The sequence below is a fragment of the Salvelinus sp. IW2-2015 genome, linkage group LG33, assembly GCF_002910315.2.
Source record: "Salvelinus sp. IW2-2015 linkage group LG33, ASM291031v2, whole genome shotgun sequence".
Taxonomy (NCBI): Eukaryota; Metazoa; Chordata; class Actinopteri; order Salmoniformes; family Salmonidae; genus Salvelinus; species Salvelinus sp. IW2-2015.
This window is the reverse complement of record NC_036872.1, coordinates 14,038,773-14,182,951: the sequence shown is the minus strand read 5'-3', so window position 1 is coordinate 14,182,951 and position 144,179 is coordinate 14,038,773. Positions and strand designations below refer to the sequence as shown.

Genomic DNA, 144,179 nt, shown 5'->3' with positions numbered 1-144,179 from the left:
GAATATGCTTGAAAGCTAAACAGCTACCTAGTTAGCTAGTTCAGGGTTTCCCAAATGTGGTCCTTTGACCACGTTTTAGATCATTTTCTTTGATTAAGGTTTTAGTTAGTTTTCTTTGATTCATCTCTTTGATTAATCTCTCCTAGGTCATCCTGCTTCTTCTTCATCTGTGGATTTTATATGGCAGTTGGCAACCAACTTTAACGTGCATTACCGCCACCAACTGGACAGGAGTGTGGACTTCGTTCATCTTTCAATCACCCATGTGGGTTAGTATGCTCATAAAAACCAATGAGCGCTTGCAGCGCGTCAAGCGTCTAAAATAGAAAACCCAATGCCCCCCTTGTTAAAAATATTTTGTGAATACTCTCTTATCTTAGTATATAAAATGAACGTGATGGCAATGGGAAAAACACAAATAATAACTCATGATCTACAGCAGGGATGTCAACCTCATACCATTGAGGGCTTAGCGTCCGCAAGTTTTGTTTTTTACCTTTAGATTAAGACTTAGACAAACAGGTGAGGGGAGTTCCTTAGTAATTAGTGACTTTAATTCCTCAATCAAGTACAAGGGTGGAGCGAAAACCCACAGACACTTGGCCCTCCGTGGAATGAGTTTGACACTTGATCTACAGCAATCCTTTAAGTGGACCACAAAAAAAGATTAAATACACATGATGCTTAATAAGTGACAAACATGTAAAGATAACTTTCTCCCATTACTCAACAACATGAAAGCAAATCTAACTAAATGAAACAATCTCCCCATAAATCTTCCAGGTAGAATAAATCTCTTTAGAATGGCATGGCTCCCAAATGTTTTATATTTATTTTCATTAATACCAATTACCCCCCAAAGACATTCTTTAATCTGTCCATTTCAAGACATGGCAATGGGTTGGACAATATTAAAGAAGCTATTACTTAAATACTGGAAGTTAAACGTTGGATACTTCAACGTTAAGAGAATGGAAGAATCAAATGCTGGCTACAGACAAACATAACACAACATAACACATCAAAAAGAAAGGAGGACCAAGGCACTCTTCATATAATTAATTAAAATGCCTTTATTAGTATGGCATGTTCAATAGAAACAAAGTTGTTTAAAAACCGACGCGTTTCGGCTGCATGGCCTTCGTCAGGGAGTGACGAAGGCCATGCAGCCATGCAGCCGAAACGCGTCGGTTTTTAAACAACTTTGTTTAAACCTTCTACCAAAGAGCACCTTCTATCTACCAAAATATACTATAGTGTACCTTAGTAGCGCTTCCCTTCCTCCTCTTTCTACAACATAACACAATTTGAAATCATATGGGGCAGTCTTACAAGCATTCAAAATAACATTGGGTGTGAATACGGTGGGAACATGTGGGTGTAAGCAAGTGTGATGTCATTAATGTTGGTGGAAATGTATGTATGTAAATGTCTATCGTTTTTGTCTATGTACATTTTTGTTTATTGCCAAAAAATAAAATATACACAAGACATCCTTCCTTATCGAGCTAGCATTAAACATGCCAAGAATGTTTTGTGGTGGTCACATGTTAATGTCAGCAGACAGCCATGTACATGAAAAGTGATACCTTTGCTAACATGAGTCTGTGGCTTTGCTGATTGTATCTCCATTAGAAGATAACAGAGTTGGAGGCTAATGGGGCTTGCTACTGAAGTACCTCACGCTCTGTTAGTTTTTCATTACCACTTCACTCAGTCTTCCATGGGAGCATCCAGTATCAGTAATTACCGATGCCACGACAATCATTTCAGAAACCATAATCTGCAGTTCTCTCACTTCAGGGGACTAACATCCCTCCCCTTGTCTCTTTACCGTTCCTCCCATCCCATTTCTCTGTTGACTGAGAAATGCAAAACAACAGCTTAATGAAATTATAGGATGTAAGTTGACTTCAGAAGCACTCGTTTCCTAGCAACTTCCAGGTAGAGGGGGCAGGGGTTTGTGTGACCAGAGCTCGTCTAACCATGTCACCGAAACAGGACAATCACAGAACAAATGAAGACAACACCTGGCTGGCGGCTAATAGCCTGCTGGACAGCTTTCTCTAGCGCTATATCTTGTGGGTAAAAGTCATGTTTTATAACATTGGCCAAATCTACGTTGCTAGTTAGAGGCTCTAAGAGAATGAGGTTTCAACTGAATATTACATGAGTCTTGGGCCAAGAATGTGTTCAAAATAATTCAGTTTGATTCGGCAGTGGGATTAAATAGCTGACAGAAGAATGGTGAAAAGACAGACTATTTCTTTGAAGGCTAAGTATCACATAGCTGAGAATTGAAAAATACAATTCAACACCTTCCTGTCTTTGCAAACACACAGAACCACCGACCTCACACCCTTAGACTGTAGCTGTCAGACTGAAAGCCACAACAATATCTCATTTCTCAACACTATTCAAGTTTGTGAATAACCTTGAAAGCTGTTTAGACCTTTTCTCTATTTCCATTCAGCACACGCAATTGGTGGAATCTTACAAACAGAGAAATCAAACTGATAGTACAAACATCCACTGACAAGAAACGGTTGTACACCAATCTAGCTATCGTTCAAGATTTCAAAGTAACAGTACAGCAAGTTATAAAATCACACACACGTGCACACACACACAGCTAATTCCCATCCCCTCTACACAAGCAGTGCCCTGAGAGCTAATCGATGTAGCTCATTCATATTAAACAACATGAAGACATCAGGGGAAGCCTGGGGAATTACAAGCATTCTCCGCTGTGAAGACACAGCTTGGGATCAGCCTGAGGACTGGAGGATACATATCATGCCTGCCCCCCTCCCTCCAACAACCTGTTTAGTCCCAATGCCATTGCCCTGCTGCATACCAGGCCAGTAGCATGGCTAGCGTAGTCAGCTACTGCAGCTTCCACTTGTCAGGGCTGGAAACTGTTGGCTAAATAAGGAGAGTAGTAGACTGTGGCTTCCAAACAGATCTTTAGCCTTCACTTTCTTGAGAATAGTTTTTGCATAGAGGATATTTATTAGGCTTCAGAGGTTGGATCTGGAGCCACAACATCTTAAAGCTTTGTTCATCAGCAGCAGTGACATCACCAATAACTATTCAAACTATCCCCAATTAATCCGTCAGCCTACTACTCCAAACAGACAGTCAACTTATTTAAATCTTTAGCAGAATTAGCAGTCTAGCTGTAGGAACAATTATTTATGGTTCACAGGTTCACAGTCCAGATCAGGGAAACAAAGGGGGAAAATACAGCTTCTGACTGCTATGGGTGACTGCCTTCCTTACCTTGCCAAGAAGACAGCAGCCTCTTGCCACTGAAAATAATATCCACCACTACAGCCTCAGATAGATAGAGATAGAGAGTCAATGACTCACCAGCAGTATATGCTGTAGCTTGTGTTGGTTGAAAGCCCCAGGCTTCAGTTTCAGGGCTCTATTGTTGTCCTCTAGAAGACGTAGTCTATCCCCCCTCTGACACTGGGGCGCTACATCTGGGAAGTGGAGGGGCACAACTTCCTTTCTCAACTGTGGAGTAAACATGAGATAAGTTTAAAATGCTGTCATGGTCATCTGAATTATTTCAGCGAGTCATTATCAATGACCTGAAATGGTTATGAGTAGCTGAGGAACGCTCAACTCCATTCTCTTATTTTGAGGCCAGGTTTAATATTAATAACTGGTCGCGCGATTTACTAGTAACAACATTTAGTCGCCATCAGTCGATACTTGTAAAAATAAAAAATAAAATAATAATAATAATCTGAAACCGCTTACCTGTCCCTTTGTAAATGCGGTCCTTCCACAGGGTGTTCAAATTCATCCTTTTAATAAAAACCTTTTTCAAATACCACTGACTTTTTCCTCATTTGTGTTGCTCAACTCAGCGCAAATGCACTTGTACCAATTGAATCTCAGTTGACATACTGTAGAACACAGCTGTCAAACTCATTCCACAGAGGGCAGAGTGTCTGCAGGTTTTTGCTCCTCCCTTGTACTTTATTGATGAATTAAGGTCACTAATTAGTAAGTAACTCCCCACACCTGGTTGTCTAGGGCTTAATTGACGCACGGATCCCTTTAGCGGGATCATTTTCGTAAACAACCGCTGAATTGCAGAGTGCCAAAAAATACAAAAAATATTTATAATCATGAAATCACACGTGAAATATACCAAAACACAGCTTAGTTTGTTGTTAATCCACCTATCGTGTCAGATTTTGAAAATATGCTTTACAGCGAAAGCAATCCAAGCGTTTGTGAGTTTATCAATCACTAGACAAAACAGTAAGAACAGCTAGCCGCAAATTAGCTTGGTTACGAAAGTCAGAAAAGCAATCAAATTAATCGCTTACCTTCGATAATCTTCGGATGTTTGCACTCACGCGACTCCCAGTTACACAATAAATGTTATTTTTGTTCGAAAAAGATTAGTTTTATAACCAAAAAACGCCATTTGGTTTGCGCGTTATGTTCAGAAAACCACAGGCTCGTTCCGGTCCTGAAGGGCAGACAAAAATTCCAAAAAGTATCCGTAAAGTTCGTAGAACTATGTCAAACGTTTTTTATAATCAATCCTCAGGTTGTTTTTAACATACATAATCGATAATATTTCAACCGGATGGTAAACTATTCAATACTACAGAGAAAGAAAATGTTGAGCTACAACTCTCGAGCGCATGAAAGGACACCTGACGCGTTTTGATAAATCTCGCTAATTTTTCAAAATAAAAGCTTGTAACTATGTCTAAAGCCTGGTCACAGCCTGAGGAAGCCATTGGAAAAGGAATCTGGTTGATACCCCTTTAAATGGAGGAGGGGCAGTCAATAGAACAGGGATTTTTCCAAATAAAAGGCACTTCCGGGTTGGATTTCCTCAGGTTTTCGCCTGCAAAATCAGTTCTGTTATACTCACAGACAATATTTTGACAGTTTGGGAAATTTTAGAGTGTTTTCTAACCTAATCTGTCAATGACATGCATATTCTAGCATCTGGGCCTGAGAAATAGTCCGTTTACCTTGGGAACGTTATTTTTCCAAACATAACAATTTTGCCCCCTAGCTGAAAGAGGTTAATTAAAAGTTAAAATCTAAAACTTGCAGACACTAGGCCCTCCATGGAAGGAGTTTCCACCTGCTGTAGAACATCTCCAGTTGAGCAACAAAATTAGGAAAAAGTCAGTGGTTGTATTCTATACGTTTTTATTAAAAGTACGAATTTCAGAACCCTGTGGAAGGCCCAGAGATGTAGAGGACAAACATATGTACTGGTAAAAGTTTTCAGAATTTACATTTTTATCGACTGATGGTGATTCAATGTTGTTGCTAGCAAATTGTGCGGCCAGTTATCAATACTTACCCCCACCTTAATATAAGAGAACGGAGTTGAGCGTTCCTCAGCTAGGTTATGACCTGCCTATAAGCATCTATTCAACTTACACAAAACGTTGCTAATATTTAAGGTATTCAGTCAAAAACGCATCTGTTGACCAATTGGGTAGATAGATAACACCATAAGAAAACCAATGGTCCAAACCTAATGTCTTTATCATAATCTGTTCAAACTGTATTGTCATTTTTACCCTTGTAGGATGTTAAAAATTTGGGCGACTAAATCAATGGAAGCCAGATACATTTTGGGGTCATAAATCAGGAAAATAGCATGGCGTCAGATAGGCTGGATGCTGGGCAAGAATTAAAGCTACTGGACAGGCTTACCATTGAACTTGTCATCCTTCTTCTCAAATCCGGAGGACATAAAACAATATAGAGGTCAGATACTGTAGATATCAATTTTGATACATGATATTTTCATATTTTAGTATAGCCTACGCTGTTCAAATTCATGCGAAGTTCCTGTTTGTCACGCCCTGACCATAGAGAGCTTTTTATTCTCTATGTTGGTTAGGTCGGGGTGTGACTAGGGTGGGTTATCTAGGTGAATATATATATCTATGTTGGCCTGGTATGGTTCCCAATCAGAGGCAGCTGTTTATCGTTGTCTCTGATTGGGGATCATATTTAGGCAGCCATTACCTCATTGTGCTTTGTGGGATCTTGATTTTGTGTAGTGCCTGTTAGCATTGCATTTGCGTCACGTTTCGTTTCTGTCTGTATTTGTTTTGGTGATATTCATGTATTAAAATTATGTGGAACTCTACGCACGCTGCGCCTTGGTCCATTCAGTATAACGATTGTGACACTGTTCTTTTTCTAAGATGTTACAGTGGATGTTACAATTGAGTGTTGCTGACATATAGCTACACTATTCACCATGTTAGTTTCCCTGTGTCCGCCCAGTGGGTTTTAGAGTAACCCAGAACAGGACTAGCAGGTGGTCTGAGTGGAAAAACAACCTGTCCTGCTGCTGATGCTGGGCTAATTATGAGCACTTTCCCCCCTGATGCTCCAGTAAGGCTCCAGTTACAACATACAAAGGATAGAGTGTAGACTAGACCGCCTGCACATCTGTTGCCTTGAGCAAACATACAGCTCTAAAGAGATCGGACTATACATGCAAACACACACACACACACACACACACACACACACACACACACACACACACACACACACACACACACACACACACACACACACACACACACACACACACACACACACACACACACACACACACACACACACAGACAGACAAGCAAAAGCTCACTAAAGGAGATAAATTGTCCATGAAGGCATAATCTACAGAGATGTAGGCCTACTGCAGGCTAAGAAAAAATCATATTTGTTGACCATGGATAATACTAGGTCATGTCTGTAACATGCTTGTAACATCATGCATATATTGTCCATAAAACATAAACTGAAACATACTGTACAATACTGAGCTCAGGGACAGAGATATGAAGGTAGGAAAGCAAACCACAAACACACAGATGGTCCAAGACTGTTTACATACAATTCCCTCCATTCCAACACCAGGCAAAGGAACCATCTACATATCTAGGTAACAAAGCACCGCAACACTCACTCAACCTAATTCTTACAAACCCACACAAGTATAAGTTGCCAACGACGTGGTAAAATAACATCCTCTCTCCATGTTGGACCACTTAGCAGGCGGTGATGATAGCAGTAGCTAAACTACTTATTATTGCCAAGCCAGTGAAGCTAGCTGAAAATAATAATGCCCTCTTGAATTATTCATGATTTCAGTCAGGTGGAACCAGATGCTGCTTCTGTGTCATAGACTAGAGAAAGAGCTGTAACTCGACTCAGCCAGGGCAGGCCAGCCGGGGAAGGCCATCTCTGCATGTTAGAGGGGGAAATGCCTACATCATGGGAACACAGCCTGGCTTTAGCTAGCTGGGGACAGAAACACAACACTACCGTGTCATGACACCAGCAGCTTTGCTGTTTATACGTGACATTCCCTCCCAGTGTTTAGAGGACGATGGTTCAGTAGGCCAGTCCATATGGAGCAGCTCACCCTAAGGGGTTGCTGGCAATTTACCGGCCCCAGTGTTGGTGTCGCTCCCTCCTCTGCCCTGACATTTGTGGAAATGGCCAGAAGATGTCTGTGCCGGTGCCATCCTCTGGCACTGCATACTAAGGCAATGGTGCTGTATGCCTGCCTGTATGCCTGCCCGCTGCTCATGGAACAGGCAGGGATATTTTTACCACTCGTCCCCAGCTGCACATCTCCAATCAGAGGCCAACGGGCAATTAGTGTTTGTTTCTTTTGACAGGAGGCAGCTCGCCTACCTCCGTAACACAAACGGACATCTGGACCCAGGTTGTTCTTACCCCGCCGCATGCCCCTGTCCAATAGCCTTGAGATGAAATATTTCTGCTCTATAAATGCTCCATAAATTTGAGCAACACTGACTTGTTTTTTTTCATCAGATACTTATGCTTGTCAGTAGCCACATTCATGGAAAACCTGAAATGTGGTTGAGAACATTTATATGTTCAGGAATGATTCATAAGTGCATTTTAGGTAGTGTAGCACTCACTCACTGTAAGTGTAGGCAATAGGCAAGGGATGTATGTGAGAGTGTCGTATTTCTGGGCCATAAGGAAAAATTATTCTGTCAACTGTGATTGCCAGGACTGAAGGGTAGGTCTCCCTATATACCTTAATCAGAATGCAAGTCATAGACACGCTATATCAATATCAATATGTACAGTGCTGCTTGAAACTATGTGATCCCTACAGGGCTGGTCATTCTTTTGCTATAAAATATTAAAATAAACATAAAATCCTTATCTAAACCCCAATTCGTAATAAAGACATTCCAAGTAAATGACAGACACAAATATATATTTTCATTGTTTATTTAATGAAAGTGGTCTATTTAACAGAAACTCAGATTTGATATGTGCAAAAATGTGTCAACCCCTTCAGTCAATAGCTTGTGGCACCTCCATTAGCAGTGATAACTTGGATTAAACATCTCCTATAGCCACTAATCAGTCTCTGACATCTGTTTTGAGGGATTTTTGCCCACTCCTCCTTATAGGAGGGGTGCCTGGTATGAACTGGCTGCTTCAGGTCCTGCCGCAGCATCTCGATTGGATTTAGGTCAGGACTTTAACTTGGCCAATCCAAAACACAATCTTATTTTTCCTGAGCCATTGTTTGGTAGATTTTCTTAAATCCTTTGGGTCGTTGTCTTGTTGGAAGACCCATTTTCATCCCCAGCTTTAGCTCCTTGACTGATGGCCTGACGTTCTGTTCCAGAATCTCCTGGTATACCTCAGAATTCATGGTTCCCTTAATGATGTGGAGTCATCCAGGTCCAGAGGAAAAGCAGCCCCAGATCTTGACATTCCCACCACCATGCTTGACTGTTGGGATAAGGTTATTTTGGTGGTAGGCAGTGTTGCGTTTTTGCCAAAAATAGAGGTGTTGATTGTGACCAAAAAGGTCAATATTGGACTCATCGGTCCAGAGAATGGACTTCCACAAACCTTCAGGTTTGTTCAGGTGGTCTCTGGCAAAGTTAAGACGGGCAGTTTGGTTCTTTTTTGACAGCAGATGCTTCTTCCTAGCAACCCTCCCATGAATGGCATTTCGACTCAGTGTTGTTATTGTTGTTGAAGCATGCAGTTACCTGAGGTGCAGCAAGGGAGGACTGCAAATCTCTAGATGTTATGTTTGGGTTGGCTTTTACCTGATTTATTATTGTTCTTGTGGCTCTTGGGGATATTTTGGAAGGGGGGGGCGTCCAGGGGGCGTCCACTTCCAGGCTAAGTTGCTGTCATGTTAAATGCTCTCCATTTGTAAATTATTTGCCTCACAGTGGACTGATGGAGATCAACTCTTTTTGAGATGATTTTATAGCCAGACTGATGTGCTCTCACTACCCTCGTCCTGATGTCCCCTGAGATCTCCTTTCCTCTCCGCATGGTGTGCTTTGCATTCACATGGATGGGTCACACCAAACTAACCATGTTTCTTATCTCTATTTATCAGAGTCCCGCCCAAACTCTTTCCTAACGATCTCTCCTTTGATTGGTTCATTTGGTACCCAATTATTTACCCACCTGATTCTACTTACCTACTTGATTTAACCAATGCAACTTGGGGTTCACTTATTTTTGCACCTGCACTAATTCCTTTATTTTTTTTCAATTATACTACAAACATGATTTCCTCTATACCACCATGGTAATGGTAAATATAAACCTGTTATGTCAGATCAAAAAGACTGGTTCTGATTAAATGAAGATTTCATGTTAAAAACAAAAAAAAATCTGTAAATGCACAAGTGGTTCACATACTTTAAAGCAGCACTGTATATGCATTTCTGGCTCAGGCAGGCTCAATCAAATTCTCCATTTGATTTCCAGTGGAGGACCATTTGTACAGAGCTCAACCTGGACTGTGGCCCAGGGTTAGTAAATATTTACTTGTTGAAATAGGAACACGTCATATTTAGCTCGAGTTCAGCAGGTATAATGACTCAATTTAGGAGTCTGTATGTCATGTTATCTTTTTAATTCATTTTAGCCAGAACAAGGCTGATTCAATCCATCTTATTAGAGATTCTTTATGAAATTACCCTGTGCCCTGCTCATTGTGACTTGTGCATGGAGACTGGAGACGGGAGAGGCGGCTTATACCCAACTCATAGACTCCACATTACAGACACTGCATCCCCGAAGAGAGCCTACCAAACAAATGGTTAAAGTAACTGTCCAGTGTTTACAGATTTCTATGACCTGTAATTAATGACAATATGAGTGAAATAGTTTTACTTACAAAAAATGGTAATTAAGTATTTTAAAAAGCAGCTTTTCTGTGTTGGAATGGTGTGGGCGTACCCCAACAACAGAATGGCTGTCACGACTTCTACCGAAGTCGGTTCCTTTCCTTGTTCGGGCGGTCGACGTCACCGGTCTTCTAGCCATCGCCGATCCATTTTTCATGTTCCATTTGTTTTGTCTTGTTTTCACACACACCTGGTTTCAATTCCCTAATTACATGTTGTATATTTTCCCTCTGTTTCCCCCCATGTCCTTGTCGGGAATTGTTTATTTTATAAGTACTCGTGCTATGTGTTACTGGTGCGCTACGGGTTTTGTACCCATGTGTTTATTGTTTTGTATGCCGTTAGTTAACTGCTCCGGCTATTCACCAAGTCCTGCTCTCCTGCGTTTGACTTCCCTGCCACCCTTACATTTTTTTTTATATATTTTTTTATTTCACCTTTATTTAACCAGGTAGGCTAGTTGAGAACAAGTTCTCATTTACAACTGCGACCTGGCCAAGATAAAGCATAGCAGTGTGAACAGACAACAACACAGAGTTACACATGGAGTAAACAATAAACAAGTCAATAACACAGTAGGAAAAAAAATACTCTATATACATTGTGTGCAAAAGGCGGAGGAGATAGGCAATAAATAGGCCATAGGAGCGAATAATTACAATTTAGCAGATTAACACTGGAGTGATAAATCATCAGATGATCATGTGCAAGTAGAGATACTGGTGTGCAAAAGAGCAGAAAAATAAATAAATAAAAACAGTATGGGGATGAGGTAGGTAAATTGGGTGGGCTATTTACAGATGGACTATGTACAGCTGCAGCGATCGGTTAGCTGCTCAGATAGCAGATGTTTAAAGTTGGTGAGGGAAATAAAAGTCTCCAACTTCAGCGATTTTTGCAATTCGTTCCAGTCACAGGCAGCAGAGAACTGGAAGGAAAGGCGGCCAAATGAGGTGTTGGCTTTGGGGATGATCAGTGAGATATACCTGCTGGAGCGCGTGCTACGGGTGGGTGTTGTTATTGTGACCAGTGAACTGAGATAAGGCGGAGCTTTAGAGTACACCTCTAATTGGCCAGCTCATCATCATGATAATGACAGCATCCTCTATGAGGAAATAGCAGGCATTTTTGCAATGGTTTTAAACACAAGTTTGAGATGGGGGTTTTTGTGTTTTTTCTACAAGTTATGCTTTTATCCACATATGAGTATAGCAAGAGTCAACAACATTATTTGGGTGAGTTAATATAATATGTAATTTTAAAAGGGAGATTTTGACTGGACAGTTACTTTAAGATGAATCCCTAAGAAATGAGAATGATCATATAGTAGCCCAGTGAGGGAAAAAAAGCTATTCCTCGTAATGTGTGAAACACCACTTGATCAGGGCCTACGAATTAATTCCCCCACACAAACACAAAGCATTTAACACCACAGCACATTAACAATCCATTAATTCTAGTCAGAATTTAAAAATGCTGTGGAACCAGCCAGACAGCCAGCGTGCCACGAGCAGCAGACTGGCAGTGTGTGTCTGCTCTGCTTCCCGCCAATACCATGCTGTAATCAGCGGCCAGTTACTCCCATTAACCTCAGACAGACAGGGGAGGGTGGACAGCGTACACTGAGAGGAGCTGCAGCATGTCACTATGGACAGAAGAACTATAGCATCCTATGTCTCTCACGTCACACATGTCCTTACTTGCTCTAGTCTAGTGTATCATGTTCTTGTGGGTTTCCATTGGAAGCAGGCAGTGGTATATCAATCGATTCCACTGGCCAATCTTACAGTCTCATACCGCAAGTATCAGAAGAAGGATCTGAGAGATTCTTTCTGAATTCAGACCCCCGCAAAACAAATTGGAAGCACCTGTCTGGTTGATGTGTAGATAACTGTAAGCATATGAAACTAAGCATATGGAAGCAACATCCAAGACATTGTTATACATGATGCCTATCAGAAAGGCCTAGGAAAACATGCCAAGCTAACTTGACGCTGTTAGAAATGCAGATCCACTTCCTTCATAGTTGCTCTAACACAGTACACCATAGCAGAGAGTGATCAGATCAGGGAGAATATAAACCAAACCGAGCCGGCCAGGGACAGAGATAGAGATTGAACCTGCAGAGATAAGCTTTTTCATTACAATGCAAATCCTGGCTCTAATCGCCGCTGTCTCCGCTGGATTTTGGCCAGACCCTAGAGACCAACGTAATCATGCACCTCCCCTGATCTGGACTGGAGTGGTGTGATGTGCCATCTCTAGTGAACACTGACAGGCTGCCCAAACTAAGGCTGTGCCATTCATCCTGTCTGTTGTGACTGGAGCCCTGGACAGACATACCGGACCAGCAGACAGACCCGACTTCTCCAACCAGTGACAATCTTCACTAATCTGTTGAAAGTTAAGGGAAAAGCCAACACTGCTGACTGAGAGAAGCTCTATGGAACTGAACCCCAACCTTTGAAAAAATAGATCACCTGCACTTTGACAAGCACCAAAGAAGCTGTTGCTTCAGATGTAGTCACGTTACCCTATCTTCAGTTTAAATGTGATTTTCATATACTGTATATCTTACTGTTGCAGATGAGAATGTGGGTGCTGCCTGTGCTTTCCTTCTGACTGAACCCTTGTTCACCACAGTGGTCCCTTGCAGCCACTCTCAGGAGCCCTCTCATCCCCGGGAAGTCTCTTCTCCACCCCCCGGGCAGCCTCGTCTCCACCCCCCGGGCAGCCTCGTCTCCACCCCCCCCCCCCAGGTAGCCTCTTCATCCCACCCCGCCGGCACCTCGTCTCCAACCCCCCCGGAAAAGTCTCGTCTCCACCCCCCTTGAAGTCTCTTCTCCACCCCCCGGGCAGCCTCGTCTCCACCCCCCGGGAAGCCTCGTCTCCACCCATCTCCTCATTCATTTCAAATGTTTTATTTAACCTTTATTTAACTAGGCAAGTCAGTTAAGAACAAAGTCTTATTTACATTTACATTGACGGCCTAGGAACAGTTCAGTGGCAGAACAACAGATTTTTACCTTTTTTTACCAGCTCGGGGACTCGATCCTGCAACCTTTCAGTTACTGGCCCAATGCTCTAACCACTAGACTACCTGCCGCCCTAAATTAATGATTCAACCCAATACTGACTTTGTAGAAGACATGAGTGATATGCATTTGATTGTCTTTTTCTATCACACTGTTCTGTTAACCTTGTTTTAGTATATGCATCTAAACACATTCTAGCAATACAATAATGATGTTATTTGACTTATTCCAGACCAGGTTTGATTGAATAGGACCCCTGATTACTGGGTAAAGTAACACAGAGCTGCATAATCACCTTTAATCAAAAGAAAACACAAATGACCCTCCACGTGAAGTTTACAGAGCATCCATCAGATTGTCTGTCCCAACAGCACAATCAGTGTAGCCCTCTGACTGAGTGGATACCCCCAGATTAACTCCAAACGAATCAATTATGAATGGGCTCAGGCCAGATCCCTGAGGTAGTTTACTAGCGGCTCTCCCCGCCTCTCCTCGAGCCTGCAGCAAACACACAAACACACACACACACAAACCCAGCCGCCCTGTGGTTACAACGACCTACAGCTGGCACAACATTTCTACTTACATTCCATTTACATGAGGGATCCTGAGTGGCGTCACTACAGACTCGGGTTCGATCCTGGTCTGTATCACAACCGGCCGTGATCGGGAGTCTCATAGGGCGGTGCACAATTGGCCCAGTGTTGTCCGCGTTAGGGAAGGGTTTGGCCGGGGTAGGCCGTCATTGTAAATAATAATTTGTTCTTAACTGACTTGCAGAGTTAAATAAAGGTTCAATAAAAATGAATAATTTCTCACGCTATATGCTCGGGGGAGCTAGAGCATAACGCAAATGTGTGTGTGTGCACTGTGATATGTTGTGTAAACGTACAAACAGACACACACTTGTGTATCTGGTAGCTTAGGATCGAGTGTGTAGAGAGGAATTACAAATCATGGATGAACTGGGTTTGCAAATATACGGTACAACTAAATCTGCTCGCATACTTTGGAAAAGCCCTGAAACACATCGCTTTTCAGCAGCAGGCAGAAGGGAAGAGAAAAATCACATGCTTGCCTTATGCACCGGACAAGCTCACGGCAACAATGACGGGGGTGATGATGACGCACTGTCACTGGGCCGTCTACTACTGGCATCTTTACAGACCTGCCTTCCCAAGCAGAGAAGATGCTGTTGTGTAATCCTGGACACAGACCCTGCTGTTCATATCACTGATACCTCCCACCGTGGTAGCTAGCGCTGGTCACGTGCTGCAGCCATTACAGGCCAGCCCCTCACAGCAGCAGCAGTAATAGAAGGCTCCAGCTGTTACTACAGCCTCAGCTCCGTCACCAGAGAGAGCATTTAGTGCACAGGGCCACGCTCCGCTCCTCTTGCATAACCCATCCTTTCTCCTCTACTGAGGGGCCAGTCCTGACCCATGCCTCCGCATCAGTCTCAGCCTCACTCAGCACTGCTCCAGCTGTTACTACTGCACACCACACCACCACAGCATCCTCAGTGCAGGAGGAGCACTGACCCTCGCACGCTTACATAATGCATCTACTGCTAAGAAGTAAGCAGGACAAAACCTCTACACGTACTGCTGTACCCCTGCTGGCTTCACCGGCTGCATTAGGCTGCATGATATAGGTCTGGCACGGTCAACCATTTTATTTCAGTCAGCTTGGAAGCACCACCGTGCCTCTAACGATGCAGTCGTTTCATCACTGAAAGAGGGGCATATTAAACATTTTAAAAGGATTGAAGCTAGAAAAACCCTTCCTACAAAATTATCATTGAATCAATGTCATGTGGTTGGCATACATTCTCATTTGTTGTGATCGGAACTGGAAAATTCTATTTGAGTCTATTTGGTAATCACAAGTCCTTTCTGTCATCAAACGGCTACCAGTGTGTACTACAGTACATACCGTGCCTTCGGAAAGTAGCAGACCCCTTGACTTTTTCCACACTTTGTTACGTTACAGCCTTATTCTGAAATTGATTAAACCGTTTTTTCCCCACACAAAATCCCATAATGACAAAGCAAAAACTGTTGCATTTTTAAAAAAAGCTCAATTATGAATAATATAAAAATGAAATATCACATTTCCATAAGTATTCAGACCCTTTAGTCCGTACTTTGTTGAAGCACCTTTGGCAGCGACTACAGCCTCGAGTCTTCTTATGTATGACCCTACAAGCTTGGCACACCTGTATTTGGGGAGTTTCTCCCATTCTTCTCTGCAGATCCTCTCAAGCTCTGTCAGGTTGGATAGGGAGCGTTGCTACACAGCTATTTTCAGGTCTCTTCAGAGATGTTCGATCGGGTTCAAGTCCGGGCTCTGGTTGTGCCACACAAAGACATTCAGAGACTTGTCCCGAAGCCACTCCTGCATTGTCTTGGCTGTGTGCTTAGGGTTGTTGTCCTGTTGGAAGGTGAACCTTTGCCCCAGTCTGAGGTCCTGAGCGCTCTGGAGCAGGTTTTCATCAAGGATCTCTCTGTACTTACCTTTCCAAATCATGTCCAATCAATTGAATGTATCACAGGTGGACTCCAATTGAGTTGTAGAAACATCTCAAGGATGATTTATGGAAACAGGATGCACCCGAGCTCAATTTCGAGTCTCATACCAAAGGGTCTGAATACTTATGTAAATAAGGTATTTCTGTTTAAAAAAATATGCATTTGCAAAAATGTCTAAAAATCTGTTTTCACTTTGTCCTTATGGGGTATTGTATGTAAATTGATGAGAAAAAAATATTATTTAATCAATTTCAGAATAAGGCTGTAATGTAACAAAATGTAGAAAAGTCAAGAGGTCTGAATACTTTCCGAATACACTGTAATGGAAACCAGCTTGATAGCATTTCAGGGACAGTAACTGGGATGATAAATGACCATGTTTCCTTGTCAAAGTGGGCAGGTGGAGCTGTGAATGAGGCTGAGGGGTGGAGGGCTACTCTCTCACGCCCCAGGTGATTGGTGGAGAGTGACAGCCCTAATTATGGGACCTCTTCAGAGAAGCGACCTTGGGAGGCAGACAGAACTCATTCACACACACACACACACACACACACACACACACACACACCACACACACACACACCACACAACACAACACACCCACAGCACAACTACATTCTCTCTATCGCACACACACTAAAATACAGTTCTTCTTTTCTTTTTCTCTCTCATCTCTGCTATCGCTCGGGGAAAAAAGTGCTGCTCGACGCTGAATGAATCCCTGAGAAGACACACCCCACGTCTATTCCACGTTGGCTCAACATAAATTAATTTAAATTACGTGTGCCCAGTGGGACCAATGTGTTCCCGGTGGGACCAATGTGTTCCCGGTAGGGACCAATGTGTTCCCGGTGGGACCAATGTGTTCCCGGTGGGACCAATGTGTTCCCGGTAGGGACCAATGTGTTCCCGGTGGGACCAATGTGTTCCCCAGTGGGACCAATGTGTTCCCGGTGGGACCAATGTGTTCCCGGTGGGACCAATGTGTTCCCGGTGGGACCAATGTGTTCCCAGTGGGACCAATGTGTTCCCGGTGGGACCAATGTGTTCCCGGTGGGACCAATGTGTTCCCGGTGGGACCAAGGTGTTCCCGGTGGGACCAAGGTGTTCCCGGTGGGACCAAGGTGTTCCCGGTGGGACCAATGCCAGCCCCAGTGCCACCCCATTAAAGCTATGTCCCCTAACGATCAACTTACCAACCAAACGAGGTTGTGCCCTAATTCAGTAAGTACAAATGAAACACTGACATCCAACCCCTTAATTATTTGCAGGGTGGTGTTTATTGTCATTAATATTGTTCTGGAGGCAGCTCTGCAGTGTTCACTGGCACAGCCACAATTTTAAACCTTATCCTAACCTTAACCACACTGCTAACCTTAATGCCTAACCCTAACCTTAAATTAAGACCAAAAAGTACCTTTTCGTTTTCATTAATATTTGCAACCGGAACATGTAGCGGGAATCGCCCAGTTCTGCAGCCTCCAGGGCAAGATTCATGACAAATGTCAACCCGCTAATTATTCAACCCCTTTAACACAAACTGTAATACCAGGAATCCTCTGATTTCTCACAAGTGATGAACACTAACACATTGACCACTAATAAAACAAGCATTTCCCAAATCATCCACTAAAACTGACCAATAGGCTTTCCCCTAATTGACATATCCCATGTTGATTCCACCTACACACTTAGGTGTTAGGTGGAATAGGTACACACTACACACTTTCCCATTCATATCATCCGCACACTATATGTCCCCTACAAATAAACACAACTAATACACACAGTCTCCTAATCAACTTCCCCAGCACACAAACACAATGTGTCTTCCCTTGCATATTAGCACCAAACACTACTAGCACGAACACTACAGTCCCTAAAGTCTTCACTACCACACTACACAAATACTAGTGACCTCCAATCATTTCAACTCCAGAGCACAGGAATCTTATAGAACATCCCTCCAGATCCTCTCCTGACATGCTAAAGCTATTCTACAGTACATCCTCTGACTGCTAGCATTCTGTTTGGTCCTGCTGGAATACTCTGCATCCTTCTTCTTCTTGGCTCCAGATATAGCAGAGATCCATGTAGAGCACTGCAGAGGAGCTGAGCCGTGACACAGAGGCATGTTATGATCATCATTCCCCCAGCAGCACAGTGCTTCTGCAGCAACATCAGCAGCAGTAGAAAAAACGCAAGTACAGTGCAGCCTGTAGAGAAAAACAGAGGGGGCTTGACAGTACCTCACGAGCAGCAGTCCTGTCGCTTTATTTGCCTGTTGTAGGAGCGGTGCAGAGGCAGCAGTGTCCTACTGTGTCAGACCATCAGTAGGTGGTAGAACCAAGACGATGGCCGCGGCAGGGAAGCGGGTGGTTGGTCAGGCTGTGTGTGTCCGCTGCAGCTTAAAATGGTTAATCAGCGCTGCGCGGCAGCAGAGAGCGGCACAGCCAGGCAGCATGGAGAGAGACAGCCAGAGAGCATCATTCAGCTCACACTACCGTGGCTGTGCAGCAGAGCACACACATCTACACGCCCCCCTCTCTCCCTCTCTCCTCTCGTTCTCTCTCACACACACGCTTACTCACACAGACACAGGCACGCAGAGGTGCAGAGGCAGTGCAGTACACAGCAGCACTCTCTCTAGGATGGCTCTCAGTTGCTGCCTTAAATCACTGAAATTTCTCTCTCTTCCTCTTTACTCTCTCCAATTACAGAGAGTGGATATGTCCATATGTCCTTTTAGCACCCCCCCCAACAGCCAGCCAATCTCCCCACAGCTGATGAGAAGCCATGATTGAAGGTGACAAGGTCAAATGAGGTTCTGTTTGGCTGTGGCCTCCCCCTGCTCATTCCTCCCTGCTCTGTTGAAGTCTTTCTCCATATTTTTTTTGTAAGCTGACACTGGGACTCTGCCCAGGCACCTCATGGGTCATTATTCTAAAGAGGATACCCCAAGGCCCAACCAGACAAACCCTCTCTCACTGCACAGTGGACACGACCAATCGGCTACCCCAAACAACAGCAAGAACATTACCATCCAATCCCAGATGGGGAAATCAAGCGCAGAAGGGTATTAAAGGAGATTATTTGTGCCGTCCTGGGTTCTTACCCTATTGGGAGATAGAGGGAAGAGGAGGAGAAAACACATGCTGAAGCTGCCACCTCTGGCTGGCTATGGTACTGCGCTCTTGAGAGGAAGGGAGGGAATGAACAGAGCCCAAAACAGATAGATATGCTCTCTCTCCTCTGCTCGGCTGCCTAGCAACCACAGCAGCTCTTTTTCTCTGTTTAGTGCCCTCCCACCCTTCCTCTAGCAGGACCCTCTCTGCAATCCCAATTGACAGTCTCCATTGCACAACTGCTGCTTAACGCTCTGGCACTATGACCTCACACATGATCGAATCAAATTTCATTGGTCACATACACGTGATTAGCAGATGTTATTTCGGGTGTAGCGAAATGCTTCTAGCTCCGACAGTGCAGGAATATCTAACAAGTAATATCTAACAAATTACACAACAAAGTAGGAATGAATTAAGACTATATACTGTACATATGGACGAGCGATGTCAGAGCGGAACGGACTAAGATACAGTAGAATAGTATAGAAAAACAGTATATACATATGAGATGAGTAATGCAAGATATGTAAGCATTATTAAGTGAATGAGATACTGTAGAATAGTATAGAAAACAGTATATATAATATACTATAATATAGGTATATATAACAGTATATATATGGGGCAGCAGATAGCCTAGCTGTTAGAGCGTTGGACTAGTAACCGAAAGATTGCAAGATCGAATCCCGAGCCGACGTTCTGCCCCTGAACAAGGCAGTTAACCCACTGTTCGTAGGTTGTCATTGAAAATAATAATTTGTTCTCAACTGACTTGCACAGTTAAATAAAGGTTAAAAAAAATATTAGAATAAAAAAATACACGAGATGAGTAATGCCAGATGTAAACATTAAGTGACTAAGATACCGTAGAATAGTATAGAATACAGTATATACATATGAGATGAGTAATGCCAGATATGTAAACATTATTAAAGTGATTAGTGTCCCATTCCTTAGTGTCGAGTGATTCCTATTCTATGCCTATTGGCAGCAGCCTCTAAAGTGTTAATGATGGCTGTTTAACAGTCTGATGGCCTTGACATAGAAGCTGTTTTTCAGTCTCTCGGTCCCAGCTTTGATGCACCGAAGGGACAGCAGTGGAGAAGGAGTACACATCACAGACAAACTGAAATGGTACACCCACACAGACAGTGTTGTGAAGAAGGTGCAACAGCGCCTCTTCAACCTCAGGAGGCTGAAAAAATGTGGCTTGTCACCCAAAACCCTGACAAACTTTTACAGATGCACAATCAAGAGCATCCTGTTGGGCTGTATCACAGCCTGGTACGGCAACTGCACCGCCCTCAACCGCAAGGCTCTCCAGAGGGTGGTGCAGTCTGCACAACGCATCACCGGGGGCAAACTACCTGCCCTCCATGACACCTACAGCACCCGATGTCACAGGAAGGCCAAATTTTTGGGGCAGAAAACAGTGGAACCCTGGACTCAACTATGCACGAAAACACAGGAACTGGGGTTCCGAAAAATGGCAGCAGGTGCTCTGGACTGATGAGTCAAAATTTGAAATATTTGCTTGTAGCAGAAGTTAGTTTGTTCACCGAAGGCCTGGAGAGCGGTACACGAATATAGTGTCTGCAGGCACAGTGAAGCATGGTGGAAGTTCTTTGCAAGTTTGGGGCTGCATTTCTGCAAATAGAGCAGGGGATTTGGTCAGAATTAATGGTCTCCCCAATGCTGAGAAGTACAGGCAGATACTTATCCATCGTGCAATACCATCAGGGAGGCATCTGATTGGCCCCAAATGTATTCTGCAGCATGACAATGACCCCAAACATACAATGAAAGTCATTAAGAACTATCTTCAGCGTAAAGAAGAACAAGGAGTCCTGGAAGTAATGGTACGGCCCCCACAGAGCCCTGATCTCAACATCATCGAGTCTGTCTGGGATTACATGAAGAGAGAGAAGCATCTGAGGCTGCCTAAATCCACAGAAGAACTGTGGTTAGTTCTCCAAGATGTTTGGGCCAACCTACTTGCCGAGTTCCTTCAAAAAATGTGTGCAAGTGTACCTAGAAGAATTGATGCTGCTTTGAAGGCAAAGGGTGGTCACACCAAATATTGATTTGATGTAGATTTTTCTTCTGTTTACTCACTTTGTATTTTATTAATTGATAAATACAAACTATTAACATGTCTATTTTTGAAAGAATTCTTACTTTACAGCATTTTTTCACACCTGCCTAAAACGTATTCACAATACTGTACGTCTCGTGTCTGAGCCGTTGAATTGCGACTCCACTTTATCTCTCTCTATAGAGACATTTAGCTAGTTTGCGGAGTGAATAACTACACTGTTTATATTCTGCCATATTACCAGTCGCCTTGCCATTCTTAAATGCGGTGGTTCGCGCTTTCAGTTTTGCACGAATGCTACCATCGATCCACAGTTTCTGGTTAGGGTAGGTTTTAATAGTTACAGTGGGTACTACATCTCCTATACACTTCCTTATGAACTCAGTCACCGTATCCATGTATGCGTCTAGATTATTTTTCCACGCTACCCAGAACATATCTCAGTCCATGTGATCAAAACAATCCTGAAGCGTGGATTCCGATTGGTCAGACCAGCGTTGAATAATACGAAGCATGGGCACTTCCTGTTTGAGTTTCTGCCTATAGGACGGGAGGAGCAAGATGAAATTGTGGTCAGATTTGCCGAAAGGAGGGCGGGGGAGGGCCTTGTAAGCATCCCGGCAGTTTGAATAGCAATGGTCGAGAGTCTTAGTAGCGCGAGGAAGACAGTCAATATGTTGATAGAATTTCGGCAGCCTAGTCCTCAGATTTGCTTTGTTAAAATCCCCAGCTACAATAAATGCAGCCTCAGGATGTGTGGTTTCAAGTTTGCATAAAGTCCAGTGAAGTTCTTTGAGGGCCGTCGAGGTTTCGGGTTGAGGTTGGATGTAAATGGCCGTGGCGATGACGGAGGAGAATTGATTGAGCTGCAGGCAGACTCATACCTGATCATTACAATGCACATTATAGGCCACCTCCAATCTGACATTTAAATATTTTCCCTCATGACTTGTCATATTGAAATGCCCAATGCTTTCTGGTCTCATCTTCAGTTGCATATAGTCATAGGTCAGGTGCATTTGGTTTCTTCCAGTTGCTGTTCTGCTCCTCCTGGCACAATGGCCTTCTGCATTATGTAACTTTCCCCTTTGGCTATTGCCATTCAATTCTGAATGTTGTGTTTTTCATATTCACCCTCTTCAATCCTTGGCAAGAAAAACATTAGAAAAATGTAAAGAGTAGGCCTATAGTATATTCCTTTGTATTAACAATGAAGGCACAAAAAGAAACTATTAAGTTTCTCAACAGCACGTACACATTCACATTCTCCTTGTCTAGCAGCCGAAGGCCCTTGTGCAAGTCTCTGCACCTTCCCCAACTTTGTCACAGCTAGTTGAATTGCTCTTGGTGAGTTCAATATTTGTTTCATTATTTCATCGCAAATCCACATGAACAGAGAGCAGGTATGATGGGATGGCAAAATACAATATTCTACCCAATAAGCATCAGTGAGCGTGATGGGGCAACTAAGTGTTTAGTTTTCTGAACACAAGAAAAATATGATTCAGATTGTTCCTGTACCAAATGACATCTACAAAGTGCAGTCTAACGAATCTGATTGACATACTGTGAATGTAAAAACATAGATGGTCAGACGGTCAGACAGAGCTGGGCAATGATCATGTAGCCTATGCCTGTGAATCTTTAGAGTTCATAAGATTACTTCTCATTTCAATAAACTGGCAACCACATCGGGTGTATGGCATTAAGGCATTTGTATACTTTAGCTTGTGTAGAAGTACTGACATTTGGCTTTAGTTCCACCTCTGAAGTTTCCCTTTACCCATTTAAAGGCAGAAGTATAAACCCTCTGGGGACCTGCCTCCACTTCCTTCACTAATCCTGTTTGCCTGATTACACAAAAGTCAAGCACTTTGTGCAGACTGCTCATTAGGCCAGAAGTAAACATCACATCCTTTTCTCTCCATTTTCTCTTCAGCAATTTGCATTTTCAACAGTTTTTGTTTCCTCAGTAAATGGAAAATAAACAAGTTCCATAATAGAAATACAGTTTTTCATAATCGAGGGCAGGTTATAAATCCAATAGGGTAATGGTATTTGGTTTAAAAATCATAGGATAAAATCCCTTGGATTCTACACAATTTGCCATGGGCGGAGAGATAAAATTCTACAGTTTTAAAGCTAATTTCCTGCAATTCCACACATTTTTCCATGGCTTATGCCATGTTCTTATTGTATCTGAGTGACTCAAACGTGGGGGCCCCATGCCATGACATTTGGGGAATTTTAGATAGTCAGGGACAGTCTAGTTTTTATTTTGGTGATTGTTACTTCTCAAAGCTGATCTTATTTAAAAATATATAGCTCCAATATCTTTATATCTGGTTTTAGTTGTTTAGGTTGACCTTTCCAGAGAGAATGATTTATTTCAGCTTTTATTTCTTTCATCACATTCCCAGTGGGTCAGAAGTTTACATACACTCAATTAGTATTTGGTAGCATTGCCTTTAAAGGATAAAGGATAATTATGAACGTGGTTTCATTTGGAAATGTGTAACATTATTTGTACATGCTCAGGTTGACTTTTACATGGAATCGGTCATCTACTTGAATGTAGTTACTAGTAATGTAACTTGGGAAATTTACTCATTACTGTGATTCAACATCAACTAGGCTTGGGCAGTATTGTCACGCTGGTATAAAGGATTTTGGAGACAGGTACAGGAATACACAATAGGGATTTTTAATAAACACAAAACAAACACGTATACAAAAACACTGGGCTGTACCCAAACAAAAGAGTGAGGGTAAACCTCGTTGAACGACACGGGACGATACCCGTAATACACAATATATAAAGCACGCAGCATAACAGCTGCACCAACGCATAGGTACTCACACCACCAACGGACATGGGAACAATAACCGACAAAGACAGAGGGAACAGAGGGCACATATATAACATACTAATCAGGGGAAATGGGAACTAGGTACCATTCTTCCACTGCAAATCTACCATTCCAGTGTTTTACTTGCTATATTGTATTCACTTCGCCACCATGGCCTTTTTTTGCCTTTACCTCCCTTATCTCACCTCATTTGCTCACATTGTATATAGACTTATTTTTTCTACTGTATTATTGACAGTATGTTTGTTTTACTCCATGTGTAACTCTGTGTTGTTGTGTGTCGAACTACTTTGTTTTATCTTGGCCAGGTCGCAATTGTAAATGAGAATTTGTTCTCAACTTGCCTACCTGGTTAAATAAAGGTGAAATAAAAAAAAATATATATTTTTTTTAAAGGTGTGTGTAATCAGACAAGACAGTCCGGGGTTGATGATAATGAATCCCGTTCAGTGAAGCCTAGAACGCCGGTGACGTAGACCTCCGGAACTGGTGAACAGAATGAGCAGCAGTACCGGGGGGATCCGTGACAAGTATACCGTATATACCCGTATACCGGAATATTTGGAAAAAGCCACAGGATGGTTTTTTAATACCGCCAAAACTATTTATTAAAAGTTTTTCAATAAATTTGAATATTTGTTGATAATTTTTAAGTTAACACCTGCAGTCAACTTGTGCAATACGTTAGGATATAAAGAAAATTGCGTTCTTCATATACCTGTCACATTATTTTACATTATGAAATTTCCGTAGTCCCCCAGTACAGTTGAGCCAGTCACGTGTTTGTTTATAAATAGCACAACGGGAGACAGTGGGAGCTGGTGAATCCATAGCCTTCTTTATCTATCGGCGAGTCTCTGTTGTGCAGCGCACATGAGGTGATGAAGTCACACTTGTATGCAATTCACTACTAAATGTTTGCCATCAGATATCTTATAATTACTTTCTGCCAGAAGTCAAAGACCTCTGGAAGAGCTCATTTTTTCCCTGTGCTTCCTACTAGCGTTTTTTGTTCTCCTTCATTATTCTGCTACACATGCTGCTCTTCCTTCAGAAAAAGCATTCATCACAACTTTGTTTATTTGCACAATTTATAACTTTATGAGCTGGATTTGACTGTCTTTGCAATTAGGTTGTTCGTTTTCGCTCGTTAGCACTTAGCTAACAGCGTCATTGTGATTTTGCTATTAGTTTGTGCTAATTGTGTTAGCATTCTGGTAATACAGGCCCAATAGGCTTTTCTTGCGTTTTTAGCAAATCCTTGTGTGCTATGCCTGTAATACCGTAAATGCCAGGATAAGAGAAGGACGGTATGATAATATTAAAATCTGGATACTGCCTAAGCCTAACATCAACTACTATCAAGTACAGTACCTCATTGTGTTAAAAAATGTAAATGAAAGGTGTTGAATGTGATGTTGATGAAATGTACAGAAGTAGTTACCTCAGACAGATAGCAGGACAGGACTCATACAGGGGATTGGTTAGTCCAATAGACAGCCCAACGATTAGTGCAATGACAACGAGCAGGATCAATAGAACAAAGCCAAAGATGAAGAGTTTCTGCCAAGCACAGAAACAAAGTGGTTAGATTAGGTTTATAGTGCCCCAAAACACTACACTGATTTTAGTGAAACCAATATTCTGTCAATGCCTGTGGATTTGGGACATGGAGACATTTTGACATTCAATTTAGACATTAGATATTAGTGATGGGGGAAAAAGTCGATAGTTACATATTAGGATATTATTACGTGTATATAGTGAGCAATAAAATCATAGTATTGAATCACAAATGTCATATCGGCACCTAAGTATCGCAATAATATCGTCATATCGTGAGGTCCTTGGCAATTCCCAGCCCTAGTAAATATGGCATGTAGACATTCTGTCTGGCATTTTAAATCTTATCAGTATATGATACTGAAATAATATTATTTTTCTGACTAAACCATTCAGAGCTATTGCATTGGTTAAAAGAGTCTAACTTGAGCAGTATTATACAGTATTATTAGTAGATACACCATGTGACCTTCCGTTTGGGGAAAAGGAGACTTACCCTCTGGGATTTTTTCTAGTATCTCACAGCTTTTTTGGTCTCCTCTTTGGCACGGCCTATGTATTCATCTGCGTTGGAGACATTCTTCTCTATGTTGTTGACCATATCCCCCTTTTAGACAACACCACATGAGTTCCATATAGTTTTGACAAAAAACAGAACTAATAATATTCCGGACAGCTTTACAGTACTGCGCCACAATACCTGATTCTCCACCAGCATGGCCATGTCCATGAATATGGCATGGAGCTCCCTGATGCTGGACTCCAGGTGGATGATATCCTGGTGCCGTGACTCAATCTCATTCAAGGCCTGCCGCGTGATCTAAGAGTCCAAAATAATCTGAGGAAGGGGTTGGGAGACAGGACGAGAGCCAATGAGACAGTATAATTAATTCAAATACATACATATGGGATGATTGGTGTCGCATTTACACAGAATATTATTTGTTTTGGAATATGTTCAAACCACCACCTGAGTTATCTTGGTATACTAGATAGTGTTGTCATGTTTTGTCTTTGATCATGTCTTGTCCCTGTGCTTCCCTCTGCTGGTCTTATTAGGTTCATTCTCTTTCTCTCTCTCTATCGTTCCGTTCCTGCTCCCAGCTGTTTCTCATTCTCCCTACGACCTCATTTACTCTTTCACACCTGTCCCCTATTTTGCCCTCTGATTAGAGTCCCTATTTCTCCCTCTGTTTTCCGCTCCTGTCCTTGTCGGATTCTTGTTTGATGTTTGCTGTTCCTGTGTCCTTGTTCCGCCCTGTCGTGTTCTCTGCCTTCTTCAGATGCTGCGTGTGAGCAGGTGTCTATGTCAGCTACGGCCTGTGCCTTCCTGAAGCGACCTGCAGTCTGTGGTCGCGTCTCCAGTCGTTCCTCTCTATTGACGAGAGGATTTCAGTTTCCTGTTTTGGATTACCATTGATTATATCCAGGAGAATCATTATTTGTTTTATACTGGAATAAAGACTCTGTTACTATTACGTCGCTTTTGGGTCCTCATTCATCAGCATAACAAGTGTTGGTAGTTGTCTGATTTGTCCTAAGAAAATAATGCATATGAGGAAGTAGCATCCGACAAAAGCTGGAGATTGAGGAGGAACTTACATCAGATGTAAAAATTAATATAACCAGGAAAGAAAATACTTTCACCAGGCAGGTGCTAAAGCATCAGCAGAAAACAAAAAACGTATTCTCTCTTTTCTATGGGGAGAAAAATCTCTGTAGTCATAACCACAGTGTTATGATCTAGGGCGGCTATTCCTCAGAGGGAATCAACCCTCACTGCCTAACATGATCAAACCCACAGTGGCTTACAAACAACCTGGGATCATGTAAGCCCTTCCACCCCAGTGAATATATATAACCTATGATCAACGATTACTCTACAGCACAGCCATGAGCCCGCCACTGGCCATGTGACCAGCTTTTCTATAGACAGGTGTAGAGGCAACACTAACACACTTCTCTTCCATCTGGAGTCTGCAGTAGTAGAGAGTCTCATTAGGAGTATCCTAAGGGACTGGAGAGGTTACATCTATTTTTGTCATCATCAATTATTCTCATTCAAGACAAATACTCCATATGAACAATACATGGGTTTCTGCCATGGTTTCTTTACAGCTAGTCTCCTTAGCATCTCAAGCCAAATCCTTGACTATCATCCTATATTTTATGTGGCCGTAGTCTGATTGGTCTAATGGCCTCATTATCCATACCATGACAATAGACAATAACATAGAGTGGAACCGGAATCGTTGCGCTATCTGACGATAGGCAATAGGCAATCATATGATAGTTTGATTGGAATTGTGAAGACTGTAGCCTATGTGTTATTATTTGTGGGAAAGAAAGCGGCTAGGTGTGGTCGGTTTCCTTTCCGTGTTCCTGTCTGCCCTGCTGCTGGCCCAGTTTGTGACTCACTTATCTCTAGCTGTCTCTGGATCCTTCAATTGCTTCTCTCCCTAAACGACACTTGAGTCTCGTTGTACTGAGTCATGACATCCACAAACATCCTGGAGAGCACTGTGTGCTGTGGGGTTAGAGAAAACATAAGGTAAGGAGAGGATAGAGGAAAGAGAGCTTCAACCACTGGCAACAGTAAAGCGGATAAAGGCTCAAACTTTTGAAAGGGTGAGATGTCAAACAGCCATGTCAAAATATGGTGGCAGATAGGGCTGGCCAAAATCTCATATCCCGATATACAGTTGAAGTCGGAAGTTTACATACACTTAGGTTGGAGTCATTAAAACTCGTTTTCAAACACTTCACAAATTTCTTGTTAACAAACTATAGTTTTGGCAAGTCAGTTAGGACATCTACTTTGTGCATGACACAAGTAAATTTTCCAACAATTGTTTATTTCACTTATAATTCACTGTTTCACAATTCCAGTGGGTCAGAAGTTTACATACACTAAGTTGACTGTGCCTTTAAACAGCTTGGAAAATTCCAGAAAATGATGTCATGGCTTTAGAAGCTTCTGATAGGCTAATTGACATCATTTGAGTGTACCTGTGGATGTATTTCAAGGCCTACCTTCAAACTCAGTGCCTCTTTGCTTGACATCATGGGAAAATCAAAAGAAATCAGCCAAGACCTCAGAAAAAAAAATTAGACCCCCACAAGTCTGGTTCATCCTTGGGAGCAATTTCCAAATGCCTGAATGTACCACGTTCATCTGTACAAAACAATAGTACGCAAGTAAAACACCATGGGACCACGCAGCCGTCATACCGCTCAGGAAGGAAATGCGTTCTGTCTCCTAGAGATGAGCATACTTTGGTGCGAAAAGTGCAAATCAATCCCAGAACCACAGCAAAGGACCTTGTGAAGATGCTGGAAGAAACAGGTACAAAAGTATCTATATCCACAGTAAAACGAGTCCTATATCGACATAACCTGAAAGGCCGCTCAGCAAGGAAGAAGCCACTGCTCAAAAAACGCCATAAAAAAGCCAGGCTACGGTTTGCAACTGAACATGGGGACAAAGATCGTACTTCTTGGAGAAATGTCCTCTGGTCTGATGAAACAAAAATAGAACTGTTTGGCCATAATGACCATCGTTATGTTTGGAGGAAAAAGGGTGAGGCTGGCAAGCCGAAGAACACCATCCCAACCGTGGAGCACGGGGGTGGCACCATCATGTTGTGGGGGTGCTTTTCTGCAGGAGGGACTGGTGCACTTCACAAAATAGATGGCATCATAAGGAAGGAAAATTATGTGGATATATTGAAGCAACATCAGGCAGGAAGTTAAAGCTTGGTCGCAAATGGGTCTTCCAAATGGACATTGACCCCACGCATACTTCCAAAGATGTGGCAAAATGGCTTAAGGACAACAAAGTCAAGGTATTGGAGTGGCCATCACAAAGCCCTGACCTCAATCCCATAGACAATTTGTGGGCAGAACTGAAAAAGTGTGTGCGAGGAAGGAGGCCTTCAAACCTGACTCAGTTACACCTACTCTGTCAGGAGGAATGGGCCAAAATTCACCCAACTTATTGTGGTATGCTTGTGGAAGGCTACCCGAAACATTTGACCCAAGTTAAACAATTTAAAGGCAATGCTACCAAATACTAATTGAGTGTATGTAAACTTCTGACCTACTGGGAATGTGATGAAAGAAATAAAAGCTGAAATAAATCATTCTCTCTACTATTATTCTGACATTTCACATTCTGAAAATAAAATGGTGATCCTAACTGACCTAAGACAGGGAATTTTTACTAGGATAAATGTCAGGAATTGTGAAAAACTGAGTTAAATGTATTTGGCTAAGGTGTATGTAAACTTCCGACTTCAACTGTAGGTCATTTCACTTCCCGATAACGATACATATCACGATATACACATTTTCTGTAAATTCAATGAATAAATAGTTTACATAAAATGACCACATGTAAAGGCCTATTTCTTATTACATGTTGAATTATACTAATCAAATAAAAGGTATTGGCATTTGGTACCTTGGGTCGAGTGTTAGCACCAACTCACGAAACCCCAGTTTCTCGACCGTGTAAATTGGGGCCATGTCTTTGCAGATGTAAGTTGTTACGGCAGCTGTTATGTCCTTCCATCTTCATGATTCTTTGCCATAAGCTGTGTCGCGGGCAAAAGCCTCTTGCAACGTCTGAGTCGGGGTTTGTTTTGAGCACTCGACTGTACTTTTTTGGGTCTCATCCGTAGACTCTCTCCGTAATGTTTCACATGATTCTTGCGTAGGTGGTAAAAGAGGTTAGTGGTGTTTGAGCCTGTTGTCAGGACCGGCCTGCGGCATATTCTGCAGAGGACGGTTTTCTGGTCCGTGTCAGACTTTTCATACCCAAACCACGTCCATGCGACCGAAGTAGTTCCTATTTTAGGTACGGTCTCTGTGCTCTGTGTCACGTTCACTCTTCTCCATGTTTGTTTGTGTTGCAAATTTCCTTCCGAACGCAAAGCAACATCCAATTGACAAAAAATATTGCCGTAAAGAGTGTGATTTGCGACACAACGAAATAAACAATAAAGCATAATATGAAACGATAGACGTTTTTCTATCTTTACACGATATATATCGACATATCGCCCAGCCCTAGTGGCAGACATGGTAAACTTATACAGGTATACAGGTACGTTAGCCTCCAAGAATCTCTCTGTCCTTAATCACAACCTTTAAGAATTCGCAAAAATGTGAAGAATGAGTCTCAGGAAGATTGTTTCCTGACCTGGGTTTTTTGAATGCGGAAATCAACTGAGGCCCTGTTAGAAACATCATCCTTGGGCAGGCTCTGCTCCATAGCTGCAGAGAACAGAAAGAACAGTGATTACAGTAGCTATAATAACACCTCAGATAAATCCCCCACATATACTTTTCTAAATCTAGCGAGCAGCATTTGGGATAGGCATTTGATCCTGTCATAATAATGACAAAATAACAACAAAAAATATTTTTTAAATGTACTGTACGTGGTGGTGGTGATGAAATTAAATTTAAGCTTAACTCTCACAGAGTTGGCATTGCTTGTGATCTCATTGGTCAACCGGTCAAGTTCATCTTTCATCTCTTCAGGAAATATCAGCGACAGAAAATAAATGCATTATTGTGTAACGGATGTGAAATGGCTAGCTAGTTAGCGGGTACGCGCTACTAGCATTTCAATCAGTTACGTCACTTGCTCTGAGACTTAAGTAGGGTTTCCCCTTGCTCTGCAAGGGCCGCGGCCTTTGTGGAGCGATGGGTAACGATGCTTCGTGGGCGACCGTTGTTGATGTGTGCAGAGGGTCCCTGGTTCGCGCCCGTGTCGGGGCGAGGGGACGTACTAAAGTTATACTGTTACAATTGATGCTGTTGACCCGGATCACTGGTTGCTGTGGAAAAGGAGGAGGTTGAAAGGGGGGTGAGTGTAACGGATGTGAAATGGCTAGCTAGTTAGCGGGTACGCGCTACTAGCATTTCAATCAGTTACGTCACTTGCTCTGAGACTTAAGTAGGGTTTCCCCTTGCTCTGCAAGGGCCGRGGCCTTTGTGGYGCGATGGGTAACGATGCTTCGTGGGCGACCGTTGTTGATGTGTGCAGAGGGTCCCTGGTTCGCGCCCGTGTCTGGGCGAGGGGACGCCGTAAAGTTATACTGTTACATTGATGCTGTTGACCCGGATCACTGGTTGCTGCGGAAAAGGAGGAGGTTGAAAGGGGGGTGAGTGTAACGGATGTGAAATGGCTAGCTAGTTAGCGGGTACGCGCTACTAGCATTTCAATCAGTTACGTCACTTGCTCTGAGACTTAAGTAGGGTTTCCCCTTGCTCTGCAAGGGCCGCGGCCTTTGTGGCGCGATGCTTCGTGGGCGACCGTTGTTGATGTGTGCAGAAGGTCCCTGGTTCGCGCCCGTGTTGGGGCGAGGGGACGGTTTAAAGTTATACTGTTACAATTGCACATTTGCAAAATTGTCCTGGAAAAATATTAGCATTAATCATATCACTTGGCAACGCTTCTATAACAATAATAACCTATTCTTCATATTTATATAGATAAGAAACACTACACCTACCACCCACTGGGAAGAAGAAAATTCCAACGACTGTTCCACGTTGGTTCAACATAATTACATTGAAATGACATGGAAACAATGTTGATTCAACCAGTGTGTGCCCATAGTAACCATTAAACAAATATTTACTCCCTCTTGGGCCATTCCCAGTTAGTATTATTGTGTAGCAGATGGTTGATACTTTGTTACGCTGCTGGTAATACTGATGCTGCTGTGTTGCATTATAGAGTCAACTGAGGGCCTTTGTCCATGCAGGCCTTGATTAGCTCCTCATGCCTATTCAGTCTCCACAGTGGATCAACTCTGAACAAGCACAGCGTAACTTGTCCAAGCCCTCAATAAAATGGCCCTGCTGCTGCTAGAGAGGTCAGCCAAAGCCCACCCACAGACTGGTCTACGAAGGCTGGGCCATGGCATTGATTTCTATACAGGCTTCCAGACACCGAGCCATCTATTTGTATTGAGTCATGTGTTTCTTCCTGAAGGAGGACAATGATGTTGGAGGAAGTAAGAACGTTTGTTTATTTTTGTTATTATGACTTTAGAAGTCACCATGCAAATACGAAGGCCTATATTTAGTCATGTAAAAGTTTTGAATTCAACACTTTAAATTGCATACTTTGTGGTATAGAGAAAATAAATGTTGAAAACAAATAGGAGAAGCAACAACATAGCTAGATCTCAAACCGCCTTCGCTTTGGGAACATTGGGAACGTGGCGGAATAGCCTAATAGACTTGATTTATTTACCCTTTTTTCTCCCCAAATTCATGGTATCCAATTGGCCTCATCACCGCAACTTCCGTACGGACTCGGGAGAGGCGAAGGTCGAGAGCCGTGCCTCCTCCGAAACACAGCCCAACCAAGCCGCACTGCTTCTTGACACAATTCCCACTTAACCCGGAAGCCAGCCGCACCAATGTGTCGGAGGAAACACCATACACCTGGCGACCGTGTCAGCATGCACTGCGCCCAGCCTGCCACAGGACTCACTAGGGCGCGATGGGACAAGGACATCCCTGCCGCCAAACCCTCCACTAACCCGGACGACGCTGGGCCAATTGTGCGCCCCCCATGGGTCTCCCGGTCACGGCCGGCTGCGACAGAGCCTGGACTCAAACCCAGAACCTCGCACACCACTGCGCCACTCAGGAGGCCTGTCTGACAGAGGGTTTTAATTGATGATCAACTTACTCTGATCTGGATTGGGTACAGACAGGATCATGCTGTGCCTCTTCCTCACCTCATCCACTTCAGAAGATATCTTATCAATCTGCCCCCTAACCTCTTCCACCTGAGTCATGCACATACAGTATTTTCAGTCTTATTTCAATGCAGACACTTGCAATATTTTACATTAATCATCTAGCTCATCTGAAAACAAACAGTACTGACTTGCCCTTCTGAAAAACCCGTTCATAAATCCATCTCTGTCAACTGTGACATCCTCCTCTGCTTGTGTTCTTCTCTGTCAAGACAAAAGTGTGAAGACACAGTCCATTGTTAGGGAGTAAAGCCTCTTGCACACTGCCCATAAATTTGAGGCTCAGTACTGTGTGAAAAGCAAATAAGTTGACAAGATATTGAAGACAATGATATTATAATGACATGGCATATTCTTAGCCTGGCTGACGCGACTCACGTCATGTCAACCAGGGTTGCATTCCCTAGACCTAGAGAATATAAAATACAATAGAAGGCTACATGAATGCCTGATTAGATCAGTGACATCATATTAGTAGGCTACATGTACTTATTGCAGTTAATTCACCCAACCGGTCCTTCATTGCTATGTTCGATGCGTTTTTGACTGGCTAACGTTAGCTAAGTAATGCACTTCTCAACTCCATCGCATCTAGCTCTGGTACAAGTGGCTAGCTAACTTTGCTTGCTAGGTCTGAGTTCAACAAACATCCATTTCGATTTGGTATGACATGGGGAAAGTTTATTCTCTTTCAATCATTAGCTAAGGAGACGTTGTCCAACTCCTCAAAACCAAACCTCAACCAAAATGCACCGTTAGTTTGCTAGCTATATATCTGGTTGTGGCAGACAACATAATTCGCATGATGCTCCTACAAGCTTGTCGGAATGGGATACGCCTCTCTGCCAGAGGAGGCTCGCACCCAGCACTACTCCTGTGACTGCAGTTGTTGTTCAAGTTATTGGCCACACAGTGGCGATGTTGAATAACATACTGTATAGTGTGCGGTTGTGAGCGGCCTCCTCTCGTGTTATCTCCTTTCCTTTTCCCGCCATGATTCACCTGGACGCAGGTGATTCCAAATCTACCGGCCACCAATTTCCAACATGTAAGAATAGTTTATTTTAGACTAGGTTGTAGTTGTAGTAATTATATTTCTATGTTCAGGCCATTAGTCTACAATAGACCCAAAGGATAAAGAACATGAAACAGGAGTCACAATTAGATGAAGGCATCCTACAGCGATGGATTTGAATTCAGGTATGAGTACAGTAGATAGGCCTGTCAGTAAGTTACTAGACTAATACATGTTGATTTTCCTGAGAATATCGACTTTCAATTCACTCAATCCAATTTAGGTCTATCTAAGGAATTCGATTGGGCTTCATACCTGCTTACATCAGTGCACCTGAATATGTGCCTTTTCTATTCCCTTCATAAAGATGACAGTCCAAATAAATAGCCTAAAATACAGTCAGCATCCATTCCTGTCCATCAGCATCACTGTCCGTTTTGTTTTGACAAGTCAAAAGGACACAGCTCTGTAATTTTTTAGATTAAATCTCTATTGGTTTTTATATGTTTTTTAAATATATTTTGGACAGTAGGCCTATGCGCACGCCATTATCTCTAATTAGGCTACGCACTTGATATTTACTATTTACGCACACTAGGCCCCACCTTGGGTTCCAATGCTCTAAAAAATGACATCACGTTTTGTATTCCCACATCCAATCGAACAGCACGGAGAATTCCTCCACTCAGTGCAAACCTAGTATAGACAGACAGCACAGCGCATCAAGCAACAAGTACCCAAACCCGTCGCTGAAATAGTGCAATATTTCTTATTCTGTATTGAGAGACATGGATTACCAACTTTTGGGGAAATTTTGAAACGACACGCACTTTATAATTATGATGTCCCCGCTTAGTTTTATTGCAGTTTTACAAAATGTTAAGTTTTGGGAGAACGTTTTCTTTATTGGAGACATGGACTAATAAATACCCAGAGAAGAAGATAGCTTTTTTTTTCAGCATCTTGGAATAATGATTTATGCTTTCTGGATCGATCGTTCATTAGGGATTTAAACAACAATAATCATTATATATATGTATATATATATATAATCTATTTGTAGTTGTAATCAAGCCATGGAACTATTATTCGAAATTCTGTTTGTAACTACTTTTGTCACTTTGATTCGGGTAATTTAAACAGTTATTTTTTTAATGTCCTTCACCATTATGTGTAGGAAGACTACTGCAATGTTGCAATGTTGAGTTTATTTGATTTATTTACAGGTTAATGGTGAAGTAAAGCCAAAGCCATCCAAGCATCCAGGTAAATCAAATTATACTTCATGTTAAATGTGGATTCCCTTAGCTTGATGTTTTATATTGTGTCTGAAATTAACCTACAGCATATGATGAGTATTATTGGTAATTTAGCTAAATATATATAATATTGGGATGATGAATTATTGGTTATGGTTTACCATAAGTGTAACTTATGGTAATAGTGGTTTATTAAGCAATACAAAATGTGTTTATTGAATGAGATACCCAAACATCAACTCTTGAGCTGTATCGTTTATCTTTTTAATCCTAAAAGACACACTGAGCAATGCCAGGAACATAACTAATTGAAATAGCATGATTAGGGAGAAGTCCCAGCTTTGTTTACCCATGAACTCTCCGTCCAGGCCTGCAGGTCTTGGCCACGGCTTCACACTATTGGCCGCTGGATTCGGTGGACGGGATCCATGGACTGTGGGACCAGATTGGAAACAGACCAGGTCATGTTAATGGAAGTGATATAAGTATGTGCATAGACCTATACTTAGGAACAGAATACCCCGTCTTTTATATTCTTTATCTGCATGGTCTACAGCTGTTATTCACTCCTACTTTCAATTCACCTTTTTGTCCGTCTTGCAGCCACCAAGTCCTTGCTTTAAAAGGTGCAGCTCTGTGCAGTGCTCAAATTTGATTGCAATCAAATTTGCAAAAACAAATGAACAAAGTAGAGAGTCAAGACAATAAGTCTGAAGGCTACCTTACACCCCTGTTAATGTACATCAAAGCACTGTGGTGTTATAATAAACAGAATGGGATAAAAAGCTTATCCTTCACCCCAGGTATATTTGATGCAGACTTTCCAGATTAATGCTAAAACTATTGAATGAACTGTCTTGTTTGCTAAACTGATTTCCAAAAACCTTACTGTATTATTTTGACTATGGAAGCACCAATAACATTCTTAAATGGGACAATAATTGTGAAGCATCAGGTCTAGAACAGTTTTAGAATATTTCCACACAAAATGTGCTTTGATCCTAAAAAAAGGGGGAATGATTGATCTGTTCCTCCTTGAGCACTGTTTACTGAGCCCAACATCACACTTAATCTCATCCCTGCTCACGCACCACATCCCTCACAATGCCTAGTGTCTGTGTTTGACTCTCACTGGTCTGCTATGTCCTCTGGTTGTTTTGTGTTATTCATGTGTATGTATGTGAATCACCTTTTTCTCCCTTGTCTGTTTGTTTTCTATGTTTCATCCAGCTCTCCAAATCCACAAGCACACTGTGCTCCCTTCCTCCCATAACTCTTCCTCTGTGTATACCAATGACTCTGCCTACACTAACATTTCTGCAACAGTAGGTGAGGAAAATCACTGCTCACTGAAATTAATTTGTGTGTATAGTCAGTCACCCTGTTCTGTTGGCGTTACTGTAGTGCTATCTATCATGTTAAGGTTTTTCAGTCGCCATTGTTTTGTACATTGTGTACCAGCTCACCCAATAGTTGCCATGAGTGTGTCACACACTGTTACCTGAAGGTGTTGAATTTGTCTGTGTGTGTGTGTGTGTAAGACGGTGTGTGTAGTCAGGGAGAGACAGTTGTTTTCTTCACTGGAAAAAGAGCAGAGACTGCTGTGTGTAATTTGTGATTAGACAAGCTTTGAGTATGGAGGTTATCAGATCTGTTTCTCGAGTGCTGTAAAGTTGAGCTTGATTTTTGAACCTCAATACACCAGGACGATTTCATTTTGTCTGCTGACATGATTTAAGGCAGGAGAACATCCAAGATAAATCCTTGGGTCGTAGCTGGCTACCATTCATAAAATGGTAGATCGTTATGCAGTGGAAACACACAATATTTGGTGCAGTTCAGAGAATCCGTTCATAAATCGATGATACTGATTTGCCTAAAAGTCTACTTCAGAGACAAATCTGCCTCTTTTTCGCATCAGGCAAAATAATGTTGTTATTTCATCCTCCTGTAGACATAGTTGAAGGGATGGTCAACAAGGGCATCTATCTGAATGGAGATAATGGCGGCACCTTTCTCCACTTTGGGAACTACCAGAACTCCTGCATTAGTGACCCCACTCTGTGTGGTCCTGAGGGTGAGTTCTGCCTCCCTCGATCTCATCTCCCCAACATTCTACACAGTGGATGTGTAATATTTTCACAAATCATAAGTGACTATCTAATGGGGTAACTCACAAAAATCGAATTTATGGCATTTAATCTAGATCTAAATGTATTATAATTAGCATGATTTGTGGTCTGAAACAATTTCCCCTATTTTTAAATCTTTAATAAATCTATGTTCATGTTTTTCAGGAATAACATTTTCCTTCTTTTGGAAGAACCAGGAGGCAGAGTCACGTTTTGCAATAGCCTCTGGAGGGAAAGTCATCTCCAATGGCTTCTCTGTCTATGCCAATGCCTACGCTGGATACGTAGAGTTCTACACACGAGGCAACTCGAAGAGGTGGAGGGCTAACATCAATATACCAGGTATTTAAAGGGATACTTTGGGATTTTGGCAAAGAGGCCCTTTATCTACATACACAGAGTCAGATTAACTCATGGATTCCATTTTTATGTCTGCGTGCAGTTGTTAGCTTGCTTTAGCACCTCCAGTCATTGCGCTAATGCTAGCAGATACCCATAGACTTCCATTGCGCTAACGCTTGTTAGCATTGGCTCACAAAACTACCTCTAACTACCTTCATACTGGACACAGAAACATAAAAATGGTATCCACAAATTCATCTGACTCTGGGTAAGTAGATAAATGTCTTCACTGCCAAAATCCCAAAGTATCCCTTTAAAAAAAGGAAAACCATTAAGGTGAAAAAGTTGGTCAAATTCATTATGATTCTTAACAATAATAAAACCTTTTTTATATAAACCTGTTCTCCGATGTGGGTGGTCGGAGGAATAATGAAAAAATATATATATTTTGGGGGATTTTTATACATATTCTTATATGAATGCATGAGGAAAGTATTGTGGTTTTCAATAATGTTTTCATTTTTAACCATAAATGTAAATGTTTTGGTTGATTGTATGTAGATGGAGCTACAATCATCAGCAGATACTGTTGGTCCCAGAGAGATTTTATGGATTCAATAATGGATTCAATAATGGACTCAATTAATTCTTTATCTAAAACTATAAATGTGTTACTTTTTACTGGCAAGCCTGTTTCCATATTGTTGTATAACTACAGTAATTACTGAACAGCATTCTAAATTGCTGAACAGCATTCTAAACTGCATATGTACACTATATATACAAAAGTATGTCGACACCCCTTCAACTGAGTGGATTCGGCTGTTTCAGCCACACCCGTTGCTGACAGGTGTATAAAATCGAGCACACAGCCATGCAATCTTTATAGATAAACATTGGCAGTAGAATGGCCTTACTGAGTGACTTTAAACGTGGCACCGTCATAGGATGCCACCTTTCCAACAAGTCAGATCTTCACATTTCTGCCATGCTAGAGCTGCCCCGGTCAACTGTAAATGCTGTTATTGTGAAGTAGAAACGTCTAGGAGCAACAACGGCTCTGCCGCGAAGAGGTAGGCCACACAAGCTCACAGAAGGGAACCACCGAGTGCTGAAGTGTGTAGTGCGTAAAATCGTCTGTCCTCGGTTGCAACACTCACTACCGAGTTCCAAACTGCCTCTGGATGCAACGTCAGCACAAGAACTGTTCTTTGGGAGCTTCATGAAATGGGTTTCCATGGCCGTACAGCCGCACACAAGTCTAAGATCACCATGTGCAATGCCAAGCGTCGGCTGGAGTGGTGTAAGGCTCGCCGCCATTGGACTCTGGAGCAGCGGAAACGCGTTCTCTGGAGGGATGAATCACACTTCACCACACTTCACCATTTGTTACGTTACAGCCTTATTCTAAAATAGATTCATTCGTTTTTTTCCCTCATCAATCTACACACAATACCCCATAATGCCAAAGCAAAAACGGGTTTTTAGACATTTTTGTAAATATCACATTGACATAAGTATTCAGACCCTTTACTCAGTACTTTATTGAAGCACTTTGGCAGCGATTACAGACTCAAGTCTTCTTGGGTATGACCCTACAAGCTTGGCACACCTGTGTTTGGGAAGTTTCTAACAGTCTTCTCTGCAGATCTTCTCAAGCTCTGTCAGGTTGGATGGGGAGCGTTTTCAGGTCTCTCCAGAGATGTTAGATTGGGTTCAAGCCCGGGCTCTGGCTGGGCCACACAAGAACATTCAGAGACTTGTCCCGAAGCCACTTCTGCTTTGTCTTGGCTGTGTTTTGAGAGAATCTTATTTCTCATGGTCTGAGAGTCCTTCAGGTGCCTTTTGGCAAACTCCAAGCAGGCTGTCATGTGCCTTTGACTGAGGAGTAGCTTCTGTCTGGCCACTCTACCATAAAGGCCTGATTAATGGAGTGCTGCAGAGGTGGTTGTCCTTCTGGTAGTTTCTAGGAAGAGTCTTGGTGGTTCCAAACTTCTGACATTTAAGAATGATGCAGGTTACTGTGTTCTTTGGGACCTTCAATGCTGCAGAATTTTTTTGGTACCCTTCCCCAGATCTGTGCCTCGACATAATCCTGTCTCGGAGCTCTACGGACAATTCTTTCGACCTCATGGCTGTTATTGTTTTTGCTCTGACATGCACTGTCAACTGTGGGACCTTATATAGACAGGTGTGTGCCTTTCCAAATCATGTCCAATCGATTGAATTTACCACAGGTGGACTACAGTCAAGCTGTGGAAACATCTCAAGGATGATCAATGGAAACAGGATGCACCTGAGCTCAATTTCAAATCTCATAGCAAAGGGTCTGAATACTTATGGAAATAAAGTATTTCTGGTTTTCATTTTTAATACATTTGCAAACATTTCAAAAAATTCTGCTTTTGCTTTGTCATTATGGGGTATTGTGTGTAGATTGATGAGGAAAATGTGTTATTTAATCCATTTTAGAATAAGGCTGTAACGTAACAAAATGTGGAAAAAGGGAAGGGGTCTGAATACTTTCCGAATGCGCTGTATTTCAAACTTACAGGTCCAAGTGGACTCTAAATTAAGTCATTGAAATAACATAAACATTCTACATGGGCAAAACTATTTCTCCATCCCTTACAATCTCAGATCTGCTATTTCTGGAGGAAAACATATCATGTCGCTCTGTGCACTGCAGGTTCTTTGAATAAGAAAGAAACATTTACCAGTCATTGTTTTTTAGAGGATTTTTTTCTTCACATTCTCAAATGTCTTCCGTCGTCTTGTTTTTGTTACAATTAATTAAGGTTATATATATGAGGCGTCAGGACTTCATGTGTACTTTTGATTTATTTGATTATTACTTACAGAATATCAAACATCTGGTTCTTATAATTTGACATGACGATATGTCACCATTTCACCATGCAGTTGTTTAGCCTTTGGCTCATAACAGATCTATGACTGAACCAGCTCTTATGACACCTGTACCAGTACCAGGAGACATGACTGGTTCAGTAGACCTTGTCACAATGTGTCCCAGCCTAACCTGCAACAGAAACATTTCTAGCTAAAATAGCGGGTCCTAAAAGGAAAGAGAGATTGAAAGTGTGAATGGGGAAGTTGTTGGTTTGTGTTTAAGCCAATCCCTATAGGATAGCTGTGTTTTAACACTCTGAACCAGCCTCTGCTGGTGCAAGTGTTCACAGTGAATGTATTGTCTTTTGGGATTCTCTTTATTGTCCGTTTACCTCAGAAGAACTGGAGATGTTATTTCATCTTTGGAGAAGTCTATTGGAAACGTTTGAAGGAATAGAATGGAGATGCTGACTGAATGGTTGGAGTGGAACATGGGGACATATTGGGTGGATATAGTGGAAAAGCACAATTGTAATATGTGTGACATACTGTAGGCTATAATACCCACATACAAAGAGTAGATAAATACTTTAGGTGAAGGGAAGGTGAAGTCCTAATTATGATTTCTCCTCTCTCTTCCCTTTCAGGGCCCTTCTGGACCCACATTCTGTTCACTTGGACCCTGACGGACGGTCTCAACATCTACATCAACGGGACGTTCAACACCAGCGACCCCACTGGCAACGTGTCCATGAACTATGGGGACCCTTACCCTGACCTGGTCATTGGGACAGGAAATGAGCAGTCCTATGGACACTACGTGACAGGGGCCTTTGATGAGTTTGTCATCTGGGAGAGGGCCCTGTCACCAGAGGAGATCCTCATGTACTACAAAGCTGCCATAGGTAATGTCAGATGTCACCGTCAGTCTGGAATGTTCCACTCTTTTTTCCGTGATGTGAAATGTTCACTATGTTCACACTTTCCCCTTGACTTATGTGAGGAGATTGGGGTTAAAAAGTTATTTCCATCTTGGTCATTGCCATTGACATTCCATGCACAGTACTGACGCATGGAATACACAACAAGATATTAAACCGTACAAATCCTCCTCATCTTAAAATCATCTCACACACCATAAAAGTTTGGTTTCAGATTCGAGGACTCAACTGACGTTAAACTGAGTGACTGAAGTTTTTTTTAAACCATAATGACCTTTTTCATTGCTGCTTTGATTATCTTGTGTGGTCTAGAATTATTCTGAAACTCAAAAGAAATGGACAATGTCCTCTGTATGGTCCGAGAAATGTTATTCAGAGCATGGTGAAATGTGTATAAGATAGTAAAAATGGATGAATCACTTGTCATGCTTATGGAAAATAGGAATAATTTGGGTCTGGACACCCATTCCCTGGGTTTTTGTCTAATGATTAGACCCCATTGTGGAGGACTCAGGTGGTCACGTTGCATGAAGGCATAGCCTTCATTTTCTCAGACATAACAGACATGAACAAGAAGGTTGTTATGGTTATGGAAAGTGTTTTAATATGTTATACCTGCAGATAATGAATGGGACTAAAGAAGAGCAGGCTGTTGGAAGGGATGTTCCTAATGTAAAACCATATATGGTCATTTATTGTTGCTAAGTGCACTAATTGATGTGTTATTTACAGACAGCATGATGTCATGACTTCCTTCTAACATCTCTTTGGCTTGTACAGTACCTCAGTGATGTATCTGGCGGTTGATTATCTAAAGAGCAGGTACAATAGCACAGCACTTCTTTTCATCTATCCCCGGCTGGGGGAAGGTCCACCATCATCAGACACGTACCAAGGAATCAGGAATCTCTGTGGCCTGAACAATTCCAGCACTTCTCTAAGCGTTCTATTTGGCATCTAGCTAGTCTTGCTATTGATGACAGGTGGAAGAGCTAATGCTAATGGGACTCTTGTATTTCTCCAATTAGGTGATACTTTGACTTACCCTACCACAACAAGCGTTCCTAAAGAAGTCTCCTCTACGATGCAAACACTGGTGAGTTCTCAACTTCTCAACACAATGGGGTCTAGTCATTAGCATTTTGCTACATCCGCAATAACATCTGCTAAACATGTGTATGTGACCAGTACGATTTGACTTGATTTGAAATTTGGTGATTTAAACAGATTGACCTCTTACCATGGGAAAGTGGATATTTTAAACCCTTTTCACGGTTTTACTACTAGAACAGACACACAGCAACCTGGCAGGAAATGAGGTAGAAGGCTGGTGGTTGAACTGCAATAAACACAAACAATTCATTTCTTATGGAACCATTTGTTTCCCTTTAAGACTGAGGAATTGGAAAGGGGGATATTGAGAACACAAGTGAATAGACCTCTCCTGTCTATTAAATGGCAGTTGTGGGCGTAGAGTGAAGAAAGTAGAGACAGCTGTTCAACACAGCACAAAATGGGTCCCTGTAGGGCATGACGCTGGAAAAAGACCAGCAGTCTTTTACAGCAGACTTCTATCCAGAAAGAGTTCTTACTAAAGGTAATGGTCACATAATGTGTTCCTGTGTATATTGGTCCCATTCTGGTCTTTGGAGAGTTTCTGTGGAGAGTAATGCCTGGTGTTTTGTCCCTCAGGGAGTCGTAGATGTGTCCTATTCTATCATCACCAAGCTGAGTGAGGAGATCCACAGCTCCCAGGACCCCGTGCCCATGTTAGGCTTCCTGGAGTCTCTGCCATTCAGCCTGCCCAACAAGACCATCCCCCACGACACTGCCAACAACTTCACACAGGTACAGGAACACAAGGATATATACATGCAAGTGCGCACGAAGGCACACACACGAACACACACACACCAAAGTAGGATGTAATAGTTTGTTTCAGATCACAGACATGATGTGTTGTTGTGTCCCGCCCAGGCTTTTCTGAAGAGTGTGGAGGAGGTGTTGTCTTCTGAAGTGGCCAGGGAAGATGAGGTAAGTACATTTCAAGTATTTAATGTCACGTGCATAAGTACAGTGAAATGCCTTTCTTGGAGCTCTAAACCCAACAATGTACTAATCAATATCAATGTAGTAGTAAAAATAACATAAGGTAGAACAAGAACACATTAGAAATAAAAAATATGAAATATATCGAGTTCATGATATCTCTGTGAAGTCACTGTGTGGGTTTACAGCAAACTAGCTATATGATAGTGAACTGTGAATATGATCACATTCATTCAGGCTCAAGTTCAGCGCCCTCACACGTGAGATCACAGGAATTCCTGAACAGAGAGACATTTCGAGCGAGTTTGTCGTTACAATGTTCTATACACACTGAACAGGCGTGCTTGTTTTCATATGAGCAAGCTGAACCAGACGTTCTTAGTGCATGACAACTTTGGACTTGGACGTGGAGAGCACCATCGAAAGGAAGTCAGATGGCATTTACAGTAATACAGTGAATATCGTCCCAGCTGATAAGACTCTTAACCCATGCTACTACTTGGTTTTATGGTCTATCAGTGACAGTTTACCAACTCTCAAAATACAGTAGATACAATAAGTTGCCAGTGTGTCTCTATAAGTGTGACCGTTTGGAGCAGGAGTCCACCCCAGTGGTCAGTGGGCTGATTGAGACAGTGGACAACGTGATGGTCCAGATGGTGTCCAGCCTGGATTCCAGCCCCAGCCCCCGATCTCTCATCTCACTGGGAGGAAAGTCCTTTGTAGCAGGTCAGTACCATGACGACGCAACTCTCTCCTGACTGTACTGTATGACCCACAGACTGTGGTATCTTACTGTAAAAAGAACAAGTTAGGGTTGAGAGTTACTGTACTAAGAAGGAAGTTCAAGTAGAGTTTTGAACTAACTGTCTCCATACGGTATGTTTCCCTCAGAAGATAGAGATCTGATCAAGCTTAGATAACCATGGTCCTTTCCATGCAACTCATTTCCCCCTGGTAGGGGTTAGTTTGGCATGATATTTTGTTTTCCTGTGGACAAGCCTGCGTCGTCTCTCTCCCAGGGGCTCAGTCAAATCTTTGATCCGCCCATGAATCATCACCACCAGCAGATAACACTGTGCTTTTGGCTCCCTGTCAGAACCCCTCCAGGCCTGGTGTTGGAGTTAGTTAACCACTCACAGTGCTCCCTCTCTCTCTGTTTCCAACCCCCGACCCCAATAGATTACTCTCTGATGAAGATTCCACAGAACTACAATCTTCCTCATTACCGCTTCCCCATGCAAGGAAAGAACTACATCTCAGTGCCCGGCGAGGCGTTCACCATGCAGTGTGAGTGTCCTACATCCCATTTCACTCTTGTTCTAAAAACATACAATACATTGAAATACTCACTCTCTCACAGCAATTCATATTTTGTGTGTGTATTACACTGCTCGAATGTAACATATGTTCATCTTTCTTTTGTGTCTGGCTCTTACTCCTCCTCAGCACATAGTTTCATTGGCTTGAATGTGAATAAATACTGTCCATTTTTTCTGTAAGGTCTTGCTATTGGGCAGAAGTTTATTATGATGATAGGTTTAAAGACCTTTAACATAGCAATGGTATTGTGTGAGAGAGCCACCGTGAAACTGCTTGTGAGACTTTAAAGTACAGGATTACAGCCACAGTACTGTATGTCTTCTATGCAGAGAGGCAATGTATCACTGACTATTTTAGACACACCGGAGACAGACAGAGAGGGATACTTTTCATCCACTTTACTCTCCATTCAAAAGAAACCCCTCCACTCACAGTGAACTAATTGATTTACTTAGCCCATTCTTAGCGGCGCTGTGAATGCTGGTTTGGCAGTAATTACGGCAGTATTAAAACTGTGTTTGTTGGACTTGTGTTAGGGTCAGATCCATTTGGCTCCACCTGGCCCCCAAACACCCTGCGTTGCTACACTAACTTTTAAATAAACCATTTTAATAATCTATTAAAACCTCATTATCAGAAATTGAATATAAATGTTACTGCTGGCAACTTACACTCCTAGATTGAGTTAATGTAGCGTTGTGTGTCCTGACACATGGCATACTGTATTAAAGGCACCAAGTGTCGCTTTTATAAGTCAATTAAGTGCAGAGAAAGTGTTACCGATTTTTAAAAATTCTCTTGGACTGAGATACTTCTAAGTATTCATAAAAAGATGCAGATTATGCCTTTTTCTATTATTTTCTTTCTTCCTTAGGAAAGCTTTATAGGCAAACTGGCCACCAACTGATCCCTACAAAGGTCTGGTAGGGGGCATTACAGTCATTACATTCAAAGTTCATTAGATTCAAAACCTTGACTTGTGATATGAATTCAGATTATTTCATACACAATGTAGTGTTTGTTTTCTTACTCATTGAGGTAGATTTTATTTCATGAAAACGGTACTTTGACCGTCAAGCGTTTCCGATCCCTCTCTAGTAGTTACCATGTTGTAGATTGCCTACGTGGTGGTGAGAGTGTATAAGAGTTGGGCACAGGCCTCCTGCTGTACTGTTTCAGTCATGGCACTGTGACTTGCATCATTTCCCAACACACACGTGGTCCGTGGTCCCCCTCCGTCTCACCCGTGTGTGAGCATACAGCTCTCCAATTAGTCAGGGAGTGCCAACTTGAGGCAGCGAGGCTGCTTAATTAAGTTCCCCTCACTGTGAGCATTTTAGCAATGCCTCATCACATTCTCAACCCTGCTATGAGTCTGTGTTTCACCTTTGACCACTCTTTCCCTCCCTCCCTCCCCCTTACCTCCTCCCTCCCTCCCTCTCCCTACCTTTTTCCACCTCAGCCCAAACCACAATCGTGGGTCTTTTCTACCACAACATGCACAACTACTACACAGGGATCAGCCCCCTCAGGACCAGGTAAGGGGGATGGGAAGACACATAAAGAGCCATGATCATACCAAACAGGAATGCTCTCTGTGTAGGAATTATGAATCACTTAAATGTGTGATATAAAGTTATCCTGACCAAACACAGTACAGTAGACAGCACTGTTTAAAGTAAGTTTAGAGCCTGCAAAAAGGAATATAATATTCTCATTTACAAGCATTCAGAAGAGGCTTGAGGTTGTCAAAGCATCTGTTTGGGGACCAATCAGAAAAGGATGCAATAAAGTAAATAGTTTACTTTGCACGCCTTGCAATTAAGAATTACAGTCATTGAGAAGAAGTGATCTCAGAGGATCTAAGGGATGTTATAGCGATAAGTGCTCTGAGCATCAGCCAGGATCACTTCCTGTGTGTCCGCTGTGGTCCCCTGGCGGAGTGGCGCCCTGTTTCCTGTTGTCCGTAACAGATCATGCCTGGGGCCATTCCTTATCAGCCTCCAACCAGGCTATCTCTCATCTCACCACTTAACCGCCACTGGCTGATACACCCTGCCGTTAACTTCATACAGGAACTTGGCCACACACTTCTTTTCCCAATAATAGGGGAAGCATATTACGATAATTCTGTGAAATAAATATTTTACATGAATTTGATTAAAGTAATGGTGGTCTAAGCGTAAACAATCTTGTTTGATTTAAAACATGTAGTTACTGGCAGACATCATCAATAGCATAATTGCGTCTAGAAATAGAGCTTATTATGCTCAAGGAGTTGGACTTACTGTTGTGGCCCTCAGTACAGCAAATAGCTTTGACTGCCTCTGCAGAAATCCAGAATCTAAGGTTGCGTTTACACCGTTTACACAGGCAGCCCAATTCTGATATTTTGACCAATTATTGGCAAAAGATCTGATCTAATTGGTCAGACCAATGAATGGCAACATATTACAATTATGCCGACTGTGTAAACGCAGCCTAAAAGTACTATGTGTAAGTGATACGGCACTTGGGATCAATCAGCTTCTGCTACAATATACTTTCTTCTAAACAAGTTTCTCAGTAAAACTGGATGACAATAATAAACACCCATGTTTACAAAGTAGAAAAGCAGTTTATTCAGGAAATTCCAATTGGTGTCAGTATGCCACCATTTTAGAAGGCATAACTTATTTACTTCACATTTGATGATTAGGTTAGTTCCTAATGGTTGTGTTTCACTCCCCAGTGGGTGAGAATGTCCGTCTGTATAATGATACGGGGTTGTTGCCTCTACAACCTACCGTCACTTACCTGTTGACCTCGAAAAGCTCCTGACGTAATGCTGTGTTTTCACTGTGATTGATGACATGACAGATGTTTCAGAGTCCCACTCTCCTGCTACTGTTCTGAGCCCTCTGTGACACTACTGTGTACATAAAACACCTCTCGTTGGTGTTAGTGACAAATCATCTCTCTCAGGATCAACGAGGCGGCTGATTTCAAAGACCATAAGATCCAGGTGGCCAGTTTCCTCATCTCACTGAAGGTGGAGCCATCACCTGCCCTGTCCGTCAACCTGTCTGGGGCTCCGCTCATCAAGATCGTCCTCACACACATCCTGGTAAGGGTACATACCAACACACACCGCCCAGAAGTGTATTGAATTACCAAGCTATGACGATGGATTACCATTTTACTGGCCATAAGTAACCATCTCTGTTATGAGTGAAGGACTTGAAAAATTGTGCTGGAAAACTGTTTGGCAATGGTTCTTCAGAAATGTGCATCACAGTTGCTGGTTGCGGGATTGTTACCTTCGGAAGAAGGGTGTGACTTTGGCTAAGGAGTATCCCCTTTTGTATATTGTTTCTTTTTTGGGGGGGAGGGGACTCAGTAGGGGACAGTCACTCAATTAGTTCATGTCAGCTAACTTTTTTTTGATTGGCAAGTTAGTCTAGCCTGCTATCTAACCTAGTAATCATGGTCGAATGACCAACTGGGGTCCCCCATTGATTTTGTTAGTCACTCTTTTTGTGGCCCCCACCCCCATCAAAGTTCCCATCCCGGATCTATATCATTCCAAAGGCACTCAAAAATACCCCCCCCCCCATGTTTTCCCTCACAGTATGTGAAAAGCTCAGTACTCACCAACACAAAGACAAAGGACATTTCTTTTTGTTTCCATTAGTCCCAACCTCTTCATTTTCCTTAACAAAGCATGATGCTTCCCGAAAGAAAAGTGATTATCAACATTTGAACTGTAGGCTTTGTGCACTTTGTGCACTTTGCCTTTCTGCTTTGTGGCAGGGATTTAGTGGAGAAAGTTTTGCCAGCTTCTTTAGACCTCTCCCATGGCATTTGAAACCCATAATGAAAGTTAACTTAGAAAACGTGTATGGCAATTGTTAGCCCTACTGTAAATGCAGAAATGCAATAGAGAGCTCTATAGTCCATCCATAGAGTGATCTTAAGTCATCCACTTCAAGTCAAACAATTTTCCATAAACACTCAATAGTTGGAGAAGGGCAAAATTACCTCCAAAAGATAGCATCCAATAGTAATTTTATCCAATAATTTTTAACCAAAAATAAGATGTCATATTTTTCCATCAGCTAACATAAGTAGCCCCAGTCCATTTCACTTGTAGAGAATGTGCTTCCCCTGCCATGTGAGCTGCTCAGTTGAAAATATTCACTTGCTATTAAAGTGAATCACCATCAAAGGTATTTTTTTCCTTCCGTCTCTCTTAAGAGCACAAATTAAAACCATGCGGCTTTGTGAAACCATGGCAACGGGCTTTGTTTGCCTCCATTTTCCCATGGAAATAAATGTTTATGCTGCAAGGATCTGACTGGGGTCCTGTGACATGATTTTAGCAGACACCACAAGAGAGGGGAGAGTCTCCTGTATTTTGAAGTGCTGGAGATGCATTTCAGTGCTCTTTCATCTTGATTCAAGGTGTTTCTATTTACACTCACTTACACTGCCTTACCCCTTGTTGTTATGGTGACAAAATAAAGTTGTGATAAAGCAATGGTTTTCACAGAAATTAACATTGGTCATGTGACGGGAATAGTTTGGACCTCAACTCCAGTGACACCAAATATTTTATGACAAATTACCGTACAGTATTTGATTTTGGTTTTTTGACTTGGGTGCCAAAACCTAACGTAAGACAATAGCTGAGACTCATGTTCAGAAGTTGCATACCTCACACATCACTTTTTGGCTGTAACCTTAATCAGGAAAAAAAGTAAATATGCTATTACTGGTCTGTTGTGAGCCGGAGGATAGATTCAGGCCAAAAGTGACTGACTATTTTGGGAATTTTGATGTCTTTGGGAGCTGGTGGATACTTATCACCCTCCAAACTAGGAGAGAGGGAGAACTGCTCACCCACTATGTGGAAGACCTTTCCCGTCATTGTTCACTCCGCTTTTTACTGCCTGTCCAAGTCCACTCCCTAATGACTTCCCGTGGCGTGCCTCCATTGCTCAGGGGTAGCTTAATGATTTGTGATGGACACTTCTGTTTTCCCAACGCTTTTAGCCAGCAAGAGGAGAGAGAGACATCTAGTCACTTTATTAAAGTCTGAGCAGGGTAATTGTGTCAGCAGCAGCATAGTCCTGTCAGCTCCCCCATATTTCACCATCCTGGTCATGGTGCCATGGTAACAACAGATCCGGTGTATTAGTAACACGGTAGTACAGGGATCATCAACTAGATTCAGCCGCGGGACGATTTTTGGTCGGGGGCTGGAACATAATTACAAATAATTTGTAAACTGAAAATTGACTGCAAGAAGCCCAAACAGGTATAATATTTGACTAAAACATAATAATTTCAAACCTTGCTTACATTTGTATACGATCACGTCTCTTTGTAGTGCTTTGTGTGGGCAAGTAGTTTGCTGATATCAATGTTGTGAACAGAGTGCCTCATGGTGGCAGTGGGGTTATGGTATGGGAAGGCATAAGCTACAGACGACAAACACAATTTTATCGATGTAAATTTGAATGCACAGAGATACCGTGACGAGATCCTGAGGCCCATTGTCGTGCCATTCATGCAAATAAACCAAAAAATAATAAAAAGTAGCACAATAAAACAACAATAACAAGGCTATATACAGGGGGTACCAGTACTGAGTCAATGTGCGGGGGTACAGGTTAGTTGAGGTAATTTGTACATGTAGGTAGGGGTGAAGTGACTGCATAGATAATAAACAGCGAGTAGCAGCAGTGTGCAAAACAAATGGAGGGGAAGGAGGGGTGTCAATGTAAATAGTCCGGTGGTCACTTGATTAATTGTCAGCAGTCTTATGGCTTGGGGGTAGAAGCTGTTAAGGAGCCTTTTGGTCCTAGACTTGGCGCTCCGGTACAGCTTGCCGTGCGGTAGCAGAGAGAACAGTCTATGACTTGGGTGACTGGAGTCTCTGACAATTTTATGGGCTTTCCTCTGACACCGCCTATTATATAGGTCCTGGATGGCAGGAAGCTTGGCCCCAGTGATGTACTGGGCCATACGCACTACCCTCTGTAGCGCCTTACGGTCAGATGCCGAGCAGTTGCCATACCAGTCGGTGATGCAACCGGTCAGGATGCTCTCGATGGTGCAGCTGTAAAAGTCTTTGACTTTTACCAAATCTTTTCAGTTTCCTGAGGGGGAATAGGTTTTGTTGTGCCCTCTTCACAACTGTCTTGGTGTGTTTGGACCATGATAGTTCATTGGTGATGAGGACACCAAGGAACTTGAAACTCTCGACCCGCACCCCTACAGCCCTGTCGATAATAATGGGGGCATGTTCGGCCCGTCTTTTCCTGTAGTCCACGATCAGCTCCTTTGTTTTTCTCACGTTGTGGGTGTGGTTGTTGTCCTGGCACCACACTGCCAGTTCTCTGACCTCCTCCCTATAGGCTGTCTCATCGTTGTCGGTGATCAGGCCTACCACTGTTGTGTCGTCAGCAAACTTAATGATGATCTTCGAGTCGTGTTTGGCCACGCAGTCATGGGTGAAAGGGAGTACAGGAGGGGACTAAGTACACACTCCTGAGGGTCCCCAGTGTTGAGTATCAGCGTGGCAGACTTGTTGTTGCCTACACTTACCACCTGGGTGTGGCCCATCAGGAAGTCCAGGATCCAGTTGCAGAGGGAGGTGTTTAGTCCCAGGTTCCTTAGCTTAGTGATGAGCTTTATGGGCACTATGGTGTTGAACGCTGAGCTGTAGTCAATGAACAGCATTCTCACATGTACCTTTTGTCCAGTTAGGAAAGAGCAGTGTGGAGTGCGATAGAGATTGCGTCATCTGTGGATCTGTTGGGGCGGTATGCGAATTGGAGTGGGTCTAGGGTGTCCGGGAGGATGCTGTTGATGTGAGCCATGACCAGCCTTTCAAAGCACTTCATGGCTATCGACATGGGTGCTACGGGGCGGTAAAACATTTAGGCAGGTTACCTTCTCTTCCTTGGTCACAGGGACAATGGTGGTCTGCTTGAAACATGTAGGTATTACAGACTTGGTCAGGGAGAGGTTGAAAATGTCAGTGAAGACACTTGCCAGTTGGTCCGTGCTTTGAGTACACGTTCTGGTAATCCGTCTGGCCCCGGGCTTTGTGAATGTTGACCTGTTTAAAGATCTTGCTCACATCAGCTACGAGAGCGTTATCACACCGTTATCCAGAACAGCTGGTTTTCTTATGCATGCTTCAGTGTTGCTTGCCTCGAAGTGAGCACAAAAGGCATTTAGCTCGTCTGGTAGGCTCGCATCAATGGGCAGCTCCCATCTGGGTTTCCCATTGTAGTCCATAATAGTTTTCAATCCCTGCCACATCCGACAAGCGTCAGAGCCAGTGTAGTAGGATTTATTTATTGACACTTTGCTTGTTTGATGGTTCGTCTGAGGGCATAGCAGGATTTCTTACAAGCGTCCGGATTAGTGTCCCGCTCCTTGAAAGCGGCAGCTCTAGCCTTTAGCTCGATGCGATTGTTGCCTATAATCCATGGCTTCTGGTTGGGATATGTACGTACGGTCACTGTGGGGACAACGTCGTCGATGCACTTATTGATGAAGCCGATGACTGAGGTGGTGTACTCCTCAATGCCATTGGATGAATCCTCGAACATATTCCAGTCTGTGCTAGCAAAACAGTCCTGGAGCGTAGTATCCGCGTCATCTGACCACTTCCGTATTGAGTGAGTCACTGATACTTCCTGCTTTAGTTTTTGCTTGTAAGCAGGAATCAGGAGGATAGAATTATGGTCAGATTTTCCAAATGGAGGGTGGGGGAAAGCTTTGTATGCATCTCTGTGTGTGGAGTAAAGGTGGTCTATCATTTTTTTCCCTCCGGTTGCATATGTGACATGCTGGTAAAAATGTGGTAAAACTGATTTAAGTTTGCCTGCATTAAAGTCCCCGACCACTAGAAGCGTCACTTCTGGATGACCATTTTCTTGTTTGCTTATGGCCTTCTAGAGTTGGTTGAGTGCGGTCTTAGTGCCAGCATCGGTCTGTGGTGGTAAATAGACGGCTACGAATAATATAGATGAGAACTCTCTTGGTAGATAGTGTGGTCTACAGCTTATCATAAATTACTCTACCTCAGGCGAGCAATACCTCAAGACTTCTTTAATATTAGACATCGCGCACCAGCTGTTATTGACAAATAGACACACACCCCCACCCCTCGTCTTACCAGACGTAACTTCTCTGTTCTGCCAGTGCATGGAAAATCCCGCCAGCTCTATATTATCAATGTCGACTCAGCGAGACATAAGATATTACAGTTTTTAATGTCCCGTTGGTAGGATAATCTTAATTGTAGGTCATCAATTTTATTTTCCAATGATTGCACGTTAGACAGTAGGACGGATGGCAGTGGGAGCTTACTCGCTCGCCTACGGATTCTCAGAAGGCAGCCCGATCTGCGCTCCCTTTTCCTCCGCTTTTTCTTCACGCAAATGACAGAGATTTGGGCCTGTTCCCGGGAAAGCAGTGTATCCTTCTCGTCGGACTCGTTAAAGGAAAAAGCTTATTTCAGTTCGCGGTGAGTAGTCGCTGTCCAGAAGTTATTTTCGGTCAGAAGAGAAGGTAGCAGCAACATTATGTAGAAAATAAGTACCAAAAAAAGTACAAACAACGCAAAAAAACTAACAAGATAGCAAAGTTGGTTAGGAGCATGTAAAACGTCAGCCATCCTCTTCGGCACCATGTTAATGCAGTGGTTCCCAACCTTTTTCGGTTAATGTACCACCAACTGAATTTTTCTATGCCCGGTGTACCCCTGAAGTATCCCCTCATGTGCCTTTTACAAGTAAATCTATGGTCTCATTAGTCTTCTCAAGTACCCCTGTGGATAGGCCAAGTACCCGCAGGGGTCCTAGTACCCCTGGTTGGGAACCACTGTGATAATGCACGGCCCAAGTTGCAAGGATCTGTAAACAATTCCTGGAAGCTGAAAATGTCCCAGTTCATCCATGGCCTGTATACTTACCAGACATGTCACCCATTGAGCATGTTTGGGATGCTCTGGATTGACGTGTAAGACAGCGTGTTCCAGTTCCCGCCAACCCATTGAGCATGTTTGGGATGCTCTGGATTGACGTGTAAGACAGTGTGTTCCAGTTCCCGCCAATATCCAGCAACTTCTCACAACCATTGAAGAGGATGTGGGGCAACAATCAACAGCCTTATCAACTCTTTGTGAAGGAGATGTGTCGCGCTGCATGAGGCAAATGGTGGTCACACCAGATACTGACTGGTTTTCTGATCCACACCCCTAAAAGGTATCTGTTACCAACAGATGCATACAGTATCTGTATTCCCAGTCATGTGAAATCCATAGTTTTGGGCCTAATTCATTTAATTTGACTGATTTACTTATATGAACTGTAACTCAGTAAAATCTTTGAAATTGTTGCATCGTGGGGGGCCAAATAAAACTACCCGCGGGCCAAATTCAGCCCTGGCCTCAAGTTGGGGAACCCTGTTGTAGTAGAACAACAGCCACTTACCTTCTGGTCTCGAACACAAACAGTAGACAACCTTTGACCATCCACCTCCTTTATTTCACATGGAGGACACCTGTCTTATGGGCTGAAAAAGTGACTTCATGAAACCTATTGCTGTGAATGACTAAAACTATATGCAATTAATTGACAGTGTCACTGACCAGTCGTAATGATCTATAATGACCTTGTGTTATGGCTATTAGCATCGTTCACAAGGGAGTCCAAACAGGTCTGAGCGGATGGCCAGTGAATCTGACCTTGCATCCATGATTGATAACCTGTGAGCTCAGAGCCTCATTAAACATCTAGTGAGGTCATGTCATTCCAGAGCTAACTGGCTATATCGTATCTGTCTGGTCCAAGGTGACGCCACGCCAGCCAACAGGGTTCTGGGGAGCAGCTCCGATACGGAGCGAAGGTGTTATCAGGTCTGCCAGAAGCCCATGAGCTTTCTCACGCTATTCTGCGCTGTTGCTGATTGGGCCTTGGCTCCAACCGTGATTTATTAGCTCTGTCCGATGTGGGTCTAGCGTGGGAGGGTCAGCGGAGAGGAGAGAGGGGCACTGGGGTCTGTAGTTAAACATTAATACATACATAAAACCCCCACTCCTCCTCCTCCTCTTCGCTCAAAGCATCACACTGATGGTATGAGGTGAAGAAATGGAAAGTGTGATTTCACGGAATGCCGGTGTTGCTCAGTGTCAAAATTGAAAGGATTAAAAAAAGGTTTTGACAAGCAGGACTGAGTTTACAGGCCAATAAAACTGTGTTTTGGAGTGGCGGCGGCAGCTCCATGAGAGAGACTGTGGGGAGCGGAGGAATGGAGAGGAAGTAGTGTAGGAGCGCTGGTGGCCTCTGTCTGTCTCTCCCAGAACTGACCCACACATTCATACTGTACTGCAGCAGCCACTTTTATCAGGTGCTGGAATGAAAGAGCTAGTATGAATGCGCAGTGTCATATTGACTGCATTTTATAGATCTTGCTTTTGCCCTGTAATTGATCACATTTTTATCCACCTGCTGTATGTCTGCTTAATTATAAAAAGGGGTGTGAGGATGAGAGAGTGTTTGGAGGGGAGAGCAGGCTAGTGATTGCAAGTCTAGTAGACTTTCAGGAGCTTCCAAATAAGGGTGGAATTAATTATTAATCAAGAACTGGGAAAATAAACCCACCGAAACCTTTTTTAAGAACCCTGATACCCAATATTTTTTAAACAAGTAAGCCAAAGATGGTATCAGTCGTCTCTGCCACAAGCAGTCTTTATTGCCCGTTTTTATAACTCCCAGTACACATCCAACCCAAACCCTGTGGGTGAGTCTCTCTCTTTCTTTCTCTCGCTCTCTCCTTTTCTTCTTTCTTTCTTTCTTTCTTTCTTTCTTTCTCTCTCTCTTTTTTATTTCTTTCTTTCTCTCTCTCTTTCTTTTTCCCTTTCTCTCACTCTCTCTCTCTTTCTCTCCCTCGCACACAGACTTGCTTACACATTTGGGCCAGCTCGCTGATCAATCGCAGATGGAGGTCTGGCGATTGCTATCCTCCTCTTGCCAGGAGCTTTGCATTGAGGGTCTCTCTTTCCCCCGCCCTATTTTCTCTCTCTCTCCCCCTTGCGCTGTTCCCCTTTCCCAAAGTTACTCAAATGGAACTTCCTTTTAATTTCCTGGTGCAAAAGAGAAAGTGACGGTGTGGCGCATATTTCAAGGAAAAATTCACCCATTTTGAATGTTATATAGTTTTTGTGCATCTCTGTGCGATGTTCTATCGATTCCCGGGGTAATTTCATGTTTTCATGTGTATCTAAGCTATTGCCGTTCAAGCAGGCAGAAATACAACCAGTATGACGAGTTTTGCATGATGCAACACATGAAATGGCCCAGGGAATCGATAGAACATCGCTCAGAGATGCACAAAAACTATATAACATTGAAAATGTCTGAATCTTTCCTTTAAGTAACATTCTCCCATATTAACACAACTCAATGAAATGACCAATATCTCAGAATAAGCTTGGTGTAGTGTGATTGTTTTATCCCAGCAAGGCCAGCATATAATTTTTAAAAAATGCCATATTATTTTGTAATCAAGGATATTGCAATATAACTAGAGTGAGCTTGTTAGACTTCCAGATCTTGGCCTCCTGCCCTATCAAAACAAAATGGCAACTTCCAGCGTTTAATTGGCTTCACTTTTCTTCACACTTATCAACACTTACATAGTTGTTTTGTGTGTATACCTTGGAGGCTCAACTCAGACCACAGCTGCAAGCCTTACATTTCCCCTGATATCATGACCTCACTCTGCTCTGGGCCAGTTGTGTTGTGAAGCTATGCTCAGATGTTTCCTTCACTGTCCTTGCTATCCGGGCTCCTTGGGACATCCCTACCACATTGAAGTTGACATTTAAAATGGTTAAGGTTATGGTTAGAATAAGGGTAGGGGTTAGGATTTAGGGTAGGGGTTAGGGTAGGGACATCCCAAGGATTCCGGATGGCACTAACCGTTCCTCCACATCCTCTAAATTAGTTGGTGTGTCTGACACCATGGAGCTTCATATCATAGCAATATTACCGGTTTATTAAGCCCAAACTGTCCTGGGGTTAGCTCAGACCCACCAATTAAAAGTGGATCCCAGTCTGAAATAATATCATAACAGATCCCAAGTCAGTGATGTGTGACTAAAGATCTGCTGTGATCCTAACCTGCTGTGCTGAGTGCTTTGGTCCATTGTGCCTGCTGGACTGGATAGTGTTTCACTGTACCTCTGTGTGCCTGTCCCAGACATAGAGCAATAAAGTGTTTCCTTTTGTGGCTAATTTTAACTACAGTAAGTGTTGCCATGGGGAGATGCATATGTTTGCACTTTCTACATGTTATATAGTGGAACCAGACACCGGGTTTAGCTCTACCTGAACTCTCCTGTTTATTAAAATACTAAGGCAACAAAGGAAGTTCATTCATGTTTTTTTGGTGTAATGGTGTAGCTGATGTAGTTTGAGTTTCAATGCTCTCATTGTCTCTGCAGACGGTTGTGCTGTTAGACTAGTTTTCAGTGGCTGAAGATTGTATCTGTCCCACACCACACACCTCAGAGTAATTCTAAATTACACCCTGTCTCTCTCCATCTCTGTCAGAACTGTCAAAAACGTGATTTTTCTGTGTTTTATATATATTTCCCCACTATGATTTTGGAATAATACTGTGAACATTTTGAAAATGATGTTGTCCTTATAGTGTAAGAACTGTTTGATTAGACCGCCTGAAATTTCAGCCTGTTTTTGTGGGATGGAGTTTTGGCCTGTCTGGTGACATCACCAGGTGGTAAATTAGTTAATAGACCAATAAGAAAGAGAGTTTCAAACCTCTCTGCTAACAACGGCTAGTTTTAGATTTCCCCGCCCCACTTAGACCACTCCCAGACAGTCCTAGCAAAATTATTTATTGAGAAATTGTTCTTTGCTTGTGACCATTTTCATTTAAAACAATCACAGTAAGGTACTTAATTGTTAACCAGAATTTATTTGATATTGAGATAAAAATGGCTGTAAATGTATTGTCCACAATATTTATTTAGACTGCATTGCATTTGAAATAAGTCTTACTACAGACTAGCAATGCCAGGCCAGAGAATGTGGGTTAGTGTGGTAGAGCTGGACAGTGTGTAGAGGGAGTTTGTGTGTTAGTCCGCTATTTGGCTGTACGTTAGAGAACATATGGTGGTGTTGGGCTTAGTTTTGATGGATAGGTAGTGTCATGGTTGCTGTACAGTATATACAGTATTCCTGTATCAATGTGTCAGAATCACTGCATTGAAGCCTACAAGAGGTCCACATGAGAGTGAGCCACCATCCATACGCCCTTCCCTCTTTTTCTGCGCTTTATTTTTTCCGTCTTAGAACCAGCTGTCCAAAGCTAGTATTCAATTTGGCCTGTAATAGTCTGATGTCTTTGGATTTGAGAAGGCGTGTCCTGTCAGTGGTTGGGGAGGTTAGTTCAACCACAGAGAGAGCTTGACATCCAGCTCTGGCAATCATGGGAGGTCTGAAAGATGCCGCAGTACAGAGAGGAGCTCGAAGAGTTTGGTGGGTATGTCATGTAGGGGGCTTATATGCAGATGTTATGTGTGATAGTTTGTATTTTTACCTCGTCATTCTGTCCATGGACATTGTGAGATTGTCTTCAAAGACGTCAAGCTTTGCATTGACATTAACTAGCTAAAGCACAACATTTGTTCATATGACCAGAATAGACATATCAGAATGTAGCCGGTATTTATCCTGTTGGCAGGGCAGACGTGGAGGGCCATTCTTTCACCATGACGACAGATGGGGGGGGGGGGGGGCTATTCGTTAATCACCAGCATATGCCACTCATCCCTGAAGCATAATACTCCCTACGAATCTCCCCAAATGTTGTTATGCAACATGCTGCCACATGATAGGCGTGTTGTCATGAATGTCATGGCAGCTGAAAAATACCCCGTTCACCCTTAAAGAGTTGCATAATCATTAACTATACTCCTTACTGAGCTGCAGGATTCTCGATCCATACTATATTGTATGCCCTGATTCAATGATTAGATGGATGTCACTGGTCTCTCATTGTTTGTGATGTAGGCCTAGTGGGTTGACAGAACAGTTGAGACAAACTGCTTTCTTCACTAGTCATTTAATGATCTCTGAGGAAAGAGAGAGGGGAACTACAGTAGTTTACTTACTATCTGTGTCTCTTACTCCCTTTCTCTCACTCTCACTCTCACTCTGTCACTTATTCTCTGCCTCCCTCTGGCAGTCTCATTCTCTTCTTTTTTCACTCAATCTGCCTTTCAGTCTCTGTCTCTGTCTTTCGATCTCTCCTCCGTTCTCTGTCTCTTTCTCTCTGACTGTTTCTCTGTCTCTGTCTTTCTCTCTCCTCCGCTCTCTTTCTCTCCTCAGATGAGGTTTGAAGTGATTTCAAGGCTAATTCTGCTAGCCCTCTGTTGTTAATAAATTGATGGAGCGGAGCTCTCTTTCCTGGCAGACGGTGAGGCTGCAGGGCACCAGGGAGACGAGGGAGCAGTGGCAGGGCGCGCACACGACAGACACACACCACACACACACACACACACACACACACACACACACACACACACACACACACACACACACACACACACACACACACACACACACACACACACACACACACACACACACACACACCCACGACGCAGATGACATTCTCTCTCTCTCTCTCACTCCTTTCTGCAGTCTAAACTGAGGAGAGACTCAACTCCACATCACTCTCTCTACTCTCCCCAGATATGGGCTCAGAAACACCCAACGGACATGTCAGAACAACAACCACTGTGTCGCCACAGAGACATTGTGACTGAATAATACCACATCTCCCATCTGTGACTGTCCGTTTCGTCAGTGTGCTTTTCAACGTGGGTCTGGTCCATGTCAGAGCTTGTAACATTTTCCCTCTCCGTAATCACTCAATGTGGAAAATTAGTCCCCTAGTTTTCTCTCTAACATAATAGCATCAAAGTTTCAGCGGTAGAAGAGAACAAATGTTCCAGAGTAAAGGAATGCCTGATGGCAGTGTATAATTGTTCTTTCTCTTCCTGGACTGTGAATGGATCCTAGTTGTACCTCACCCTCCCATCTGCTTCTATTTACACCCACCAAGAACCAGTGAGTTATTAAACCCCACAGGGCCCTGTAAACTCTCCCAGAGGGTCTCTCGCACCTCGTCAAAGACAGACGTTTCCCATGCTGATGGGCTGCATGTGTGCTGCTCTCAAGGCCTGTCTATGGAGCACACAGTCCTACACACGAGTCCTTTCTGTAGATAAAGCACAATGTTCAGGTGAGCAGCACACTGCTCTACACAGGGTGATCAAAGTACAGACAGCACAAGAGCACTTAGCTATTGTGTGAGTTAGGGGAAAATCACACACAAATATATATACTATGAAGGCACGAGTTTGGCCCATAGCTAACATTATAAGGTAATATGAAGCAGAGAGTGTATGGTAGGTCCAGGAAACAGACACATGCACAAGGCATCATGCCTCACAGTCAGATTCACTCTCCCACTCACTCACTTTTTCCAGAAGGGAATAGAGACAGTTCATCTCAACACTCTGATCTAATTTCTCCATTAAGGCCCAGGGAATAAGGTGGGTCTGCTGTAGATGTTACACCATGCCAGCCTATGAATACTTCGTTTTGTGTTGAAGAAAGATTGGATGGAGCGTTAGGGTGAACCTGAAACCATAGCCAGACCCTAATTACCACATTCCTTTAACCATTAGCTCACTGTCTCTGGGGTCTCCATTTAAATCTGATTAAAGGAATTATATGTAAAAAGTGAGTTATAATCAAATAAAATGACAGTAAGGAGTCTCACACAATGTAATAATCACCTTTGCTGCGCGGCTGAGCCTTTGTTATGATCTAGCTCGGGGGTGTCAAACCCGTCAGGGTGTCCAATACGGCCTGGGTGGTTTGGGTAAAAAAAAAAAGGTATATATATATACTGTATAGTGCCTTCAGAAAGTATTCACACCCCTTTACTTTTTCCACATTTTGTTGTTTTACAGCTTGATTATTTTATGTGACCGGCCTACAGTACAAGCAATACCCCATAATGTCAAAGTGGAATTCTGTTTTTTTTTTTTTATGTTTTATGTTTTACAAATGTATTAAAAATTAAAATCTGAAATGTCTTGAATCAATAGGTACTCAACCCCTTTGTTATGGCAAGCCTAAATCATTTCAGGAGTAAAAATGTGCTTAACAAGTCACATAATAAGTTGCATAACTTAACATGATTTTTGAATGACTACCTCATCTCTGTACCCCACACATACAATTATCTGTAAGGTCCCTCAGTAAAGCAGTGAATTTCAAACACAGATTCAACCACAAAGATCAGGGAAGTTTTCCAATGCCTCGCAAAAAGGGCACCTATTGGTAGATGGGTAAAAATAAAAAAGCAGACATTGAATATCCCTTTGAGCATGGTAAACTTATTAATTACACTTTGGATGGTGTATAATTACACCCAGTCACTACAAAGATACAGGTGTCCTTCCGAACTCAGTTGCCGGAGAGGAAGAAAGCTGCTCAGGGATTTCACCATGAAGCCAATGGTGACTTTAAAACAGTTACAGTTTCATGGCTGTGATAGGAGAAACCTGAGGATGGATCAACAAAATTGTAGTTTCTCCACAATACTAACCTAATTGACAGAGTGAAAAGAAGGAAGTCTGTACAGAATAAAAAATATTCCAAAACATGCATCCTGTTTGCAACAGGGCACTAAAGTAATACTGCAAAAAATGTGGCAAAGCAATTCACTTCTTGTCTTGAATACAAAGTGTTATGTTTGGGGCAAATCCAATACAACACATTAATGTGTACGTACCACTCTCGATATTTTCAAACATAGTGGTGGCTGGATCAAGTTATAGATATGCTTGTAATCATTAAGTTAGTTTTTCAGGATAAAAAAGAAACGTAATGGAGCCAAGCACAGGCAAAATCCTAGAGGAATACCTGGTTCAGTCTTCTTTCCACTAGACACTGGGAGATTAATTCACCTTTCAGCAGGACAATAACCTAAAACACAAGGCCAAATCTACACTGGAGTTGCTTACCAGGAAGACAGTGAATGTTCCTGAGTGGCCAGTGACAGTTTTGACTTGAATCTACTTGAAAATCTATGGCAAGAACTTAAAATGGTTGTCTAGCAATGATCAACAACCAATGTGACAGAGCTTGAAGAATTTAGAAAATAATAATGGGCAAATGTTGCACAGTCCAGGTGTGGAAATCTCAGAGACTTACTCAGAAAGACTCATAGCTGTAATCGCTGACAAAGGTGCTTCTACAAAGTATTGACTCAGTGTGTGAATATTTTATAGATATTTCTGTATTTCATTTTCAATAAATTTGCAAAAATGTCTAAAAACATGTTTTCACTTCGTCATAATGGGGTATCGTATGTAGAAGGATGAGAAACATGTGTTTTAAACCATTTTGAATTCAGGCTGTAACACAACAAAATGTGGAATAAGTCAAGGGATATGAATACTTTCTGAAGTATATGTATGTATGTATGTATGTATGTATGTATGTATGTATGTATGTATGTATGTATGTATGTATTAGAGGTCGACCGATTATGATTTTTCAACGCCGATACCGATTCCGATTATTAGAGGACAAAAAAAGCCGATACCGATTAATCAGCCAATTAAAAAAGAAATATATATGTATTTATATTTATATATATCATACACACATTTTTGTAATAATGACAATTGCAACAATACTGAATGAACAATGAACACTTTTATTTTAACTTAATATAATACATAAATAAAAATCAATTTAGTCTCAAATAACATGAGAACATATGTTAAAACGAACCACCAGCTTTCATGGGTCTTCAATATTCCCAGTTAAGAAGTTTTGGGTTGTAGTGCAGAAAGCAGAGCTTGTCTGCATGGTCCCCTGTCAGTCTGCTCCTCCGCGAAACACAGACCTTATTTGAAGTAGATCAAGACATTCTCTATGGAAGACATGAACGGTAAAATAACGAAGGAACTCCTTTCAAGTTCAGCCGCAAGTTATTACAGGAATTATAACGCGTCGACTATTTCTCTCTAAACCATATACCTTTGACTAATCACCTCACCTCGAAAACAAAACGTTTATTCCTTTCCGTATTTTATCTAACGGGTGGCATCCATGAGTCTAAATATTCCTGTTACATTGCACAACCTTCAATGTTATGTCATAATTACGTAAAATTCTGGCAAATTAGTTCGCAAAGAGTTGCATATACCCTGACTCTGCGTGCAATGAACGCAAGAGAAATGACACAATTTCACCTGGTTAATATTGCCTGCTAACCTGGATTTATTTTAGCTAAATATGCAGGTTTAAAATTATATACTTGTGTATTGATTTTAAGAAAGGCATTGATGTTTATGGTTAAGTATACATTGGAGCAATGACAGTCATTGATTGATTGTTTTTTATAAGATAAGTTTAATGCTAGCTAGCAATTTACCTTCGCTTACTGCATTCGCGTAACAGGCAGGCTCCTCGTGGAGTGCAATGTAAATCAGGTGTTAGAGCATTGGACTAGTTAACTGTAAGGTTGCAAGATTGGATCCCCCGAGCTGACAATGTTAAAAATCTGTGGCAGAACGTTCCTAGGCCGTCATTGAAAATAAGAATGTGTTCTTAACTGACTTGCCTAGTTAAATAAAGATTAAATAAAGGTGTAAAAGAATATATAAATGTCACGACCGTCGTAAGAAGCGGACCAAAGCGCAGCGTGGTTTGAATACATTCTTCAATATTTTAATGAAGAACACTTAAACAAAAACCAACAAAACGAATAAGACGAACGTGACCGCTATATAGACACTGTGCTAACATGCAACATAACATAGACAATCACCCACAACCCACAATACAAAACAGGCTACCTAAATATGGTTCCCAATCAGAGACAACGCAAAACACCTGTCTCTGATTGAGAACCATATCAGGCCAAACACATAGAAATAGACAAACCAGACATACAACATAGAATGCCCACACAGATCACACCCTGACCAAACAAAACATAAAACATACAAAGCAAACTATGGTCAGGGCGTGACAATAAAAAAGAAAAAGAAAATAGGCAAATCGGCGCCCAAAAATACCGATTTCCGATTGTTATGAAAACTTGAAATCGGCCCTGATTAATCGGTCGACCTCTAGTATGTATGTATGTATGTATGTATGTATGTATGTATGTATGTATGTATGTATGTATGTATGTATGTATGTGTCACGTTCCTGACCTATTTTTATGTTATTTTGATTATGTTTAGTTGGTCAGGGCGTGAGTTGGGGTGGGCATTGTATGTTGTGTGTGTTTTGGTTAGTCTATGGGTGTTGTATGTGTATGGGATAGAGTATTGTTAGGTTGTCTAGTRATGTCTATGGCTGCCTAGATTGGGTCTCAATCAGAGACAGCTGTCATTCATTTGTCTCTGATTGGGAGCCATATTTAAGGTAGCCATAGGCAGTAGGCTTTTGTGGGTAGTTGTCTTGTTTAACATTTGTTGCTTGTCTGTGCACTTGCGTTATTTAGCTTCACGCTCATTTGTTGTTTTGTTTGTTTGTATAGTGTTTTCGTTTTATGTTCATCTTCGTTCATTTAATTAAAAGAAGATGGCTTATTTTCCTCATGCTGCGTTTTGGTCCGAATCTCTTCCACAAGATCGTGACAGTATGTATGTATGTATGTATGTGTAATGGGTCCTAGGTGTAGCTGGTGTAGAGAGTCAGGCGCAGGACAGCAGATATGAGTAATCAAAGTACTTTTACTCAAAATGTCAATTAAACAAAGTAATACAAAATTCAAAATTTGTTTTTCCTTTGCCTCCAACCCCCTTCGATGTGTAGAACGGATGTGGGTGGGGCCAGGTCTACATAAGGGTGCAACTTTCAAAAAATCCCAAAAGCTCTGACGAAGGTCGTGTGGCCGATACGTAAGCTTATTAAATATCGGTGATACTATCAAGAGCAGTGTGCGGTTTCCTTTTTCCTTCATCTTGTTCAATTGTTGCCATGCACCTGCAAATTAGATTGCTCAAATGTACGAGTGCCTTTTGAATTTTGTATAACTATTTTTCACTCCGCGCTCTGAAATCTTGTAAGTATACACAAAAGTAAAAGACGTACCAAGTATACAATGGATCCACTACGTGAGATCAACTCACTTACCACGCATTGTGCGAGTACCCTTTCATTCACACAAGAAGACGCCAATAAGATTATTTTTCCTACCTCCAACATGGACAACCCAGTTCCACGCTCGACTGTCGAACTCAAAATCCAACTCCAGAGACTCCGAGAGAAAGAAACACGTTTGTTCCTGCATGGCACCACTCTTAGCGAGTATTGGCGCAACAAGCGCATTCCAAGAGGACTGAGAATACAGAAGGAGCCTACAATAGGGAAAAACGACAAAACGTTCGTTCAGCAATGGGGTGAAATACTCAACAAATGCTCATTAGATTTAATGCTATTAATCATGGAACATGTGTCGAAGGAAGTGACAGAAGTTAAAGTTAAGATTAGCGAACATGAGGCTATAATGAAGGAGATTCTAGGCCCTAATTTTACAGCCATAGACGACACGATCAAGCAGTCCATTGGGAAATACAGAGACTCTCTACAAGCAACAAAGATCGAGAAATACCAGTGAGACACAGACTACCAGCTCAACCAGGTGTACGCATGGGAAGGCCCAAGGACAGGAGCACGGAGAGGCCGACGGAGGGACGCACCGCTGATCGGGGGACGCAGATACGCAGCAGCGGGAGGACATGGAAACTTGGACACAGAGGCATCCACCGAGAGCGAATTCCCTACAGACAGTGACTCCAGCTACCATGGCACACAGTCCGTTTTTTTAGCCCGGAAGCAACAGAGGGCTCCACGAAAGAAAAGAAACGATGCAGGAGAGGCAAGCGGTCGAAGAGGAGACCAGGAACACAGGCCGTGGACACGGAGCTACAGAGGGACGAGGTAATTAACCTCTCCAAAAAAGACCTTACTGACGCTCAAGTCTCAGTCTTATCTAAGGGCCTCTCTTTTGTACCTACATGTACAGATAAACCATTCGATACGAAAGTAGATCTGTTTAAATTCTTTCGCAAGATTAAACTTAAGCATGTGTTTTCGCAAAACACTGATTCGGGCCTAGTAACACATCAAAGAACTGGTACCCATTTTAAGCCCAAAAGCAAATTCTGTCCCATGGTTAACAACTCCTCGATTAATACCTATTGTAGGTTAGTCGAACAAGAAGCCATGTCAGTATATACGAGACAAACAAACCACATTCAGAAGAACCTCACTAGAACAGAAGAACTGGCACTCAATGAATTAATGAAAGATTCATCTTTGGTTATAAAACCTGCAGACAAGGGGGGTGCTGTGGTTGTTTTAGACTATGACAAATATAAAGAAGAAATTCAGAGACAACTCAGCAGTGAACGTTTCTATAGAAAACTGAGTGTTGATCCCACACAGGTGTTCCAAAGGGATATATGCTCGAATCGGGAGCAAGCCCTATTAAACAACCTTATCTCAAAACCTGAATATGAATATCTTTACTGCAAATGTGCCATACGTCCATGCTTATACATTTTACCGAAATTACACAAACCTAAAACACAACAAGGAAACTATCCAGGCAGACCAGTGGTTGCAGGAATAGGCTCAATGCTAGAGCCATTGTCGAACTTTGTAGACTCTTTTATTAAATCTCATGTGCAATCATTGCCATCATATGTAAAAGACCCTTTAGACTTCGTAAACAAGATCTCACCAATAACGGGTTTAAAAGAAGACTGTATTTTGGTCACATTAGATGTCGAGAGTCTATATACCAGCATTCCCCATGTGGGGGGGCTGGCAGCACTAGCACACTATTTGGGAGACAGAGATACTAATGAATATCCACCAACAAACTTCATTCTAGAGTTGGCTGAATATGTTTTGACGTATAACTATTTCAGGTTTGATGATGAATACTACCTCCAAACAAATGGAACATCGATGGGCTCTACATTTGCTCCGAGCTATGCTAACCTCTATATGGGTCTTTTTGAAGAACGTTTTGTTAATAATGAAAACGAGAATCCATTTTTGAATAAAGTCCTGAAGTGGTATCGATATATTGAAGAAATTTTTTGTATATGGGAAGGAACTGAAGAAGAACTGTCAGATTTTATGGCACTACTCAATGACATTGACCCTAATCTCAAATTCCCTATTGAACGTGACACTCAACGTGTTCATTATCTCGATATGTGGATTGAGAAATCAAATGGAACCCTGTTTACAACTCTGTATAGAAAAGAAACGGACAGAAATACTCTATTACAGGATGACAGCTTCCACCCTGAGCCATTAAAAAGAGGACTTCCAAGAAGCCAATTTTTTATGCCACTCCACAGAGGACTATCTAGAAAAAGCAGCGGAGATGCGCATGAGGTTTCTAAGAAGAGGCAATGTGTGGATGAAGCTCATAATTTGGCATTGGAAAAAACATGAGAAGAACTGCTACAAAAAAGACCTGCTAAAGCCAAAGAACACTCCGTAATGTTCACAACTACATATACTTTGAATTCGCGAAAAGTGGGAGGTGTGGTCAAGAAACACTGGCATATTTTATCATCGGACCCAGCTTTGCCGGCTGAATTTAAATATCCACCACGTATTGTGTATAGGAGAGGTCGCAATTTACGCTATAAATTGGTTCATGCCAACTGCCAGCCACAAAAGAAAATTAGCCAAGCTATTTTACGCCCTCTACCAAATGGTAGCTATAAATGCAGAGGATGCGCACAGTGCAACAATATGATGAAGTGTGAATATTTCTGCCACCCACACACAGGAAAACGGTTCCAAATAAATGACATTATTACGTGTTCCACCACCCATGTTATTTACATTATTAAATGTCCATGTGGGCTCTGTTATGTCGGTAAAACCACCCGCTCTCTCAAACAGAGAATTAGTGAACATAAAAGTTAAATCAGGAGAAAGGACAGGGATTATCCAGTCGCTGTACATTTCAATGACCTGAAGCATGACATTTCCACCTTTAGATTTTGTGGCATAGAGAAAGTTAAGATATCAGACAGGGGAGGAGATATTAATAATACTCTGAGTAAAAGAGAATGTTTTTGGATTTTCACCATCCAGACATTATTTCCTAAAGGACTTAATGATGAAATGCCTATGTATGTTATGTTGTGAATTTGAACATGAAATATGTCTCTTCTAGATTATTCTGACGTTTTTCGTATGATGTACCCAATGACTAATGAAAACTTGCTATGTCTTCATTGAGATTTTACAGACGTGTTCAATACGCCTTATTTATACAGTTTTGTAATATTTATGAAATGCATATTGTTATATTTGGTAGCACTTATTTGTTTTTCCTTTGCCTCCAACCCCCTTCGATGTGTAGAACGGATGTGGGTGGGGCCAGGTCTACATAAGGGTGCAACTTTCAAAAAATCACAAAAGCTCTGACGAAGGCCGTGTGGCCGATACGTAAGCTTATTAAATATCAATTAAACAAAGTAACAAATACACGTACACCATGACAGACCGAAAATACAAGAAACAATCACTCACAAAAAACATGGGGGAACAGAGGGTTAAATACTGAACAAGTAATTGTGGGATTGAATTCAGGTGTGTAAAACAAAGACAAAACAAATGGAAAATGAAAAGTGGATCGGCGGTGGCTAGAAGGCCGGTGACGTCGACCGTCGAACGCCGCCCGAACAAGGAGAAGGACCGACTTCAGCGGAAGTCGTGACAGTATGTATGCATGAATGTATGTATGTATGTATGTATGTATGTATATAGATATATGTATATTATATATGTATGTGTGTGTGTATTGACTTTTATATATTTTTTTAATTGGGGGAAAGAAACTAAATATACAGTTGAAGTCGGAAGTTTACTAGTTGGAGTCATTAAAACTCGTTTTTCAACCACTCCACAAATTTCTTGTAACAAACTATAGTTTTGGCAAGTCGGTTGGACATCTACTTTGTGTGCATGACACAAGTAATTTTCCAACAATTGTTTATTTCACTTAATATTCACTGTTTCACAATTCCAGTGGGTCAGAAGTTTACATACACTAAGTTGACTGTGCCTTAAACAGCTTGGAAAATAAAGAAAATGATGTCATGGCTTTAGAAGCTTCTGATAGGCTAATTGACATCATTTGAGTCAATTGGAGGTGTACCTGTGGATGTATTTCAAGGCCTACCTTCAAACTCAGTGCCTCTTTGCTTAACATCATTGGAAAATCAAAAGAAATCAGTCAAGACCTCAGAAAAAAAATTGTAGACCTCCACAAGTCTGGTTCATCCTTGGGAGCAATTTCCAAATGCCTGAGCGTAGCCACGTTCATCTGTACAAACAATAGTACGCAAGTATAAACACCATGGGACCACGCAGCCGTCATACCGCTCAGGAAGGAGACGCGTTCTGTCTCCTAGAGATGAGCATACTTTGGTGCGAAAAGTGCAAATCAATCCCAGAACAACAGCAAAGGACCTTGTGAAGATGCTGGAGGAAACAGGTTCAAAAGTATCTATATCCACAGTAAAACGAGTCCTATATTGACATAACCTGAAAGGCCACTCAGCAAGGAAGAAGCCACTGCTCAAGAAACGCCATAAAAAAATAGAACTGTTTGGCCATAATGACCATTGTTATGTTTGGAGGAAAAAGGGGGATGCTTGCAAGCCGAAGAACATCATCCCAACCGTGAAGCACGGGGGTGGCAGCATCATGTTGTGGGGGTTCTTTGCTGCAGGAGGGACTGGTGCACTTCACAAAATAGATGGCATCACGAGGAAGGATAATTATGTCGATATATTGAAGCAACATCTCAAGACATCAGTCAGGAAATTAAAGCTTGGTCGCAAATGGGTCTTCCAAATGGACAATGAACCCAAGCATACTTCCAAAGATGTGGCAAAATGGCTTAAGGACAACAAAGTCAAGGTATTGGAGTGGCCATCACAAAGCCCTGACCTCAATCCCATAGAAAATTAGTGGGCAGAACTGAAAAAGCATGTGCAAGCAAGGAGGCCTACAAACCTGACTCAGTTACACCAGCTCTGTCAGGAGGAATGGGCAAAAATTCACCCAACTTATTGTGGGAAGCTTGTGGAAGGCTCCCCGAAATGTTTGACCCAAGTTAAACAATTTCAAGGTAATGCTACCAAATACTAATTGAGTGTATGTAAACTTCTGACCCACTGGGAATATGATGAAAGAAATAAAAGCTGAAATAAATCATTCTCTCTACTATTATTCTGACATTTCACATTCTTAAAATAAAGTGGTGATCCTAACTGACCTAAGAAAGGGACTTTTTATTAGGATTAAATGTCAGGAATTGTGAAAAACTGAGTTTAAATATATTTGGCTAAGGTGTACAGTATGTAAACTTCCGACTTCAACTTTACTTTAAAATGGCTAAAACCAAATCTAAACTGTGTAGATATGATAATGGACGTGCATTCATACAGTTTCTTGACTGTGTCCCGCTAGACAGTCAGGGAGCATCGACAGTTCCAAAAACGATGGATAGAGGACTATTTTTGGCACAAGGAAAAGTTACCAATTTTCATTGCAGCCCTCCGGACCTCATTGAAGACCAAATGCGGCCCCTGGGGCACAATTAGTTTGACACCTCTGCTCTAACTTGTTAAGCTGATGTCTTCTTCAGATGTTTATTGGTCTCTCAATGCCAGTGAAGGGGACATTGTTATTTGATTTCACAAAACAAAAAGGTGGTTCATTCTTCCAAATTCAAAAGAGATTGCTATTTTTGGAGCGCATCGAGACAGCTTTAATGGTGTTGTTAAGCTTATTTTATGAAGAGAGAGCCAACTGGAGTCATGGATAGCCGTCTTCGAGAGAGCTGCTCATTTCCAAAGCTTCCAAAGGATCCCATGCCTCTCTCATGATGATTACAGTAACATGCACTTTCCTAACAGGTTGCTCTGGTTTATGGGAGTAAACAAAAGCCAATGTTGGCCATCACACCAACTCACTAATACAATCAAGTCAATTGTTTTCTATTTAATATTTATTTTACCAGGTTGTCTCCTTGAGGTAAAACAACCTGTTTTTCAAGGGAGACCTGGACTTGTGGTTCTTCAACTGAATTTTGTTCAGAAATATAAAATTAGGTCTTCTTTGGGATTTGATTTTGACAAGATACAAATGCCAAAGAATATCAAAATGTCACACATGCCCATCTCACAATAGAGGTTTGTGAAGTAGAGCTGTAACTGTGAAACTAGGACATTGTTTTCTTTTTTCAGAACAGGGATCAGCAGGGTCAAGCCTTAAACCAAAGCAACAAAGTGTTCCTCTACTGTGCCTTCCTCGACTACAGGTTGGGTTTACATATGCACACTGAAATATATCTATTTCATGTCTATCACTGAAATAACTCATTTTGCCCAAAACATCATCATCATATACATTACATCCTTGATACATAGCATCAATACATTTGGTACAGTATATATATTGAGGGAGGGAGTGTGCAACCTTCAGTAAAAACACTGCCATCTGATAAGCCAATGTTTTGGCTGTTTAAATGCTATAAATCATTGTGAATTGTGACTGTTTTACTTGGACTCATTATGCTTCCTGTCCCCTTCCTTCTGTGGTTCATGAAAAAAAATGAAATATTTGACAGCCCTATTCAAAATATAATTCTGCAAAACACATGTGTTAAAGGGCCTCCCACATAATCGTTTTACCTAGAATATAATCCGGTTTAGGGAGTATGTGCCATTGTAGAATAATCCCTGCTATTTTGACAGGCATGTTTATGTGTGTGCTTGCATATGTGTCTGACAATCTCTCTGTCTCAACTCCTGTGTGTCTATGTGTCTCTGTCCACTCACTCACTCACTCACTCACTCACTCACTCACTCACTCACTCACTCACTCACTCACTCACTCACTCACTGACTGACTGACTGACTGTCTGTCTGTCTGTCTGTCTGTCTGTCTGTCTGTCTGTCTGTCTGTCTGTCTGTCTGTCTGTCTGTCTGTCCTCCATCAGTTCAAAGGTGGGTGTTTGGTCCAATGAGGGCTGTGTGCGGTCCGGAGGGAACATGTCCTACTCGGTGTGTCTGTGTAACCATCTCACCAACTTCGCCATTCTCATGCAGGTGGTTCCCATGGAGGTAAGATCTCCTTTCCTCTCCTCCACAACACGCAGTCCCATGCAGAACCTTGCTGTGTGTGTGTGTGTGTCCTCTTTCATCACTGCACCAGTGATTTATGTGAGTATATTTGCACAGGGGTCTGTGGTTCACCACACAGTAACTTCTCCCCATCCAGAGGTCCTGGTTCTGCTAGAATGTTCAGCATACCTAAGTAACAACGTTGTTTTCAGTAGTGATTTAATAGGGCATTGCTGCAGACTACCATGATTAGGTGTGGTTTCTTTGGGTCTCGACATGAGGCGATGGTCCATGCCTCAAAGACCATCTATTCCCACAGTCTGTTTGGCTCAGGGATTCTCAAGCTATACTCACTGGCCAGTTTATTAGGTACACCACCCCGTTCACGAAAATGGGTCGCTCCTACAGACAGTGAGTCCCGTGTCCGTGGCTTGCTATATAAAGCAGGCAGACAGGCATCGAGGCATTCAGTTACTATTCAATTGAACGTTAGAATGGGCAAAACAAGTGACCTAAGGGTCTTGGTATGATCGTCGGTGCCAGGCGCTCCGGATCCAGTATCTCATGAATGGCTTCCCTCCTGGGATTTTCACGCATGACAGTGTCTAGGGTTTTCCCGAGAATGGTGCTACAAACAAAAATATCCAGCCAGTGGCAGTCCAGGTGGGCGAAAACATCTCGTTCATGAGAGAGGTCGAAGAAGAATGGCAAGAATCGTGCAAGCTAACAGGCAGACAAATAACGGCTCCAGTACAACATTGGTGTGCAGAACGGCATCTCGGAACGCACAACTTGTCGATCCTTGTCACGGATGGGCTATTGCAGCAGACGATCACAACAGGTTCCACGCCTATCAGCTAAAAACTCAAAAGAAGTGGCTCCAGTGTTTACACAATCCCCAACACTGGACAATTGAGGAGTGGGAAAACATTGCCTGGTCCGACGAATCCCGGTTTCTGTTGTATCATGATGATGACAGAGTCAGGGTTTGGCGTAAGCAGCACGAGTCTATCCGGCCTGGTACAGGCTGGTGGCGTTGGTGTACTGGTGTGGGGAATGTTTTCCTGCCACACATTAGGTCCCTTGATGCCAATGCGCAACAAATGTTTCCGACACCTTTTAGGTACCTACTAAACTGTCCGGTGAGTGTATACCTCCCTCTTTGTAATAGATGTATACACACTACTTAACCAACTACATGTCAATATCATACCATGAAGGCCACAATCTCCCTTTCTTCATAAACCTGTACCCCAAACTTTTATTGGAACACAGTCCAGATCACGTCACAGTTCATCACCATTAGTGCATTGTATTCTCCTAAATGGTAATCCAGGCAATAGAGGCCAGAGACAATAACCCTCCTCTGTTATCAAAAGGCCAGCAATATTCACCCTGTGAGTGTGGTGACCGACCATCCATCTTGAATAGATTCCCAAAATAGAAAAGGATAACCATCCTTTTTGTTGCGTTACTCAGTAATGTATTGAAGCAGTCGTCTCCTTGATGCTATACTTTCCTCAAGTCCCTCTAATTAGTGGGCAGCAGCCTTATCCCTCAGCGGGATGGGAACATCCCACGCATCCCTATTCTGGAAGGCTGGGACTGCTCCACTGTCCAAATGACAAGGCACCGGCTGCAGTTAATGGAGAATCAAACCTCAATGTCTGGAAATAACCTCAGCTAAAAAAAACAGCAACATGCCGTACAACACACCCACAGTCATATACATGTAACTGACAAAATAAGGGAAACACCAACATAAAGTGTCTTGATAGGGCGTTGGGCCACCATGAGTCGGAACAGCGTCAATGCACCTTGGCATAGATTCTATACGTTTGTGGAACTGTATTGGAGGGATGCGACGCCATTCCTCCTCGAGAAATTCCATAATTTTGTGTTTTGTTGGTGGTAAAAGCTGTCTCAGGCGCTGCTCCAGAATCTCCCATAAGTGTTCAGATGGGTTGAGATCTGGTGACTGAGACGGCCATGGCATTTAGTTTACATCACTTTAATGCTCATCAAACCATTCCGTGACCACTCGTGCCCTGTGGATGGGGGCATTGTCATCCTATTAGTTAATTCCTTAATTAACTCAGGAACCACACCACTGTGGAAGCCCCTACTTTCAATATACAGTACATTGTATCCCTCATTTACTCACGCGTTTCCATTAATTTGGCAGTTACCTGTAACTAGACACACACACACACACACACAGAGGAAGAGAAAAGGGGAATCATCCTTGATATACAATTGTCAAGGACAAGACATATGTGCAGCACCATAGTTTGAGAGTGGACCTCATTGAGAATCAGGTCAGGGGTATTCTCTTTACCATGCCACAGCAGCTTTAAAATGGTGACAGAGTGTTACCCAGTCCAGTCCAGCACAGAGGTCCTCCAGTGAGAACACTAGTAATGAGGGTCACTGATCCCTGTTAAAGCCCAGCACTCGACATCACACCACTCTACTGGCTGGCACTGGGACTGGGACTGGCCAGGGAGGTTGGACAGGACACTAAGCACTGAGGAGGTCAGACATATTGAAGTTACTTCCTGCCATGGAGGCTAGCCATGCAATAAAAGCAATAAAATGACATCCAAAAGAGTGGCATGATCAGAAGTATGGGCAAGATATTTTTTTATTATTTAACTAGGCAAGTCAGTTAAGAACAAATTCTAATTTACAATGACGGCCTACCTTGGCCAACAGTGCGCCAACTATGGGACTCCCAATCACGGCCAGATGTGATTCAGCATGGATTCAAACCAGGGACTGTAATGACACCTCTTGCACTGAGATGCAGTGCCGTAGACCACTGCACCGCTCAGGATCTTCTGAGTGTCTGACGTTTATTTTTAAATGTAACTATGTCACTTACCATGAACATGTAAAGAACAGGAAGGCCTGCACACTGTTTAATTTATTTTTTTACGTTTCGATCAGAAACAGATCTTCGAGTTCTCACATCCCAAAATATACACATTTCACCTCACATGACCATATGCATAGCATGGTGGGTGTGGAAACTATTTATTTATTTCACCTTTATTTAACCAGGTAGGCTAGTTGAGAACAAGTTCTCATTTACACCTGCGACCTGGCCAAGATAAAGCAAAGCAGTGTGACACAGACAACACAGAGTTACACATGGAATAACATAAAATAAACAAGCCAATAACACAATAAACAAGTCAGTGACACAGTAGGAAAAATAAGAAAGTCGAAATACAGTGTGTACAAAAGGCATGAGGTAGGCAATAAATAGGCCATAGTAGCGAAGAATTACAATTTAGCAGATTAACACTGGAGTGATGAATGAGCAGAAGATGTGCAAGTAGATACTTTTGCGCAAAGTCAATCATAATTAATCACAGAGGTACATATAAAAGGTACATATAAAAGGATTGTATACTGTACATACAAAATCGGTTATAACCTAGGCAACAGTAAAAAGAAAGATTACGTTGGAAACTATTGGAATACACTCCCATATGACCATTACATCCAGGATGCGCATTGGCTGTAGATCTATACTGAACAGAAATGGAAACGCAATATGTAAAGTGTTGGTCCCATGTTTCCTGAGCGGAAATGAAAGATCCCAGAAATGTTACATACGCACAAAAAAACGTATTTCTCTCAGATTTTGTCCACACATGTTTACATCCCTATTAGTGAGCATTTATCCTGTGCTAAGAATGCATCCATCTGACAGGTGTGGCATATCAAGTAGCTGATTAAACAGCATGATCATTACAGAGGTGCACCAAGTGCTGGGTATAATAAAACTAAAATGTTTTCGCAACACAATGCCACAGATGTCTCAAGTTGAGGGAGTGTGCAATTGGCATGCTGACTGCAGGAATGTCCACCAGAGCTGTTGCCAGATAATTTTATGTTAATTTCGCTACCATAAGCCACCTCCAATGTAATTTTAGAGAATTTGGCAGTACATCCAGCCTGCCTCAACACATGTAACCACGCCAGCCCAGGACCTTCACATCTGGCTTCATCACCCGCGGGGGTGCCCAGTCATGTGAAATCCATAGATTAATGAATTTATTTCAATTGACTGATTTCCTTATATGAACTGTGAAATCTTTGAAATTGTTGAATGTTGCATTTATTTTTCTCTTCAGTATAATTACAGTGACCTATTTCGAAAACAACTTGTGTACCTCTAATAATTATTTGATATAAATGAGATGGGTGATAGATGTTGAATCCCTTCATACAAACATCAGACCTCAGGATAAAACCCAGATGCAGGCAGTTCGATATAAAAGTGCATTACAAAAACAGGGGGCAGGCAAACGACAAGTCAAGGGCAGCCAGAGGTCAGTAATCCAGAGCAGAGTCCAAAAGGTACAGAATGGCAGGCTCAGGGTCAGAGCGTGGGGATGGGGAAAGTGGGCGACACCTGGAGGGGGGGGTGGAGACAAGCAAAAGACAGGTGAAACAGATCAGGGTGTGGCATCCTACCTGGGCACATAACTGGTTGATCAGGATGCCGGCGGTGGAACTCAGCGATGAGGGCTGGGTCCAGGATGTTCCTAGCGGGGACCCAGCACCTCTCCTCTGAACCATAACCCTACCAGTCAACAACCAGTTACTAGAATCCCCAACTCCGAGGTCGAACACTCAGGAGATGAGACGGGTAGAGGGGTGGGCCTGGAAAGAGGAGACATAGGGCAGTGAGACAGAGGTTTAATCTTTGATACATGAAACGTGGGATGTATACGGAGGGTGCCGGCAACAGCAGAGGGGCTAAGGAACTTGGAAAGGGCCGATAAAGTTTGCGGGACTCTACCCAAAGGGGCAGATCCCGAGTAGACAGCCATACCCTCTGCCCAAGAAAAAAGTGGGGAGCCGGCGTCCGGTAGTGATCGATACCTGGAGGTGGTCTTGAGAAGAGCGGACCGAGCTCTCTTCCAGGTACGCCGACAGTGGCGGACGACCATCTGGGCAGAGGGTATGTTGACCTCCTCTGGGAAGAGCGGGGGCTGATAACCCATGGAGAACTCGAAGGACGAGAGCCCAGTGGCTGAGCAGGGAAAAGATGAGTATGTCGTCGAGGTAGATGAACCGGTTCAACATATCCTGGAGAACGTCATTAACCAGGGCCTGGAACACAGCAGGAGCATTGGTCAAACCGAATGGCATCACCAGGTATTCATAGTGTCCGCTAACAGTGATGAAGGCTGTCTTCCACTCGTCACCTTCCCGTATCCGTACCAGGTTGTAGGCGTTCCACAGGTCTAACTTAGAAGATAGTGGCTCCCTGGAGCGGCTCGAAAGCCGAGGAGATGGGTGGTAGCGGATAGCGGTTCTTAACCGTGACGTCATTGAGGCCCCAGTAGTCGATGCACAGGCAAAGAGTTTTGTCCTTCTCCACATAGAAGAACGCTGCACCGGTGGGGGAGGCAGAAGGACGGATACCCCCTGCAGCCAGGGAGTCCTCGATGTACGGCTCCATAGCTTTGGTCTCCAGACCCGACAGTGAATACAGCCATCCCCGGGATGGTGTAGTGCCCTGGAGAACTTCAGGCAATGGGCGTGGCAGAACGGGCTCCAGTCCACGATAGTACCAGCAGTCCAGTTGATAAGGGGATTGTGGCGCTGGAGCCAAGAAAACCCCAATACCACAGGAACCTGAGGAGACTTGATGAGCATAAACTGTATAGACTCACTGTTGTTCTCGGACACACGCCGGTAGATAAGAGTAGTATTGTGGGTACCCTGCCTATAGAGCGTCCATCCAGTGCTCTAACGTCCAGGGAACTGGAGAGGGGCTGAGTGGGGATGCCCAGCTCAGACACCAGGGTGGCATCCATGAAACTCGTCAGCCACAGAGTCAACACGAACGAGAACCCGGAGAGATTTAGTCTGGTCGCCCCACAGCAGGATGACATGAAGAGGGGTGCAAGTAAGGGGAGGCCCACCAGATTACTCATACCTACTGATGAGCCTGGCCTCTTTAAAAGGACAGGTAGACACAATGACCGGCAGTTCCGCAATACAGACAACTCTGTGTGGTATGTCTGCGTAAGAAGTGCTGCCGAGTTGCATTGGATCCGAAAAAGGAGAGTCAGCAGACCTCGGAGACTCTCGGGGGAACTCGGATCCTCTCAGGGACATAGACGCTGGGGACTTCCGGAGTTCCTCGGAGGCAAGGTGGGATCCTTTGGCGAGCGATTGGGACCGGAATCAGACCTCTCCCTCCTACGTTCCTGTAACCGCCCATCGATCCGGATGGTCAAGGCGATGAGCGAATCGAGATCCGTAGGCAGCTCCCGGGCTACAAGCTCATCCTTAACCTCCTCCGATAATCCATGAAGGAATGTGTCAAACAGGGATTCCGGGTTCCAGGCATTCTTGGCAGCCAATGTGCAGATATCAACTGTATAGGCCACCACACTGTAGGGAGTCTTGGCGAAGCTTGAGTAACTTCTGGGCAGTCTCTCTCCCAGACAACGAAGAATCAAAACCTTTTTCACCTCAGCCACGAACTCCTCCAAACTGAAACACATGGCAGATTGTGGTTCCCACACCGCAGTAGCCCAGGCGAGAGCCCTCCCGGACATTAGCGTTATGAGATACACAATCTTCGAGCAGTCCGAGGGGAAGAACGAGGGCTGCAGCTCGAAGATAAAGGAACACTGGGAGAGAAATGCCCGACAGGTTCCTGACCCTCCAGCGAAGCATTCCAGAGGAGGTATGCAGGGTTCTCGGGAAGCCGGGGTGCCCTGGAGAGACGCACTGCTGACAGCGGTGTTACTGGGGGTCTGGGAGGTTACTGTCATGGCCGGCGGCCTCATAGATAATCCGCTGGAATTGCTCCAGCAATGTATTCTAGGCACAGTCATGGCGTTCTGCCAATGTCGGGAATCCCTCCAGAAGACCTCGGTGTAACTCCTCGTGTCTCCCAATGGTGGTTCCTTGGGAGGAGATGGCGTTGAGGAGCTGGTCCGAGTCTGCTGGGTCAGTCATGGCCAGTTCGTACTATCAGACCTCAGGATAAGACCCAGATGTAGACAGTTTATTACAAAAACAGGGAGCAGGCACACGACAGGTCAAGGGCAGGCAGAAGTCAGTAATCCAGAGCAGAGTCCAAAAGGTACAGAACGGCAGGCAGGCTCGGGGCAGGCAGAGGTCAGTAATCCAGGGCAGTGTCACAAGGTACAGAACAGAAGGCAGGCTCAGAGCAGGCAGAATGGTCAAAACCTGGAAAACTAGAAAACAGGGACTAGAGCATTAAAACAGGAGTACTGGAAAACCGCTGGTAGGCGGCTTGACGAGACAAGGCGAACTGGCAACAGACAAACAGAAAACACAGGTATAAATGCACAGGGGATAATGGGGAAAATGGGCGACACCTGGAGGGGTGTGGAGACAAGCACAAGACAGGTGAAACAGATCAGGGTGTGACAAAATCGAAGCAAACCATTAGCATTCCCCCATCAATATTGTCAGTTTTCTTAAGGGTGTTAATCATGTCCATAGAATCGCTACATATGCAGGGAGTGACACCACACTGGGTTTTAGGGGGGTGATTTTACCACGAACCTATACATGATTCCGACGGACAGGAAGTCCGTTTCCTTGAAAAGGAGCCGCTCTATCAGCCATAACATACGCAGACAATGCATACGCAGGACCTTTAGTACACAGAATGACTATGACAAACAAGCGCACTGTCTGGATGAGCGTTTCAGACAACGGGGTTACCCAGAGGAATGGCTGCATGACGCACGGGACGGTTACTATGTCCCAGAATGACAGCCTCACTCCCCCCCCAACAGTTTGACCATATCATTAAAAAACACTCTCACATCATGATCACTGACCCGCAGGTAGTCTTCGGACGTGCCCACAACATCAGTCAAATGGTGGTGAGGTCTGATCTTCCACCAGTTCCACGTAGCACATTCCTAGACAATGTGGCGGAAGGTAAATACAGATGTGGCGGATGTACCCATTGTAACTTTATGAACAAATGCACAACGTTCAATCACCCCGTCACGGGCAAAGGCATCATTACGTGTTCTACAAAATAAATGGTATTCCCGATCAAGTGTATTTGTGGTCTATGCTATGTATGAAAAATTCAACGAGCTCTGAAAACAAGGATAGCAGAACACAGGAGTAATTTCAGGGCTGCGCATTTCATGGAGGCTAGTCACAACATCAGCTCTCTGGGATACATTGTTATCGAACACGTTAAGGCTCTTAGGAAGGGGGAGATACTGATAATCTTCCACTGAAAATATAATTGTATTGGATTCACCGTTTGTCCACCATGTCTCCTGAAGGTCTGAACCAAGAGTTTGATATCAGACCATTTATTTCACGGATATGTTACGTTGATTTGTCTTGCCATGTAGTTCTCCACTTGTTAATTTTGTACATATGCTTGTATTAGATTTTCTGTAACTACTACATGTGACCATCTCATTGATATTAAATTATTAGAGGTACACAAGTTGTTTTGAAATAGGTCACTGTAATTATATATACGGCCACCGCGCGTCCTGCGCGTAATGGTATTCCAAAAGTGTCCAATGTAATATTTTTTTAACCTTTGCCTAGCTTTGAACTCGGACCAATTTGTATGTATATAATCCCTTATGACCATATGTCCCTCCGTGATGAATTATGATTGACTATGCACAAAAGTTAATTGAATTGTTTCGACACCGTCCGTCATGTGCGTAATGGTCATGTGCGTAATGGTCATGTGCGTAATGGTCATGTGCGTAATGGTCATGTGAGGTGAAATGTGTATAACAGAGCTCCGTCTTTTTGACCTGACAAAGATCCGTTTCGGGTCGAAACCTTGTCAATAAAGCGGTGAATTGGGAGCATAAACAGTGTGCAGACTTTCCTGTTCTTCACAACTATTCTTTATTAGCCCATCACCTACGTTTTTAAGGATAGGTGACCACAAACTTGGCTACTTACCATAAATATCCCACAGAGGGCAGTGTTGGTTCATAGTGAAACTCAGCTCAGTTCAAACACTGTGTCCCTACTAGAGAATCACTACTTTGTTTTAATGCTCTTCTCAGTTCAGCTTTACATTATTTCTCTAGTAATGTGTTCAATGCAATATATTCTGGTCTGTATCCTTTTGAAATGAATCAGCCCGAACATGAATCTAAACATCAAACTTGTGTCTGGAACGTTTTACTGAATTGTGATGATTCTCACGTTTGCACAGCTAACCAAGGCCCACCAGGTGGCGTTATCAACCATCAGTTACATTGGCTGCTCTATATCTATCTTCTGTCTGACCATCACACTGGTGACATTTGCAATCTTGTCGTGAGTATCCCTCCATCTTTATTGTTCACTGACTCAATCAAAATAAACGTATCAAAGCACCTCACACGTGCTCTTTATGAGTGGTATTCGCCCCATTATGATTAAATGTTATATCAAACTTATTTTACAAATTTCTTGTAATATTCAATGTTTTTATTTGTGTTTGGCCTTGCAGGTCAGTGAGCACTATCCGTAACCAACGCTACCACATCCATGCCAACCTGTCCTTTGCCATCCTGGTGGCCCAGATCCTGCTGCTCATCAGCTTCTGCTTTGACCCAGGCACGGTAAGCACCTCATAACTAGAGTCAGAGGATCTCATTGGCTAGAACCAGTAAGTGATTTGCACTTACTGTATGATGATGATGATGGTGATGATAAAGAAGAGGAGGCAGAGCGTGCCGACAGAGATAATGATGCACCCTGTGCCCTAGTTTTAACCTTTAACCCCTCTCCTCTCTCAGCTCCCCTGTAAGGTGATGGCTGTGCTTCTCCACTTCTTCTTCCTGAGTGCGTTTGCCTGGATGCTGGTGGAGGGCCTGCACCTCTACAGCATGGTCATCAAGGTTTTCGGCTCAGAGGGCAGCAAGCATTTCTACTACTATGGGATTGGCTGGGGTACGTCTTGTAACTGTATTAATGGTCCTTTTTAGGCACAAATGTCTTAATGATCCTCATGTTTTTATTAATCTCAAACTGGATCAATCGGTTTTCCACGTACACCTGCAGCTACATGCAATAATATGCTGTGCTTCAAAAGACTAATCATGAACAATGTTTCCCACAATTAAAATTAACCTTTAAGGTCTGGTTTTAGCAGACCTCTAGTTTGGCCTTCAGACTTCCCAGGTCTCTGTTAGCCAGAGTGGACAGACAGACAGGAGAATGTGTGTGCGTGTGTAAGTGTGTTCCTTTTAGCTGTCTGGGAACACTGCGCCTCCTCCACATGCTGGAGTGATTAATAGAAATAAGTTCCCATTTTTATCATTTCATATGTTGTTGGCCGAAGTAATGCTGCGATTTGTGGCCAACAGCAAATTAAGTAGTGTAGATGTGTCCAGCCTAAGTAAAAAAAAACTTTTAAAAACACTGCCATTTGGTAATTTACAGCTCCTGTTTTTAGCAGTGAAATCAGGCTTCTGACCCTTTATTCTTCATTTCCTCCTTTAGCGTAACAGTTTAATTGTTCTTTGCTGGGGAAGTCTGTAAATCTCTGTGGACTTAGCAACTCATTAAAACAGATGAAAGCATGACCAAGACTAGAACCATGTTGGTGGGAATTAAAAAACATCCGGTGTCCTCCACTGTCGGTCTTGCTAACTTTCATCTCATACTCCTTGCCAAACCTGATTTAGAAAACATTAGACTGAAGTCAATACTGTATAAGGAAGCATATACTAAATAATGTAATTTTAGAGATCTCATGGTGTGTGTGATATCTTTTTATCTTGTAACTAACATGTCCTCTCTTCTCCCAGGGTCTCCATTGGTGATATGTGTGGTCTCTATGACATCAGCCTTGGACAGCTATGGAGAGGTTGGGAAGTAAGTCACTGAGTCAACACACTCCAACCTGGACATTCAAAACTACTTGGCAGCACTCTGTGCCATTGGATATAGTTAAAATATCAATACTGGTGCCATGAAACTGCCATGAATTAAGAGATATGTATCTAGGCATATTTATATATAAGTAGTTTACAGAGTAACTGGAGATGGGATGTATAATGTGAGAGATGTCGACCAAGCTTCTTATCTCTCTCCTCCCTCCCTCAGCTGTTGGCTGTCCTTGAAGAATGGGGCTATTTGGGCGTTTGTGGCACCAGCACTGTTTGTCATTGTGGTAAGAGAACTGAAGAAATCACCACTAACTGTTTGTTTATTTCCGTTCTTTAGTTTACAATTTACAGCTAATTAATCACTGGAGCTCAAGCTTTTTGTTCATGAAGTGATATTTAGACATTAACTGATATGTGTTGTTTTCTCTATTACTTAGGTGAATATTGTGATTCTTATATCTGTAACGAGGATCATCTCTCGTATTAGTTCAGAGAATTACAAGGTTCATGGCGATGCCAACGCAGTCAAGTAAGTCATCATCTCTGTTCTTAGGGCTGAAACCATCATGGTGATGATGCTATCCAAACTCCGACTCAGTCAGACTGACATTAATACACTATAGATAGCTGACATTTAGTGTGTCTGTGTCTCTCTGTGTGTATAGGCTGACTGCAAAGGCAGTGGCTGTGCTCCTTCCTATTCTGGGCATCTCCTGGATCTTTGGGGTACTGGCCATCAACGATCACGCACTGATGTTCCAGTACATGTTTGCTGTTTTCAACTCATTACAGGTAAGTAGCGTACTGTAAATGTGCCATTATGCAATCTAATACATTTCATAAAATGTCTTTATCAATCGCCTTTATATACAGTAATTGACTACAATCATGTGGATTTTTCTCTCTAAAGGGATTCTTTATCTTCCTGTTCCATTGTCTTCTCAACTCTGAGGTAAGGCACACCCCTCATGTTGTTATAGTGTTGATATAGTTTGTTTTGTTTCTAATATGTCTGGGGAGGTTTATGAAACATTGCATCTGTTATTGGTCTTACTCATGGTTGTGCTGTTTTGCGGTAGGTCAGAGCTGCCTTTAAGCACAAAACCAAGGTGTGGTCTCTAACCAGCAGCTCCATTCGCAACATCAATGTGAAACCCTTCAATTCTGACGTAGTGAGTACCAAGATAGAGGGGTCTAATTGGCTAAGAAGAAAGAAGTAAATTCAACTTATGACTTTGAATGTGAGATCAAGTGTGTGCTCTCCTTTTTCTCTTGTAGATGAATGGAAACAGGGGAGGGGCGAGCCCCACAAAGATGAACACATGGGACAAAAGCACCAACTCAGCCAATCGGATCGACCTCTCTGCTGTCTAAAACTGGAGGGCATCACTTCGAGTAAGGGCGGAAATAGGATGCCATGCCAACCAGGGGTTGACTAGTGTAGATTCATTGACAGACACTGGCTAAAGCATTGTGCTGTTGTCCACTGTTATATGTGATATATGACTCAAAAGGAAAAGCTTTAGATAAGGGGGTATGCTGTGGTTCAGCTGCATAGTCAGGATGTCATGCGTCTTCATTCAGACCTCTATACACAATGACAGTGAGTATCCATTCTTACAGGCATCTCTGAGCTTAGCTTCCATAGCCCACAGCCTCCCGCTCCCTTACTCCTTCAACATTACAATGATTTTATGTAAAGATGTAACCCCAAATGGAACATACTGTAATCTCCCCCTGATGACAAACAGACTCAGACTGTGCCTATCTCTTATAAAAGACAGCTGGCTAGACCCATTTAGGGAAGGGAATTCTGAGGGGACCCATGGTTTGGGAACAGAGTGAGATTATAATGGCTCTTAACCTTGAGGATTTAAAGCATGCCATTAACTGTTAGTTTTTGTCCACTATATTGTGTATAATGTCTTGAAATGTTTCTACCCAAGTATTTTTCATGAATAATGATCCATTTGACCAGAGGCTATCCAATGTTTTGCATTGGTATATTTTGTGATATGTAAACATAGTGTAGCTTTTACTTTTTGGAGTGTTATAGTTACTTTCAGTATGTATTATGGTTATGACAAAGAGGCTAGTAGCAGCCTGGTAATCGGTTTGTTCTGGTTCAGAATGGTTATTCTAATACATGATTATCACAGGCTCCTGGCTGCATGGCACACTAAGCATTATGTGTTGAACCAATGAAAATAATAAATTACAATTGTTTTCTGTTTGAAATATTTAATTTCCAGAAAGTGCAGAACATTAAATCTAGCCCCAAATAAACATGTGCCTTATCGTAGGGATAGTTGATACAAGGAAGAATACTTTCACTAATGTAAAAAGTGTAATCAAATGAAGAAAAAAACACAGTTTAATGTATTTATTTATGGATTTTGTGATTCTTAACATTTTTGCAAAGCACCAGAGCAGTCACTCGAAATACTCACAATGTTTGATACCTGTCTCTCTTTTGATGTTTTCTTTGTGTGTTGTTTCTTCTTACGATGAAGATGAGTTGACAATGGTATTTCATAATGTACCTCATGTCTCTGTAAGCTGCAGTATTTCATGCTTTTTTGAAAAATAGAGAAGTATTAATTGTGTTAGACACAATTCTGTGAATTTTTTTAATCAGTGTTCCATTTAACTTTTCAAATTACGTAGATCATTAGATGTTTTATGCTTTATCTTTGAGTAGAGGATACATAGTTATAGGCTAGCATATTCATGTCTCACAAACACAAGAGTGGGACTTTGAATTGAGGCCCAGCAAATTGTCTTTTGTTGAGTTTCACTGTGAGATTGGAGAGAAATGTCTGATGAGACGTTGATGGTTCTAACACTGTACCAACACTTAGTCTCCTACAATAGGATTTGCTGTATGAAATCATTTAAAAACACTTCCTATGACTTGTCTTTTTTCAGTATTTCAGAACAGACCATCATTTTATGGCCTGTCTTTTGCTTGTTTTCTAAGGTACTTTCTGTGTTCAAGTTTGTTGAATAAAAAGACAAACATGAAAACGTATTGTATGTAATTCCTCTCTCAACAGTCCCCAGTATCCTTCCTACTGTATGTTAAAATGAATAAAAATAATACCGTCTCACCTGCGCTATCTATTGGAAGTATTGAAACTGCAGTAGGCCTAAGAAGTGGCAATGCTAAAATAAAGAAAAGGATGTGGTAGACAAGGCATTATTTCATGTGTGAAAATGACATACACATAGTGCTCTGATATTGCGTTGCGTTAGGTTAAGCAACCTGTGGCCATGATGATTAGACAAGTTATTAATGCGCGCCCGTGGCACTCATGTTTCTGACTAGGTGAACACTGCTACAACTCCTTTTGCGCATGCTCACACCCAGGGATATGAATAACTACAGTGGGATCGTTTGTTCGTGATAGGTGAAGACTCGCAACAAATGTAACCAGTATAGCCTACAGTGTCTGGATAAAGGTGACTTATCTGTCTGTGTAAAGAAAACTTACTTTTTGAGAATTCATATAGACTACTTTGGAGCTTATATCCAACTAACGAGGGGAAATCGACTCTTCTCTTTTGTAAACAGTTTTCAGTCTTTTCTATATGAGATCTGTCGTTTTGTAGCTTTATATATATAGGCATAATGGTGACAACAACTTTGAATATAGGATATTGATATTTTAAATGAAACCGTCATGATTCAAGAAGTGTTAGGGTTTTTAATCGGGGAGAGACTTGAAGGATCTAGACACCTCTCTTGCTGTCTGGAGTTGAACGGTGGCGACTTCCAAATTGTTCCGGTGGTAACGTCAACATCCTGATTCCACCTGGATATACACAGCACCTGTTGTTATTATTATTGAACAGTATGGAGACTATTGGGAAATTCGAGTTCAACAGGAAAGACCTGATTGGACATGGTGCCTTTGCCGTGGTGTTCAAAGGGAGACATAAGGAGGTAATTTGTATGCTATTATACATATGTTATAACCAGGGTGAGATAAGTCCTATATAACATTTTTTATTGAGAGATTGTATGACATGCGTGGATAGTATAGCCGTTCATCTTCTGCCTTTCCCTTTGCCTTTTTAAGAGACATGACTTGGAAGTAGCTGTGAAATGTATTAACAAGAAGAACTTGGCAAAATCCCATTCCCTCTTAGGAAAAGAGATTAAAATATTAAAGGTAAGAATTTGACGACGAAACTTGATGCAATTAATGTAAGTCCAGACCTAGGCAAATTAACCATTAAATTGTTGTTCCTCAACACAGGAACTGAAACATGAGAATATCGTTGGACTACTTGACTTCCAGGTATGTGTCGATTTTCAACATTATTATGTATTTTTGACACACATGTAGCCTACCTGTACATGTCGGTATCATCACACACTGTTCTAGTTCTACACAATAAACTGACTAACAGCTTTTCCCAAACCTGCTCTCACGTGCGCAATTGTTGACATTCGATGTGTCTAATGCAGAACATTGCATCTCATTCGCTCATACTCTGTTGATGGGCGTTTATGTTAAGTACTGATATAGATAACACGTAGGGTACTAGGGGGTAACTAGCCCCCTGGGGTAACTGCCCCCCCCCCCCCCGTAATTCACATAAAGACCACAAGATGTCACCAAGTTTTTTAAATATACAAGTAGGAAAGCCTTAAGATAAATAATCCACTTGTTTAGAGAGAAAAATGTATTTACTTTTTTAGTAATATATTAATACTATTAATATGTCGGATGAGTGTGTTGGGGCAAGCTTGCAACATTACTACCAGATCATCTGAGGTAAAATACATTATAAAATATAATGTAACTTAATTGCAATTGTAAATGTTTCCACTAGTGGCTGATAGCTTTACAGTTAATGTTACTTTATAGCCTTTTAGCTATTTTACACAGCATTTTATGTCATACTGCTGGATCGCTAGCTACGTTTTTAAGAGAGAGCTTTTACATTAGCATCTCACCCCCTGTTTTTAGTCACAGGTGGGGACTGGATTACTGTAGGTGTGAGCAGTGCAGTAGGTGGGCTAGTGAGTTGTGCTCCAATTTTACTGGGGATAGCTTTTTTTGTGACCTACATACAGATTAGAATCATGCAATAGCAGAGCATAAGAGAGTTGCCACATCAATGTTACTCCAATGTTATTTAATGTTATATTCCATTCCAATATTATATTAAAAACAGCTATTGAAAACTTTTTGCTCCTGAATGTAATTTTAAAGAGTGCTGGGATTTAAAATCCTGCATTATTCAAATAATATTTAGTGTAATTGTACATAATGGATTGTATGGAAAAGGATCAACAAAGAAAGAACAAAGAGCATGTGAGTTAAAGAGGGACTTTAACATCAAATCTCCTCATAGTGCAGATATTAATGGTGACATATGCAACACCACCCCCCCCCCCCCCCCCCCCCCTCTCCATATTTTATTTTAATAATTACAATTAGACAACTAGACTTAGCTTTTAAGTACTACTTATTAAAGACATTTCTAAATAAAACTGATTAAATGGATTTTAACACACTTGTATGAAACCCTATGCCATAATCTTCTACCGGGACTTTAAAAAAATGCCCCTTTTCTAAAAACAACATTTCATGAAATAAATAAAAAAGTTTCAACTGTAGCCATTTATTTCCCTTTATAGTTTATTCGCCTTAGCATGACCTTGATCCACATACATTTTTTTTCAAAACATTGCTTTTTGTGTCAGCAATTAGAAATTGTTCTTAGGGGGGTTCGTTACCCCCTCGTACCCTACATCCACATAAACTACAAGATCCAGAGAGTACTTTTGGCCTAGAGCAGGGCTATTAAACTCTTACCCTGTAACATGGTTCCCCAACTGGAGGCCAGTGGGCCAATTTGTCCTCCCATGTTTCCTGAGCAAAAATAATAATAATAATAATAATTCATTGTTGAATATAAAAGACTGAAAAACGTCAGGAAATCAGCTCCAAGTGATTTTAATTTTGGAAATCTGTTCCCAAGTATTCCCATGCATAATAGAGAGATCATATACAAATGTAAGCAAGGTTTGAAATATTGTATCTGTTTGGGCTTCTTGCGGTCAATTTGCAATCTACAAATTATTTGTAATTATGTTCCGCCCCTGACCATCCACTCAAGAAAAAATCGTCCCACGGCTGAATCTAGTTGATGAACCCTGCCCTACGAGATCCAGAGCCTGATGGTTTTCTGTTCTACCTGATAATTAATTGCACACACCTGGTTTCCCAGGTCTAAATCAGTCCCTGATTAGAGGGGAACAATGAAAAAAACGCAGTGGGACTGGCTTTGAGGTCCAGAGTTGAGTTTGAGGGGCCTAGAGGTTTCTGTAAAAATATTCCTATGTGAAGCAGAAGAACAACTTTCCAAACTTTCACGTGTAGACCAGTTTATGGTTTATGGCTGAGTGCTACAGTACCCTACAGTAGGTGAGATTTTCATGTCCCAAGTCGCAGCTGGCCTTAGAAGAAGAGCCGTTGCTGAAGCCAGCTGTTGGACCAGAACAATCAATCTATAGATTTCTTTACTAGCCAATCCAATCCCAGTAAAGGTGAGACATCTAATCTGATACATTGTTATAACATATCCATTACTGTCAGTTGGCATCTGGTTAATGAATAAACTTATCAAATTTGCATGTAGGTGAGTATCTCAATGTTCCCATCTCAGGTATTGTATGGGGCTGCAGCTGTATTTGGCAGTCCTCCCTTAAAATGTGGTTGTAAAACGATCCCGTCACCAGACAGACATTAGATGGTTTGCTGATCTGTTTGGGTTCACTGTTCTTAAACAGATGGCAGGGTGCAGCCGGCCTGCATGCTAAGTAATGGCTTAAGACAACAGACAAGGAGCTCAGTCAGCAGAAATCTCCCCAGGAACAGTCTTCAGCAACTTAATGAGTAATGATTAGAGACCTGACACCTGCTAGGTGATATGGAGACATGAAAGGAAGGGCTTTTGTCCTACTGTAATGTCGCTAGCTGTCATGTAATGTATCTAACATTTACTCAAGCCCATTTTATCTCAGTTCCATTTTGTTTGGGTGACATTTGATTGATACAATGTAATAGTATCTCTAAATGTGACAATTTGCTTTGAGTAACTGAGCAATATTTGTTTAATTATTAAAAGACCCACTGGGCACACTGGTTGAATCAATGTTGTTTCCATGTCATTTCAATGAAATTACGTTGAACCAACATGGAATAGATGTTGAATTGATGTTTGTACTCAGTGGGGATAAAGGATACTGGTTTCTACTAAAACCTTATAAATTCAAGTGAAACCTGAATCACTTCTTCATTCCCCTCCCAGTCACACCCTTATAATCCATTCAATAGCAGTCAGCTTGGACTGACAGCCTAACCCTCTCACCTTCTGCTGCCAGCTCAACCCTGCATGATCGGCCAAATGGGAGCCAGCCCACTCTAAATTATGAAGTGGTGTCGTTTGTTTCTTATGGGATAGTCTCTACATTTATGCATTATTCAAACCTACTACATGTGCCCATCCCACTTGGGACTGTAGTGCATATCTAATTTAAAACAACCGTGGATGGAATTAATTTGCCTTGGGGGGGAAACGAACAGAACAAAAGTAATAATTATATATTGCAAAGGCTGTAGGGGTTATTTCCCTTGTTGCCGGGTAAATGTATTTTGAATATACACAGTTTTAGTCAACGTTTGCTATCTTAAAAATCTATATGGATATATTATGTCACCACAATCAATGAGTTTTATGTTTTCTCTAACAGGAAATGTCTGGGTGTGTGTATCTGGTCATGGAGGTAAGATGAAGTCTGGTTTGCTTTATGTATAGGCTACTGTATATGTGGATTAATAGTGGTTGTAGAAAGAAACAATTCAATTATATCTCATGAAATTTTCCATTATTTTCTGCTCCCAGTACTGCAATGGAGGAGATTTGGCAGAATACCTCCACTGTGAGTATACTGTCACCTCACAAACAGAGCTTTGACAAATGTGTCTCTCCTCTTAACTCATGTTTGAACTTCAAAAGGAATTGAAACATCTTAACATTTAAGCATTCTAACACCTTCATTGTGATTGTGCTGTAGGTGTTTCAGGTGCCTGTATTAATACCCATGTGTATTGCTTAGAGTGAAGAACCAAACACCATTGGCTAGTGTGAAACAGGGTCAAATAAAGACCAACCAAACAAAGATTTGGTTGCAGGTTATTGTGATAAGCTATTGTTATAGTAATAAAATCTGCCAGAGACTTTGTTGAGGACTTCGTTGCGGACTTTGTTGAGTACTTGTAATCCTTTTATTTTGAAAGATCATGAAAAGTAGAACCATAATCATCTTTGGGCAAAACAATGTGACATATAATTTAGATGTGGATTACATGCTGACACAATGCCTAGGCCTGTACAACAAATACTTAAAGAGCTTGGCCCAAATTAAGCCCAACATACAGAACAGGATTTTTTGTGATTAACACCAAAATGAATGTTTCCCTACACTCACTAAAGAAACACAAGGCCACTGAAAATATCTCTCCTTCACACACAGACCTAGAATAACATAACAATATTGAGCAATGAATATACCTCCCTATTTTGTCTGCTCTCTCATAGCCAAAATTGACAATAATCCTCCCACTGACACCATCATAAATCAACAGAATAAAGCATTCTCTCCTCTCATACTCTTAGCAGAATATCAACGGACAATATCCTCCTTCTATTACACTCTCTCCCCTTTAGAAACAGTGACTAGACCGAGGGCATACAGGGGTCTCATTGACTAAATTTACCATGTGTGCGTAGGTCGACGAGTCTATTTAAAGATCGAAGGCCTGTTGTGGCCTGATTTTGCTATCACGCAAGCGTGTCTTGTTTTGAAGACAAGACATTTGCCTGCATCTCCTGTGCCTGCTCGCCCTTGCCCTTAGGTTGGCACATCCAACACCCAGACACGCCTTGCAAGGCTCCTGTAGTATCAACATGACCTCATCCATCTGTCGCTGACTTATCTCCTCTCCTAGGGTGGAAAAACACGGACGCTAAAAATACAGCCGAGGTGCTTGAGGGATTATGGTGTCAGTTAGTTATTCCTGTCCTTTACACATTTTGGAAGAAGTTCCTATAGCTAGCTATATATTAGTAGCCGTACTACTGTCAAATGTCACGACCCTTGTCCTACTGACTTTATTTCCCATGTATGTTCTCCTGCTTGGCCTCTGACTGCAGCTAAGGCTACTCTGAGTGAGGACACCATCCGGATCTTCCTCCTGCAGATAGCTGGGGCCATGAAGGTGCTGAAAGAACAGGGTGTCCTCCACAGAGACCTCAAACCTCAGAACATCCTCCTCTGTCACCCTGAGGGACGCAGGTCCAGCCCCAATAACACCTGCATCAAGATAGGTTTGTGTTTTGGGATGTTTTGGGGTAATATACTGTACATGAAGTACACAAAGGAGAAGCTGGACAGTTTTTGCTGCAGGGTGTGGTTGGGAAGTGATTTGTTTGTTGATCAATGACGGTTAGTTGTCATATTGCCACTTAAAGGATACAGCTACCCTAGTCTCTCAAATCATTTACTTGGAAAGAGTCCAGCATTTAGCCTCCAGTTTTCCCTTCTGAAAGAAAGAAACATTTCTCATTGTGGGGTTAGAGAATGAAAATAAGGGAAACATGTGTTTTGAGATGTGTTTTTGGCTGATGATTTTGCCCTCTCTCCAGCTGATTTTGGCTTTGCACGTCACCTCCAGTGTAACACTATGGCAGCCACTCTGTGTGGCTCCCCAATGTATATGGTGAGAAACTCCTATTGCCCATACACGTATACATCCTAACCCACCTTATGGTCAAATACTGTACATGTGACCCTAACCCACTGTGCTGTGTCTGTCTGTGCTCAGGCCCCGGAGGTGATCATGTCCCAGAACTATGATGCCAAGGCCGATCTGTGGAGCATAGGAACCATAGTGTACCAGTGTTTAACTGGGAAAGCTCCGTTTCAGGTGAGTGATAAACACACACACACTCACAATTTTAGGAAACAAGAATGTTAGGAAACGTATAGTTTTTTTTTATTGTTACATGACTTACTCATGCTAATCTAAAATGTTTTCTAAAACCTCTGAATGTTCTTGCATAAGAAACTTCTAATAGGTCTTTTACGATTTCTAATGCCTTTTCGGAACAGGCTGACTACCGTGGTTCATATTATATTATGAAATAACTGACCATAGATCATATGAAAGACAGCTGTTTACATAAAGTACGACAACACATCACGAGCCTGTGATAAACAGCATGTTCACACACACCCAGCACACTGAGTGCCTCTCTGTGTGTTCCCTGCTGTTATGTTACTCCTGGGGGTCTGAACAGTGTGTCCACTTGTTCCGAAAGATCCCTGTTACAAACAGCCAAGCTGCCAGGTGGATGAGGAAATGGCTGAGACCAGGGTAAACATTGTTTCACAACAGCCAGGGCAGGCAGGGGGTTTATCACCCTACCATCTAGGAGGCCACTCTATGCGGTGGACTGTGGCATACGTGGTTAGGGTTGATTGATGCTGTGCTGAATCATGTTTTGAGAGAGTTCTACAGAGCTGTCAGCAAGTTTGCCAAGTGAGAATAGTTTGACTTATGTTCATTTTTCCTTGAAAGGCTAAGTGATCTGCCTGTTTATTAGGATGTCAGTAATGATTTAGCTTTAGGTTGAAGCTGTCTGAAATTCGAAGATTTGAACCTTTGTACTTGGTATAGGGCTATTCCTGCATTAAATTATTTGAATAGCAATTACTCAGAGAGAAGCATGCCAGGACAGGCCAGTGAGTTCAGAGCAGACAGGGTCAGTGGCAGGGTGATCATGTAATGGTGTAGTGTTCACTTAGACCATGTCACCTGGTTTTAGTTGACAAGTCCTAAACATCCAGTGTACAACCAACCACGAAAGAGAACTAATAAAATGACAACTTGTATGTCCTCTGACCCGAAGTGTAAAATCACAGTTGATTTCTTAAAGGCAATTTTCTTTATTGCAAATAGTTTTTCATTCATCATTTCATTTTGCGGCAAAGCGTTAAACGTTTCATAAAAAAAGTGATTGCATGTGATTGTAAGTGAACAGGTAGGTGTGTATTCCAGCTTTAACAGACAGTTACAGACAGGATGTGTGTGTGTCCTGTGTTGTGTGTTCGTCATGCAGGCCAGTAGCCCCCAGGAGCTGCGTCTCTTCTATGAGAGAAACAGGGACCTCCAGCCCAGGTTAGTAGTGAGACCTGCAGGCCTCTGCTCTGAATCGAAAACACACACACACACACAGGATTAGGTGTGAGGATAGCATAAACAGGCAGATCTGTCTTATGTGTCTAATCAGCTTACTGACAGATTACTTTAGGTAACCCTATAATGTACAGTCACCTCCAAAATGATTGGCCCCCTTGATAAAGATGAGCAAAAAAGACTGTATAAAATAAATCATTCAAACACCGAGCTATATTGTACGCTCCAAAAAATAGGACAATTATATTATTCATACTAAAGCGTATTTCAGAGTCCAGCATCCCATTGTGACACATAGCTACTCGGCTCTCAGACCACCATCCGCGGGGTATGCACAGTCCAAACGCACACCTCGCCAAGATTCCCAACCAACGCGGCTCCGCGTACATGTCCTCTATTCATTTGAAAGTGCTGACAGTTGGAGAAATTGCTTGAGCCACACTGAGAATCCGGAAAAGTATGAAAGACAATGGTCCAATATGCTAGAACACTGTTGTACGTACGTGTACATGTTTTGGATAGGCGCTCAATACAATTTCTCAGAGAAAGAGATTTTATTTTACAGCTGTTTTTTGTTTAGTTTTTTTGTTTGGCACAAACACAAGTACAGTGAAATGCATTTCTTGCATGCTCTTTCCAAATAATGCAGTTAGTTCTATTTTTAAAAAGTCAAGTAGAACAAAAACACACGAGAGATAGAAAGAAGAAGAACACGACAAAGTAAGTAAGCTACATACAGGATCAGTTCCAGGGTCAGTGCCAAAACCATATTTACAATGTGCAGGGATACTGAAGAGATAGAGGTAGATATATATAGGGGTAAGGTGACTATGCATCAGGATATATGGTAAACAGAGTAGCAGCAATGTATATGATGATTTTATGTGAGTGTGTGTACTTGTGTGTAGAGTCAGTATGAATGTGTGTGGGTGTTATGTGTGTGTGGGAAAATTAAGTGTGTGTGTGTTGGAGTGTGAGTGTGTGTGTAGAGTGTTCATAGAGTGAATGTGCATAGAGTCAGTCCGGTACCGCTTGCCATGTGGAAGCAGAGAGAACAGTCTATGGTTTGGGTGGCTGGAGTCTAATGATTTTCCGGGCCTTCCTTTCACACCGCCTGGATGGCAGGGAGCTCGGCCCTAGTAATTTACTGGGCTGTCCGCACCATCCTCTGTAGTGCCATGCGATTGAGGTCGGTGTAGTTGCCATACTAAGCAGTGACGCAACCGGTCAAGATGCTCTCGATGGTGCAGCTGTAGAATTGTGTATCTCTTATTCAGGGTCACAAATATTATCCCCCTATTCATCCCCTTTGAAGTGCAAAACAGCCATAGGCATTTGTTATATTTTTATCTTTTACTTTGTGAGCTTGTGTATTTGTGTCACTCAGGGGAATACCAGTTTAGTAGAACTCTGTCTCTGATAAAGACTGTGATAAGGATGGGGATGTTTGTGTGGGTTACAGGGTTTAGTATTTGCTTTTCACTATTTATAACAGCTGTTAGCTGCCTGCTACTGCACCGCTATCACTTTCCACATGACCCAGATATATCACACACACACACACACACACACACACACACACACACCCCACACACACACACACACACACACACACACACACACACACACACACACACACACACACACACACACACAACACACACCACACACACACACACACACACACACACACACATCATGGCTCCCCTTACAAAAAAAGATTGCGGTCAGAGTGCAGTCTAACTGCAGTATGCTGCAAATACTGCGTCCAAAATACCACAGTCGACTGCAGTTACTGCACTTTTACTGCAGTTTAAAAACTGCAATCTTTTTTTGTAAGGGTCAGAGTGTCAAAATGCCCTGAGTCACTCTAACATAAACACAGGCACACGGCCACACTCAGTATCATACCTCACAGTCTTGCTCTCAGTGCTAGGAAAACACAACCACACACCACATTACAGCTCAGGGTGTCATAACAACCCGATACATTGCTTAGTAAGGGATAATCAATGAGGGCTATACGTTCTCTGGAAAATAATGCATGACGTGGAAGGTGTGTTCTACGACGCGTTAGAAACTGGGTGGTTCGATCCCTGAATGCTGATTGGCAGACAGCGTTAGTATGTCAGACCATATACCACGGGTACGACAAAACATTTATTTTTACTGCTTTGATTACATTGGTAACCAGTTTACAATAGCAATAAGGCAATTCAGGGGTTTGTGGTATATGGCCAGCATAGCACAACTAAGGGCTGTATCCAGGCACTCCGCATTGCGTCGTGCTTAAGAACAGCCCTTAGCCGTAGTATATTGGCCATATACCACACCCCCCGGGCCTTATTGCTATTATAAACTCACTCAAAACATCATCTTATAAATAGTCAATACACACAAACAAAAAACAGTCCAATGTGTGATATTACTCTGTGTCCTTGTTGAACACGCAGCTTGTTTTGTCTTAAGGTCATTAAAGAAATATGTTTTCAAAGTGAAACCTGTAAACCTGTGTTTCTCCCAGCATTCCACGGGAGACGTCAGTCCACCTGAGACACCTGCTCCTGGGCCTGCTGCAAAGGAACCATAAGGAGCGCATGGACTTCGGTTAGCCTCACTCACTCTCTCACTCACTAACATTTGCACTGCTGTCTCAATCAATCAATCAAATGTATTTATAAAGCCCTTTTTATGTCAGCCGATGTCACAAAGTGCTGTACAGAAACCCAGCCTAAAACCCCAAACGGCAAGCAATGCAGATGTAGAAGCACGGTGGCTAGGAAAAACTCCCTAGAAAGGCCAGAACCTAGGAAGAAACCTAGAGAGGAACCAGGCTCTGAGGGGTGGCCAGTCCTCTTCTGGCTGTACCTGGTGGAGATTATAACAGAACATGGCCAAGATGTTCAAACGTTCAAAGATGACGAGCAGGGTCAGATAATTATAATCACAGTGGTTGTCGAGGGTGCAACAGGTCAGCACCTCAGGAGTAAATGTCAGTTGGCTTTTCATAGCCAATCATTCAGAGTTAGAGACAGCAGGTGCGGTAGAGAGAGATAGAGTCGAAAACAGCAGGTCCGGGACAAGGTAGCACGTTCGGTGAACAGGTCAGGGTTCCATAGCCGCAGACAGAACAGTTGAAACTGGAGCAGCAGCATGACCAGGTGGACTGGGGACAGCAAGGAGTCATCAGGCCAGGTAGTCCTAAGGCATGGTCCTAGGGCTCAGATCCTCCGAGATAAGAGAGAAAGAAAGACAGAGAGGAGAAAGAGAGAAAAGAGAGAGCGAATTAGAGGGAGCATACTTAAATTCACACAAGGACACCGGATAAGACAGGAGAAATACTCCAGATATAACAGACTGACCCTAGCCCCCCGACACATAAACTATTGCACCATAAATACTGGAGGCTGAGACCGGAGGGGTGTGGAGACACTGTGGCCCTGTCTGCTTTGATGCCTTTTTCACTGGAATGGAACTGCAATCAGTCCTTGCAGTGTCCGTCTTATTTCAATTTGTTTGACATTGTTTACTCACACAGATGAGTTTTTCCATCACCCTTTCCTGGAGTCAAGTTCATCCACAAAGAAATGTGAGTATCCCTATAGGCCATACAGGCAAATTGCTCTGTGAATTAAAACTGCATTTTGGACAGGTGTGAATTATTGAGTTCTAATGTACAACTCAAGTTATTTAGTACCTAAATAAAGAGTACCAAAGCCATGGCATGACCCCCAGTATGTAGTTGGGATTAGTACCACAGTGACCGTGTCCTTCATCATTCCAGCCTCTCCGGTGCCCATGCCCTCCTACCCCAGCTCTGGGTCTGCCAGCTCCTCTAGCAGCTCCTCCACCTTTCACCTGGCCTCCTCCCCTCAAGTGAGTGGGGGACTCACTCCTCTCTGGGGAGTGATAACGATGATGAATAGGATTTATATAGCACTTTTCCAAGTGCTCAGCCCAATGCTTTATAATGTGAAGGGGAAATGATCTGCTACCAATACCAGTCACCTAGGGTCTAATATTAGATATTTCCCCTTCAGCATTCCGATGCAGTGCTGCAGAGACTCCAGCCCAAGGCCGAGCCCACCCCTTCCCGGTACACAGCCCTCCACTACAGCAGGAATACCTCCTCTGAGACGGACGACTTTGTCATGGTGCCTGCCCAGTTCCCCAGTAAGACACTCTCTCTCTCTCTTCCCCTCCCTCTCCCTCTCTCTCTCTCTCTCGCTCTCTCGCTCTCTCGCTCTCTCGCTCTCTCGCTCTCTCTCTCTCTCTCTCTCGCTCTCGCTCTCGCTCGCTCTCTCTCTCTGACTTTACCAGCATTGTGTTCTTGATATGGGTTTGATTAATGCTGTAAACGCATGTGACTGATTTGTCCCTGGATCCTGTTTTGTTACCTCCAGGTGAGATCACATGTGACATGGGAGATGGGTCACCTGTCCAGGGCAGCATGTTGTACAGTGGGTAAGTTGAGTACAGGAGAATGATATAACTCTGTTGTATTTAATATCAGGAAATGTATAGTCCTACTGTAGAAACCTGTACAATGGAGATGGTTATGAGAGGTCCTTATAGCAGCAAGTAGATAGTGGGTAACACTGACTGACTCTGTCCTGTACCTTTTTCTTGATGATAAAGGAGCTCTCTGCTGGCTGCTGGGGTACTTGGGAGTCTAGGCAGGACACCACCCCCCTCTTCACCCCTCTGTCCCCCTAATCCTGTTAGGTAAGAGCAGGGCTGACTGAGGGGGACAGATGGGGAGTAAACCTGGGCTATTACAAGTTTCACAGCATTTGTCCATCTCACCCTCCTTTAATCTGACCAGCCTTTAGTATAAAGCACACTCCTGTTTAACTGATAGGTATCAAATTATAACATCCTTTAGTGTTTATCATACTACAAACATCGTGAGAGAAAGGGAGAATGGACCTGTCCTAACTTAATAGAGGCATTTACTGTGTTTGTTTCCCTTCAACCCCCCCACTGTGTTCAATCCCACAAAATCACTGAGGTGTACTCATCCTTTTCCTCTCTCCCCTCCCTTTTTGTCTGTGCAGCAGGCCTGCAGAGTTCAATGGGAGTAACTACAGCCAGTCTGTGCCCATTCCTGTCCCAACACAGATCCACAACTACCAGCGCATAGAACAAAACCTACACCCCGCTGGCCTGCATGGCTCAACCAGGTACATATCTCTATCACTTTCTCTGTCTCTTGTGTCTGTCAATCTTGCTCTCGCTCTCGCTCTGTGGGGCATTTCTACCGTGGAGGTGTATTCTGGAAATTGTTGAGGACATGTTACACATCTGTTTCAGGGCCACCCTGTGCTGTGTTGATAGTAGTAGTGGCAGTTCCCCAGGGAGTAGGAAGACTGGAGCCTCCCTTCTTCTCCCATCAGGCCCCGGGGGGGCAGTGCTCAGCCACCGCAGGCTGTCAGCTGGAGGGGCCAGACCCTACCAGCCCTCTCCACAAGGTACAGTAGGAATCCCCTCAGACCTCCATTACTGCATTACTACAATACTCACCGTAACATGTGCTTCTTCACTTCTCTTCCCCCAGTGGGCACTATCCCAGAGACCCCAGAGCAGACTGGTCGCTTCAGCACCTGGACAGGACAACAGAGCCCTCAGGTCATCCACTGAACAATGTCACATTTAGTGGTCTCTTCTGCAAGCTCATGAGTGAAGTAGTTACTCTATAATACAACATTCTCATGTTGTTATTTTCCTGATTCCTACTTAGGCCACGCCTCCACATGAATTCCCCCGGCCCACCAGCTTTGAGGATTTGCCCATCATTCCCACCCGAACACGGACAGTATCAGAGCTGAGCCACATCAGCAGGGCCACAGGGAAGAGGAAGGGCCCCTTCAAAAGGTTAAAACCAGCTCTACAGATACTGGTTATCTGATATCCATAAGTGTGGTAGTGGGCTCTCTCTTAAGGTATGATTGATTAATGATTAAACGTGTCTGCTGAGGCCCTCTGAAGGTATCTGTGTGTGTGTGTGTGTGTGTCCTATCTCCAGGTCTCTGAGTGCAGGCCGTCTGTCTGACATGCTGCTGAAGGCTGCTTTTGGAGCTCAGCTGCTGGATGGAGGAAGTAATGAGAGCCTTTACACTGAGAGGTCCATGGACACCACAGGTACCAGGGCACCATGGGCAAACCAAGGAGATTGGATTTTGAGCTGTGGAAAAATGTATTGTTTGTTTCTAATTGTGTAAGCCTGTTATTGGCCATGGGTTAGGCTTTATGTAATTGTGCTACTGTCCACTCTTTTCATATATTAGGTAGGGTCTTAATCTATCCAGGACAAACCTTATCTATAACCCATGTGAGGCTTGACAAGAAAAGTAAATGTTTGATAATGTTCCTGACTGCAAGTCAGTGGGTATATGACCATACATTTGCATTGGAGGTTCATGATCAATGTCCATGACAGTTCAGCCAGTAGACACCATTTCCCCCCTGATGTGTTCCTACAGCTCCAACTAGTGGTGCTCTGAGGGTTGCAGGAACCTTAGCCTCAGGCAGTCCCACCTCAGTTGTGTTCACTGGGGGATCTCCATCCAGAGGAAACGCCGGGACCCCACCAAATCCCACCAGGACGTTCTCAGGTACATAGGGATCTACAACTACCTTAGAAGGGTTTCTTATTTGGTTCTCATACTAGATCAGTATAGTCTGATTAGACATTCAGAATCCAAGCATGGTATCAGGGTCTATGTAATGGGATGTGCAGAGAGGGAGAAATGCTTTAAATGCTATTAAATAACTTTTTCATATTTTCATATTTGATATTTCTTCTTAGCAGTGGGTTCCCCCAGCTATGTCAGCCCATCCTGGTCAATCAGCAGAGGAACCCATAGAGATGTACCTAACTACCAGCATTTAACACACCCCATGACAGCCAGCCCAGACAGGGCCATAGATTTTGACCCTCCAGAGCTCCCAGAGGAGACACTGATGGGGGTAAACACATAAACACTCCTTCATAATATATTAGATCTCTGTACATGAATGGATTCATCAGTTTGCACATTGCCAGAAACTAGACTGTTGACAAAATGCTATGCTTTCTGTCTCTCCTTCACAGCAGTGGCATACGGATGGCCTGAGAAACCTGCGCTTCACTCTTGCCTTTGTCCACTGTGTCATGGAGATAGCCAGTTCTAAAGACACTGGACTTGAGAGTGAGACCAGTGAGGATGCTCATGATGTGTCCTTCCTGCAGCAAAGCCTGGTGGCTGATCAGATCAGTGTTCTAAGTCGGGAGTGGGGGTGAGGGGATGCATCTCTGTTATTGATTCCCTGAGCTTTAAATTGGACCTAAATCACACCGTAATTATGTATTTTTAGTACTTCAAGATGTATTTATTTTATTTGGGGGAATAATCTTTTTGTGTAAGTTAATGTTGGTATTCACAATGTGTTTATCGCAGCTATGCAGAGCAGTTGGTGCTGTACATGAAGGCTGCAGAATGTCTTTCGTCTGCATTACACACTGCTATGGAGGACATCAGAGAAGGCAGACTCTTCCCCTCCTCTACAGTCAAGCAAGGTGAGACATGGGACCAGATTTTCCTCTTCTAATTGATGTGTGCAGAAAAAATAGCCATTAAATCCTGTTAATCCCTAGAGTCGTTTTTCCCCGCGGCCCGGTGGAAATCTAATTAGCATTTTTTTTTTTTTATCCCCATCAAAATCGATCAGTTTAAGCAAGAGATCTGTTTTTTTTGCATTGGATGCAATCCAACGCATCCGCAGATGTTGCACTTCCACATCTGCAGAGTTAGAACGGTGTTCACATCTGCAGAGCTAGAACGGTGTTCACATCTGCAGAGCTAGAACGGTGTTCACATCTGCAGAGCGGCTAGAACGGTGCTTCACCTATCTGCCAGGAGCTTAGAAGGTTTCACATCTGCAGAGCTAGAACGGTGTTCACATCTGCAGAGCTAGAACGGTGTTCACATCTGCAGAGCTAGAACGGTGTTCACATCTGCAGAGCTAGAACGGTGCTAGAACGGTGTTTGTCAGATCGGTCTTCTCACGAAAACGTCTGTAGCATTCGAACGGTTTGGCCTACAGACTATTGGAAAGATGAGACTCTCACGATCACGATGGTGTTTCTCCGTTTTGCTCTACGACCCCCACAAGCGTCTTGGGATTCTTCTGAAATCGGTACAGCCGATCTTCCAACTTCTGTCTGTAGTGTCCGAACAATTTGGACTACACACTAATATGACCCTTCTGTGGAAAGGTGAGTCTCTCCCGAACACGTCCATGTCAGTTGTTTTGCTCTAGCACGCCCACAAGCTTCACAAGACTCGTCTGAAGGTCCCCTGGTACCAGTTTTTTGATGGAGATAGTTTAGTGCCAAAAATAAAGGGTTAATAAATACATGTCCCCCCAAAAATGTATCGTGTCCTAGAATTCTCAGATATAGGACAGACACCTCAGAACAAACTTCCTTTTGATTCCCCGGCTTAGACAGGGTTTAGACTGTAGGAGGCTAATGATCATGCTTTATAAAGTGTATTAAATGAAAGTAATTTCTCCTGTATGTAGTGATGAAGAAGATGAATGAGCTGTATAAGAGCAGTGTGACGTCCTGTCGGTCCCTCAACGTCCGCCTGCAGAGCTTCCTCCTCAACAAGCAGAGACTGATGGACCACATGAGCAAAATCACTGCAGAGAAACTCATCTACAGTCACACCGTGACCATGGTAAGGCCTCCTCTCTCTCACTGCACAGTACTGTACATTTCTGTGCTCTCTATGTGCTCCCATTCTTTCTCTGTCTAGTGGTCTTCAGTATTGTGTAACATAATCATTGGACATGCATATTGTATGATATACGATGGATAGTAGATCGAGTAAATATAATTTTACGACATTACTTTTACTGCAGTATTTATGATGTGGTTAGATTATTGTAAGAGCAATGTTAATAGCTGAGTGTGTGTGTTGCTATTTTCCAGGTGCAGTCAGCAGCCCTAGATGAGATGTTCCACCGTGGCCAGGCGCCCATCCAGAGATACCATAAAGCCCTTCTGCTCATGGAGGGCCTGTCCCTTACCATCACAGAGCAGGCAGACATCGACAACATAAATAAATGTAAGTAGCTTATAGATACACATGCACGCACCCACACACTTGCCGACATGTGCACACACACATCTATTTGAAGATATGAATTAGGAATGTCTCTCTCTCACTGTGTTTCTCCCTTTGTTTTGGTGTCAGGTAAACAGTGTATTGAGAGACGCCTCCTCTCTGCTCTGCAGACTGCACAGTGTGATTGAGCTTAAGGCTTTTGGACTATAGCTACAATATTAGCTGAACCTCTGAGCTTGGTTAGAGCACCTCCAGACCTCTGATGTCCCTCTGTCCTATTTGAAGATGGAGCTCCTTGGACTGTTGACACACATAAGCACTTTGAACTGAACATGCTCAGTAACAAGACCACTGATATGGCTGCTCTCAACCCACAGCCTGGCACTAAACATTTTTAGTACCAGAAGAGAGGAGAAGAAGAGTGGGGTTGGTTCTGTCGACTCCACTCTGAGAGCAGTGTGTGTTGTGGTTGTGTTTCATGCTACAGTATGTTATGCCAGGCCAGTAGTATGTTACTGTTAATCTACTGGATTTATCAGGCCTCACTGGACAAAGTTATTATTTTAATCTCAAATTAGCTGATTTTACTTGAAATAGTTGTTTGAGAGTAATAGATGTTTGAGAGTGTAATTTAATGTACAGCAGGTGGCACTCAATAATAGAAGGGAATTCGGTAAAGATCTTTGCTACCAGCTGGTGTTATATTTAAAGATGCACTATGCAGAAATCGCTCCACCATTTCAGTTTATGTGATAAAACAAGCAGTATAGTGTAGAGAATCATTGTACCATATAAACCGCTGAGAAATATATTTTCCATAACCAAAAATATTGTATTTTCAGCTGTTTGAGGCTGGTGTACAAAACCAAAAATCAAAGAGACAAAAAACGAAACTTAAGAACGGGATGCATAGAAATAGCGCACATAGAACGGATCTACTGCTTATTAGACTTGCTTTCAATGACAACGTCAGACAGATCTATAACACACATTTCTATGTGAATTTGGTCTTCGCCCAAAAAGTTACAAATTGCAGCTTTTTCAGCAGTTGGAAAGTTGTGTAAGAGAAAGTGAAGACCAAGTATTGCCAATTTGTTGCAGATTATTAAAAAAAAAAAAGGATTACTGTCTTTTTTTTTTACTGCTTTTAGCAATGTGTATGTTTTTGACAACCCACTGTAGCACAAATACATTTATGATAGACATTCATAAACTGTTAGGAACTTGTCAGAGAATGTCATTACTGTATTGTAGAGATCTTAATCTTCTGTAAAGAGTGTCAAATCTTCAAGCCACTCTTTCCCAGCACCATATCGAGCTGCATGCTTTTGTCTGTTTTTGCACAAATATTAGTGAATGATCAGTAATGTATAGGCTTGGATGAGGCAAAGATGAGGCAAAGAAATAATAGGTTAAACTTCAGTACAGAAAACCTGTCCTGTATTTTATATTTTTAGTAAGATTTTGTATAAATCTGGGGGGTTTGTTTTGTGTGGAGTGGTTGGTTGGTTTTAATATTTAGTTTTTTATGACTGCCTTTGAATTGACCTATTTCTGTTTTTACATTCAATGAAAATGGTATCAACTTTCCGAATGACTTTTTGACTAGGCACCTTTTGAATATGAAATGTCCTTGTAAATATATTGAGTAATTATTTTGACTGTATGTTATTCTTGTTCACCAAGCTGCCAAAATCAGTTTCATATGAGGATATTGTGTAAGAGTGATTAAAATATATGTTACATTTTGTGGGATGTTTCTGTTGTTCTCTAGCCTACACACGCCAGCTGCTCCACAGACCAAATGCAGATCTACAGTATAGAGGAGGCATGTTTTGATGTGAGGCATTAGTAGGTAGAGAGAGGTAAAATATACTATAATATTTGGAATAGTCCTAGCTCATGACTAAGTATTATTGTGTGACTCATAGAAAGGTTTCACACTTGGTTTTAGGGAATACAGAATATAAACACTCAATATTTTAAAGTAGCATGAGAGATACTCAATTGGCTATAGCTAGGTTTTTTGAAGAACCTTAGAATAAGCACCCATAGAGGTACTAGAAAGCGCCTGTACTAAGAAACTATGTGCCTGTATTCTCTGTTGATGTGCAAAGAGGGTCGTATTTTATTTAAAACTGTTGATTGGTTTAAATTCTTGTCAATCAACCTCGGTCCAGGGTTGTTCAGGTCCTTTGAAACAGAATTGCTTCCGGTTCTTCAAAGAATAGATTGAAACTTCTATAAGGGGTCCTCGGAAGGGCCAACCCTGACGTCACTCCATTGAAGTAGCAGGGCACACCAAGGCACACCAAGGCCATTAATTTGCCCCCCCCCCCCCCCCCCCCCCCCAAAGCTCCAAGGGATTTTAATTGTGGGAATCTGTTCCCAAGTATTCCCACACATAATAGAGAGACAGAGGATGATACACAAATGTAAGCACGGCTTTAAATATGATGTATGTTTGTGCTCCTTGCTGTCAATTGCAATCTACAAAATTATAATTATGTTCTGCCCCGACCAGCCGCTCAAGAAAAAAATCGTCCCTCGCTTGAATTTAGTTGATGATCCCTGGGTTAAGTAAGGGTTATGGTACATGTTAGTCTAAGGTTAAGGTTTAGGGTGGCGACGTCCCAAGGATCCCAGATAGCACGATCCTTGAAAAATGTAAGGTGGCCACCGCCATGTTTCAGAATGAAATATGTCCAAAACATTAAATGTAATATTTCCGTATAGCAGTATTTACATTTCATACATTTTTCTTTATTTTGAAATAATACTTTTTGGTTGATGACACTACAGCGTGAGTTGTATTTGCTGTAAGTAGCTAGTTCCGTCTATTTACCCATCGACTAACGTATTAGCTAGCGCGAGCTAGTAGCACGCTATCCGAGGGAAGGAGCGGAATATCGGCCTTACGCGTGCCAAGTATTTGGACATTTAGCTAGTTGAATCAAAAGCTTTTTGTAAGCAACGTAAATACACATTTCATTAATGCATGGTCAACGTTGCATAGTTGGCTAATATAATGCTCGACCGTAGCATTATAGTTAGCGGTATCACATCTCAGTTAGGACAAGGCCGTGCAAAAACATAAGCATAGTTTAGCTAGCTACTGTAGCTAACGTTACAGCTCATTTGAAAATATAGGCAGCCTAATTGTTTATTATGCTGCTGGTTATGAAGGTGGTGTTAACTACATACCATGAAATGGCTCGACAGCTATTATTACCTAGCTAGCTAACGTTAGCGAGCTCAAATAGCATTGTTACGTTGTCTTAAATTCTGCAAACAACATGGTTAGTCAGCTAGCTAGATGCTCATCTGCGTCTGTCAGTGGATGTCTTCCGTTCTTTCTTTACCAAATACAACACGTCAAATATGACTAGCTAGCTTGCATGATGGAACTCATTCATGAAAGGCTACCTTTGCCAAGCCATTCACTGATCTTTGCGACAGAAAAATGAAAAGTAATGTTACAGCGTCAAATAGCTACAGTTATTATGTACAGAATTATTAATGGTTGACATTGATACAAGAATATGGCAATGTTTGATTGAATGATACGTATTTGCATAGTTTTGACCATTAAAATATGAAACCAATATTGGCTAAATGATTTGATGATAATGTCTCCCCGCTACAGTGTTACGCAATGCACCATGGGAGTGGACAACAGCATATGCAACGGCAACTTCAGAGATCCAAGTCCATCACGGGATCTGAAGCAGAAGACCAGCAGCAGCAGACCATGGCAGTTACTCAACAGCAGGCAACAGCCAACCACCCACAATCACCTGTGACCACGTTTGCATCTGCAGCTAGCCCTTCAGCCCCCAAGTCACCCAACTACCAGATAATCATGAGCCGCAGCCCTGTCACAGGCCAGAACATGAACATCACCTTACAAAATGTCAGTCAAATGGTGACGGGCAACCAACAGATCACCCTCACCCCGCTCCCCCCCCAGAACCCAGGCTCTCCCGGCTTCCAGCACACAGCTCCGCAATGGAGGTTTGAGCATGCCCCGTCCACCTATATCAAGGTCACCTCACCTCTGCCCCAATCCATGCAGCCCCAAAGTCCCACCCAGCACAACCCAGTACCCCTCCATCGACCTGGGGCACCCGGAACAGGACTGAGTGTGTGTGGACAGAGCCCAACACGTTTTGTTGATACTGGCATGCTTGTGAGACAAATCAGTCTTGGCAGCCCATCTGGAAGTGGGCACTTTGTTTACCAAGAGGGGACAGGGTTGACACAGCTGGCTCCAACCACAGCTGGGCAGGTGCAGTTGCAGCTGTCCTCCCCAGGGGCACCAGGCTCTGTGCGGGAACGCAGGCTGTCACAGCCCCATTCACAGACTGGAGGCACCATCCACCACCTCGGACCTCAGAGTCCTGTGGTCAGTGGCACTGCTCTGCCCACACTGGGGAGCCCAGGCCACATCACCACATCCAACTTGCCACCTCAAATCAGCAGTATTATCCAGGGGCAGCTGGCGCGTCCCATGATATTTGAGAAGACTCTGGGTGTGGTAGCTGGAGTGGGGACAGCTGCCACAGCATCTTTCAGTATGCCTTCCACCATTCCTCCTTCCAGCCCTTCCCTCACTAACCTTCCCCAAGGCATCCCCAATCCCCCCCTCACGCCTACCGGCATGAGCATGGGCTCCATCAAGAAACAGATTCCCAAAAAGCTGGAGGAGATTGCACCCTCCAACCCAGAAGTGGCCCAGCTGAGGAAGCAGTGTCTGGAGCACCACAATAAGAAGATGGAGGGTCTGAAGGAGGTCTTCAAAGACTACCTGATTGAGCTGTTCTTCCTCCAGCACCTCCAGGGGAACATGATGGACTATTTGGCTTTCAAGAAGAAACCCTGCGTCCCGCTTTTCACTTACCTGAGGCAGAACGACCTGGACCTTGAGGAGGAATCGGAAGAGGAGGAGCAGTCCGAGGTCATCAATGACGAGGTACTGTTACAGAATTGATTGATATCTTGTTGTATTGTGTCTTAAAGTCCTATATTCAGAACCCCTCGACTTGTTATCCTGTGTTTAGGCTACATGAATCTAGTTCAAGTCTCTGTGCCACTCCCAGGTCAAGGTTGTCACTGGAAAGGATGGACAGGCGGGGACACCAGTTGCCATAGCTACACAGCTTCCACCCAATGTTTCAGCAGCATTCTCTTCCCAGCAGCAGTTTCAGGTGAAGAATGGGGCACCAAATGACTGCAACCTCTAAACAGAGCGGATGGAACGGATTTATTGTTGTCTGTTTTAAATGTTTCCTTTTTTATTTCTTGGAAGACCCTTTTTGATCTCTTGTATCCAAGCTCTTGTTAACCCTTGGATATGTCTCCTCAGGTGCACCTGGGAGCATCTGGCAGCATGACAAACCCAGGGGACATGGATGCCTTTAAGAGGCAACAGGCAATGGCACACGCAGGTAGGGCAAGGACAGCACACTCCCGTGGCCTTTTTGTTGGTTTGTTTCCTCCCCCTTTTCGTTCTTTTTGTTCTTTTTTTCTTCTTACCTCAAATTGCTTCTGCTTTTAGATATTTGGCATCTTCTACTAGCGCTGTGTGTAGAAGTCTTAACCCGAGGAAGGAGAGGTGGTCTGTATGGTGTACAGAAAGTAATTGCTGTTTGCAGAGTGTCTTTTTCTCGTTATGAGGGTATTGTGTGTTTTAAATCCCAGATCAGGCTAAGAGGTCCCGGATTGAAGTTGGTCGCCATGGAATGATTTTCCAGCATCCTGGTGTTTTAGGATCACCTGGCGTTCCACTCCAGCAGCTTATGCCGACAGCGCAAGGTAGGAGTGCTACTACCAGGCCGTTATGTGTTCTGTTCAATGCTGCTGGACGTGTCATCAATCCTATGAGACAAACTGAATTCCAACAGCGTCCCATTGTCTCCAACGAAACCTCAAAGCAGCATCAACAAAGCGATCTTCATCCATCCTCTGGACAGACACCCCAGCAGGCCTCAGGAAGTTCAGGCATAGCTCTCCCAGCACGCTCTCTCTCTAGAACAAGGGATAAAATGGGGAAGAAGAGAAAAAAAAGTCTGAAGAAAGGAGTAGCCTCAATGGGAAGATGCCATGTCTTATGATTTGACTTTTATGTTTTATTGATCATCCGTCTCCATCCGTTTCTATTGTCAAATGTGTTCTTCTCGAGCGTCTGTTTGGACGGACTTTCCTGTGCCGTTGGAGCTTTGGCTAATTCGCAAGCGGATCACGGAAAGTGAGAAAGGAGGAACCCTGGGAAAAAACAAAATGTATCTTTCCAGTGGGGCATGTTTGCTCATTCGATGATTGCTTTTTTGTTCTTCCTTTTTATACTCATCATTCTCATCCCTCCGTCTCCTGCAACCCCCCTCCCTCTCCGTTGTCCGTCATTGCATTGTCAACATGGATTCACAATGCTTTTCAATACTAAATTCAGTTATCAGTCATCAAGAGCATCCGTTGTTTCCTTTTCTTGTTCCATCGTGATCATCCTTTGTTGGTTTCCCCCATCTGTTTCCATGGCATACCGTTCTGACTTGGCCTCTTTCCCCCAGTTGTAGTAGGAAGGAGGGGAGCCGTATGGAGGAAGCTTGGTGCAGTCATGACATGTCACAGGTTGGCGTGGTGTATGTCAGGGCCAGGTGTTGATGTGGTCTAGGGGATGATGTGAGTGATGGTCAGGGAGGTAAGACAGGTGCTGCTTAGTCTGTGTGCACAGCTCCGCTCAGCCCTGCTGTCTGCAAGATGCCATGTGTGTCCTCCTGCTCACTCCTTTGCTTTGCTTTGCTATGGTCTGTGCAGCACAAAACTAGAGGCAAGTATATGCCAGCATTCCAGCTAGGCATGACATTGCTTCATGCATGCTGAACATATGGTGTTTTTGTAATGGTGATTGCTGAATTTATTTTCTTTTTTCTTCCCCTCTGTTTTTTATTTTCAATATTTTCTGTTTCATTTGATTTTGAACCCTTTCTTCTTAGTCCCTCTGCTGAAACCGTTTATGCATGATTAGTTCTGCTGTTTTAATCACATTCTCTTCTCTTAACATTTTAAAGATAATGTTTTTATTTTTGCATTAACAAAAGTAGTATTTTATTTGAAGGACATGTAGATGATCACATTGATTTATTTCTTCTCTAACCATTGTTCTTTATCATTTTCATGAATGTTCTCTCTTCGTCAACAGTAAGAAATACACTGCTGTTGACTCATAGTACATCCAATTGAGACGTTCTGGGTCACTGGTACCATAGATGGAGCAGTAAACACTATCATTTTAGAATCTGATGATCACGTTCAGTCAGTACTGAAATGTATTGGCTTAAGAATGAGGCACAAAATGCCCTTTGGCCTGAGTACTGCTCAGACCCCTCTGTCCCCCTTCAGTTCTCACCTGAATCTCAGTCCGGTGCAGAGTGTAGTGTTTTTAACAGGCCGTTATTTTAGAGAGAGCAGGATTGGTATGGACAGAGAAACAGTAACTCACAGCCACACCTTGTTATTCTTTCCCTCTCTCTGCTCCTTTCCTTGTTTTCCCTATGACTTGGTTACTGTGCTCCAGGCGGGATGCCCCCCAACCCACAGTCGGTTCAGATCCCCGGGCAGAAGCAGAACCAGCCTCTCTATGACCCGTCTAAAGGGCCTCCGGTGCAGAACGCTGCCAGCCTGCACACCCCACCCCCCCAACTGCCAGGTCGCCTCCCACAGGGCGCCCTCCCCATGGCAGGCCTGCCCATGGCTCTCTCTCAGCAGTCACAGCTGGTGGAGAGCTCAGCTCAGGCCGCCAACCTGCTTCAGGCCCAGGTGAAGGTGCACGGCCCCATCATGGCTCCAGTAAACCACCACACACAGCTCCAGCAGCAGATGCAGTCTGGCCTTCACCTCCAGATGCAGGCTCAGCAGCTACAGCAGCCTCAGCCCATGCTGCAGCCAGGACAGGCGGTGAGTCCAAAGGATAACTTCCAAACATTGCATGTTTTTGGTTGTGTTCATCGGTTTGTAGATCAACGGTTTGCCTTCTCTCTCTCCTCCCTTGATCAGACTGTGGCTCTTGCTCGTCCTGGAGCAGAGTCCAACCAACCTGGCCAAAGAATGATGATCAACTCCCTGTCTAACCCCTCCATGTCTCCTGCCCCCCTCAATGTCCCCAACTCACTCCCCTCCCCCCACACCATTGGCCCCCTCCGCCATCCTGAGTCCAACATCACCCCTGCCACACAGTCCAAACTGGCCGGGCCCAACAGCACCTCCACTATCAAAATGGGTGGTTTTGGTCAGGGCTCAGGTATGCAGTCATCAGAAGGGAGCTCACAGGACAAACAAGCTGAGCAGACCAAATTGGTGAGGAGTTGGTTCAGAAAAACCTATGACTCTGCAAGAGCTTTTGTGTTCAGACTGTATTTCATACTGTTCAGGTGCTTTTGTGTTCAGACTGCATTTCATACTGTTCAGGTGCTTTTGTGTTCAGACTGTATTTCAAACTGTTCAGGTGCTTTTGTGTTCAGACTGCATTTCATACTGTTCAGGTGCTTTTATGTTCAGACTGATCAGGTGCTTCAGTGTTCAGACTGCTCATGATGTGACCTCTGACCCCCCCCCCCAGGAGAGCCAGGTGCACCAGCGTATCTCTGAGCTGAGGAAAGAGGGCCAGTGGTCAGCCAGTAGGCTGCCCAAGCTCATGGAGTCCTCTCGGCCCAAGTCCCACTGGGACTACCTACTGGAGGAGATGCAGTGGATGGCAGCTGACTTTGCCCAGGAAAGGAGGTGGAAGATGGCTGCTGCCAAGAAGGTATGATGCCATAGTCCTCTTGGTGTACTGTTACTGCAGTACTGTCATTCTTAAGATTTCAGTACACGATCATAACTGCATATGACATATTCCCCATTCCCCAGCTGGTTCGCACCTGTTCCCGTTACCATGACGAGCAGAAGAAAATGGAAGCGAAGTTCAAGAAAGAGGGAGAACTGCGGCTTCGTCACATTGCTAGCACCATCGCCAGAGAGGTGGAGTTCTTCTGGTCCAACATTGAGCAGGTAAGTTTCTCTTGATGTGAAAACTGTTCCATTGTTGTCCTTATTAATTTCAAGAGTGTTATCCACTCTGTCCATCCTAATTAATTTGTTCCATTTGGTTTCTCTCAGGTTGTGGAAATAAAACTACAGTTTGAGATTTATGAGAAGAGACTGAAAATGCTCAGCCTGCAGAGAGCATCGAGTAAGGGTGAGAGTTTATTTAAGAGCCTTTTGAAATGGTTTTAATACAAGATAACTTTCATATAATGTCTATTGAATATATTGGTTATTCCTTGTGTCACAGGACAAGATGCTAAACCTACTCAGTCGACAGCAGATAAAGCTGAAAAGGACGTAGGTGCTGCATTGACTTCCTGGCTCTTGTTGTCCAAATTGTCCAGACATAACCTAATATTTTTGGGGGGTGGTATGACACTTATTTAAAATGTATCTTATTCACAGGAACCCACTATGTCATCAAGGAAGCGAAGGTCCAGCACTTCATTGGCTGAAGAAGGTATGTGTCCAAAATATACTGATCAAAAATATAAACGGAACATGTAAAGTGTTAGTCACATGTTTCATGAGCTGAAATAAAAGATCCCAGAAATTGTCCATATGCACAAAAAGCTTATTCTGTCAAATTTGTTTACATCCCTGTTTGTGAGCAATTCTCCATTGCCAAGATAATCCTTCCACCTGACAGGTGTGGCATATCAAGGAGCTGATTAAACAGCATGATCATTACATAGGTGCACCTTGTGCTGGGGACAATAAAAGGCCACTCTAAAATGTGCAGTTTTGTCACACAACACAATGCCACAGATGTGTCAAGTTTTGAGTGAGTATGCAATTGGCATGCTGACTGCAGGAATGTCCAACATAGCTGTCACCAGAGAATAGAATGTTAATTTCTCTACCATAAGCCGCCTCCAACGTTGTTTTAGAGAATTTGGCAGTATGTCCAACCGGCTTCACAACCGCAGACCACGTGTAACCACGCCAGCCCAGGACCGCCACATCCGGCTTCTTCACCTGCGGGATCGTCTGAGACCAGCCACCCAGACAGTTGATGAAACTGAGGAGTATTTATGTCTGTAATTAAGCCCTTTTGTGGGGGAAAACTAATTCTGATTGGCTGGGCCTGGCTCCCAGTGAGTGAGCCTGGCTCCCAAGTGAGTGGGCCTGCCCAGTCATGTAAAATTCATAGATTAGGGCATAATGAATTTATTTCATTTGGCTGATTTCCTTATATGAACTGTAACTCAGAAAGATTGTTGAAATTGTTGCATTTATATTTGTGTTCAGTATAGATGTAATTTTGTTTAAGTTTTGAGCAGGTGGGTGCCAACAGGTGCCCTCTTACATTGAACAGTTGTTTGAGCACAAGTTATCCTGTAACTTGTCTATGGCTTTGTTCTCTCTTACAGTTCAGGATGAGGAGAGCACCATAGAGGAGCAGGAAGCCATGGAGGTGACAGCTGATCAGAGGGCAGAGTTGGCCGATCTGGCTAAAGATGGTCAGCATGACACACCTTTTTCTCACCAGAACCAGTAATGGATTTAGCCCGATGACCTTTATCTAATGGTGTTTTCTTTAAAACATGTCATGTTTATAAGTGCCCCTTGGGTTTTGTCTATGCTGAGCCTTTCCTCTCTGTCTTGTACCGTTCTCAGCTGAGATGCCTCTGGGTGCGTTGGTGAAGCAGTATGCTGGTGCCTACACTGACAACTTTGACTGGCCCCAGTCTGCCCCACCGAGTGATGAGGAGGACCGGGATGAGACTGAAGGTACACTTAAACTCTTCATGTAAACTCCATCTCTGTGTACCCGTCTTGCTCGGTGCCGTGTGATTGTTGATATGCCAAGATGATTAGTTTCAAAGCAAAAGGATTTGTGGACTGGTGGTGTTCTCTCTGTAGTGCTGATGTGGTTATTGTTCCATCTCAGATATGGAGTCCTCTCTGGACAGCCCCCCCGAGGCTGTAGTGATAGACTCTCTGCTCAGTGTGGACCAGTATCGAGGTTCTGACAAGGCCTGTCCTCCTGGTACTGACGGGAAGCCTAAGAAGGACATAGCAGAGGTGGCAGCCGCCACAGAACTCATCCTACCCAAGGGCAGTGCCAGGACCACCTCTTCTGTGAGTCCTCACAACTCAGCCTCACACTGACCCAGTGGTTCACTGTTGGGTGTCATATAACCAGTTTGAGAATGAGAGGAATTTGGCAAGATTAATGAAATAACAAAATTGCTTATAAATGAAATCTACAGTTAAGAGGACAGTTAGTGGGTTACTATGTACAAACAGGGAATCATTATGACCCTCTGCTATGTATCTCAGGTCCGCAGCCAGGCTCCTTTCCTGCTGCACGGATCACTGCGTGAGTACCAGCAGATCGGAGTGGACTGGCTAGCCAGCCTCCACAAGAAACACCTCAATGGCATCCTAGCAGACGAGACTGCACTGGGCAAGACCGTGCAGATTGTGGCCTACCTGGCCCATCTGGCCTGTCAAGAGGGTAATCTAACCTAATGCTGAAATAGATTATTCAATGCTTCTCTTATGTTTCTGTATGTAAACATTCATATAGACATTCATATAGACTTTTTTTTTTTTTTTTTTAAATGTAGGTATCTGGGGCCCCCACCTAGTTGTCGTGAGGACGTGTAAGATGCTGAGCTGGGAGATGGAGTTTAAACGCTGGTGTCCTGGCCTCAAGATCCTCCTCTACCTTGGCAACAGACATGAATGCAGAGCAAAGAGAAGGGTAACTACTAATGATCTGTTTCAATAGGACCTTTTTCAATAGACAGACCCATGAGATTGAGTCCATTCCAGCAGAGAGACTTTGGGCAGGACAGCAGCACCAAATGTGACACAGTAGATCATGGACACTTCTCATGAATACAGTGCCATAAAGATGTACATTTTCTTCTCTTTTTGGCTTATTTCAAATGCCCTTGTATACCAGTTTGTATTTGTCTGTCCATAACTTGTCGTGTTGTTGTGTCTCCAGTGGTGGGCGGAGGCCAATAGCTTCCATGTGTGTGTGACGTCCTACAAGCTGCTGCTAAAGGACCAGAGCCACTTCCTGAGAAGGAGCTGGAAACACTTGGTCCTGGATGAGGTGCAGCTCATTAAGAACATGTCTGAGAAACACTGGGAAACCATCTTTGCTCTCAAGAGGTGAGCAACTCTTATTTTAGATTAACTCTGTGGTTACACCCACACACAGACTGGTCTGCCGAGGGCTTTTTGGTGACAGCTTAGTTAGCATGAAATGAAGGCTAAACTCTGAAATGTGGTTTTACCTTGTGGTTTTCCATGCATTTTAAATTGTTCGCGACTAAGAGAAACAACACAAGCTAATGATGTGTTGTTGTGGTTTGTGTTCCAGTCAGCAGAGGATCCTCCTGATCAACACTCCACTACACAACACACTGAAGGAGCTGTGGACCATGATCCACTTCCTCCTGCCAGGCATCACCAGACCCTACACAGACTTCCCAGTCAAGCCAGGCACAGACCAGAACCAGGACTACTGCCACAAACTGGTCATTCGTCTACACAGGGTCAGTAGGGGTACAACCAAACGCTCATCTTTCTAATCCTTGTGTGTTTAGAGGTTGTCAGTAGTCACTGATATCATGGATATCGATGGCAGTTTAGTTGTGGTGTGAAGTTGTTTATCATTCCTAATGTGTGTGTTTTGTCATTAAAGACATCTTGCTTAACATTGGTGGTCAGTATGATTCCCATTTACCAGGGCATAGCTGTTCATACCTAGTTACCAATTGATCCGACATCCTTTCTCTCTCTCTCTCCAGATGATCCAACCCTTCATTCTGAGGCGCTGTAAGAGGGACGTGGAGAAGCAGCTCCCTAAGAAGTATGAACACATCCTCAAGTGTCGCCTGTCCAGCAGACAGAGGAGCATGTATGAAGATATCCTCACTCAGCCAGGGTGAGTCGGGCCTCCAGACACCACAGTTCCTCAGCCTAATGTATGGACAACCTGATTGCATTTTGTCCTATTCTCGTAGACTGAATATTTGAGCACAGGTTCAACAGGAGAAATGCATGATGATTCTTTGGTTGTTAACAGAGCATGGTTGCGCAGATGTTAAATTCACTTGCCCTGTTTCTGAATGTCTTGTCCTCTGTCCGCCCCTAGAGCCCAGGAGGCGTTGAAGCCGGGTCATTTTGTGAGTGTGCTGCAGGTGCTTCTGCAGCTGCAGAGGATCTGTAACCACCCAGACCTGGTAAACATCAGGGAGACCAGCAGCTCCTACGTGTGTTCCTCTCTGCAGTACAACACCCCTTCCCTGGTGCTGGGAGCCCTGCAGGAGGACCAACGCACGGTACGACTAGGAGGGTGCCAGTACCACACAGCTAAAAACTCCTGAGGGCTTTTATTCCGATTATTTTATTTCATTAGTACTGCTCACCTGAATGACGTACAATGAAATTGATTAGATTGGTTTTGGTTTATCTCTAGGTCTTTATCTGACAACTTAGTCTCCACCTACATATGAGATTCAGAACACGCTTTCCTTTTGTCTTTTTCTAGAGCCTGGACCTGTCCCTGTTTGACCTGATCAGTAATGAGAACAGACTGACGCGCTACGAGACGGAGGAGGTTCTACCCAAACTCAAAGTCACCCGTCAGCTGATCGAGGAGATCCACAGTGCCCCGGACCCACCGGCCAGGCCCAAGCCCTGCAAGATCAAACCCATGAGGTCTGTGCGCTACCTTTCACATCACATGACATGGATGATTACATTCTGTTTCTGACGAAAATGCTAAATGAAGCATATTTTTGAATTCTCACAGCGCTAGGCTGTGTTGCTTGTGACCTTTTCATTGAATCTATGATTTGATTGACAGGTTGTTCCAGCCAGTGCAGTATGGTACCAAGCCAGAGGGTCGTCTAGTGCCCATGACTAGTACTGTGGGTCAGCAGCGTCCTCCAGCCACCACTACCCCCGACACCTCCACGGCCCCTCAGTCAGCCCAGACCAGGGGCAAGTCCCCTGTCACCACCACTACCACCACACAGGGTAAGACCTCACTATAGATCCCTATAACAAGGGTGCACCTTGGTATGCACAGGGGTTCACACTGTTTTCAAGTTTCATGCTATTTTCAAGTTGAATAACTTGATGAAGTAAATCAAACATTTATCTTAATGTGTTTTGATAATTGCAGTTGATTATTTACAGTATTTTTGCAGTGTGTATCACACAGATAATCGCATGATGCTACCATGTAATGTCTTGTAAAGCATGTGTGATTTTAGTCTGTCATGACACTAAAAACTGCACACTAAAAACTGCAAGTTAATTAAACTAACTGCATATTTAGTCATTACCGCCATTACATTTGGAAATTGTCTGGTTTATGCACGTGTAATTTTAAAAGATGGGGTCATCAACGTAATTTCGGGAAAAAATTGACAAACATTTTACTGCTCCAAATGTATTCTGAAGCAGGGAAGTCGAAGGTGAATATGTTATTATATTGACATCCTCTTTTGACTCTAAACCAGAGATGGGCAACTTTGATGGGGGTGGGGGCCATCAAAAATGGGAACTCATCATGAGGGGCAGCCGTGGCTCGTGGGTGTGCATACATGAGGTCAGAGCCGGCCCTAACTGTTTGGGGACCGACTTTAAGTGACATTTTTGCAAGCAACATATTTTAGGTGCCCCCTAGACAGTGAAGAGGGGGAAAAAGTAAGGTGAGATAGTCAATTTCCTACAAATATACACATCTACACAAATCTACACACAAATCTACACACAAATCTACACATAAAACAAGTTTGCTGCAATTCTAAATATTTGGCTATGGAGCGGAGAGAAGATTTAGTCATTTTATAACTCATTTCATGCAATTCTACTCATTTTGCCATGGTGGCGGAGAGAAAAATGTGTACTTTTATAGCTCATTTCCTGCAAATCTACACATTTTACTGATATGGGCTACTTATTTGACTGTCAGTGACTGACATAACAAGAGAAAAACTGCTGATTCACAACCACATTTTCAACTTGCACTTTGTGTATTATACTATTCTAACTCTCCACAGTAAGTTGAATAATCCATAATCCAAAAATTATAATAATTGGAAATTGATCTGCGGGCCTACAAAAGTGGGTCTGCCAGTTGCCCATCCCTGTTCTGAACCTATCCCAGACCGGTATAAACCAAACCTATCTGATGGACCCACCACCCTCGAGTTGTGCTGTTGAATTAACTGACACGTTGTTTCAGTCCCTTCCTAACAGTTAGCCCATTCCAAACCCCCTTGTACTTCACAGTGGCTGGGACGGCTATTCAGAAAGCCCAGACTACCTCTCCAACCACCGGCACCACTGGGTCTGCTGTAGGCTCCTCTGGGAGCGCCGCCACTGGCCAGCATGTGGTGGGGACTGTGGCCCTGGGCCAGGCTCTGTGTGGCGCAGCCCAGCCCACTCTGCCTGGCATTGTACAGGTCCACAGGCCATCCCTAGGCCCCACCCATGCCATCCAGCCCAGCCTGGTTCCCCAGAGGCTGGTTCTAACGTCCCAGGCCCAGGCAAGGTTGCCTAGTAAGTGGCCCCCTCCCCTCCCTCCAACTTTTCCCTCCACTTTCGGCTCAACAGATAGGGCTGCTCTGACAACAGGCCTCTCTCTTTTTCTGGGACACTGCTGATGTGTGTTTAGGTCTTGGCTTTTAAAGAAACGGCACTTCTTTCTGTGTAAATACATTGAAAAAAATCTATGTCATGGTGGAATTATAGTATTAGAATATTATTATCATGTTAACAGTATTGTTTGATATATTTTTAAAGGTAGAAAATATATTCAGGTTTACAGCTATGGCATTTCCATTGTCCTATTTTACTGCAGCGTATCACTGAGTGAAGATAAAAAGCACTTTAAAAATGAGAACTACAGCCACGTCAGCAGCATCCCCAAACAGCCTCCTCAGTATCTCTTCTGAAACCTGCATGTTCACAACCCAACGTCTGCTGCCATGATAGACCACACAAGACTGTTTTAACCATTTGAAAATTATATTTCCCCCACCCCTAAATATTGGTTCTTCCATTTTACTAATATTTTCCCTATTATCAGCTCAGCTGCAGGAAGGGATCCCAAATCTTTGGTTCCTTTGTTTGTTGATGTTGTTTTTTCTGGTTTATTTTGACTCTGAAGGTATGCACTGCTAAGCATGTGTAAATTTTCCCCCTCAGGTTCTGGTACACATTAGCAACCACAATGGTTCTGGTGTTGTGGAGTGCAGCTACCTACGCTCGTCCCACTCATTAACCCACCCTGGTTCTGCATGTCTAGTCTCCCTCACCCTTCAACTAACTGAAATATCAAACATGTCTTTATTTGGTATTTTTGGTGATGCACTGCTAGACTGTTTCTGACAGCAGTCCTCTTTTGGTCTGTGGTGTTATTTGACTAGAGGTGTGTGTGTGTGTGTGTGTGTGTGTGTGTGTGTGTGTGTGTGTGTGTGTGTGTGTGTGTGTGTGTGTGTGTGTGTGTGTCTTCCCTCCTGAAGCTGGAGATGTGGTGAAAATAGCCCAGCTGGCGTCCATAGCAGGCAGCCAGAACCGAATCTCCCAGCCTGAGACCCCCGTCACGCTGCAGTTCCAGGGCAACAAGTTCACCCTGTCCCCCAGCCAGCTCCGACAGCTCACCACAGGGCAGCCCTTGCAGCTCCAAGGTACACTCGGTAATGTACACCCAACATTTCATACTCTCCTTATTACCTCTTTTTCCCTTCAATATATTGCAATCACTTGCAACAAAGATGCTACTTTTCTCTCTACCATGTAATTTATTCCAAGTCCCCATCATATAAATATTTAGAGTTGGATAACCAATGTTACATGTATAGACATTTTTACTTGGAGAGTGATGAAATTAAATGGTTATTACCCTAAATAGCTGTTTGAAGGTTTCCGTGTTGTCTGTGTGCCTGGTTGTGTGGTGGTACAGGTAACATCCTGCAGATAGTGTCGGCCCCCGGTCAGCAGATCCTCCGGCCTCAGGGCTCCATGCTCATGCAGACGGTACCTCAGGCTGTACCCGTCTCCAACTCCTCCTCCACACCTGGCACCTCGTCCCCAGCCACCCCAACCCACCAAGGTAAGCCATCCACCTTCAACTGTGAATAATGCAGATAGTGCCTGAAGAATTACATCACTGTCTCTGCTGTCATGGCTTACAACTCTATAGTCACCTTTCTGACAGTGGTTGTGCTGTAATGGCCTTGGTCTTTCTCCCTTTACTTGTAAAGTTTCAGCCACAGGGGTGAGCGTCAAGCCAGCTCCTGCTGCTCCTATTGCCCCTCAGGTAGGCAGAACTGGCACTGGTAGAACACAGTAGAAAATGAAACGAAACTACAAACCTATATTTCTGTAGTCCCATGATCCATATTCTCACCAAAGCGATGAAATGCCGTTCTTGTGTGTCATGTACAAGGAGTCGTCAGAGGAGAGGAGTCGTCTGCTGAAGGAGCGTCTGAACCGCCTGTTCAGTTCCAATGAGCGGCGCTGTGGCCGCAGTGTCCTGTACGGAGCTGACCTGCTCCAAGCCTGCTCTGTGACCCCAGGGGCTCCTCACTCTGCCCTGAGCCCCAGGGGCTGGAGGTGGGTGGGCAGGGACAGCTGCCTCAGGGCCCAGAGGACCCCTGTGGCCACCACCACACACCTCCAGTCTGCCCTGCTCTCCTCCACACACCGCCAGGACGCCAGCAGCCACCTAGTCAGCAGGTACTCAACTTACCACGATGGTCAATCACCTCACATCACTGTCAGATTAAACTTTTATTTCAGGATGGACGTGATCACCCTGATTCAAAATATAGTTAAGTTTGCGTATAGTGAATTGAGTTAAAGCCTACTTGAGTTCATATAGCCTTTTGTATTTCTTACAGTCATTAAAAAAACTCTCTCCTCTCTGTAGGTTATCATGTGTTGTCCCTGTCGCAGTAGCTCCTCCCCCTCACCTGTATGCAGCCAATCCCCCAGCTCCCTACAGCCTGGAGCAGAAGTCGATCAGTCGCAGGCTCCAGGAGGCTGCCGCCCCCCACAGCACAGACATCCACCGCCTGGCCTCTGGACACCAGCTCCAGTTCCCTGACCTGCAGCTCATGCAGATGGACTCAGGTGAGCTCAGCAGAAAACTATATTTAGCTTTGCGTGCCAGGGCTCTAGGCTCTCCTATAAGCCTGGCTCAACATAGGTAGTCCATTTGGTGCGTGGGCTGCACATATCGTTCGAATTACGCAAAAATTTGCATAATTTCCCCCCCACCGAAGGTAAACTTGAGGCCCTGGCCATTCTGCTCCAGAAGCTGAGGTCGGAGAATCATCGAGTCCTCATCTTCACACAGATGGTGAAGATGCTGGACATCCTGGAGGCCTTCCTGGACCACCGGCAGCTCACATACATCCGCGTGGACGAGAGCCTGACCACAGAGGAACGCCAGGTAAAACACCTTTGTACCAAGGAAGTAATCCGCTGCACCAGTTATGGTGCCTGTGTTATAGTGAGTTCACACACAGACTTCTATTGTGTTGCATGACTAAGGTTAATTGTAGTTCACTCACTCAGTGACAGCCCTGCCTCTCTTTCTGTTTCTCCCTGTCTAACACTGGGACCTCTTGATTCAGTGCAGTGTTCTGGCACTATAAGGGGACAGAGTACTACGCTCTCTTCCCTCCCTACTGGATTCTGTTCCTCCTAGGGCCTTAAGAGAAGCACACAGTGACAACTCTAGAGAACCTATGGGGCTATTGGGCTATTTAGTGCTGTACTTTTTACTTTTCTGCTACACTTGCCGTTTCATTTTCTGTCTGAAAAACCTGTTTCTGCTACACTTGCTATTTTTATTTTTTGGCTGTCCAATCAGACGTGTCTGCTTCTTGTCTAACCGACCTCTTGTTTAATTCTCCTTCCGTCTCTCTGTCGGTTAGCTGAGTGAACTATACCAGAGGTGTTTGGTTTGTAACATTTGAAGCAGAGGAAGCGTGTCTTCATTTGTCTAAAAGACAAAGTATAGTTGTGAAGAACTGCTCAGTTTCAGCACACCAGTCACTGATGCAGCATATACTCTTATCATAAACCATATAATCATTTGTAGGATTTAGACCTCTCCAACTATCTATACCATGTGTTTTGTAGATGCTAGACAAGTATTGGTCAGGGTCACAAGACGTAATGCTACCTATACCATTATCTTAATTGGAGTATTGGGATAGGATACTACTCTGAAGCCCTCTCCTTAGGACTAATCTGTCTCTCTCTCGGTTTCTCACGATATCTCCCTCCCATCAGGAGCATATGAAGACCTTCAACAGGAACAGACAGGTGTTCTGCAGCATTCTGACCAACCGCTGCTGCTCGGCCGTGGGGACCGTGTTCGATGCAGACACCATTATATTCTACGACACAGACCTCAACCCCAGCATGGACGCCCGCACCCAGGAGTGGTGCGACAAGATCGGACGCTTCAAGGACATCCACATCTATAGGTAACACACAGGCTAAAGACATGTTCTGCCATACAGTTGAAGTCGGAAGTTTACATACACCTTAGCCAAATACATTGAAACTCAGTTTTTCACAATTCATGACATTTAATCCTAGTAAAAATTCCCTGTCTTAGGTCAGTTAGGATCACCACTTTATTTTAAGATGGTGAAATGTCAGAATAATAGTAGAGAGAATTATTTATTTCAGCTTTTATTTCTTTCATCACATTCCCACTGGGTCAGAAGTTTACATACACTCAGTTAGTATTTGGTAACATTGCCTTTAAATTGTTTAACTTGGGTCAAACGTTTTGGGTAGCCTTCCACAAGCTTCCCACAATAAGTTGGGTGAATTTTGGCCCATTCCTCCTGACAGAGCTGGTGTAACTGAGTCAGGTTTGTAGGCCTCCTTGCTCGCACACGCTTTTTCAGTTCTGCCCACAAATMTTCWATAGGATTGAGGTCAGGGCTTTGTGATGGCCACTCCAATACCTTGACTTTGTTGTCCTTAAGCCATTTTGCCACAACTTTGGAAGTATGCTTGGGGTCATTGTCCATTTGGAAGACCCATTTGCGACCAAGCTTTAACTTCCTGACTGACGTCTTGAGATGTTGCTTCAATATATCCACATAATTTTCCTCCCTCATGATCTCATCTATTTTGTGAAGTGCACCAGTCCCTCCTACAGCAAAGCACCCCCACAACATGATGCTGCCACCCCGGTGCTTCACGGTTGGAATGGTGTTCTTCGGCTTGCAAGCATCCCCCTTTTTAATCCAAACTTGACGATGGTCATTATGGCCAAACAGTTACATTTTTGTTTCATCAGACCAGAGGACATTTCTCCAAAAAAGTACTATCTTTGTCCTCATGTGCAGTTGCAAACCGTAGTCTGGCTTTTTTATGGCGTTTTTTGAGCAGTGGCTTCTTCCTTGCTGAGCGGCCTTTCAGGTTATGTCGATATAGGACTCGTTTTACTGTGGATATAGGTACTTTTGTACCTGTTTCCTCCAGCACCTTCACAAGGTCCTTTGCTGTTGTTCTGGGATTGATTTGCACTTTTCGCACCAAAGTACGTTCATCTCTGGGAGACAGAACGTGTCTCCTTCCTGAGCGGTATGACGGCTGCGTGGTTCCATGGTGTTTATACTTGCGTACTATTGTTTGTACAGATGAACGTGGTACCTTCAGGAGTTTGAAAATTGCTCCCAAGGATGAACCAGACTTGTGGAGGACTATCAGTTTTTTCTGAGGTCTTGGCTGATTTCTTTTGATTTTCCCATGATGTCAAGCAAGGAGGCACAGAGTTTGAAGGTAGACCTTGAAATACATCCACAGGTACACCTCCAATTGACTCAAATTATGTCAATTAGCCAATCAGAAGCTTCTAAAGCCATGACATCATTTTTTGGAATTTCCAAGCTGTTTAACGGCACAGTCAGCTTAGTGTATGTAAACTTCTGACCCACTGGAATTGTGATACAGTGAATTTTAAGTGAAGTAAACAATTGTTTGAAAAATTTATTGTGTCATGCACAAAGTAGATATCCTAACCGACTTGCCAAAACTATAGTTTAACAACACATTTGTGGAGTGGTTGAAAAATGAGTTTTAATGACTCCAACCTAAGTCTATGTAAACTTCCAACTTCAACTGTAACTCTACATACCATATCAGGATGACTAACTGGAATGTTAGTCAGTTTGAAGTTGGTAACTTGGTGTTTTGTATCCCAGACTGGAGAGTTCGAACTCCATTGAAGAGAAGCTGCTGAAGAACGGCACCAAGGATCTGATCAGAGAGGTGGCTGCCCAGGGGACTGACTACACCCTGGCATTCCTCACACAGGTAGGATCTTTTACCCTCACTCCAACCAGACCCCAGCCCCACTCACACAGGTAGAATCTTTTACCCTCACACCAACCAGCCCCCAGCCCCACTCTGACTAAAACCCCATACTATATTATTTCATACGCTGTGTCTCTGTCCAGCGGACCATCCAGGATCTGTTTGAGGTGGAGGCCGGCTCTGGGGAGAAGGTTGAGGAGTTTGTGGTTCTGCACCAGGAGCCGTCTCCCTCTGAGGCAATCTCTCCCCGCGTGGCCAGGCCCTACATCCAGGCCCTTCACAGCATCAGCCTGGATGCCCCACCACCAGAGTGGCAGGAGGAGGAGGGTCAGGAGGAGGACCTGGAGAAAGAGACACAAGTCAAAGAAGAGCCCTCTCAGCTGGAGGAGCTCAGTGCTGTCATGGACCAGGTGATAAACTGTCATTAAGTGCCTTCTTACAGTATGTTGTAGACTACATACCAGGGAGCTAACACGTCAGTTTTAACTACAGCTGGATTGTCTTGTAGACTACATACCAGGGAGCTAACACATCAGTTTATAACTACAGCTGGATTGTCTTGTAGACTACATACCAGGGAGCTACACACTCAGTTTTAACTACAGCTGGATTGGTCTTGTAGACTACATACCAGGGAGCTAACACTCAGTTTTAACTACAGCTGGATTGTCTTGTAGACTACATACCAGGGAGCTAACACACTCAGTTTTAACTACAGCTGGATTGTCTTGTAGACTACATACCAGGGAGCTAACACATCAGTTTTAACTACAGCTGGATTGTCTTGTAGACTACTACCAGGGAGCTAAACCATCAGTTTTAACTACAGCTGGATGGTCTTGTAGACTACATACCAGGGAGCTAACACATCAGTTTTAACTACAGCTGGATTGTCTTGTAGACTACATACCAGGGAGCTAACACATCAGTTTTAACTACAGCTGGATGGTCTTGTAGACTACATACCAGGGAGCTAACACATCAGTTTTAACTACAGCTGGATTGTCTTGTAGAACTACATTACCAGGGAGCTAACACATCAGTTTTAACTACAGCTGGATGGTCTTGTAGACTACATACCAGGGAGCTAACACATCAGTTTTACCTACAGCTGGATTGTCTTGTAGACTACATACCAGGGAGCTAACACATCAGTTTTAACTACAGCTGGATTGTCTTAATCTTATACTCCATCAGCTAACGCCGATAGAAAAATATGCCCTGCAATACCTGGAGTATCTTCATGTCAGTGAAGACGAACATGTTGCCAAGGTAAGACTCAAAACAGCCCTCTCAGACATCCAGAGGTACTACTAACTCGTAAGACCTTGTATTCTCAAAGTAGCACCAGACCACAATTAAAAACAAATTTGATAATTATTTCATGACTATTGTGAATTCCAGGAGCGACTGTTGTGTGCAAAGAGAAGCTGGGAGATGCAGCACCTTCAGAAACTGAAGGCTGAAGACTCCGAGAGGATGATCATTGAGGACGAGGAGAACCTGTTCACCTACACCAGAGAGGATGCTTACAACATGGTAGGCTTTCACTCTCTCATCTGGTGGTCACGGAGTTGAGATAAGAGAACAGAGCCTGTAGTGAGTTTCCATTGTAACTCCGTGGTAATGGGAGCTTAGCTCTTGTCTCTGTTTCAACAGGAGTATGTGTTTGATGGAGAAGATGGCCAAACAGAAATCATGCCGGTAATTCAGTCGCATAATGTCTACATCAAATCAAAGTGTATTGGTCACGTTCACAGTTTTGCAGATGTTCTCGCAGGTGCATTGAAATGCTTATGTTTCTAGCTCTAACAACGCAGCAATATCTAGCAATACAATAACAGTACACACATAATCAACAAAAAACTGACTACTCAAAACGAGCAAGACATGACAAGTACATGACAGTACCTGAGCTATGTCATAGTGAAGCCTCATATGATCCATGAGCCTGTCAGCTGTATGTTTACCTATGGTTCTGGTTGCAGCTGTGGACTCCACCTACCCCACCGCAGGATGACAATGACATCTATATCGACTCTGTCATCTGTCTGATGTACGACTCTGCTCCCATGCCGGAGTCCAAACTGCCTCCTGTTTACATCCGCAAGGAGCACAAGAGACTCAAGATGGACCCCTCGGGTAAGGCTTTGTATTTCTGTAACAAGCATTACAGTATGGTACATTGTGTGTGTGTGTAGTGATGCACTTGTGAGCTCTGTCCTCACCCATGTGCTTGTGCTCTGCAGCAGGCAGGAAGAAGAAGAAGGGTCATGGGGAGACAGTGATTCCTCCTCGCTCCCTCTTTGAGAAGGCCAGCATGCTCAAGGTCCGCCGCGAGGGCAAGGACCAAAAGAAGAACTTCTCCCTGAAGCAGCAGGCGCCCTTCGCCAAGCCTCTGCCCTCGCTGGTCAAACCTGCCATGGAGGCCGGTCAGGACAACCCAGAGTGGCTCATCAGTGAAGACTGGGCCCTGCTACAGGTACTGAGAAGGCTGCTACTGAAATGGCTTGTTTTACCCACGGTGGAAATGTCTGTCATGTACGTTTGCTAGGTACTCTCAGATGAGTTGAACTAAAATATACTTAGAAGCTAAGCTATTTGTAATTGTGGTGAAATGTGTTGTAGTTAAGTTAGAATGATGTGTTCCGTTAGTGAAGTAAGTGTCCCCTCTCTCTCTGTCTGCGGCAGGCTTTGAAGCAGCTCCTGGAGCTCCCTCTGAACCTAACCATCATGTCTCCGGCCCACACGCCCAACTGGGACCTCGTCAGCGACGTGGTCAACTCCTGCAGCCGGATCTACCGCTCGCCCAAGCAGTGTCGCAACCGCTACGAGAACGTCATCATCCCCCGGGAGGAGGGCAAGGTGAGCAGACATGACTACTAAAGTCCTGAATGGCAGCTGGACATTATGTTGTTTTGAGTATTCAGATAATTAACCCATACCGTTTTTGTTACTCGTTTTAGTTGGTGTATGAGGCAAACCCCAAGAAGAAAACCAAGAGCATATACAAGGTACATTGCCCTACTCTTGTCTTTTACAGTGGTCATATTGTTGGATTCACAGAGCTCTCTTGATTGGCCAGTTTCCCTCCTTTCTCCTTCACCAGTCTAAGAACAGCCGGCCGCTGCGGACCTGTCAGATCTACACCCAGGATGGCAACGCTACACACATCCAGCTCTACAACAGCCGCTTTGAGCTCATGAAGATCATCGCCAGCAAGAGGAGTCCCCCCATTAAACCCCTGTAAGCACTCAACATGACCATTCCTCTGTAGCATGAAGTAATGCATGTTGTTTTATCAGCCTCTTGATAAACATGCTTAGTGTGCAACTATCAATTAACTCTATGGAATGTTTGCTTCGTCTTCAAAGTCTGGGGATGAACCCATTCCAGAAGAACCCCAAACATGCCTCCGTCCTGGCAGAAAGTGGGATCGGCTACGACAAGCCCCTCCCTCCCATTCAGGTGGCATCACAACGTGCTGAGAGGATTGCCAAGGAGAAGAAGGTGTGTACTGTTACTGTATGTTCTCTCTGGTTTTGGATTGATGGCTAAGTTTGCAGTATGCAGTGTGACAGTGCTCGCGCTCTGATCTTCAACATTCCTATCTGTCTGTGTGTCCTGCCAGGCCCTAGCAGAGCAGCAAAGGACTCAGCAGCTAGCTCAGCAGGCTGGAGCCCCCCAGGCCGTGGCCGGGGCTGCCCAACCTCAGGCTGGGGCTCCCGCTGTAGGCCAAGCCCAGGCCCCGGGAGTCCCCCAGGCCCCTGCAGCGACTGGAGCTACCGCTGTACCCAACACCACTGTCCTGGTGAGAATGGGGAAAACGAGACAATTTTCAATGTCTGACCAAGAGCTGTCTATATAGATTTATTTTGGGAAAGAAAATGTTTTTACGAGAACGTTGCTTGTGTTTTTCAGGCTGGAGCCATTAAGAATGCTGCTGGGGGGGGGACCATTCAAACTGGTGGGTTTTCATGGCACAGTCAGTGATCAGTACAAAACATTTGGTCTGTAATGAAATAGTCACTTCTTAAATAATTTTCCTTTTTGTCCCTTTCAGGCACCGTAGCGGGGAACGTGATTATGAACACAGTGGCTGGAATGCCTCCAAGTCCGTTCCAGGCCAACAAACGGCTGGCATCACCAGGTCAAGTCATACCAGGCACCCTGTCTGTAAGTTACTCTATGTATTAACCCTGTTATTGTTTCCCACAACTCCTAGGGATTCTTTCCCAGTTTTTGTATTATAACACACATTCACCATTGTTTGAGAAATATTCAGTCTTGCTGACAGAGTGAATGGTCCTAGTAGGTGTTGACTGTTGGTCTAACATGAGGTCCTGTGCTCTTGTCCCCCCTCCAGCCTGCCGGTGCAGCAGCAGGCCAGGTGGTCCACTCCCAGCAGAGAGCCGTACCTGCCGCTGCCACCCCTGGAGAGGTGATCGCCATAGCTACGGGTCAGGGTGTCAGGGCCGTTACCCCGGTGACTGCCTCTGCGGTGGTGTCCACCACTCTGACCCCAGTGCAGTCTCAGACCCGCTCCCTGGTCACTCAGGTCACACCAGGTACTGGACACATTATTCACACTGAACACATACAAACAATCACTTCATCTATCAAATTCATTTAGATAGCCCTTTTAACACCAACTTTAAAGTAACCCGTCAAAGAACATAGGGAAACATACAACAAAACAACATAATTAAAGTGCCCTGTTGCCTGGTTTTCTGATCTGACTCCTCTCCCTCTTTGTACCCAGCCACAGGCATGCAGCTGCCCCAGGGGAAGCCCATCACCCAGGCGCACCTCCACATGCTCCGCCAGCAGCAGCTCCAGCAGCAACAACAGCAGGCTTCCTCTCCACAAGGCATTAAGGTTGTGGGCAAACCCCAGGTATTGTGCTCTACAGAGAAGCCCTTCATTCACAGCATGGCCTCCTGGCATTAGCTGCTACTGATGCTCAGTCCCCTTCTCAAAGCAGTGCAAGTTTAACACTTTGCAAGTCTATGTGAATGCACTTAAATTGGATTCACGTAGGATTGCAAAATGTATCACAGTCAGCGAACCACACTGCACTATATTCCAGATACTAAGATGTTAAAGAACTTGAGATATAACTTGACTTTAACCCGTTCTCTGACTGTAGGAGCTGCTGAAGATGCACAAGCAGAAGATGCAGATGTCCCAGCAGCAGGTGGCAGTGGCAGCAGCCCAGGGCCAGCAGCAGGCAGGCCAGCAGGCCTCCCAGGTCCAGCTGGCTAACCCCCAGGCAGCCCAGGCCAACCCACCGCTAGCTGCTGTAGCTGCTGCTCCCAGAGCCGGGGCCGTGCTGGCTGGTTCCACCGTAGCCAACCTGCAGCTGGCCAGACTGGTGAGGACCAACTTTATCCCCTGCTCTTGTTCTTTTCTACAGTATGTAGCCTGGTCTAGGGGATTAGTACCACTGTTGTGCTGATCTTTATTATTTTCAGACTGGTAAATGCCACACAATGTCACTGCTGAGACGTGTCCATTTTGAATAATGATCTACCAGAAGTAACCGTGTTTGAGATGAATTAATGATCCATTGAAACAGTGTTTAGAACAGTGTTTGTCTTTGCCACCCCAGACCCGGGTGCCCACCCAGGGTCAGATCCAGGCCCAGCCAGGGCAGACGTCCCAGGTGACCCTCACTAAGCCCCCCGTAGTCTCTGTGCCCGCTATGGTCTCCTCCGCTGGCGTCACCACACTGCCCGTCTCTGTGGCTGGAATCAGTGTGGCCATTGGCCAGGCCCAGAAAACAGGTGGGGAAACCCTCCTATTCTCAGCAACTGATTAGACTGAAGCACTCAGAATATTTTCCTCTTAGCACAAAAACACATACTCCCTCTATTGGTTGAGGTTGTCCTGTCCCTTCTGCTCCTGTAGGTGGGCCGGTGTTGCCGCCCCCATTCCCCCAGATGCAGGTGCAGCAGCTGCTCCAGATGAAGAAGCAGCAGGCAGCCGTGCAGGCAGCAGCAGCCCAGCAGAAAGCAGTGGAGCCACAGCAAGGACCGGCCACTGTGCAGCAGAAGGTGCAGCTCAAGGGACAAACAGAACCACCGCAGTCTACACAGTCACACACATATTTAAGTGTTCTCTTGTTGTTACCATAAGGGTATGGGCTGGTCAGAGGTGCATTTCTAATCTGAAAGTGGCGCTTATGAAACTACAACCAGTCTGTCAATAGTTGCCATGCATTTTTGTCAGAAGAATCTTGCTGTGAACCTAGTTCTGCTCTATGTCCTCTCCCTCAGTTGGGCACCCAGCAGGTGACAGTGCAGGGTCCCCAGGCCACCCAGCAGCAGAAGGTCACCTATGCTGCCACCACCCAGCTCCAACCTGGCATCAAGACCCAGTTCTTCACTACCTCCATTGCCCAGGCTGGAAAACCAACTGGGGCCCAGCAAATCCAGGTATGCACTCATCTACTACTCAGATACTTCAACCCACTGGCCTTTAGGTTCTGGGTCATACATGTATAGAGGGCTATTATCCAGAGGTGTGAGGAACGCTAACTGTTTTCCCTTGCATATTAGGTGGCTAAGCTCCCCCAGATAGTGCAGGGGCAATCCAATGTGGCCAACATCCAGCAGATCGTATCATCTCCACAGCAGGTAAGAGCACTATGCCGCAACAGAAGGGCAGAATTAAACAGGATTCTTATGAGGCATAAAGAATGAGAAGTAACAGGTTTTGCTTACTGTGCGTAATGACCTTTCACATCTTCCTTGCATGTGACTCAAATACAAGTCAGCTTGCTTAAATTGCACAATGCTTTCGTGCGTTTAGGCATTTCGGTCATTCCCTTCAAACTCTTGTGAAATGTTATGACGGTGAATATAGCTACCAAGAGGGCAGTATAGTCTGGTAACGTTGTCGTCTGTCTGTGACCCTCTTGTTGTGTCGTACCAGATCCACCCCCAGACGGTGCCCTTGACCCAGACTGCGTCCTCAGCCCAGCCCCAGATGATTCCATCAGGCACATCCCAGGTGGTTCAGCAGAAGCTTCTCCAGCAGCAGGTGGTGACTGCAGTCGCCTCGCCTCAGATCCAGACCACCTCTCCTCACAGCCCAGCCCAGCAGGCCCAAGCGCCTGCTGCAGCCGAGTCCCCTGTACTGCAGCAGCCAGCCAAGGGCCAGGCTCGCGGAGGGGCCATGAGGGGCAAGAACCAGGCCAAGCCCAGCGGGGGCAGCAGCTAGGAGCCCACAGGAATAGTTAGTGCTCCCCTTTCAGCTAGGCCAAAGAGCCCATATCATCAGTGTAAATGCACTCACAATGACATGAAGAGATCCTTTCACTTTGGCAGAGCGGTGAAGTCCTGGCTGAGGTGGCTGTTTTGAATCTAACCTGGCTAAAGGAACTGCTCCATGTAAAGGAATGGCATGTCTTCAAGAGTGTTAATCTTCTACAACAGTTCTGTAACTGTTCACTGTTTCAGAAGGTCACCCCTGGAGGCAACCTCCCCCTGCACCAACATCTAATAAAGATCTGAAAAGCATATTCATGCATTTTATATTGATGAATATATTAATGTTACTATGTGGCTGAAGCCTATGGGCTGGTGCATCACTAATTTGGGGGAATGTTCATTTGAATGTTTTGTATATTCATTCATTGTCCCTGCCCTCCTTGGTGTTCTCATGCTTACCTTTTATGTCTGTAATTTCCTAGTTGTTTATAGATATAGAACATACCAATCATATCATATGATCAAGTAATGTAGCTCCATATCAGTACTACAGGTGCATTACCTACCAGGAGGATAAGTGAGGATTTCAGTCCTCATGCTTATTGTGAAACATGCAAATCACACAAATCCCTGAGCCGTTAGTGATTGCAGAGTTGTATCCATAGAAACACATTCGCATAACCTTTTTCAGTGTACCAATTTAACATTGAAAGAGGTGTCCTTAAAAGTTAGCTTATTTGAGCTTGCCATGTCAAACTGCCCCAATAGTCATTGTATCACAGTTAAACAAACCACTCAATACACAAATGAAATACAATCTGGATGTGACTTTTTCAGATATTCTATGGAAAATAATGCATGTTCCTTTAGTCCATTGTAACAAACACTGTAAACATTAACTCTCTTGTTTTATCACGTCATTTTGTATTGATGTAAAAAAAAAAAAAAAAAATGTAAATAACTATGGAAAACATTTGTACTTGTAAAGTAGTTTATTTGATTTTTTTCAGCCTAATTGTAATAAAGTGTTTTGTTTTTCTACACTATCTGCGCTGACCTTAGTGAATGATAAAACATATCTTTGTATATGAGTGAGTTATGTAGTTCATTGACTCTTAAAAGCTATGAAGCTCAAGAAAGCATATTGTCTTGATTGTGTCTCTGGCAGCTGGATAAGTGATGGCAGGTAGTGTTACCATTGTGCACCGGCATAACCTAGCTATCCATAGTGGCAACCAGCTGATGTCTTTCAGTGTGTCATAGGTTGACTTTTTATATTACCGTTTGAAATTATTAATGGGGACTACTCATGTATAATATGTTAAAACAAAAGGTTGAATATGCTGCAATAGATAAAAATGTGGTGTTTTAGCAGTGAGGGAGACAAGAAAGCTCTCAACACACGGTTTAACTATGCTGGCTGCCTGCTGACTGGCAGATATTTCAGAAGAGAGAAAATGTATTAGGACAGGAGGGCAGAGAGAGCTGAGGCTCAGCCCTGCAGGCCTACAGCCACTCATATGACAGTTCAGAGGGCACGCCAGTGTCAGGAGACCATCTGGCTCAGACCTTGTTTAGAAGAGCTAGCTATACAAACACCACTATAGTTAATGTGGCGATCACTGCTAACATTAAAAAGACAGTTATTTTGAAATCTGATTTGTTAACGGGGGAGCACATAAGACAGAAAAGCCATCAATTTAATGCAATGAATGATGTTTAGTAAGTTGGCCAATAAATGGTCTGAGTTACTTGGTATTTGAGAACTGTTTTGAAGGGCTTTCACAGGCCTTTGGAGTGGATGTTGGCAAGACTTCTGTTGAAAAATGGAGGGGAGATCCTCTGGCAGTGCATATAGTACTATGTTGGGCGCTACAGAAGAGGGAGATTTGACATGCACTTTGATTTAGAAATGATATGTTGTAATGTTTTGGTAGGTTACAGCCTTCATCTAAAATTGATAAAATTTTACACACAACAACGACAAAGCAAAAACAGGATTAGACATTTTTGCTCATTTATTACATAACAGAAGTATAAAAATAACATTTCAATAAGTATTCAGACCCTTTACTCAGTACTTTGTTGAAGCACCTTTGGCATCGATTACAGCCGCGGGTATGACGCTCCCATTCTTGTCTGCAGATCCTCTCAAGCTCTGTCAGGTTGGATAGGGAGCGTTGCTGCACAGCTATTTTCAGGTCTCTCCAGAGATGTTAGATCGGGTTCAAGTCCGGGCTCTGGCTTGGCCACTCAAAGACATTCATAGACTTGTTCCGAAGTCACTCCTGTGTTGTCTTGGCTGTGTGCTTAGGGTCGTTCTTCTGTTGGAAGTTGAACCTTCACCCCAGTCTGAGGTCTAGAGAAGGTTTTAATCAAGGATCTCTATACTTTGCTCTATTCATCTTTGCCTCGATCCTGACGAGTCTTCCAGTCCCTGCCTCTGAAAAACACCCCCACAGCATGATGCTGCCACCACCATACTTCACCGTAGGGATGGTGCCCGGTTTCCTCCAGAAGTGACGCTTGCCATTCAAAGCAAAGAGTTCAATCTTGATTTCATCAGACAAGAGAATCTTGTTTCTCATGTTTGAGAGAGTTTTTAGGTGCCTTTTTGGATACTCCAAGTGTGCGGTCTTGTGCCTTTTACTGAGGAGTGGCTTCCGTCTGGCCACTCTACCATGCCTGATTGGTGGAGTGCTGCAGAGATGGTTGTCCTTCTGGAAGGTTCTCGCATCTCCACAGAGGAACTCTAGAGCTCTGTCAGAGTGACCATCGGGTTATTGGTCACCTCCCTGAACAAGGCCCTGCAGAAATGTTTTGGTACCCGTCTCCAGATCTGTGCCTTGACACAATCCTGACCTCTACGGACAATTCCTTCAACCTCATAGCTTAATTTTTGCTCTGACATGCACTGTCAACTGAGGGACCTTATATAGACAGCTGTGTGCCTTTCCAAATCATGTCCAATCAATTGAATTTACCACAGGTGCACTCCAATCAAGTTGTATAAACATCTCAAGGATGATCAATGGAAACAGGATGCACTTGAGCTCAATTTCGAGTCTCATAGCAAAGGGTCTCAATACTTCTCTAAATAAGGTATTTCTGTTTTTAATTTTTAATACATTTGCATACATTTTCAAAAATCTGTTTTTGCTTTTGTCATTATGGAGTATTGTGTGTAGATTGTTGAATATTATTATTTTTTAATCCATTTTAGAATAAGGACGTAACGTAACAAAATGTGGAACAAGTCAAGGGGTCTGAAAACTTTCCAAATGCACTGTATATTTTGTATTCTTCCACAACAGTTAATTTAAACAAGTCTGCAGTACCTTTTAAGTTAATTGTCACCCTGCTCAGCCTTTGTAGGAAAGGACACTTCCCGCTTCTATAGCTTATTGTCCTATAGGGCCTATAGACAGTAGCCTTCACATTCTCAGCCAGAGGAAGAGCCTCAGCCTGGTGGCTTTGAACGATGTTCTTGACGCTGCCATCGATGCCTCATTACATCTGTGGAGAAACTGCCTCATTACATCTGTGGAGAAACTCTTCACTCAAAGACAAGAATCCTATTAAATGTAGAGTTCTGAGTCGACACAGCCAGTTGAGTGATTTTCTCAGAGCCAAACTCCTCCAACAGATTATTGTAGACGGCCCTGTAGAGTTTATGAATCCTCAGGTTCTTGGGATGTGCTTGAGTCTCAGAGCAGCCTGACCATGCACATAAGACAGCCCTGACTTTTGGGACCAGGTCTTGTGACGTGTGCAACGTCAACTGGATACTCCTCTGTTGGGGTTTGGATTTTGTTAGAAGTCTCACCACTAACAGGCTGATGAGGCCGGAGAAGTCATCATCACTGTCTGAGTTATCAGAGGATGGAGTTGGAAGTGGGACATCTTTGACCATGTCTGGGCTGGTTGACATATCTTCCCTGACAATGTTCTGAGCTACACAAGAACAACTGGAGGTTTCCACTTCCTCTCCATGTAGGCCTTAAAGGTTCGTGCTGCATTGGCGGTCTCACTTGTTGCCATAATGAAGCTAGAGAAAGACAGCCAAGGGGAGGACTTGCCACTCAATAGACTGCCTTCATCAGTTAAAGTGGTTAGAGATTCGGTTGGAGAGGACCCTCTACTTTGTGCATCAGAAACCACAGAGTCCATGACCTGGTTTACCATAACTTGGTAAAGACACTGATTGTGTCACTAAATACTGATGAAGAAGAAGAGCATGAAACTCTATCTTCAGAAACTCTGGCAGACACCCTGGCTCCCTGAGCCAAACTCATTGACACCTCTGCAAACAGCTAAACCAGCACATAAGTTGTAAGCTTCCCCACTTTCTTGTCATTCCTCTTCAGCTTCGCAAGGACCGTATCAGATGCACTCGTTCCAGCCGGCACTGTCAGTCCCAGAGGGGCCAAGTTGCTCTTAGAAATGATGTGGTTGACTTGGTGACTGAGATCACAGTAGAGAGCACCAATCCTACACTGAGATATGAGTTCCTCCAGTCTAGCTATTTCAGCTGTCAGATCCAGGTGAGATGTAACCTGCTCTTCTTTCTCTGGATATACCTTCTTCGTGATGGTATCTACTATCGCAGACATGCTTGTTCTGGCATCACACACCAATGTTTTTGGCTTAGTACAGTATATTCTCTAATTTCAATGACTGAGCATCTTACAATGGGCTGAGCAGTAATCTCGGTTAACTCGGAAGGGATAGGAGGGAGTGCCAGGGAGTGAAAACTCCCACTCTGACTTTCATAACTTGGCAGATGAGGAAGACCACCGTAACACTTGATAGACCAGTTCCTCACCACATTCACTGCTTATCTTCTTAACATCCTCCAGCATAGTTCCAACCACTTTCTTTATTTGTGAAAGCTCTCCTGCAGTCACCGTTTTTGACAGTTCTTTCTGAATGGAAACCAGAATATGGCTGAGGGTATTTTTTGCTTGAGCCTTCGTGGCTTTGGCTTGTCTTTGCAATGACAAATAATCCCTCATCTTTGCCTTCACATTGTGGTAAATAGTCCTATGCAGTTGTCCAGATCTTCTTCTCAGATATTTCCACACCAGAATGGGAACTTACAGCTGCAGCCTCAGTGGCCTCTGAGGTTTTCTCATCACTGTTTAAGCATTGAGCCTGCCTGCCATAAAAGTGTAGAAGCAGCTGAATCTGTATGCTTCGAGGAAAGTTAGCTGGCAACATCTGAGAATCTGTCTGGCTTGAACCGACTTTGCTGGGGATGCTTTTGATGGATTTGATCAGTATTTTTCTGACTTAGTTGCTTGCCTTCATCTGGAACTTTTCACTTGAGAGCTTCTCAATGACTGAGGCTGGATTAACACTCCTATGAGGAACTGGACATGGGCATGTCTTCTAGGTAAGACATGATACCATCGAAAAAGTCACAGTTGTAAGAGGAACATTCTATGACATTTCTGACCTATACACATTCACAATCTGAGATAAGATCTCTTTGGTGCAGGGCTCCAGGTTTGGATCACAGAGAACCAGTAGAGGTTGGGAGTTTCCACTCTGGCATTTGCGGAAAGCACCAACTCCGATTGAATTGACTGACCTCTTGCAGTATAGCCTCACTCTTAGTAAGCAGAGGAGAGTTCTGAGTATGAGTATAATCTGCTCTGGTCTCAAGTGTTTTCTCTTCTACAGAGCCAGATGAATGATGTCCTCTAGGAACAGCGGATGAACTGGGTTTTGCTATGGGTGACTCACTCCTACTTGCTGAAGATGAGTTCAGGGTTGAACCAGGCAGAACCCTGGAGTCAGTGTGCTCCAGAAGCAAAGCACTGGAGTCAGCTTTCTCCGGAAGCACAGTACTAGAGTCAGCTTTCTCCAGAAGCACAGTACTGGAGTCAGCTTTATCCAGAAGTTCTTCCCCTTGGAATTGAGCTCTACCCATTCTGTGAAATAATTTGTTTAGCTTTGACTGAAGCCTGTTGCAGAGTATACAAGCATTGTGAAAGGGATTCCACTTTGGCATACAGTGTCCCACTTGGGAATCCTAATTTCCTAGTTGTTTATAGATATAGAATATACCCTTCTGGAAAAAAGCAATCTTATCATGATCAAGTAATGTATGTGAGAGTTCAGTGACGAGCCGGAAGAAGACGACACGATAGCAACCTCCTCAGGGGATAGGTACTCAGTGGAAAGCCAATTAGTACGCAGCTGGGGCCACTAATTGTTTTGTGTCTTCGTCTGTATAGGTGTACCAGGAGAGGAGCTAGGGGAGGATTGGGAGTAGAGACGGGGACCTGTACGGACATTGGTTTTTCCTACCTCAGAGAAAGCTTCTGTGACTGGGCACCTTGTCTCTCTGTTAACCTAGGCAGGTTTTAGGTAGAGAGAAGCGTTCCTCCTGTATGTGTAGACGATAGTCTAAGACATGAATAGCCGTTTGTTGTTTTGTTTTCCCTTTTTGGCCACAGCCTTTTGGTCAACGGCTTAGTTTGTTTATTTGTTTTGTTACGCTGGTGTTTCAGCATTAGACGTTCTCTGTACTGGATTTATTTTTTATGGCGAAAGAAGTCCCGATTAGTAAACTATACAGAAGAAAAGGAACCACAACCACTGCCTCTGGTCTGTTCATTTTATGCCTCCCGCCTGTATTAGGGTGTTTCGGACAAATTGATACATTCACAACTGGTGGAGAATGCGGGCAACACCACAACCTTTCCGGTGAATGTGATTTATAATATATATATTTTTCCCTGAAGCCCACTTTGCCTGCTGATATGCATGAGCGAAGAATTGCTATGTCAGCTAATGGCCTGCACCATCGCCCAACAGGAGACCTTAGACCTCTTCCGCTCCGTAATAGCAGACCGCCCATCTCCCGGGGACGTGCTGATTCCACGTCTGACGGAGGACGATGATGTGGAGGCCTACCTTCTGACATTCGCAGAGAGAGAGATGGCCTCAGGACGAATGGGCAGGCCCCCTGGCTCCCCTGCTCACAGGCAAACCCCAGGCGGCGTACTACGACATTTAGGAAGGGGCTGCAGCGGATTATGCACGTCTGAAGGTGGAGATTCAGTCCCATTATCAGCTGAACCCCAGAGACCGGGCCCAGAGTTTTCATGACTGGAAGTACGCCGAAGAGGCGTCACCGAGGGGTCAGCTCTACTAACTTATCCGTCTGGTAAGGGGGTGGCTATGCCCCACAAACCATGGCCGAAATGTTAGAAACCCTGGTCATAGAAAAGTGTTTGAGGGCATTACCCGTCACCATGCAGAGGATAGTCGGTCAGGCAAATCCAACTAGTTGACCACCTAGTCCAGTGCTTTGAGTTATACTTGTCTACTAAAAGTCTTTCGCCCCTATACCCATAGTCAAGACTTTTAGTAAGGCCACGCCTCAGGGCCCTATACAGTGTTTCAAGTGCAACACATATGGTCATATGGCTAGACACTGCCCCAGTTTAGACGTCCCTATGTCCACTGAATTATCAGCCACCTCCCGTGACCAGGTGGAATTTCCCGCGCCACATGTATGTTGGCATGTGGAGCTGGCCCCAGCTCGGAGTGTGTCAGTGTGTGTAAGAGGGATGGACTGAGAGGCCTTCCTGGATTCGGGAAGCATGGTATCTCTGGTACGGGTGGAGGTCCTGGCCAACGTGCCCATTTTCGAGGCAGAAACCGCCGTGGTCTGCATTTAAGGGGACACCAAACGCTACCACACAGCCCGAGTCAGCTTCCATACCCCTGCCGGGAAGACCACCCTGATTGTCAGGGTTGTTCCCCAAATTAAGGTACCGGTGCTACCGGGGAGGGACTGCCACCTGTTCGAGCTTCTGTGGAGGAAGGCGGGGAGAGGGAATGGCCCCGATAGAGCACAGAGACCGAACTATTCGAATCGCCAAGCACTGGCGCACTCAGAGCCCGCCCGGAGACGCCCTCGACGTGCACACCGCAGGGGAAGAAACGAGATGAAGCTAAGGAGGCGTGGCAGGGCAACTGGGATTCCTCGTCAAACCGGGGGGAAGGAGACTCCCCCGATGATCGTCTGAGGTACTTGTTCCAGGAGACCACGGAAAATAACACCTGGAGGGGGTACAAGAGCAACTCGTGGGAGCTGGATCTAACCAGACCTCCGTCCTGAGTCAAGTTGACAAGCTCCAGAGGGAGCAGTTATGCCAGGTGTTTCAGGAGTCATCGAGGGAGAGCAAAAGGAAGGGGTTTGGCCCCGACCAGGAGCGCAGCCTCCCTTGCCCCAACACGCACAACTTCACCCTGTTGGAAGAGCTAATGGGCCAATTCGGAACCTCCCAACCCTGGGACCCTGACCTTCGCCAGGCGATGCGGAAGGTGAAAAGGAAAGATGGGAGGAGTATTGGCTCGGAAGGTGAGGTAACCACTCCTTATTACGCCATCAAGTGGTCTCTTGTACTGGGTGGCCAAACGTAGAGGGGTAGAACAGGATCTGCTCATGATGCCCCGTTCATACAGAGATGTAGTGTTACACATGTACTAGGGGGCACCTCACCAGGGAGAAGACCCCAGAACGGTTGTTGGGGCGTATCTATTGGCCGAGGATTACCCAAGATGTCGCTAAGTATTGCAAATCTTGTGGCACTTGCCAACGCACTGCTCCCAAGCGAACATACCGTAACCCTCTTATCCCTCTCCTAATTATAGAGACCCCGTTTGAGCACATAGCCATGGACCTGGTGGGACCCCTTCTGCATTTTACGCGTGGACATGAGTATATCTTGGTGGTGGTGGTGGACTATGCAAAAAGTTCCCAGAGGCTATTCCCTTGATGTTGATGGCAACGAAAGCCATAGCAAAGGAACAGTATCTCATGTTCTCCCGAGTGAGCCTCCCGGCCACCATCCTGACCGACCAGGGCACACTGTTCATGTCCAGACTGATGAAGGATCTGTCACTTATACCGGGTCAAACAAATAAGGACCCGTGTGTACCATCCCCAGACGGACGGGCTGTGTGAACAGCTGAAGAAAACCATCAAAAGCATGCTATGCCAGGTGGTGGACTGGGACGGGAAGAATTGGGTTATGTTGTTGCCCCACCTCATGTTCGTGCTCCGGGAGGTCCCCCAGGCGTCCACGGGCTTCTCGTCTTTCGAGCTGCTCTATGCCCTGTCGCGGCATCCTTGATTTGGCTAAGGATTGCCTGGGAGAACCAGCCCTGCCAGTACTGTTCCCTCATTGAACACGTCACCTTCATGAAGGACCGAATGGCAGCGAAATGGCCGGTGGTGAGGGAACACATGACCAAGCTCGTACAGTAGAACGGCCCAGCCAAGATAGTTCCGCCCAGGAGATACGGTACTCTTCCTCATCCCCACCCTGGAATACAGGCTCCAGGCTCAGTGGCAGGGCCCATATGTGTTGACAGAGCAAGTCTCCCCCGTTCACTACAGTGTGAGTCAGCCTGGATGACGGCGCCCTCAGCAGATATACCACATCAACCTGTTGAAAGCCTATGTGGAACGAGAGGCACAGGTGATGGGACTTAAGGACTTAAGGCAGGAACATCTGCCAGAAACATCTGCCAGAAAAGGTGCCTCCCTGGCTCAGCAGACGCAAGACCTTAAAGGTTGTCCACCAGAACCAACGGGTCTTCTCCCCCCTTCTGGGGCAGACCTCCTTGCTCTGCCATCGCATAGCCACTGAGCCAGGGAAGAAGGTCCATCTCCAACCCTACAGGGTACCAGAGGCACGCCGGGAGATGGTATGGAAAGAGGGGAGGGAGATTTTGAAGATGGAGGTCATCAAATGGTCCAGCCCTATCAAAGCCCGATGGGTCTATTTGCTTTTGCATCGATTTCAGAGCCCTCAACGCCATCTCTAGGTTCAACGCCTACCCCATGCCGAGGATCGATGAGCTGATTGAGCGGCTTGGCAAATCCCGCTATATATCGATCCTTGACCTCACAAAGGGGTACTGGCAGGTTCCTCTAGCCCCCGAAGACCGCCACAAAACGTTTGCCTCCCCTTCGGCTTGCACGGAGCGGCTGCCACCTTCCAGAGGCTTTTGAACATGCCATTACGTCCTCACCAGGCTTTCGCCGCCGCATATATTGATTACTTGGTAATACAATGTGACGACTGGGAGGACCACCTCCACCAGCTGCACTCTGTGCTGGCCAGCCTGGAGGCGGTTGGCCTGACAGCCAACCCAAAGTGCCACCTGGGACTGAACGAGGCTGAATACCTCGGCTACACCATCGGCAGCTGTCTAATCAAATCTCTGGTGGAGGCCATCCAGGAGTGGCCGCGGCCCAGGGACAAGAAGGGGGCCGCTCATTCTTTGGCCTAATGGGGTGCTACTGGCGGTTCATCCCAAGCTACGCCACCATCGCCACCCCACTGACCAACATGACAAAGAAAAGGAACCCGGGGAGGGTGGTATGGACATGGAAAGCCAAGGGGGCGTTCCTCCACCTCAAAGACACTGTGCACACCGACGCCTCCAGCACCGGCTTGGGTGATGTTCTGTCCCAAGGGGATGTGGTGGAGGAAATTCCCGTCCTATACATAAGCCGCAAGCTGTCCAACAGGGAGCGGAAGTACGATAGAGAGGGAAGGACTGGCAACTAAGTGGGCCCTGGAATTCCTATCTCCTGGGAAGATGATTCCGGCTGGTCATGGATCATGCGCTCCTCCAGTGGGTGGCGGGTAAGCGAGACACGAACAGCCGAATAACAAGATGGTTCCTGTCACTTCAACCTTTTAAATTCCAGGTGGTTCACCAATCGGGGAGAGCACACGGCAATGCAGACGCGCTATCCCGTCAAGACCCGGAGGTCTCGTCTGGCGCACGCCCCTCTGGGTTGATCTTGGGAGGGAAGGCATGTGAGTTCAGTGACCAGCCGGAGGAAGACGACACGATAGCACCCTCCTCAGGGGATAGGTACTCAGTGTAAAGCCAATTAGTACACAGCTGGGCCAACTAATTGCTTTGTCTTCGTCTATATAGGTGTGCCAGGAGAGGAGCTAGGGGAGGATTGGGAGTAGAGACGGGGACCTGTAAGGACATTGGTTTTTCCTACCTCAGAGAAAGTTTCTGTGACTGGGCACCTTGTCTCTCTGTTAACCTAGGCAGGCTTTAGGTAGAGAGAAGCGTTCCTCCTGTAACTGTTATGTGTACAGTCGTGGCCAAAAGTTTTGAGAATGACACAAATATTCATTTTCACAAAGTTTGCTGCTTCAGTGTCTTTAGATATTTTTGTCAGATGTTACTATGGAATACTGAAGTATAATTACAAGCATTTCATAAGTGTCAAAGGATTTTATGCAAAAAGTCAATATTTGCCGTGTTGACCCTTCTTTTTCAAGACCTCTGCAATCCGCCCTGGCATGCTGTCAATTAACGTCTTGGCCACATCCTGACTGATGGCAGCCCATTCTTGCATAATCAATGCTTGGAGTTTGTCAGAATTTGTGGGTTTTTGTTTGTTCACCCGCCTCTTGAGGATTGACCACAAGTTCTCAATGGGATTAAGGTCTGGGGAGTTTCCTGGCCATGGACCATAAATATCGATGTTTTGTTCCCTGAACCACTTAGTTATCACTTTTGCCTTATGGCAAGGTGCTCCATCATGCTGGAAAAGGCATTYTTCGTCACCAAACTGTTCCTGGATGGTTGGGAGAAGTTGCTCTTGGAGGATGTGTTGGTACCATTCTTTATTCATGGGCTGTGTTCTTAGGCAAAATTGTGAGTGAGCCCACTCCCTTGGCTGAGAAGCAACCCCACACATGAATGGTCTCAGGATGCTTTACTGTTGGCATGACACAGGACTGATGGTAG

General features: G+C 43.8%; 3 protein-coding genes, 1 non-coding gene and 1 pseudogene across 18 annotated transcripts; 4 read left to right on the top strand and 1 right to left on the bottom strand.

Annotated features, from left to right (window-relative positions):
• Window positions 1–25,331: 25,331 nt before the first annotated feature.
• LOC111958138 (syntaxin-2-like) lies at window positions 25,332–33,764 on the bottom strand (annotated as a pseudogene).
• A 1,169-nt stretch (window positions 33,765–34,933) lies between these two features.
• Window positions 34,934–86,379, top strand: LOC111957862 (adhesion G-protein coupled receptor D1). 2 transcript variants are annotated; one of them, XM_023978908.2, is made up of 26 exons: window positions 34,934–35,386; window positions 35,483–35,522; window positions 35,884–36,000; window positions 36,746–36,844; window positions 37,470–37,592; window positions 37,813–37,989; window positions 41,487–41,744; window positions 42,809–42,876; window positions 43,473–43,628; window positions 43,758–43,814; window positions 44,429–44,558; window positions 45,012–45,119; window positions 46,615–46,690; window positions 48,117–48,258; window positions 71,581–71,654; window positions 72,336–72,459; window positions 81,686–81,789; window positions 81,965–82,076; window positions 82,254–82,407; window positions 83,268–83,334; window positions 83,566–83,632; window positions 83,786–83,877; window positions 84,014–84,140; window positions 84,259–84,300; window positions 84,428–84,520; window positions 84,627–86,379. In XM_023978908.2, exons 1-26 carry the CDS (start codon window positions 35,333–35,335, stop codon window positions 84,720–84,722), a joined length of 2,757 nt encoding a protein of 918 aa, XP_023834676.1. In that variant the 5' UTR covers window positions 34,934–35,332; the 3' UTR covers window positions 84,723–86,379. The 2 variants fall into 2 exon arrangements, with proteins under 2 accessions (XP_023834676.1, XP_070292960.1); XM_070436859.1 differs by lacking the exon at window positions 36,746–36,844.
• A 351-nt stretch (window positions 86,380–86,730) lies between these two features.
• Window positions 86,731–105,490, top strand: ulk1a (unc-51 like autophagy activating kinase 1a). Of its 5 annotated transcripts, none has more exons than XM_023978874.2 (27): window positions 86,731–87,294; window positions 87,431–87,523; window positions 87,611–87,652; window positions 91,120–91,152; window positions 91,272–91,308; window positions 92,583–92,756; window positions 93,075–93,148; window positions 93,254–93,355; window positions 94,551–94,609; window positions 97,152–97,234; window positions 98,166–98,216; window positions 98,412–98,503; window positions 98,668–98,800; window positions 99,031–99,091; window positions 99,266–99,352; window positions 99,688–99,810; window positions 99,941–100,098; window positions 100,185–100,255; window positions 100,368–100,501; window positions 100,653–100,768; window positions 101,110–101,241; window positions 101,436–101,596; window positions 101,721–101,905; window positions 102,067–102,185; window positions 103,193–103,350; window positions 103,605–103,740; window positions 103,870–105,490. In XM_023978874.2, the coding sequence occupies exons 1-27, from the start codon at window positions 87,205–87,207 to the stop codon at window positions 103,926–103,928; spliced, it is 2,763 nt and encodes a 920-aa protein (XP_023834642.1). In that variant the 5' UTR covers window positions 86,731–87,204; the 3' UTR covers window positions 103,929–105,490. The 5 variants fall into 5 exon arrangements, with proteins under 5 accessions (XP_023834642.1, XP_023834641.1, XP_023834639.1 ...); XM_023978873.2 differs by having other exon boundaries at window positions 99,685–99,810; window positions 101,439–101,596; XM_023978871.2 differs by having other exon boundaries at window positions 99,685–99,810.
• Window positions 105,491–106,384: 894 nt separating this feature from the next.
• On the top strand, window positions 106,385–133,454 carry LOC111958183 (E1A-binding protein p400). Of its 10 annotated transcripts, none has more exons than XM_023979377.2 (53): window positions 106,385–106,407; window positions 107,387–108,712; window positions 108,840–108,947; window positions 109,106–109,187; window positions 109,441–109,554; window positions 111,314–111,693; window positions 111,793–112,092; window positions 112,355–112,540; window positions 112,645–112,785; window positions 112,894–112,972; window positions 113,069–113,118; window positions 113,227–113,281; window positions 114,195–114,284; window positions 114,442–114,555; window positions 114,716–114,906; window positions 115,108–115,285; window positions 115,398–115,534; window positions 115,784–115,953; window positions 116,165–116,339; window positions 116,595–116,731; window positions 116,942–117,128; window positions 117,338–117,507; window positions 117,656–117,828; window positions 119,092–119,361; window positions 120,327–120,500; window positions 120,767–120,916; window positions 121,068–121,123; window positions 121,253–121,542; window positions 121,736–121,938; window positions 122,091–122,260; window positions 123,109–123,305; window positions 125,043–125,154; window positions 125,298–125,564; window positions 126,352–126,426; window positions 126,559–126,693; window positions 126,814–126,858; window positions 127,143–127,296; window positions 127,404–127,636; window positions 127,846–128,019; window positions 128,121–128,168; window positions 128,264–128,400; window positions 128,529–128,664; window positions 128,786–128,965; window positions 129,076–129,121; window positions 129,218–129,330; window positions 129,521–129,722; window positions 129,917–130,050; window positions 130,304–130,528; window positions 130,766–130,940; window positions 131,065–131,210; window positions 131,433–131,591; window positions 131,715–131,792; window positions 132,091–133,454. In XM_023979377.2, the coding sequence occupies exons 2-53, from the start codon at window positions 107,396–107,398 to the stop codon at window positions 132,376–132,378; spliced, it is 9,306 nt and encodes a 3,101-aa protein (XP_023835145.1). In that variant the 5' UTR covers window positions 106,385–106,407; window positions 107,387–107,395; the 3' UTR covers window positions 132,379–133,454. The 10 variants fall into 10 exon arrangements, with proteins under 10 accessions (XP_023835145.1, XP_023835142.1, XP_070293172.1 ...); XM_023979374.2 differs by having other exon boundaries at window positions 106,385–106,559; XM_070437071.1 differs by having other exon boundaries at window positions 106,397–106,543.
• Window positions 122,411–122,540, top strand: LOC111958278 (small nucleolar RNA SNORA49). Its single transcript, XR_002876514.1, has one exon. It is a non-coding gene; the product is annotated as a small nucleolar RNA SNORA49 (small nucleolar RNA).
• Window positions 133,455–144,179: the final 10,725 nt, after the last annotated feature.

Coding starts and splice junctions, on each gene's coding strand:
- LOC111957862 (XM_023978908.2), top strand. CDS start 35,333: ATGGAACTATTATTCGAAATTCTGTTTGTAACTACTTTTGTCACTTTG. Junction 35,387..35,482: donor CTTTTGTCACTTTGATTCGG/GTAATTTAAACA, acceptor ATTTATTTACAG/GTTAATGGTGAAGTAAAGCC. Junction 35,523..35,883: donor AAAGCCATCCAAGCATCCAG/GTAAATCAAATT, acceptor CTCTCCGTCCAG/GCCTGCAGGTCTTGGCCACG.
- ulk1a (XM_023978871.2), top strand. CDS start 87,205: ATGGAGACTATTGGGAAATTCGAGTTCAACAGGAAAGACCTGATTGGA. Junction 91,153..91,271: donor GTGTGTATCTGGTCATGGAG/GTAAGATGAAGT, acceptor TTCTGCTCCCAG/TACTGCAATGGAGGAGATTT. Junction 100,099..100,184: donor CTACCAGCCCTCTCCACAAG/GTACAGTAGGAA, acceptor CTCTTCCCCCAG/TGGGCACTATCCCAGAGACC.
- LOC111958183 (XM_023979370.2), top strand. Junction 120,501..120,766: donor GCAGCTCCAAGGTACACTCG/GTAATGTACACC, acceptor GTGGTGGTACAG/GTAACATCCTGCAGATAGTG. Junction 126,694..126,813: donor GAGAGGATGCTTACAACATG/GTAGGCTTTCAC, acceptor CTGTTTCAACAG/GAGTATGTGTTTGATGGAGA.